The 144,179-nt window shown below is 48.3% G+C and overlaps 1 protein-coding gene across 1 annotated transcript; it reads left to right on the top strand.

Moving 5' to 3' along the window:
• The first annotated feature begins 75,769 nt into the window (after positions 1–75,769).
• psmf1 (proteasome inhibitor subunit 1) lies at positions 75,770–132,400 on the top strand. The gene is made up of 7 exons (XM_078236899.1): positions 75,770–75,987; positions 81,458–81,607; positions 85,185–85,267; positions 97,865–98,068; positions 118,647–118,700; positions 127,902–128,060; positions 131,393–132,400. The coding sequence occupies exons 1-7, from the start codon at positions 75,859–75,861 to the stop codon at positions 131,442–131,444; spliced, it is 831 nt and encodes a 276-aa protein (XP_078093025.1). The 5' UTR covers positions 75,770–75,858; the 3' UTR covers positions 131,445–132,400.
• Positions 132,401–144,179: the final 11,779 nt, after the last annotated feature.

The raw sequence follows: 144,179 nt of genomic DNA, 5'->3' as shown, positions 1-144,179 counted from the left end.
GGCCGCTCCACCATAAAATTCACTCCAAGATCAGGCAGGCAGTATCCCAGAGGGAATCTCTTCCATGCAATTTCATGCTCTCCTCTTGCCTCAGAACCTGCCATGGGGTGGGCTGAGGGGAGGGGGGATGGGGTGGGGGGAGGGGCAAGGGGGTCCAGTGAAAACTTTGATCTGTGTGTCCTCGGGTGCAGATTAGAAAATGTGGCCACACTAATGCATATGCATGTGTTAGTGTGTTTGATGAGGTATGACACGGTAAGTTTATGACAAAGGTTAGAGCTTGTGGAGTCAGGGCACAACAGCTAATTTTTAAAATTTTACATCTCATTTGAACCCTTCTTTTGGGGGTTAAAATTTACCCGAGTTTTTAAGACAACTCTCCTCCTCCGCTCCCACTCTGACCTCTAGGTCTTTGGCCTCCTAGAATCATAGAATCCCTACAGTGCAGGAGGAGGCCATTCGGCCCATCAAGTCTGCACCAACCACAATCCCACCCAGGTCCTATCCCCACACCCCATGCATTTACTCTAGCTAGTCCCCCTGACACAAAGGGGCAATTTAGCATGCCCAATCCACCTAACCCACACATCTTTGGACTGTGGGAGGAAACCGGAGCACCCAGAAGAAACCCACGCAGACATGGGGAGAATGTACAGACTCCACACAGACAGTGACCCAAGCCGGGAATCGAACCCGGGTCCCTGGCGCTGTGAGGCAGCAGTGCTAACCACAGTGGTGCCCCTGTTACAATAAAGCTCAAAGCAAGTTCAAGGAACAGCAGCTCATCTTTCGATTAGACACTTTACAACCTACCCGACTAAACAATTTCACCTGCTTTTGTCTAATTACGGCATTGTCTCTTTTTCTCATTTACTCGGGCCTGCCCTCTGCCTGATTGCAGATCTCCTCCTTTGTTCTTTCCCCTTCCTGCTCTTGTCCTTAGCTCTGAACTTGGTTTTAAACTGTCAAGTTATTCATTTTTCCAGTTCTAATGAAAGTTCATTGATCTGAATTGATCTGAAATGTTAATTCTGTTCCCTTCTCCAGAGATGCTGCCTGACCCGCTGAGGTTTTCCACCCTTCTTTGATTTTAGGACTAACCTTTATTTAGTGGAGTGGATTGTGCCTTGATAACTCTGCCAGAAATTTCTTTGGTATGACTCCCCAGTCCCACAGGATGAGGCAAGAATTCCTTTTAGTTCTTTGCCGAAGAGATCAAAGGGACCAACAAAGCAAGCTGATCATTTTCTTTGGCTTTGTGTGTCGTTTCCATCATTGGCTGCATTCTTCATGAGACACAAATAAAAAAGGAGCCAAGGGGCTGCGTCAGCTCATCTTCAGGAATAAAAGATAGTTCCCTTCAAATGAGGCTGAAAGAATTGAGGCTTCATTAAAGTAAAAGGTCAGGAGGATTTAGCAAACGTAGAAACTAAAAGGACCTGAAGAACATGATTGAACTATTTTGGGTAGGTCTCAACTCCAAACGGGAAGGGGAAAATGTTCAACTCTCTTCAATTGTCAACTCTGATTGGTCTCATTCCTGGAGATGTTTGGAGTCCCGATCAGCCCTCACTTCGGAAAGGCTGGACCTTGGCTGGGCTCCCTATGGTGAACGTGGCACCACCCAGGGAGTCACCATGAGGAAAATTCTATGCTTCGAGAGTCCAAAGATAGCATTTCTGCTATTTCTGAATCATGCAAGGCTCATAATAAATAGGAAGGCGAAAATGTTCAACAACGAGGGCCGCACGGATAGCACAGTGGTTAGCACTGCTGCTTCACAGCTCCAGGGACCTGGGTTCGATTTCTGGCTTGGGTCACTGTCTGTGTGGAGTTTGCACATTCTCCTCGTGTCTGCGTGGGTTTCCTCCGGGTGCTCCGGTTTCCTCACACAGTCCAAAGATATGCGGGTTAGGTTGATTGGCTATGCTAAAAAAATTGCCCCTTAGTGTCCTGGGATGCGTAGGTTAGAGGGATTAGTGTGTAAATATGTAGGGATATGGGGGTAGGGCCTGGGTGGGATTGTGGTCGGTGCAGACTCGATGGGCCGAATGGCCTCTTTCTGTGCTGTAGGGTTTCTAAGATTCTCATCATTTGTCGACTCTGATTGGTCTTCTTCCTGGAGATTTTTGGGGTCCTCATCAGCTCTATGGCTTCCTTATTGTTGCAATTATAGAGCAAACAACTTCAATGTTCCTCATTGTATGGCTGTAATAACTCCACGGAGGCAAAAGTCCCGTCACCAAGTTACTTTATTTACACCATATATCTGTACACAGCCAGCTCTCCAGTTGCTCCCTGCTGAATGCAGGCTGGGAGTCTGACTCACCTACTTTAAATAGGGAGCATGAGGCTCCCTGATTTAACCATCAATTAGGACTCATCAGGTATCTCTTTTAAGGAGGACTCATGAGGTAGTTCATACTCTAGCAAGCCAACCTCATTAGCCTGGCTGAAGTCATCACAATGGCCTATGATGATAGCCATCAAAAGAGACTGGGATAAATTAGAGAACCATGGAATAAAAAGGACACAAGGAGGCCACATGGCCCTTTGTGCCATGCTGTCTCTTTGAAAGAGCTATCCAATTATTCCCAATCCCACTTCCCCTTTTCCTGTAGCTCCGTAAATATTTTGTTTTCATATATTTATACAATTCCCTTTCGGAAGTTACTGTTGAATCATGGAGGGCATGGAGGGTAATTAACTCGAGTTAAAGCTGTAAGCTCACATCGGAAAGGCTGGACATTGGCTGGGCTTCCTATGATGGAAGTGGCGCCACCCAGGGAGTCACCATAAGGAAAATTCTATGCTTCGAGAGTCCAAAGATAACATTTCTGCTATTTCTGAATCATGCAAGGCTCATAATAAAACATGTCCTTGTTCAATTATGTAGTCTATACCTCAAAAACTGGCAAGTGAATCAACAGAGTCACATTGTCTTAATTCCACATTAAAAGTGAACAGAATAGGACACAAGTGTACAATTTACAACAGATGCTTCCCTTTGAAATGAGGATTGCGTCTTTATCCATTAGATAACAGTTCAGGTCCCAGGATTTTATTTCTGAGATAATTGTACATGATCCTAACAGCTGGGATCCACATTCAAGGGTTGAAGCATCTTCTGTACTTAATAACTAACTCTGACTTGAGGACACTGGGCAATCTGCTAACAGTTTAGGCTTCACTCCTTCCTGCTCAAGGTCAAATTATTGGGGAATGAAGGCCAGATGACATGAATCATAAATTGGTGGCTTTTTTGGAAGAAGAATACACAGGAGCTGACTCCTGTAATTTATTTAGTCATGCTAGGTTGATCTGAGTAATCCACAGACCCACATTTATACTTGAAGATCCCACTAATTACTTACATGCAAGGGATTGGTAACTGTTAGAGTGCTGGATGGTAAAGAGGAATCATGTTTAAAATACAACAGGACAAAGCAGATATTAGGATAACACAAGATAGAGTCAGCTAATGAACATGTTAAATTTCAGAAATGCCACAATATCAATGCTTCCATGATCTTTGTAAAAGAGCGTAAGGGTAAGAGAAACAAAAACTCCCATTTTGATAGTGCCTTTCATAATTTCTGGATATCCTGAGAGCCAGAAAGTACTTTTGTTATGTTGTCACTGTTGTGATCAAGAAAACACAACAGTCTTTGATTTGATTTGATTTATTATTGTCACATGTATTAACATACAGTGAAAAGTATTGTTTCTTGCGCGCTATACAGACAAAACGTACCATTCATAGAGAAGGAAACGAGAGTGCAGAATGTAGTGTTACAGTCATAGCTACGGTGTAGAGAAAGATCAACTTAATGCAAGGTAGGTCCATTCAAATGTCTAACTGCAGCAGGGAAGAAGCTGTTCTTGAGTCAGTTGGTACGTGACCTCAAACTTTTGTATCTTTTTCCCGACAGAGGAAGGTAGAAGAGAGAATGTCCGGGGTGTGTGGGGTCCTTAATTATGCTGGCTACTTTTCTGAGGCAGCGGGAAGTGGATGGGAGGCTGGTTTGTGTGATGGATTGGGCTTCGTTCATGACCCTTTGTAGTTCCTTGCGGTCTTGGGCAGAACAGGAGCCATACCAAACTGTGGTACAACCAGAAAGAATGCTTTCTATGGTGCATCTGTAAAAGTTGGTGAGAGTCGTAGTTGACATGCCAAATTTCCTTAGTCTTCTGAGAAAGTAGAGGTGTTGCTGGGCTTTCTTAACTATAGTGTCGGCATGGGGGGAACCAGGACAGGTTGTTGGTGATCTGGACACCTAAAAACTTGAAGCTGTGGACTTTTCTACTTCGTCCACTTTAATGTAGACAGGGGCATGTTCTCCTTTATGCTTCCTGAAGTCGATGACAATCTCCTTTGTTTTGTTGACATTGAGGGAGAGATTATTGTTGCTGCACCAGTTCACCAGATTCTCTATCTCATTCCTGTACATTGTCTCGTCATTGTTGAGATTTACACACAGCAAGCTCGCACAAACAGAATGTGATAATGAGCAGATAATCTGTTTGGGGGATATTGATTGAAGGATAGATATTGGTCAGAACATTGGGGACAACTCCCCTGATCTTAAAAAATAGTGATTTTGGAATTTTGACCATGAGAGGGCCAGCATGGCCTTGGTTTAATATCTCATCCAAGGTCCATTGAATTTATATTTAAATAACAGAAAGTTTAGTTAAAAAAAATTATTAATCAAATGTGAACTCGCTTAATGGCTGATCAATGACTGATTTGGAATTAGTTTGATGGGCCACGAATCAGCCCTGTAGCTAGTTAGACTGGTTTGTGTGTTCTCTGTATACACCTTGCCATAAGCTCAGTTGGCTGGACAGCTGGTCAGTGATGCCAGGTGCAGGTTCAATTCCTTTACCAGCTGAGGTTACTTCTCAACCTTGCTCCTTGCCTGAGGTGTGCTGATCCAGTCACAGCTTATGGTCAGCTTGGACTATGATGACTTCACCTTTTACACAGTAAGGAGTCTAACAACACCAGGTTAAAGTCCAGCAGGTTTATTTGGTAGCAAACGCCACAAACGGCAGCATTTGCTACCAAATAAACCTGTTGGACTTTAACCTGGTGTTGTTAGACTCCTTACTGTGTTTACCCCAGTCAAACGCCGGCATCTCCACATCTTCACCTTTTACCACAGAGATGGTATAGTTAATAGCAGGTTATTTTGTCGTAGAATTTTCGCCCAATTGTATTGTTCTGTCAGTGTGCAATCCACCTGAAATCAGCGTAACCAGCACAAAAGATTTGAAACAAAAACAGAAAATGCTGGAAAATCTCAGCAGGTCTGACAGCATCTGTGGAGAGAGAACAGAGCCAACGTTTTGAGTTAAATTCTGGTCGCCGCACTACCAAAAGGATGTGGAGGCTTTGGAGAGGGTACAGAAAAGATTTACCAGTATGTTGCCTGGTATGGAGGGCATTAGCTCTGAGGAGAGGTTGGAGAAACCTGGTTTGTTCTCACTGGAACGACGGAGGTTGAGGGGAGACCTGATAGAAGTCTACAAGATTATGAGAGGCATGGACGGAGTGGATAGTCAGAAGCTTTTTCCCAGGGTGAAAGAGTCAATTGCTAGGAGGCACAGGTTTAAGGTGCGAGGGGCAAAGTTTAAAGGAGATGTACAAGGCAGATTTTGTACACAGAGAGTAGTGGGTGCCTGGAACTCGTTGCCGGGGAGGTAGAAGCGGATACGGTAGTGACTTTTAAGGGGCGTCTTGACAAATACATGAATAGGACAGGAATAGAGGGATATGGTCCCCGGAAGGGTAGGGGGTTTTAGTTCAGTCGGGTAGCATGGTCGGTGCATGCTTGGAGGGCCGAAGGGCCTGGTCCTGTGCTGTAATTTTCTTTGTTCTTTGTTCTTAAGATGTTGTCTCGAAACATTGACTCTATTCCCTCTCCACAGATGCTGTCAGACCTAGAATCATAGAATCCCTACAGAGCAGAAGAAGGCCATTCAGCCAATTGATCCTGCACTGACAACAATCCCAACCAGACCTTATCCCCATAACTCCACATATTTACCCATTAATCCTCCAGACACTAAGGGGCAATTTAGCATGGCCAATCAACCTAACCCACACATCTTTGGGCTGTGGGAGGAAACCGGAGCACCCGGAGGAAACCCACGCAGACACAGGGAGAACATGCAAACTCCACACAGACAGTCACCTGAGGCTGGAATTGAACTCAGGTCCCTGGCGCTGTGAGGCAGCAGTGCTAACCACTGTGCCACTGTGCCGCCCTGCTGAGAATGTCCCAGCATTTTCTGTTCTTGTTTCAAACTCCAACATCCGCAGTATTTTGCTTTTATATTACACAAGATCAGGTATTGTACACTCAAATTCAGCTTTGCAATAATTGAGTTTCCATGATCATTTGTTTTAGATTTTTAAAAAATTGATCTAGAAACCCGTCTCACCCACAAAAAAGCAACACTTCCAGCACGGTGGCACAATGGTTAGCACTGCTGCCTCACAGTGCCAGGGACCTCGGTTCAATTCCGGCCTCGGGTCACTGTCTGTGTGGGGTTTGTACGTTCTCCCTGTGTCTGTGTTGGTTTCCTCCGGTTTCCTCCCACAGGTTGATTGGCCATGCTCAATTGACCCTAGTGTCAGTGGATTAGCAGGGTAAATGTGTGGGATTATGGGAATAGGGCCTGGGAGGAATTGTGGTCGGTGCAGACTTGATGGGCCGAATGGCCTCCTTCTGCACTGTAGGGATTCTACGATACTTTTGCTTGATTGGAAAACTTAAAGGACCCTTTACAAATTACACCTATTATTTTAGGTGCAAATTCACTAAGAGGAACTTTTTAAAAAACTTTTGAATTTATTTCAAACTGTCTAAGGTGGCACAGTGGTTAGCACTGCTGCCTCACAACACCAGGGACCCGGGTTCAATTCCCGGCTTGGGTCACTGTCTGTGCAGAGTCTGCACATTCTCCGCGTGTCGGTGTGGGTTTCCTTCGGGTGCTCCGGTTTCCTCCCACAATCTGAAAGATGTGCTGGTTAGGTGTATTGGCCATGCTAAATTCTCCCTCAATGTATTCGAACAGGTGCCGAAGTGTGGCGACAGGGGGATTTTCACAGTAACTTATTGCAGTGTTAATGTAAGCCTACTTGTGACACTAATAAATAAACTCTAAAGCTTTAACTGTGGTATTCCACTACAGTATAACTACCTTAAATCAGGTTACGCGTGGATGGGGGACTGTGATTAGAAATGCTAATTTGTGATAAAACCATTTCTAGCTGCATTATTCAAACTCCTTAAGAAAATCAAGGAATAATTTTAAAAGTAAAATTAGCAAATCAAATGAAAATGTTGCCCAATTGCCCTGGTTTATGGTCGATTTTGCATTCGCTTGTGCGCGAATGAACTCGAGAAGAAACACAAGGAAAAAAAGCCAAAAACAGCCACAACTTTGGGTGCAATTCACTGACTGTGTCCAAAATGGAAACTCTGCAGCTTTGTTGTTAGATCAAGACAACTGCAACATTGACCTGAAATCAGGAAAAGAAGGAATAAAATGAAAAACCCAATAATCAATATCTCACCAATACCAGGTGAACAGAAAAGAACACTGACTTCATTATTTTTTCATGGGACGTGAGCACAGCTCGCAAGCTTAGCATTCGTTGCGCGTCCCTAATTGCCCATGATACTCTCTGAATGGAGAGTACCCGGGCTATCCATCATTAAGGTTGAAAGAGGGATGTAATGGCAAGGAGCCACAATGGTATTAATTTAAAAAATGACGGTTCCTTCCATATTTGCTTCTTGCGTGGAAATTCCCAAGTTTGCAGAAACTTTTGAAAAGTTAATTAGCTGCCATTGTGATGAAGGCCTACAGGATAGGTAATCTGAACTTTTTCTATCAGGCATTCTTTACAACCCTCCAGAAACCAAGCTATTTCCAACTTAGGAGCATCAATGTCCTAATTGAAGAGCTCTGAACATCTGCGGTTCTACAAAAATGAAAACATTCTCTTGTGCTTCCACTAAGAACTGCAAACACCAGCTGCCATGCAGATGCTATCAGAGGAATGCAAGTTAGGAGCAATGAACTATTGGAATTGACTGAGATTTCCACCATCCACAAGTTTGTAGTGAAGAATACATTCCAGCAGCTAGTTAATAAACAGAAAAGAAGAACTTGCATTAATGCAGTGTCTTTTAGTACATTTCAATATTCCTGATGGCCATGCTTTCTCATAGTGCTGCCACAACATCTTTAACTTGAGTCGGAAGACATGGCCTCGGTTCCATTCAAAGTATTGCACCTCCAAAGGTGAGTGGCACTCCCTCAGTACTACACCAGGATGGCAGCCTCTATTTTACCTTTCAGGCTCTGGAATGGTGTTTGAACCCCCACCCTTTTGATTTCGAAACAATAGTGCTACTAACTGTGTCTCAGATGACACCAAACACCACCCTGTGGCAATGCCAAGGCTTATTTTGATGTTTTGAACAAATTATGAACATTTTGGTTAAAGCGATAGATTTTAAGGGACTTCTTAAAAAGGACAGAGAGAGAGGCAGAGCAAAGAGGCAAAAGAAGGAATTCTTGAGTTTAAGGGCTATGGGGGTGAAGGACAAAGAAAATTGAGGATAGGAACATAGGACCCCCCCCCAACCCCTTCCACCTCTCCACCTGTTTTCCTCATTCAAAACACCTCATCTGAACGCAAAACATCACCTCTTTTCTCTCCTTACAGATGCTGCCAGACCTGCTGAGATTTTCCAGCATTTTTTCTTTTGACCTCTTAAAACTTACCTCTTTGATCAAGTTTTGGACATTTGACCTAATACCTCCTTTTGTGGCTTGGTGTTGTACTTTGTTTTATAGTGGCTCGATGTTAAGTTATTCTCCTGTTTTATAATGCTCCTGCATTTTATTATGTTAAAAGCGCTATATAAATATAAGTTGTTGTTAATTTTAGACCCAACTCCAACACAGAGTTGAATCCTGTCTCCAGACATTCATTACCACGGGGTAGTATTCTCCAAATGTAAAAGGCTGTCATCCATAATAACCACGATAACCTCCGGCCCCCTGACAGGCTTAGACATATTGCACTGGAATATTTCTGCTGCTGATATCCATTCAAAGTGGATTCAAGAGAACAAAAGAACGCTTTGAGCTTTCGACAGTAGCTAACCAACCATCAAAACCCACAGAAAGCACCCAATGTTGTAAATCCAAACCAAAAGAGAAAACACTGGAGAGTCTCAGCAGGTCTGGCAGCATCTGTAAGGGAGAGAAAAGAGCTGACGTTTCGAATCCAGACAACCCTTTGTCAAAGCTGAAAATCCAAATGCTCCTTCAGGTTTGTGAGCAATATCGTTCAGGATAAAGGAGTTAACCAGCCCTGGTTCCTAGCTTTATTCACTCATTTCAAATTTAAAGGGCTTCTGGATGAGCTTCAACCTCTCACCTCGGTCTTCATCATTATCCTCCCTGTCTTCTTATCCTCATCTCAGTAGGCGATCGTCCTGCTATCTGCCTTGATTTACATTGATGGAATTGTGGGAGAGAAGGAGAAATTAAAAGACAGACTGATGCTTCTACAGCACCTTTCACAACCTCAGCACATCATAAAGTATTTTACAACCAATGAAAGCAGTCACTATTGTAATATATGAGACATGTAATGAGTTTACACACAGTAAGTTCCCACAAACAGCAGTGTGATAATGACCAGATAATCTATTTCACTGATCTTGGTTGGGAATGGATTCTGAGTGGATACCAGGAAGAACATCCCTCATCTTCTTTGAATCATGCAACCTTTCATGTCCACCTGAGAGGAGAGACAGGCACTGCGTTCAATGCCTTATCCAAAAGATGGCATCTGTGACAGCGCAGTACTGCACAGCCCTGCCATCAGTGCTGCACCCACAGCGTTAGCCTAGGTTATATGCTCAAGTTTCTGGAGTGGGCCTTGTACTCACAACTTTCCTGAGTGCAAGGTGAGATTGCTACCACTGAGCCATAGCTGACACCCCTGTTTAAGGGATTAAGGAAACAGAACAGTGTCTGAATGGGGTTTCTGAGGATACAGTAAGAAGTCGAACAACATCAGGTTAAAGTCCAACAGGTTTATTTGGTAGCAAAAGCCACTAGCTTTCGGAACAGGCTGTTCCTTCGTTAGGTGGGTGAGAGTTCTGATCACAAACAGGGCACAAAGACACAAACTCAATTTACATGAATAATGATTGGAATGTGAGTCTTTACAGCTAATCAAATCTTAAAGGTACAGACAATGTGAGTGGAGGGAGCATTAATGCTCCCACCCACCTGATGAAGGAACAGCCTGTTCCAAAAGCTAGTGGCTTTTGCTACCAAATAAACCTGTTGGACTTTAACCTGGTGTTGTTAGACTTCTTACTGTGTTTACCCCAGTCCAACGCCGGCATCTCCACATCATGAGTACCATCATTTCTGAGGATGCCAGGATAACAGTCTAGGCATTGAGTTAATAACTGTCAATTGAAGTTTGCAAAAAATCACAGGCACATTGTCTGTGGTTTCCCAATGCACAAAAATTACTCCTTATAACTAACTTGCTGGAGAAGCATGGAGTGAAAATTGTCAAACTCATCCTTGATAGGTTCTACGTAGGCTGATCTCGGCCAAGGTACCATAGGATGGGTGCAAGAATCAGGTTCGGAATGATATGGGCAGCACAGTGGGTAGCACTGCTGCCTCACAGCGCCAGGGACCCGAATTCGATTCTGGTCTTGGGTGACTGACTATGTGAAGCTTGCACATTCTCCCCAAGCCTGCGTGGGTTTCCTCCAGGTGATCCAATTTCCTCCCACAGTCCAAAGATGTTCACGTTAGGTGGATTGGTCATGCTAAATTGCCCCTTAGTATCCAAAAGTGTGCAGGTTAGGTGGATTAGCCATACTAATGTTCAGGGTTACAGAGACAGGGCCAGGGAGAGGGCCTGGGTAAGATGTACTCATGATGTGGAGATGCCGGCGTTGGACTGGGGTAAACACAGTAAGAAGTTTAACAACACCAGGTTAAAGTCCAACAGGTTTATTTGGTAGCAAAAGCCACACAAGCTTTCGGAGCTCTTAGCCCCTTCTTCAGGTGAGTGGGAATTCTGTTCACAAACAGAGCTTATACTCTGTTTGCTCTGTTTGTGAACAGAATTCCCACTCACCTGAAGAAGGGGCTAAGAGCTCCGAAAGCTTGTGTGGCTTTTGCTACCAAATAAACCTGTTGGACTTTAACCTGGTGTTGTTAAACTTCTTACTAAGATGTACTGTCAGAGAGTCGGGGCAGACACAATGGGCTAAATGGCCTCTTCTGTACTGTAGTGATTCTATGATAAGGTGAGGTAAATCAATTAGACATTATTTTCCTAGTTGCGAGTCCATGTGCCCTGTTTGACAGCATGTGCCTGCAGGCAACTGAACTACCAAACATACTAAACATTGACAGGTCCCAAGGCACGACTTGTTACAAAATCCCAACATAACAAGCAACACAGCTCAAATTGTTCTGGCACACACATGCTGTCTAGCACAGTCATGTGGTTGCATTTCATGTGTCACCAGTGAAAACTGGGGTGAGATGTTAGGCAGTTGGAGTGCTGGGTGTGCTGACACTATACAACTCTCAACAGACCTCCATGTGTTTGGCATTATGTGACAACTGCCAAACTCTTATACACTTACAGCGCTCAACACAACAAGTTAGAGTTACGAGAAACCTAAGGAAACGTACTTCAGTGCCAATACTAAGGGAGTGCAGCACTGAATGAAGTGCCATTTGTCACAAAACACACCAAAACAGAAGTCCCATCTACTCCCTCAGTTGCTGCAAAAGATCCCACGGCACTACTGGAAGAGCAAGTGGATGTTCTAGCAAATGTTAATTCCTCAAACAATGTCACCAAGAACAACTGAATTTAATCATCAGGCTATATTTTACAGTGCCTTGCCGGCAGGTTTAAAAATGAGTGAGGGGGCACTTAAAATCCAATGACTGGTCATCCCATCTACCCACACCCAACCTTTCTGAAATTGTACAGGAGGTGGGTGACCTGCAGCCTCTGAGCCTACTGAGTCCCTGAAGTTACCAATTAATAGCCACATAAAGGCCTCAGTGCACCACTACTGGAATTTTACCCTGGCAAGGGGAGGCCCATGCAATATGGGAAGCCAAACAGCTTTAGCTGTGCATGGTGGGGTGAGGTAGTGCCATCCCTAGGCCTATCAGAGGCACTCCTCCCCTCGAGGTAATTCCCCACTTTGACACACACCCCTGGCCTCTTGAAGCAGGGCCTTCCACATCACCACCCGCCCCCCACTCATCCCACTCCATAAGATTCCCGACATCAGGCTTACCTCTGAGCCTGGGCTCCCATTGGAAATGCTTGTAGTCACAGCAGTGGCCTGAGCTCCTGGTGACACTGCTGGAACAGCAGAGGTGCTGGATAATCCAACTGGTCTGCAGCTCTCCAAAGCAAGACTTCCACCTGAGAGAGGGATGGCCTTAAAACAATTTAATGTTGCATCCAGCAGCCATCCAAATTGTGAGTGGGTTCCCCTCATCCCAACATTTCAGCCTGGGGAGGGGGCGGGAGAGAGGGGGGATTGGCAGTGACCAGGCCTTTGGAAAATTCAGCTCATAATCACAGTTCTAATTGTGAAGGTTTGCTGTGTGCAAATTGGCTTTTCAAAAATTCAGTATAGGATGTGGGCGTCACTGGCTTGGCTGCACTTAAGGCCCATTCTTAGCTGCCCTTCAGAAGATGGGGGTGAGCTGCCTGAGGTGTCGATACATCCACAGTACTGTGAGGGAAAAAGTTCAAGGATTTTGACCCAGCGGCAGTGAATGAACAGCAATATATTCCCAAATCAGGATGGTGAGTGACTTGGAAGCGAACTTCCAGGTGGTGGTGTTCCCAGTGTCTGCTGCTCTTGTCCTTGTAGATGGTATTGGTTGTGGGTTTGGAAGGTGCTGCTTAAGGAACTTTGATGAGTACCTGCAGTGCATTTTGTAGATGGTACACACTGCTGCCACTTGCATTGGTGGTGGAAGGAATGAATGTTTGTGACTGAATCAAGCGGACTTATTTGTTCTGGATGGTGCTGAGTTTCTTGAGTGCTGTTGGAGCTGCACTTCGAGAGAATCTTTAAGTAATTTTAGCTTATAACAACAGTTTTTGAATTCACCTAATTTACCCTCCTGGAGTAAGTACGTATCCTTCATAAGGCCAGCTGTGTGCATTTTCCAGAACAAAACAATCATGTGAATGATGAATTATCCTTTTGCTTATAATGTACCAAAGTTCACTATTCTCTTCAACTGTACTTTCCTTAAATGTGTTTGTGTGTGTAACTGTGTGAGTGAATGCCACAGTGTCAGATTTTGGGTGAGTGCGTAAATAAATAATCCTTCTTCTTTATTTGAATCCACAAATAGCTTGCCGCTGGTTATTCAAATTGTCCACACACTGAAGAGTTAAAAGATGCAGACATTTTCCTCTCAAAAGCTGACAGTTGGGAAGGAAACAGGATTTCAGTACTCCTCTCTTACCCCATCCATAACAAAATCAACAACACATGTACTTTTCAATGGGATTCAATGCCCTGGTACCACACACAGTGCTGTCACATTGCAAATGCCAGGATTTTCACACAGTGCTGATGAAGGTCTGGTGATAGATCACCAAGATATGTGACTTGCGTATTCCAATGAAACTGCTGTCCCTATCCTTCTGGGTGGTACAAAACTGGAAGAGTTGTACAGAATTGGGTTCACTGAATTGCTGAGTCAGTCTTTACACAGTACAAGCTGTAGGATTTGCCTTCAGTAATGGCCACGCTAAGTATTCAATACTTTGCTACTCTCACAGTAATACTGTATAGGATACAACTCTATTAATAGGTATTATGATTCCTTCCAAAATCATTTCTAGAATATGAGGGGACACTTTGTGAATTAGGAGTTGTACACATGCTCTCGAACATGGTCCTCCATTCATTTCAAGCCTTGGCTAATCTGTATTTCTACTCTATATACATGCTCTTGCTCCATGCCTTTACATACCCTTACCCAACAAGACCTGCTAACCTCAGTCTTGCCTAGTCGAAGCAGGTATTTGGTACTGCATTCCAAGTTGTATTTTAGCCATATCTTAGCTGCTTTCCTAAGATCTAGCATCTGTAATGACACTGTGCCTTTAAGAAACATATGTATATCATGATTCTTGTAAGGGGTATGTTTAGAATTCAGGTGTGTTTTGAAGGGTGCCAATTTGTCTAGCAACAGCTTTAAATTGGTAGTTGGGAGTATAGGATAAGTACTCATTTTAGACATGGAGATTTTGTTTCTAGCTAATCTAATGCATTTGTGTTTTCCTGGGTCTCCCCCGGGGTTTCAACATAAAGCTTGATTAGGTTGATTGACAGGAACAAAGTCATGTGCTTAATGAGAGGAGCTAAAAAGCAGAGAAGAAATACTGTTTCAGTTTCATTTTAAAATACAAGCTGTTGCTGTTTGGACTGCCAGAAGAAACACCTCTCTCCAGAGGTGTTCTGAAAGCTCTAGGACTATTAACTTGAGACAAGCAAGTAAGAGGAGGTTTAAGTTTATAAGAGGAATACTGCTTAAATTGGAACTTATAGTGAGAGGTTCGCAGTTATGAATTGTATCTTTCTTGTTTAAATATTGTTCAACTGCTAAAAGTTAAGCTAATTCATTTGTTATAGTTAAACTGTGTTGTTAAATAAAATTTGTTTTGATAAAGGCTTCCTAGTGTGTCAGTAGAAGCAAATTGTTGGGGTCTAGTCTGACTTCACAATATACCTTGGGGTTTCTGGTCCGGTATCTTAATACATTTGCCCAGATCGAAACAGTTTAGGCCATTTCTCTGGGGGTCCCACATATCTTCCACCATGTGATATTGACCCAGATAATCTGTTTTAGTCTTGTTGGTTGAGGGGTAAATATTGGCACAGATCAAGGGGATAACTTGCGCTCTGACAAAGGGTCATCACCCAGATTCGAAACATTGGCTCTATTCGCTCTCTGCAGATGCTGTCAGACCTGCTGGGATTTTCCAGCATTTTCTGTTTTTGTTTCAGATTCCAGCATCCGCAGTAATTTGCCTTTATCTTAGTGGATAACTCCCCTGCTCTTCCTTGAAATGGTGCCATGGAATCTTTTGCACTCACAGTTTAACGTCTCATTTGAAAGTTGACACCTGAGTGAAGTTATCAACTTTGGTAGGAAAAACAGAATAGCAGAGCATTATTTAAATGATGATAGAAATGTTGATGTACAAAGGGACCTGGTGACCTTGTACACTAGTCACTGAAAACAAGCATGCAGGTGCAGCAAACAGTTAGGAGGGTGTATGGTGACCTACATTACAAGAGGAGTTGAGTACAGCAGCAAGGATGTCTTACTACAGCTGTACAGAACCTCGGGACCACACCTAGACTATTACAAAGAACAAAGTCAAAGAAAATTACAGCACAGGAACAGGCCCTTCGGCCCTCCAAGCCTGCACCGACCATGCTGCCCGACTGAACTAAAACCCCCTACCCTTCCGGGGACCATATCCCTCTATTCCCATCCTATTCATGTATTTGTCAAGACGCCCCTTAAAAGTCACTACCGTATCCGCTTCCACTACCTCCCCTGGCAACGAGATCCAGGCACCCACTACCCTCTGTGTAAAAGATCTGCTTCGTACATCTCCTTTAAACCTTGCCCCTCGCACCTTAAACCTGTGCCCCCTAGTAATTGATTCTTCCACCCTGGGAAAAAGCTTCTGACTATCCACTCTGTCCATGCCTCTCATAATCTTGTAGACTTCTATCAGGTCGCTCCTCAACCTCCGTCGTTCCAGTGAGAACAAACCAAGTTTCTCCAACCTTTCCTCATAGCTAATGCCCTCCATACCAGGCAACATCCTGGTAAATCTTTTCTGTACCCTCTCTATTGTGTGAAGTTTTGGTCTCCTTATCTACTAAAGGATATACTTCCTACAGAGAGAGTGCTGCGAAGGTTCACCAGACTGATTCCTTTAATGGCAGGATTATTGTATGAGGAGAGGTTGAGTTGACGAGGCCATATTCACTGGAATTCAGAAGAATGAGAGGGGATCCCATTGAAATGTATAAAATTCTGACAGGGCTGGACAGACTGGGTGCAGGGGTAATGTTCTCTCTGGCTGGAGGGTCTAGAACAAGGAGTCACAGTCTGAGGATATGGGGTAGAACATTAAGTGCTAAGATGAGGAGAAACATCTTCACTCAGAGGCTGGTGAACCTCTGGCATTCTCTATCATTGAATGCTGTGGAGGCCAAGTCACTGCATGTATGTAAGAAGGAAAGAGATAGATTTGTAGACTTTAAAGGTGTCAAGGGGAATGGGGAGAGAGTGGGAGAATGGTGTTGAGATAGAGGATCAGCCATGATTATATTAAATGACAATGTAGGTCTGATGGGCCAAATTACCTACTCCTGTTTTCTATGTTTCTATGATACCTTCAACAGTATAGCACTACCCCAATACTGTGCTGAAATGTTAGCCTATATTTTGTGTTGAAGTCCCTGAATTTAGGCTTGAAACCACAATCTTCTGACTCAGAAGTGCAATACATTTCCAATTTTATAGTTTCCCATCAATTTTGCATCAAAGCATTTTCATCACTCCATTCACCTTAGATCACAGATTACTCATTCCTTGTCCACAGAATATATTGCAACTGGTTCCTTTCTGACCTCATTGGGACTCACTCAAGTCCCTGAGGTCATTTTCTATTCCATCGTTGCATCTCAGTAAGTAGTCCAGCTTTCCACCCTCAGTGTTAGTGTTTTCCCCTCCGAAGTCCGGAACTCATTAAACACAGTTCCCTTTTGTCTTTTCAAGGCCCGAGTACCAGGAAGAATGAACCACAAGCATGTTTTTTCATTGTAATTATTGGAGACATGTGCTGCAGATGCCAAAGCATCCACTTCCCATCTATTAGTATAGGGTGGCTCACCACATCCGACCAGCTGGTTGTGAATGAGGTTCATGGTCAAAGCTGAGTTCCATTTAGCAGCGCACAACACCACTAACTTACATTTAGAAAGTGCCTTTAACATAATGAAACCTCCTAAGGTGCTTCACAGGAATGTCATCAGATAAAATGTTAAATTGAACCACGTAAGATGTTAAGACAGGTAACCAAAAGGAATGTCTTAAAGAAGATAAGAGAGGCAGAGAAGCGGAAAGATTTATGGAGAGAATTCTAGTGCTTAGAACAAAGAACAAAGAAAATTACAGCACAGGAACAGGCCCTTCAGCCCTCCAAGCCTGCACCGACCATGCTCTCCATCTCAGCTAAAATCCCTTACCCTTCCGGGGATCATATCCCTCTATTCTCATCCTATTCATGTATTTGTCAAGATGCCCTTTAAAACTCACTATCGTATCTGCTTCCACTACCTCCCCCGGCAGCGAGTTCCAGGCACCCACCACCACTCTGTGTAAAAAAACTTGTCTCGTACATCTCCTTTAAACCTTGCCCCTCGCACCTTAAACCTATGACCCCTAGAAATTGACTCTTCCACCCTGGGAAAAAGCTTCTGACTATCCGCTCTGTCCATGCTTCTGATAATCTTGTAGACTTCTATCAGGTCGCCCCTCAACCTCTGTCGTTCCAGTGAGGACAAACCAAGTTTCTCCAACCTCTCCTCATAGTTAATGCCTGAGGCAGCTGAAGGCATGGCTGCCAGTGGAGAGGAGCAGGAGATCAGAAATGTAAGGGCAAAGACATCTCAGAAGGTTGTAGAACTGAGGAGATTACAGAGATAAGGAAAGGATGAGGGCATGGAGCAATCTGAACACATGAATGAGAATTTTTAAATGGAAGAGTTGCCGGCAGTGTAGGCCAGTGGGCGCAGGAAACGTCGACCAATGTTTCCAGTGGCAGGAGGTTCGGGTAACTAGAGGACACAGACTTAAGGTGATTGGTAAAAGAGCCAGAGGAAAATGAGATTTGTTTTGCACAGCAAGTTGTTATGATCTGGATGGATGCACTATGCAAAAGTGCAGTGGAAACAAATTCAACAGTAACTTTCAAAAGGGAATTGGATAAATATTTGAAAAGGAGAAATTTGCAGGGCTATGGGGGAAAGAGCAGTGGGTGAGGAGTGAGACTAATTGGGAAGTTCTTCCAAAGAGCTAACAGAGGCCTGATGTGCCGAATGTCCTCCTGCTGTGATATAAAATTCTATGATACCTTTGATGTTAGTTAGACATGGGCAATGCTTAGTCAACCCATTAACCTGAAACCTTACCCACCTTCACCAAGGCATGTTGACTTTCACTTCAAGCTGGAGCTCAAAGTCTGGCCATCTGAATAGAACAAGAAACACAGATAATATAGACACAACCGTGGACCTGCGGGATTGTTCACTGATCAACTGGGATGAGTGAGAGAATTCTGGTCCTGATTGAACAAGGGTGAGAGGTTGGGAGGAGGGGTTTCTCTGGCTATGGTTCTGGGAGGAAAGGCGAATGACTGATTTAATTTGATTTGATTTATTATTGTCAGATGTATTAACATACAATGAAAAGTATTGTTTCTTGCACGCTATACAGACAAAGCATACTGTTCATAGAGAAGGAAATGAGAGAGTGCAGAATGTAGTGTTACAGTCATAGTTAGGTTGTAGAGAAAGATCAACTTAATGTGAGGTAAGTCCATTCAAAATTCTGACAGCAGCAGGGAAGAGGCTGTTCTTGAGTTGGTTGGGACGTGACATCAGACTTTTGTATCTTTTACCCGACGGAAGAAGATGGAAGAGAGTAGGTCTGGGGTGCGTGGGGTCCTTAATTATGCTGGCTGCTTTATTGAGGCAGCGGGAAGTGTAGACAGAGTCAATGGATGGGAGGCTGGTTTGCTAATTTAGGGAGGAGGGGGGGATTAGTGTGATGGGGGAAGAGAGGGAAATCTCTGACCGTGGTTGGTTGGGGTAAGAGGGGAATGGTGATTGGAGGTGGAGAGCTATATGGTTGTGAAAGGGAGTTTTCAGGGGTCCTAAATCTTCCTTGTGAGACTTTAAGAGCGCTGCAAATTTTTTTCCTGCCTTCCTACCTGGGTCTCTTCTGAACCACAATCTACATTGGGGCAGCTCGGGCCAGACAAAGAACAAGTAAGTCCCTGCTCCTCTTTCTCAGGATGTCACTGATGCGTGATTAAAGAAAGACCCTCTGTCGTCTTTTAGCTTTGCTCAACAGTTGATCAGGACACAGTGGGAAGCAGTAGAAGGGGACAGAGGAGGCTAAGCGACTTCCCTCAATCATTTCTTACACTCAAAGCAATGCAAACTTCCAAAGGTTGTGTTTAGCTGAGGTTTCTTTGAAGGGGGGGGGGGGGGGGGGGAGCGGTAGCAAAAAAATTAAAGGTCAACAATGCCACATGCCTTCATCATTTTATGGTAGCAAATGAGAAAAAGATTGGTCAAATGATTGTTGTATTTTCATTATGAATTTCCATGCTGTTTGGATTTAATTCTGTTTCAAAGATAATTGAATTCTTCTGTTGAAAGCACTATGTTCACAAACACAATGTTATTGAGTTGAAGAAAATGCTGTCTAATGTTATAATCCCTTAAACAACAGATGGATAGTACATGCAGGAGAGCTACTTTGGGTGTAACCACTGTTAAGTGTTGCAATACCATGTAACCAATTGGAGTCATGTTGAATTCAATAAATTCTTTGAACAGATTTTGATATAGTTTTGTTTTCAGATATTTAAGAAACAAGAACTAATAGTGATTAGACCACAATGAACAAATGTGCACTAAAAAGTACTCCACTTTCACATTAACCCAACAGTTTAGGGATGGTAAGCGGTAGGGATGGGGTAAGTGTTATAGTTAAGATCACTTACTTCCACTATGATATTTCCTGTCTCCAGCCCAGCCTTCTCAGCTGCTGCTGAAATACTGATCTGTGCCTTTGGTATCCCTGGACAAATCTATACATCTTTCACCCTGTAAACTTGTGTTCATCCAAAACTATGTTGCCTGTGCCCTATATTTGCACCAAGTCGCACTCATCCATCGGCCCTGCACTCAATGACTTATATTGGCTTCTGCTCCAGCAGTGCCGCAATTTTAAAAAATTCTCCTCGCTATTTTCAAATCTCTCTATGACCTTGTCCATCTCTGTAATCTCCTCCCACTCTACAACCCTTGGAGATATCTGTGATCCTCCAATTCTAACCTCTTCAGTATCCCCAGTTTAAATCACTCCACGGTTGGTAGTGTCCATTCAGCTGCTGAAGACGTAAGCTCTGGAATTCCCTCTCTAACCTCTCTCGCCTTCTTTGAGATGCTCCTTAAACATATCTTTTTGATCATACTTTTGTTTATTCTTCCTAATATCCTCTAATGTGGTTTGGGCTGGAATTTTCTCTGATAATTGTGCCTGTGAAGCACTTTAAACACATTAAAGACACTATATAAAGATGCTGCTTTATGTGCGAGTGATACAGGGAACAATTATTCGACATAAGCACATACATGTGCAAGCAGACGCAAAAGCATTGCATGCAGCCACACGCACACACACGCATGCACACACCCAAACACAAAAGTCTTTAAAAGCAGCAGCCAGCTGCATCTTCGCCCACACTCGGGATAATACATCCATTCTTTGTTTGAAAGCAGCACACTGGACTGAGGCCCCAGCCGAACCCACACAGGAAGTGTCTTTCCCAGTAACCAGAGGAGCAGTAAATGCCACAGTTAGGAGCAGTGAATCAGCACTCAGACACCCTGGGTGAAATGAGGCAATTTCAATCGAGTTGTAAAGGGTTGACGCAGGAGGATTGGAAATTCTGCCAGAGTTTCTGTTGTAGTTACAGCCAGGGACCAGGGAGAAGACAGAACGGACATTACTAGCACAAAAGGCTCTGGTCACAATTTTGATTTAAATTATATTTTTATCAAAAGATTTTTCACTTTATACAAAAAAGCAACACATTCTCAACGATTGGTATAGTACAACAGGATCATTTTCAAATAAATACAGGGAAGAAAAAAAAAGTTTGGATTAATCACTATAATGATGTGGAGATGCCGGCATTGGACTGGGCTGGGCACAGTAAGAAGTCTCACAACACCAGGTTTAAGTCCAACAGGTTTGTTTGATAGCAATAGCTTTTGGAGTCTCAAGTTCTGAAAGCTCGTGCTGCCAAATAAACCTGTTGGACTTTAATCTGGTGTTGTGAGACTTCTTACTGTTAATCATTGTATCCAGAGCCTCCCACCATACATTCTAAAAATATATATTTCGAAGGATGGAGGGGATATCAGGATAACAGGACAACAGAATACAGCCACAATTGGCTCAGCGATGCACACAGGATATTAGCACAAGTTAAATGGAAGTTAAGCCACCATGGATTTTTGCAGCACACTTGGGCACTTACCAAAGGAAGCTTTCCCCATTTCCCGCCACTGTGGAGGCGCCGACGATACAATACGACATCTCTTCCCAGGATATATAGTCTGTCTGAACCTTAACAGGAGTTAAGCAAAGATTTTGTAACCCCAAAACAACTGAAATACAAAAAATATGCATGCCCATAAGTCCTAGGGGGTTTCCCTCACCAACTGTGAGGACTCAACAGGACCTACCCACCACCTTCATATTAAACCTCTTGCCAACCTCCCTACATTGGTCCTACACATTTCAGTCACAATTGTAATGAAGGATATCGGGTGAAAAAGTCCAACACTATATATACCAGGATTATAAGATGAGAAAAAGAAAATGGATAAAAATCGCACAGATCTATTAAGGATAAATGAATGCTCCTGGGTACATCAAGATATCAGCTTATCAGGATAACAAGTGAAAATTCGCTACCGTGTGCACTCATAGGATTGGCCCTATCAATGTGATAAATCATGTAACAGGATCAATTAAGAAATGGAATTACAGGGGATCCATTCAATGGTGAACACGGGTTAACAAAGAACTGCAAAATATGATTCTAAGCAGAATGGTTGGTGAAATTTGTTCCATCGCCAGAGCACATCGATGGACAAACACCATCAAAAAGAAAAAAGGTGAACAATTCCGATTTTCATGGCATAACAGTATGACAGGTGACAAATGCCTGTATGCTCATATAGCATTTACTCTTGTCAGGATAAAAGATAATATCATAAAATCAGCATTAAAATCTCAAGGGAACAAAGTATTAATGATGAACTGCAGGATAATATACCATCCAAGAAGCACAAAAAGGTCAAAGATCTGACAGCGAGCAACATCCAGGATCCATCCAGAGTTTCACCGAAGCCTCTACATCTCTGCCATGTCGTCGTCCCGAAGCCCCGGCAAAGAAAAGCCTAGGCCCCGGTGGGTGGTGAGGTTCTGATACTTTTTCCCAGGGTGGAAGAGTCAATTACTAGGGGGCGTAGGTTTAAGGTGCGAGGGGCAAGGTTTAAAGGAGATGTACGGGGCAAGTTTTTTACGCAGAAGGTGGTGGGTGCCTGGAACCCGCTGCTGGGGGAGGTAGTGGAAGCAGATACGATAATGACTTTTAAGGGGCGTCTTGACAAATACATGAATAGGATGGGAATAGAGGGATACAGTTTCTGGAAGGGTAGAGGGTTTTAGTTCAGTTGGGCAGCATGGCTGGTGCAGGCTTGGAGGGCCAAAGGGCCTGTTCCTGTGCTATAATTTTCTTTGTTCTTCGACATATTCAACTGCTTCCTGGACGAACACCAAGGACAGGACAAATTGAGGAGACAATCGGAGCCTCCGACCGACCTCAAGCCTTGAAGAACGGATACAATGTGTTTCACCGAACTCAGCCCTCTATCTGAGATTGTGAAAGCACAGCAGTCAACTCTCAAATTCGGTGGGAATTCATCCTCAGCACATTCATCCCCTTGGGAGACTGGGCACATGAATACTCCTCTTCCAGCCTCACCTCCCTGAGTCAGTCAGAATGTATGACTTTGATTTGATTTATTATTGTCACATGTATTAGCATACAGTGAAAAGTATTGTTTCTTGCACGCTATACAGACAAAGCATACCATTCATAGAGAAGGAAATGACAGAGTGCAGAATATAGTGTTACAGTCATAGCTAGGATGTAGAAAAAGATCAACTTAATGCAAGGTAAGTCCATTCAAAAGTCTGACAGCAGCAGGGAAGAAGCTGTTCTTGAGTCAGTTGGTACATGACCTCAGACTTTTGTATCATTTTCCCGACGGAAGAAGGTGGAAGAGAGAATGTTCGGGGTGCGTGGGGGTCCTTAATTATGCTGGCTGTTTTGCCGAGGCAGCGGGAAGTGTAGACAGAGTCAATGGATGGGAGGCTGGTTTGCGTGATGGATTGGGCTACATTCACGACCTTTTGTAGTTCCTTTCTGACATACCATGCAGCAGGATTTCCAAGAACTGAAGGTTGGGAAAGCTATGGATATGCATTCTGGCCTTTTGGAAGAACAATCCTGAAGAACAATCCTCATTATAAGTCATTAGAACTACAATACTTGATGCTGACAAGCTTGTCCCTGAAGCAGAACAGTTGAAATTTTTGACTTTAAAGAAAAGACTGAATGAAACATCTGCAGAATTTCCTAGGGAGAAAGAAAAGTTGTTTGACAGGTGGTTTTGATCACTGAAGTTAGAATAAACTTTTCAGAATGTGAGAGAGCTAATAATACCATATGAATTTTGAAACAGCACCCCAATAGCTATTAGGTATCTGGAATTCAATGATACTTCTAAGGTAACTGAATCAATGGTTCTGGCAGATGGGCCCAATATATCACATCAGTAGCAACAGATCTCTATTTGTAAACCTGCAGGGAACCTGAAGAAACAAGGGAAGGCAGAGGCTGTTCTAGTCAATAAAAATGATAGTGTAGTGCAGAGGCTAGGAGTGATGTCAAGAAGCCAGTATGCTTTTATTGCCATAAGACAGGGCTATTCAAGGCCAACTGATGGAAGCTGACTGGTAACTTGTGGCAGTAATGGAGTACAATGATTGTAAATGTGAGGTCATCTATTTTGGTAGAAATGACAGCAAAATGGACTCTTAATTAAATGATAAAAAAATTGCAGCATGCTGCTGTGCAGAGGGACCTGGGTGTCCTTATACATGAATCACAAAAAGTTGGTTTGCAGGTGCAGCAGGTAATTAAGAAGGCAAATGGAATTTTGTCCTTCATTGCTAGAGGGATGGAGTTTAAAAACAGCGAGGTTATGGCGAGGTTATGGCGGAGCAGGCTCGAGAGGCCAGATGGCCTACTCCTGCTCCTAGTTCTTAAGTTCTTATGTAATAGGAATGCTTAAGGAGCCTTCAGAAATGGCTGCACCAGAAAAGGAAATGGATGTTAAAATAGCGGCAAAGGTAGAAGTGAAAAATGTTCCCTCAGAACCTACTGGACTGGGGAATGCAGCTTAGGATGGTCAACAGGCCTCTTCATTGAATACTGCTAAAGTGAGTCAGGTTGCTGGAGATTATAGGGTTTGTTTTCTCAAAGGGAGAAATGTTCCCTTCCTCCAACAAAGCAAGGAATTAATATTTTGAGAGACATTGGGGGGAATCAGTCATTGATGGTTCAATTCCCGGTTTGGGTAACTGTCTGTGCGGAGTCTGCACATTCTCCTTGTGACTGCATGGGTTTCCTCCGGGTGCTCCGGTTTCCTCCCACTGTTCAAAAGATGTGCTGGCTAGGTGCATTGGTATGCTAAAATTCTCCCTCCCTCCAAACAGGTGCCGGAATGTGGCGACTAGGGGATTTTCACAGTAACTTAATTGCAGTGTTAAGGTGAGCCTCCTTGTTACACTAACAAATAAACTTTAAACTTTAAAATAATGAAACAACAAAATCTGTTATGAAGAAAGTGAGTGAAAAATATAATTATGAGGCTGGTTATCAATCGGACATATGTGGTTTCCAGAGCAAACATAAAGGACCTACTGAAGGCATGTTTCCATGAACAGAGGAGGACTAAAGAAAACTCAAAGATTAAATAAAAAGCTGATGATGGAGACTATGAGACTGCTGGATTGTTGTTATACCAACCTGGTTCATTAATATTCTTTTAAAAATCTGCTGTTCTTACCCAGTCTGGCCTAAACTAAGCTCATAGCAATGCCTTTGACTTTTAGCTATCCTCTGAAATGATCAGGGCCAGAATTCTCTGATGCCAGATGCCCCACCACTGCTGCCATGAAAACGGAATATTTGACACTCGGCCAAATCTCTATTCACTGCAACAGGACTGGAGAATCTCAGCCACGGGTGAGGTTGGAGAATACCAGCCGATGTAAGCCATTCATGGAATCATAACAATTGTATTCAAGAAGGAAACTCTCCGCCACCTTCTCAAGGGCAATTAGCGATGAATTATATACTGGCCTTACCGGAAACCAATAAATGAATAAATAATCTGTGTGTTTGTGTGTATCTAAGTACATGTGTGAGTCTCCAATTGTGTGCCTAAGTTACTTGGTGAAGGAGCAACGCTCCGAAAGCTCGTGATTCCAAATAAACCTGTTGGACTTTAACCTGGTGTTGTGAGACTTCTTACTGTGCCCACCCCAGTCCAACACCGGCATCTCCACATTATTGTCTAAGTGTGTCTGTATGTTTGAGAAACAGAAATTTGAGAGTTCATTGTTATTCTCCAATGGCGTATACACCACGAAGCTTTCAGTATCATCTGGAACATCACTGAAGATACCTATATTGGGTCTGGATATAGAAAGCAGAGCAACTTTAACCAGGGAAATTAAATATGCAAATATGCAATCTAATATTTTAGCATAGTTCCCAGAGGGCCAAGTTGTGTGTGCGTGGGAGTGTGTATGTAAGTGGATATGCAAGTGTGTGTGCACATGTGTTCTTGTATTTAATTGCTGACATTTAGAGATGAGATTTAATCATCATTACAGGACCAATGATAACATCCTCATTGCCAAATTCCAAGTTGAGGGAGAAATGTAACACTGCTGTTTATCTGGATGTATTCTTCCAATATGAGTTGCTTAAAGGAATGAAATCTACCTTAGACACTGAGCCAGAGGGGTAGATTGTGACCTTATGTGGTAATATAGAAGCGGTGATAACAAATCAGCAGATAGTTTCACACAATATCGGAGAGTGGTACATTATAGAAGGAAACCATTTGGCCCACCAAGTCCAAGACAGCCTTTTGGAAGAGAGAAACATAGAAAATAGAAGCAGAAGTAGGCCATTCGGCCCCTCCGAGCCTGCTCCGCCATTCATTTTGATCATGGTTGATCATCAAATTCAATACCCTGATCCCACCTTCCCTCCATATCCATCGATCCCTTTAGCCCCAAGAGCTATATTCAATTCCTTCCTGAAATCACACAACATTTTGGTCTCAACTACTTTCTGTAGTAGTGAATTCCACAGATTCAACACTCTCTGGATGAAGAAAGTACTCACCTCAGTCATAAAAAGTTTATCCCTTATCCTCAAACTATGACCCCAAGTTCTGGAATCCCCCACCATTTCTATGGCTGGTCCAGTAAAGTTTCTGGTCAATGGTAACTCCCAGGATGTTAATGGCAGGAGATGCAGCAATTTTAATGCTGTTGAACTTCAAGGACAGATGGTTAGGCTCTGTTGTTGGAGAGGATTATTGCCTGGTACATGTGGCAAGAATGATACTTGCCACTTATCAGCCCCAGCTTGAATATTGTCCAGGTTGTGCTACATGCGCTCCTTTCCAATTGTCTGCTTAGTGTGAAGAGCTGTCTATGATTAAGTGCTACAGACCAGCATAGTTAAAGGGCCAGGACTATGTTCTGAGGCATGGTCTGAAGTTGGAAGGAATGGGGGGAGGAATGCAGGAAAGCTTCAGCCAGCTGAAGGCTGCAGTTTAGGACCATAGTAGACTGAAGGGCTGTAATGGAGTAAAACCCTCCACGCGATGTTTGTTTAAATGTAGATGTAATTTGCATTGTAAGTGGAGCAAGTCACCCTAGAGTGCCATTTATTGTAGTAATCTGTATTGATTACTTGGCCACAAGAAGGTAGTCAGACACATTGTGATATTCAATCCTCTTTACTTATAAAAATACAAAATGGACTCAGAACTGGAAGCAGCTAGTTACACAGGTCCCTTGAGGTAAGACAAAACAAGCGAAAGTCTGTGCTACCAATGATGTCATGCGCACATGTGTTTCTTCAGAAGGAACTCTTCAAACGCAGACAATAAAAATACAACAAAACTTACTCCAACTTATAAATCAAAGAAAGAGTTTAATAAAGAGACTTCATTGCTCCAAACTTGGGGCCATGCCCTGGGCCATTCCAAGCTCCCCACAATTCTAAATAGATTCTTATTTATAGTGAGTCAGCTGGTCAGCTGATTACTACTTCACTCTGTAATTGGTTTCATGGCTTACTGGGTCAGCTGACCCTTATAGCTTGTTACCATTGGTCACATTACATCCAATACAAAGTTGTCACCGGTTACATTCTACCAACATGCCCACCCTCACTAAAGGCATCAGTAACACACTCAAATTGTAAGATGCTTCCATCATCGACATGTTATCGACTTCAGGAAGCGTAAAGGAGAACCAACTGACTCAAGAACAGCTTCTTCCCTGCTGCTGTCAAACTTTTGAATGGACTTATCTTGTATTAAGTTGATCTTTCTCTACACCCTAGCTATGACTGTAACACTACATTCTGCACTCTCTCCTTTCCTTCTCGATGAATGATATGTCTGTATAGCGCGCAAGAAACAATACTTTTCACTGTATGTTAATACATGTGACAATAATAAATCAATAACACTTGGTAACATTACCTTCACACATTTTCTGAATAAAGTATATTTTGTGGAAAAGCTGGAAAGAATAAGGAGAAACCTTGGTCCATGTGTTTGGCAGTGGTGGAATATGAGAGTTTTTTTTAAAAATAGATACAGACGGACAATTTCAATGGCAGCAGAACAAGTCGAATTAGGCGGTTAGTCAAGCGCCATTGGGATGAACACACAGAGACGACCGTGCCGATATCCGTGATGTAAACCACAAGCAGAGGAAAGTCTCAATTTACTTCTGCGTCAACGTCAAAGATCAAACTCACGCAATCTTCTGTCTCATCCTCTACCTTTCAATAAAGCCTATGAGTCACTGACACTTTAGGATTTAATTTGTTTTGCTCTCAAACAACATCCCCCAGTTTTCAAAAAGAGAAGGTTTACTGCCAACTGAATTACCATGCAGGCCCAGAGGAGGCCTGTGCTAATGACAGAGTCCTTCCCACCACAAATTTCAAACTTTAATTACAAGGCTCACATGACTTCATTTCTTCAGAATGGTCAAAATGTTATTCAGGTTAAGAAACTAAAATGTTGGGAACAGTAAATGCCTGTTCTGTTTCCTTGGCGCACTTTCCATTCAACCTCCTGCACTAACTGGGGGACATTCTACAAAATGCACAAACTCATGTCAGAAACGCCACAGATGAAGGACCCCTTATGAGCAAACAGACACTGAGCCATGTTCCAATGAAGCACAACATAAAGGCATAGTTGCATAATTAGCAAGTACTGTAATTGGAACCTCTTTGCAGTCAGACCATTAGCCACAGTGTCTCATCAATACTTTCTCTCTCTGGTGTTTTATTTTAGATCACTCAATGATGGGGTTGACCTGACAATCTGCTTCCTAACCGCTATCTCTCCATCTCCACCCACCCCCCCCAACCAGATGTGAAACATAGAACATCTCCTTGTTTTACTCATCTCCAACATCAGATTTTCTCCAATCTGCACCTTTTCCCTAGCCGCTGATGCAGACTGCTTACCAATAAATCCCAGAGTGAACTATCCAATTTGAAGATTTGATGGTCCTAATTAATTAATCTACTCATCAGCCCCTGTAATATCAGATGCTTTTACTACCTCAGTTGCTAAAGATCAGTGATGGGCAAAATATCTGTAGGAGCCAGATCCAGCCTGCCACTCTGACTAGCACAGAGGTTCTAAACTGGGATTCATGCACCCTGGTTGTACAAAGTGTTAAGGCCCAGGTCAGAAACTCCAAAGTATTTTGTGAAGTTAGCCTAGACCCTAAGTTTTACATTGATTTTGGCATTAGGCTGAGCATTAGGTGTTTCACTCCAGGTATGATTCAAGTGACCCACAAAGAAGCTTTTATCAAACAAAGTTTATTTAAGAACACAGTTAACATATAACAAAACAAATTAGCATAGCTTTTACCAATTACAAGGCTTAAACATAATACAATGTGCTCCTAACAGCTAGCTATCTCTGTTGTTCCAAGTTACACAGACACACACCTTTCTTCAGACTTGGCATAGAAGCAAGGAAGCTCGCGATGCTGGTGGATTTGCAGCTTTTTAACACCTGCTGTGAATCGGTCCTTTGAACGTTTGATCAAATCTCTGAGGCTTCCCAGTCCTGGAACTTTCCAAAAACCTCTGGCAAAATCTCTGGAGAGAGAGAGGCAGAGACAGAGGCTTCTTTCACCAGCTTCTAGCTGCGACTGAGAAACAAAACTAAAAACCTCAGAGGGTAAAAGTACTGCTGCTTCTCTCCACTTCAAGCTGTTACTGAAAAGCAAAGCGAAAAACTGGACTTTTCTATGAAGAATGCTGAACATTGTGCAATCATCAGCCAACAGCCCCACTTCTCACCTTATGATGGAAGGAAGACCATTGATTATGCAGCTGAACTTGGTTGGGCCTAGGACACTCCCCTGAGGAACTCCTGCAGTGATGTCCTGGAACTGAGATGGGATGGTTGACCTCCAACCACCACAATGATATTCCTTTGCGCCAGGTATGACTACAATCAGGGAGGACTTTCCCTCTGATTCTCATTGACTCCCGTCTTGCTAGGGATCCTTGATGCCAAATTTGGTCAAATACTGCCTTGGTGTCAAGGGCAGTCACTCTCACCCACCTCTGGCATTCAGCTCATGTCCATTATTGAACCAAGGCTGTAATGAGGTCAAGAGCTTAGACACCCCAATGAAACCCAAACTGAGCATCTGTGAGCAGGTTATTGTTCAGCAAGTGCTGCTTGATAGCGCTGTTGATGACCCCTTCTATCACTTTACTGACGATGAAGAGTGGACTGATGGGGCAGTAACTAGCCAAGTTGGAATTTGTTTCCTGTATACAGGACATATCTGGGCAATTTTACACATCACCAGGTAGATGCCAATGTTTTAGCTGTACTGGAACAACTTGGCTAGGAGCACAGCACAAGTCTTCAGTACTATTGCTGGAATATTGTCAGGGCCCATAATCTTTGCAGTATCAAGTGTTTTCAGACATTTCTTGAAATCACATGGAGTGAATTAAATTGGCTACAGACTGACGTCTGTGATGTTTGGGACGTCCAGAGGAAGCCAAGATGCATCACACACTTGACACTTCTGGCTGAAGATTGTTGCAAATAAAGTTTTTATAAAGTTTATAAAGTTTATTTATTATTGTCACAAATTTATTACATTAACACTGCAATGAAGTTACTGTGAAAATCCCCTAGTCGCCACACTCCGGCACCTGTTCGGGTACACTGAGGGAGAATTTAGCATGGCAAATGCACCTGACCAGCACATCTTTCGGACTGTGGGTGGAAATCGGAGCATCCGGAGGAAACCCAGGCAAACATGGGGAGAACGTGTGGACTCCGCACAAACAGTGAACCAAACCGGGAATGCTTCAACTTTTACTTTATCTTTTACACTGATGTGCTGGGCTCCCCCATCATTGAGGATTGGGATGTTTGTGGAGCCTTTTCCTCCAGTGAGTTGTTTAATTGTCCACCAACATTCACAGCTGGATGTGGCAGGACTGCAGAGCTTAGATCAGATCCATTGATTGTGGAATTGCTTAGCTATTCCTTCCTGCTTATGTTACTTGGCATGCACATAGTCCAGTGTTGTAACTAAATTATCCTCGCATGTGCTGGCCAACAATTGGAGGTCTACAATTAATCTCAATACTTTCGGGTTAAAGAGGAGGAAATCAGTCAAGGATTGCTGACTGCTAACCAGTGAAACCTATTTCAAATAGTGTGTGAAAACTTTAAAAAAGTGAAAACTTTAAAAAAAAAGCAATTGTTAAAAACTAGAACATGGGTTCCCAAACAGAATTCATCATACTGCCCCATGGTTCCGCAGTCAATCCAGCTGATGCAGCCCGAGAACAGATGGCGCCAGCAGGGCCAGAGAAGAGCTGAGGCTGGAGAAGGGCTGGGGTCTGAGAAGAGCTGGTGCCAAGGTTAGGGGGGGGGGGGGGGATGGTGGTTGGAGGAGAATGAGGGTGTGGTGAGATTGGTGAGAGTGTGCGAGGATGGGGTTGAGTGTGTTTGGTTGGGGGATGAGGGTGAGAGTGGGTAAGAGTGTGATGATACTGTGCTATTTTGATATATTTTATGTTTAAAGTGGGGTTGCTTTAAGAGGAAGTGTTTTGTTACAATAGTCAATTTTTCTGGTAAACATGCAGCAGATGCTAAGAATGCAGAATAATAACTGATTTTCGCTAATTTAGTTAAGGAATGTATTACTTTGTAGAGTTAATGTATCTTTTGTTTATTCAGGTTCACCTGGGATTTTAGACGAGGTATGCAGAGTATTGTGATTAATGGGAGGAGATCAGCCTGCAGGAAAGTACAGTTTCATTTTCATTTTAAAAGTACAAGCAGTTGCTGCCTGGGCTGCCAGAAGAAAGCAGTATCTCTGTGCGTGTGTCTCTCTCCAAAGGCTTTCTGAAAGCTCCAAGCCTGGTAACCTAAGTCAAAGCAAGTATGCCTGATATGTTTTGCTAACTAATTTTAAAAAAAGGTTTAAGGCAATAAGAGAAATATTGCTTGATTGGAACTCACAGTGATAGGTTAGCAGTTAAGAATTGTGTCCTGTCATGTTTAAGTGTTGTTTAACTGTTAAAAGTTAAGCTAATTCATTTGTTATAATTAAACTGTGTTATTAAATAAAGTTCATTTTGATAAAAGCTTTCCAGTTTGTCAATAGAATCACACTTGGACTGAAACAACACATCTTTAGTGTTTGTGGGAGCTTACTTGTGTGCAAATTGGCTGCTGCATTTTCTACATTACAACGCCAACTATACCTGGATGTCAAGTGCTTTTGGACATCTGGTTGTGAAAAGCACTTTACAAATGTGGTCTGAAAACAGCGTCCTCTCCCAAGAAAACTTGCCCAGCATCGATTTGTTAATCTGGGAGCTCATTTGTTTGACAACAGACCCCCGAAGTATTTGTTCTATTCTGAACTCCTTCATAGAAAGATACTCCCAGGGGATGATGGAAACGTTTTAGGAATGTCCTCAAAGCATCCCCTTAGAGGCTAAACTTACCTGTCAACACATGGGAAATGTGGCAAGCCAAAAAAAAGGTATCTTTGGGGCGACACTGAACACACGGAAATACTTTGCCGAGAATGTGCAGAGCGAAGTCAAGAGGCTCTATTTTATCATTTTGATTCTAAGTGCTGGGAGTGTTTCAGATCTGACTTTTAGACCCGTTCTGAGGCGCCCCCATTCGCACTCTGCCTGCAAAAATATCAGTGATTCCGAATCTCACTTCAGAAGCCGGTGGGTGGGGCTTATGCGCCCGAAATCCTGCAGCTCCAATGCTGCGCACGCGCAGAAAAGAAAATGGTAGAATGCGGCCCCCCCGCCATATCCCTCCTGGGCCGAATAACGCCTCCTCTTGGCCCCCACCGATGTTGTCCCACCCCCCTCAACATTCCTGATCTCCTTATCCCCCCACCCCTCTCCCATCCAGACCAATCGGCAGGCCCTTCCCCACCTTCCCCCTCACTGATCTCAGGCAGAGTGGCAGTGGACCCCCCGCCCCACCGATCTCAAGCAGAGAGCCGTTGGATGCTTGGCACCTACCTCCTCACTAACTGAATCAGACTTTTGTGGAGCATGTCTGTTTTGCGCCGAATCTGGATAGGCGAACGTGGTGGTAAAGGGGGAGGTGCCGGTAAGGTTAGGCATGCAGCCCATTAAGTCAATTTAAATGCATGCAAATGCATTTAAATGGCCATCGCACCCATTTCAGGCGCAGTCCCAATCGCAGCCATTTTCGGGCCTTGGTAAATGGGGAACCAGTGCGGAGGAGGGCGCAGATCGCGCTAGTCGCCTCACACCCGACCTTCCAAGTTCTCGCACCCGAAAACGGGCGCAACTTGATGGTAAAATCATGCCCAAGGACTCAGAGAGTGCACAAACCTCCAAACAACTCATCTGTGAGAGTACACAACCCTGTCCTACATGTGGCAGAGTCTGCAGATTGTTCACGGAATTTATCAGACATCTTAGAACCCACTGAACCAGAAACAAGTCATCCTCAACCCCAAAGGACTGTGTTTGGTATAAATGCAATTTCCTTTCTGGTCTTTTGAGCATTCCTGATTTTAATCCTTCCACTGCCGTTCTAGCCGTGCCTTCAGCTGTCTGGGCACTAAACACAGGGGTTCCCTCCCTAAAACTCTCTTCCTCTCTCTCTCCTGCTTTGAGATACTTTTAGAAAGGTACCTCTTTGACCGAGCTTCTGACAACCTATCCTAATATCACCTCATGTGGTTCAGTGTCAAATTGTGCCTGTTAATGCTCCTACAAGTGCCTTGGGATGTTTTACTATGTTAAAGGTGCTATATAAATGCAAGTTATAGTTATTGGTTCTGCTCATCAACATGCAATCATCCTGAAGGGATCTGAAGAAATGATGAAACTCTTAAAGAATCTGAAGCTCTTTATTGTTACTTTAATTTTCCGCATTTCCTAGAAAATGTTTAGTACAGACTTCTGTTAGTGATTTGTGTTGGCAAGTTGTTGATTCATTTCATCGTGAAGATTCTTGGATTCTCTTTACCTTTCTCTAAAAATACAAGTGTTCTTTATTTGGAGCCTCAGCGAACCAACAATTATCTGTTAATCCATTGAAAAGCCAACAGCAGCTACACACACACACATTTCCCAGCAGAAGTCATTGGTATGCAATCATTACCTGCTTTAATCCTTTCCAATAATCCCTTTGGTTAATATTTCAAGAATGAACAAACTTGCATTAATATAGCATTTCTCAAAACCTCAGGACATTCCAAAGTGCTTTACAGTGAGTTACTTTTTGAAGTGTAATGCAGGAAATGCAGCAGCCAATTTATGCCCAGCCAGCTCACAAATACAACAATACAATAATAGGCAACTGAGCTTTTTTAAATGATAAAAACAAACTACTGTGGATGCTGGAACCAGTTCTTGAGAAAGGTCATATAAACTCAAAACGTTAATTATTTTTCTCTCCACAGATGCTGTCAGACATGCTGAGTTATCCAGCATTTTCTGGGTTTTTTTAAAGCTATGTTTGTTGAAGGATATATATTGAGCAGGACAATGGGGAGAACTCAATACAAGGGTCATCCAGACTCAAAACGTTGGCTCTATTCTCTCTCCGCAGACCTGCTGAGATTTTCCAGCACTTTCTATTTTTGAACACAATACAAGTTGTGATATTTCTGTAAAATAATTCTCAAAGATTCGGTTACTTATTACCTTAAGTGTATTATTGTCAAGTATTGTTGATTGCATAATGTTACGATCCCAGCTGATGTTACTACTGGACAAGTTAGATCCCAGGGTGAAAGCAGGCTAGATAGATCCTAACTTTGATTTTTTTTGTTTAGATACGAAGGTTGCTACTGAACAGAGTCACAAGAGTTAGCTGCTAAATTTTTAACAAAGGAATAAAATGTTTATTAAACAATAAAAAATGAATTTTAATACACTACTCCTTCACCCCAACTATACTTTTACAGATTTATAAGGATAAGACAAAATCTATCTTATACTCTGATGTTCACCTTAAATACCCAGTCCATGTAAACCAATAGACAAACTGGTCAGACACACCACACTTTGAAGCCCAAAACAACTTCTGTGGATTTCTCATCGATTCCCCTGAGACACTTGTTATACTGTGAGTCAACTGGTCTCGCTGGAACTCTATCTTTCACATGAGGGATTCCAATCTCCACTCCCAAAGAACACGCCTTGCTCATGTATTTTCAGAAGGGAATGATGATGGGAATGGAAAATCTTGTGAGAGGCCTAACCTGCTTTTTAGGCTGGTGGGAAATCTCACCATGATTGTTGTTGAATCAGCAAAGAGCCTTGAGGGAGAACCTACAAAGGGCCTGGAGGTGGGTGGGGGACTCAGGAGAGTCCTGGCAAAGAGCTCAGGGATGGGGTCCCAACAGAGGACTGGGAGGGGGGTAGGGGGGTCCAGGCATAGGACATAGAATGCAGCTAAGATCAGATATCAGATACAACAAGGCTCATGCTGCTACTCGCATTTTGGTGGAGCCAACTATTGGTATGTTGAAAATGAGGTTCCAGTGCCTGGACCCATCTGTTGGAGCTCTGTAGTACAGTCCGCAGAGGGTGTTGCGCATCATGGATATCTGCTACACCCTTCAAAACCTGCCGGTCCAATGTGGGAAAGAATTGCCTGAGGAAGAGATGGAGGAGAAGCATGTTTCCTCAGATGCGGAGGACGAGTAGATGGACAACGAAGAGGAGGTCCTGGAGGGTGAAGAGGCAGTGCAGATGGCCAGACAAGCTCGAACATGCTCATCGCCACCCTATTCATGGATGGTGATGACATGAACAACTCAACATATTCATAATCTTCACGTTCCTTCTGTGAGCATTGCTCTCTCGGCTAACTGATGGCACACTCTGAGGCTTGTGTGATAGAGAGAGTGCGGTTCCCAAAGTCCCCATGTTGTAGGAGGATGATGATGATTTGCAATGGGGACAATGCATCCTTAAAGAGCCACTGTGAATGTCTGACTTCTGTCTGGCTGAAGGCAGCTTGCTTACATCATGGCAATGCTGTGGTGAGATTTTCACCCCTCCTGATTTAAGCTCCTCCTTTATGACCCGTGCCCTTGAGGTTCAGTGTCACCGGAGGCTGAGACTAATGTTTTATGGGATCAAGCACCAGAGCAACATGTGCAAAGAGGACACATTGACAATAACTGGCAGCTTTGACAAAGGGTCATCTGGACTCGAAACATCAGCCCTTTTACCTCCTTACAGATGCTGCCAGACCTGCTGAGATTTTCCAGCATTTTCTCTTTTGGTTGACAATCACTGGGATGAGTGACAGTAGCCATGTACATTGTGGGAGATGTCCTAATTCCCTATAAAGATGTCTGTTGTGTTCAGTCACTGTGAGGGGATGTCACCAATGTGCAGGCTATATTGGAGAAAGCACATAGAGGAGGGTCTGGACTGAGCAGCCAGCCTTTCTGTCCAGTTGTCTGAATGACACTATAGGAAGACATCTTTGGAAGCAACACGCTTCTTCTCCATCTCCTCCTCAGGCAATTCTTTGCCCCATTGAACCAGAACAAGGAGCCCTAGAGAGGGAACAGAGGCAAACACTATCTACATGCCTAACACCCGTGCCCATGCTGTGCAACGAGACCATCTTACCCTGTTTAACCCTGCCATTATGTATCCCCAGGATCCACAGCAGAGGTGGAGGCAGCTTGCTGTCTGTGATGATCTTGGCAGCCGTCCTCTGGTGGGCCGACACCTGGAGGAGCCCAGGCTGCTTCTGGGGTCCTGCTATGGCTCTCCTCGGCCGGTGGAGCAGGAGCTGAAGTGGTCACAGGAAGAGGAGATTCGAATGGGCTGGACACTCCCAGAATCACCTGGGAGGATGCCCCAGGCTGCTCCTCCTCTCTATGGGTGTGTGAGGGCCTCTGGCTTCCTCCTTGGGATAGAGGACAGCTGGAGTGAGCTCAAGAAGCCCTGCCATCCTCTGGATTTGATACTCATGGATGCCCATAAATTCCTGCAGCATGGGAGTGTGCGTCCTGCACCATGGGAGTGTGCGTCCTGCACCATGGGAGTGTGCGTCCTGCACCATGGGAGTGTGCGTCCTGCACCATGGGAGTGTGCGTCCTGCACCATGGGAGTGCTCGTCCTGCAACATGGGAGTGTGCGTCCTGCACCATGGGAGTGCGCGTCCTGCACCATGGGAGTGCACGCCCTGCACCATGGGAGTGTGCGTCCTGCACCATGGGAGTGTGCGTCCTGCACCATGGGAGTGCACGTCCTGCACCATGGGAGTGTGCGTCCTGCACCATGGGAGTGCGCGTCCTGCACCATGGGAGTGCACGCCATGCACCATGGGAGTGTGCGTCCTGCACCATGGGAGTGCACGTCCTGCACCATGGGAGTGTGCGTCCTGCACCATGGGAGTGTGCATCCTGCACCATGGGAGTGTGCATCCTGCACCAGGGAGTGCATGTCCTGCACCATGGGAGTGTGCGTACTGCACCATGGGAGTGCATGTCCTGCACCATGGGAGTGTGCGCCTGCACCATGGGAGTGCATGTCCTGCACCACGGGAGTGTACGTCCTGCACCATGGGAGTGCACGTCCTGCACAATGGGAGTGCATGTCCTGCACCATGGGAGTGCATGTCCTGCACCATGGGAGTGTGCGTCCTGCACCATGGGAGTGTGCGTCCTGCACCATGGGAGTGCACGTCCTGCACCATGGGAGTGCACGCCCTGCACCATGGGAGTGTGCGTCCTGCACCATGGGAGTGCACGTCCTGCACCATGGGAGTGTGCGTCCTGCACCATGGGAGTGTGCATCCTGCACCATGGGAGTGTGCATCCTGCACCAGGGAGTGCATGTCCTGCACCATGGGAGTGTGCGTCCTGCACCATGGGAGTGTGCGTCCTGCACCATGGGAGTGTGCGTCCTGCACCATGGGAGTGCACGTCCTGCACCATGGGAGTGCACGTCCTGCACCATGGGAGTGTGCGTCCTGCACCATGGGAGTGCACGTCCTGCACCATGGGAGTGCACGTCCTGCATCATGGGAGTGTGCATCCTGCACCATGGGAGTGTGCGTCCTGCACCATGGGAGTGCACGTCCTGCACCATGGGAGTGCACGTCCTGCATCATGGGAGTGCACGTCCTGCACCATGGGAGTGTGCGTCCTGCACCATGGGAGTGTGCATCCTGCACCATGGGAGTGTGCGTCCTGCACCATGGGAGTGTGCGTCCTGCACCATGGGAGTGTGCGTCCTGCACCATGGGAGTGTGCGTCCTGCACCATGGGATTGTGCGTCCTGCACCATGGGAGTGTGCGTCCTGCACCATGGGAGTGCACGTCCTGCACCAGGGAGAGCACGTCCTGCACCAGGGAGTGCACGTCCTGCACCATGGGAGTGCACGTCCTGCACCAGGGAGTGCACGTCCTGCACCATGGGAGTGTGCGTCCTGCACCATGGGAGTGTGCGTCCTGCACCATGGGAGTGTGCATCCTGAACAATGGGAGTGCATGTCCTGCACCATGGGAGTGCACGTCCTGCACCATGGGAGTGCACGTCCTGCACCATGGGAGTGCACGTCCTGCACCATGGGAGTGTGCGTCCTGCACCATGGGAGTGTGCGTCCTGCACCATGGGAGTGTGCGTCCTGCACCATGGGAGTGCACGTCCTGCACCATGGGAGTGTGCGTCCTGCACCATGGGAGTGTGCATCCTGAACTATGGGAGTGCATGTCCTGCACCATGGGAGTGTGCGTCCTGCACCATGGGAGTGTGCATCCTGAACCATGGGAGTGCATGTCCTGCACCATGGGAGTGCACGTCCTGCACCATGGGAGTGTGCGTCCTGCACCATGGGACTGCACGTCCTGCACCATGGGAGTGCACGTCCTGCACCATGGGAGTGCACGTCCTGCACCATGGGAGTGTGCGTCCTGCACCATGGGAGTGTGCGTCCTGCACCAGGGAGTGCACGTCCTGCACCATGGGAGTGCGCGTCCTGCACCAGGGAGTGCACGTCCTGCACCAGGGAGTGTGCGTCCTGCACCATGGGAGTGCGCGTCCTGCACCAGGGAGTGCACGTCCTGCACCAGGGAGTGCGCGTCCTGCACCAGGGAGTGTGCGTCCTGCACCAGGAAGTGCACGTCCTGCACCATGGGAGTGCACGTCCTGCACCATGGGAGTGCATGTCCTGCACCATGGGAGTGCACGTCCTGCACCATGGGAGTGCATGTCCTGCACCATGGGAGTGCACGTCCTGCACCATGGGAGTGTGCGTCCTGCACCAGGGAGTGCACGTCCTGCACCATGGGAGTGCACGTCCTGCACCATGGGAGTGCGCGTCCTGCACCAGGGAGTGCGCGTCCTGCACCAGGGAGTGTGCGTCCTGCACCAGGAAGTGCACGTCCTGCACCATGGGAGTGCACGTCCTGCACCATGGGAGTGTGCGTCCTGCAGCATGGGAGTGCATGTCCTGCACCATGGGAGTGCATGTCCTGCACCGTGGGAGTGCACGTCCTGCACCATGGGAGTGCATGTCCTGCACCATGGGAGTGTGCGTCCTGCACCATGGGAGTGGGCGTCCTGCACCATGGGAGTGCACGTCCTGCACCATGGGAGTGTGCGTCCTGCACCATGGGAGTGTGCGTCCTGCACCATGGGAGTGTGCGTCCTGCACCATGGGAGTGCACGTCCTGCACCATGGGAGTGCACGTCCTGCACCATGGGAGTGCATGTCCTGCACCATGGGAGTGCACGTCCTGCACCATGGGAGTGCGCGTCCTGCACCATGGGAGTGTGCGTCCTGCATCATGGGAGTGCACGTCCTGCACCATGGGAGTGCACGTCCTGCACCACGGGAGTGTGCGTCCTGCACCATGGGAGTGCACGTCCTGCACCATGGGAGTGTGCGTCCTGCACCATGGGAGTGTGCGTCCTGCACCATGGGAGTGCACGTCCTGCACCATGGGAGTGTGCATCCTGCACCAGGGAGTGCACGTCCTGCACCATGGGAGTGCACGTCCTGCACCATGGGAGTGCACGCCCTGCACCAGGGAGTGTGCGTCCTGCACCATGGGAGTGCATGTCCTGCACCATGGGAGTGTGCATCCTGCACCATGGGAGTGCACGTCCTGCACCATGGGAGTGTGCGCCCTGCACCATGGGAGTGCACGTCCTGCACCATGGGAGTGCACGTCCTGCACCATGGGAGTGCACGCCCTGCACCATGGGAGTGCACGTCCTGCACCATGGGAGTGCATGTCCTGCACCATGGGAGTGTGCGTCCTGCACCATGGGAGTGCACGTCCTGCACCATGGGAGTGTGCGTCCTGCACCATGGGAGTGCACGTCCTGCACCATGGGAGTGCACGTCCTGCACCATGGGAGTGTGCGTCCTGCACCATGGGAGTGCACGTCCTGCACCATGGGAGTGTGCATCCTGCACCATGGGAGTGTGCATCCTGCACCAGGGAGTGCACGTCCTGCACCAGGGAGTGCATGTCCTGCACCATGGGAGTGTGCGTCCTGCACCATGGGAGTGCACATCCTGCACCATGGGAGTGCACGTCCTGCACCACGGGAGTGTGCGTCCTGCACCATGGGAGTGTGCGTCCTGCACCATGGGAGTGCACGTCCTGCACCATGGGAGTGCACGCCCTGCACCATGGGAGTGTGCGTCCTGCACCATGGGAGTGCACGTCCTGCACCACGGGAGTGTGCGTCCTGCACCATGGGAGTGCACGTCCTGCACCATGGGAGTGTGCGTCCTGCACCACGGGAGTGTGCGCCCTGCACCATAGGAGTGCACGTCCTGCACCAGGGAGTGTGCGTCCTGCACCATGGGAGTGTGCGTCCTGCACCATGGGAGTGCACGTCCTGCACCATGGGAGTGTGCGTCCTGCACCATGGGAGTGTGCGTCCTGCACCATGGGAGTGTGCGCCCTGCACCACGGGAGTGCACGTCCTGCACCAGGGAGTGAGCGTCCTGCACCATGGGAGTGTGCGTCCTGCACCACGGGAGTGCACGTCCTGCACCAGGGAGTGTGCGTCCTGCACCATGGGAGTGTGCGCCCTGCACCATGGGAGTGTGCGCCCTGCACCATGGGAGTGTGCGTCCTGCACCATGGGAGTGTGCGCCCTGCACCATGGGAGTGCGCGTCCTGCACCAGGGAGTGTGCGTCCTGCACCATGGGAGTGTGCGTCCTGCACCACGGGAGTGTGCGCCCTGCACCATGGGAGTGCACGTCCTGCACCAGGGAGTGTGCGTCCTGCACCACGGGAGTGTGCGCCCTGCACCATGGGAGTGCACGTCCTGCACCAGGGAGTGTGCGTCCTGCACCATGGGAGTGTGCGCCCTGCACCATGGGAGTGCACGTCCTGCACCATGGGAGTGTGCATCCTGCACCATGGGAGTGCACATCCTGCACCATGGGAGTGTGCGCCCTGCACCATGGGAGTGCACGTCCTGCACCATGGGAGTGCACGTCCTGCACCATGGGAGTGTGCGTCCTGCACCATGGGAGTGTGCGTCCTGCACCATGGGAGTGCACGTCCTGCACCATGGGAGTGTGCATCCTGAACCATGGGAGTGCATGTCCTGCACCATGGGAGTGCACGTCCTGCACCACGGGAGTGTGCGTCCTGCACCAGGGAGTGCATGTCCTGCACCATGGGAGTGCACGTCCTGCACCATGGGAGTGCGCGTCCTGCACCATGGGAGTGTGCGTCCTGCATCATGGGAGTGCACGTCCTGCACCATGGGAGTGCACGTCCTGCACCATGGGAGTGCATGTCCTGCACCATGGGAGTGTGCGTCCTGCACCATGGGAGTGCACGTCCTGCACCATGGGAGTGTGCGTCCTGCACCATGGGAGTGCACGTCCTGCACCATGGGAGTGCACGTCCTGCACCATGGGAGTGTGCGTCCTGCACCATGGGAGTGCACGTCCTGCACCATGGGAGTGTGCATCCTGCACCATGGGAGTGTGCATCCTGCACCAGGGAGTGCACGTCCTGCACCAGGGAGTGCACGTCCTGCACCATGGGAGTGTGCGTCCTGCACCATGGGAGTGCACATCCTGCACCATGGGAGTGCACGTCCTGCACCACGGGAGTGTGCGTCCTGCACCATGGGAGTGTGCGTCCTGCACCATGGGAGTGCACGTCCTGCACCATGGGAGTGCACGCCCTGCACCATGGGAGTGTGCGTCCTGCACCATGGGAGTGCACGTCCTGCACCATGGGAGTGCACGCCCTGCACCATGGGAGTGTGCGTCCTGCACCATGGGAGTGTGCGTCCTGCACCATGGGAGTGCACGTCCTGCACCATGGGAGTGCACGTCCTGCACCACGGGAGTGTGCGTCCTGCACCATGGGAGTGCACGTCCTGCACCATGGGAGTGTGCGTCCTGCACCACGGGAGTGTGCGCCCTGCACCATAGGAGTGCACGTCCTGCACCAGGGAGTGTGCGTCCTGCACCATGGGAGTGTGCGTCCTGCACCATGGGAGTGCACGTCCTGCACCATGGGAGTGTGCGTCCTGCACCATGGGAGTGTGCGTCCTGCACAATGGGAGTGTGCGCCCTGCACCACGGGAGTGCACGTCCTGCACCAGGGAGTGTGCGTCCTGCACCATGGGAGTGTGCGCCCTGCACCACGGGAGTGCACGTCCTGCACCAGGGAGTGTGCGTCCTGCACCATGGGAGTGCGCGTCCTGCACCAGGGAGTGTGCGTCCTGCACCATGGGAGTGTGCGTCCTGCACCACGGGAGTGTGCGCCCTGCACCATGGGAGTGCACGTCCTGCACCAGGGAGTGTGCGTCCTGCACCACGGGAGTGTGCGCCCTGCACCATGGGAGTGCACGTCCTGCACCAGGGAGTGTGCGTCCTGCACCATGGGAGTGTGCGTCCTGCACCATGGGAGTGTGCGTCCTGCACCATGGGAGTGCACGTCCTGCACCATGGGAGTGTGCATCCTGAACCATGGGAGTGCATGTCCTGCACCATGGGAGTGTGCGTCCTGCACCATGGGAGTGTGCATCCTGAACCATGGGAGTGCATGTCCTGCACCATGGGAGTGCACATCCTGCACCATGGGAGTGTGCATCCTGAACCATGGGAGTGCATGTCCTGCACCATGGGAGTGCACGTCCTGCACCACGGGAGTGTGCGTCCTGCACCAGGGAGTGCATGTCCTGCACCATGGGAGTGCACGTCCTGCACCATGGGAGTGCGCGTCCTGCACCATGGGAGTGTGCGTCCTGCATCATGGGAGTGCACGTCCTGCACCATGGGAGTGCACGTCCTGCACCATGGGAGTGCATGTCCTGCACCATGGGAGTGCACGTCCTGCACCATGGGAGTGCGCGTCCTGCACCATGGGAGTGTGCGTCCTGCATCATGGGAGTGCACGTCCTGCACCATGGGAGTGCACGTCCTGCACCACGGGAGTGTGCGTCCTGCACCATGGGAGTGTGCGTCCTGCACCATGGGAGTGTGCGTCCTGCACCATGGGAGTGTGCGTCCTGCACCATGGGAGTGTGCGTCCTGCACCATGGGAGTGTGCGTCCTGCACCATGGGAGTGCACGTCCTGCACCATGGGAGTGTGCATCCTGCACCAGGGAGTGCACGTCCTGCACCAGGGAGTGCACGTCCTGCACCATGGGAGTGCACGTCCTGCACCATGGGAGTGCACGCCCTGCACCAGGGAGTGTGCGTCCTGCACCATGGGAGTGCATGTCCTGCACCATGGGAGTGTGCATCCTGCACCATGGGAGTGCACGTCCTGCACCATGGGAGTGTGCGCCCTGCACCATGGGAGTGCACGTCCTGCACCATGGGAGTGCACGCCCTGCACCATGGGAGTGCACGTCCTGCACCATGGGAGTGCATGTCCTGCACCATGGGAGTGTGCGTCCTGCACCATGGGAGTGCACGTCCTGCACCATGGGAGTGTGCGTCCTGCACCATGGGAGTGCACGTCCTGCACCATGGGAGTGCACGTCCTGCACCATGGGAGTGTGCGTCCTGCACCATGGGAGTGCACGTCCTGCACCATGGGAGTGTGCATCCTGCACCATGGGAGTGTGCATCCTGCACCAGGGAGTGCACGTCCTGCACCAGGGAGTGCACGTCCTGCACCATGGGAGTGTGCGTCCTGCACCATGGGAGTGCACATCCTGCACCATGGGAGTGCACGTCCTGCACCACGGGAGTGTGCGTCCTGCACCATGGGAGTGTGCGTCCTGCACCATGGGAGTGCACGTCCTGCACCATGGGAGTGCACGCCCTGCACCATGGGAGTGTGCGTCCTGCACCATGGGAGTGCACGTCCTGCACCACGGGAGTGTGCGTCCTGCACCATGGGAGTGCACGTCCTGCACCATGGGAGTGCACGTCCTGCACCATGGGAGTGTGCGTCCTGCACCATGGGAGTGTGCGTCCTGCACCATGGGAGTGCACGTCCTGCACCAGGGAGTGTGCGTCCTGCACCATGGGAGTGTGCGTCCTGCACCATGGGAGTGCACGTCCTGCACCATGGGAGTGTGCGTCCTGCACCATGGGAGTGTGCGTCCTGCACCATGGGAGTGTGCGTCCTGCACCATGGGAGTGTGCGTCCTGCACCATGGGAGTGCACGTCCTGCACCATGGGAGTGTGCGTCCTGCACCATGGGAGTGTGCGTCCTGCACCATGGGAGTGTGCGTCCTGCACCATGGGAGTGCACGTCCTGCACCAGGGAGTGTGCGTCCTGCACCATGGGAGTGTGCGTCCTGCACCATGGGAGTGCACGTCCTGCACCATGGGAGTGTGCGTCCTGCACCAGGGAGTGTGCGTCCTGCACCATGGGAGTGTGCGTCCTGCACCATGGGAGTGCACGTCCTGCACCATGGGAGTGTGCGTCCTGCACCATGGGAGTGCACGTCCTGCACCATGGGAGTGTGCGTCCTGCACCATGGGAGTGTGCGTCCTGCACCATGGGAGTGTGCGCCCTGCACCACGGGAGTGCACGTCCTGCACCAGGGAGTGTGCGTCCTGCACCATGGGAGTGTGCGCCCTGCACCACGGGAGTGCACGTCCTGCACCAGGGAGTGTGCGTCCTGCACCATGGGAGTGCGCGTCCTGCACCAGGGAGTGTGCGTCCTGCACCATGGGAGTGTGCGTCCTGCACCACGGGAGTGTGCGCCCTGCACCATGGGAGTGCACGTCCTGCACCAGGGAGTGTGCGACCTGCACCACGGGAGTGTGCGCCCTGCACCATGGGAGTGCACGTCCTGCACCAGGGAGTGTGCGTCCTGCACCATGGGAGTGTGCATCCTGCACCATGGGAGTGCACATCCTGCACCATGGGAGTGTGCGCCCTGCACCATGGGAGTGCACGTCCTGCACCATGGGAGTGCACGTCCTGCACCATGGGAGTGCATGTCCTGCACCATGGAAGTGTGCGTCCTGCACCATGGGAGTGTGCGTCCTGCACCATGGGAGTGCACGTCCTGCACCATGGGAGTGTGCGTCCTGCACCATGGGAGTGTGCGTCCTGCACCATGGGAGTGCACGTCCTGCACCATGGGAGTGTGCGTCCTGCACCATGGGAGTGTGCGTCCTGCACCATGGGAGTGTGCATCCTGAACCATGGGAGTGCATGTCCTGCACCATGGGAGTGCACATCCTGCACCATGGGAGTGTGCATCCTGAACCATGGGAGTGCATGTCCTGCACCATGGGAGTGCACGTCCTGCACCACGGGAGTGTGCGTCCTGCACCATGGGAGTGTGCGTCCTGCACCATGGGAGTGTGCATCCTGAACCATGGGAGTGCATGTCCTGCACCATGGGAGTGCACGTCCTGCACCACGGGAGTGTGCGTCCTGCACCATGGGAGTGTGCGTCCTGCACCATGGGAGTGCACGTCCTGCACCATGGGAGTGTGCGTCCTGCACCATGGGAGTGTGCGTCCTGCACCATGGGAGTGTGCGCCCTGCACCACGGGAGTGCACGTCCTGCACCAGGGAGTGCACGTCCTGCACCATGGGAGTGTGCGCCCTGCACCACGGGAGTGCACGTCCTGCACCAGGGAGTGTGCGTCCTGCACCATGGGAGTGCACGTCCTGCACCAGGGAGTGTGCGTCCTGCACCATGGGAGTGTGCGCCTGCACCACGGGAGTGTGCGCCGTGCACCATGGGAGTGCACGTCCTGCACCAGGGAGTGTGCGTCCTGCACCACGGGAGTGTGCGCCCTGCACCATGGGAGTGCACGTCCTGCACCAGGGAGTGTGCGTCCTGCACCATGGGAGTGTGCGCCCTGCACCATGGGAGTGCACGTCCTGCACCATGGGAGTGTGCGTCCTGCACCATGGGAGTGCACGTCCTGCACCATGGGAGTGTGCGTCCTGCACCATGGGAGTGTGCGTCCTGCACCATGGGAGTGCATGTCCTGCACCATGGGAGTGCACGTCCTGCACCATGGGAGTGTGCGTCCTGCACCATGGGAGTGTGCGTCCTGCACCATGGGAGTGTGCGTCCTGCACCATGGGAGTGCATGTCCTGCACCATGGGAGTGTGCGTCCTGCACCATGGGAGTGTGCGTCCTGCACCATGGGAGTGTGCGTCCTGCACCATGGGAGTGTGCGTCCTGCACCATGGGAGTGCACGTCCTGCACCATGGGAGTGCGCGTCCTGCACCATGGGAGTGTGCGTCCTGCACCATGGGAGTGCACGTTCTGCACCATGGGAGTGCGCGTCCTGCACCATGGGAGTGTGCGTCCTGCACCATGGGAGTGCACGTCCTGCACCATGGGAGTGTGCGTCCTGCACCATGGGAGTGTGCGTCCTGCACCATGGGAGTGCACGTCCTGCACCATGGGAGTGCACGTCCTGCACCATGGGAGTGTGCGTCCTGCACCATGGGAGTGTGCGTCCTGCACCATGGGAGTGCATGTCCTGCACCATGGGAGTGCATGTCCTGCACCATGGGAGTGCACGTCCTGCACCAGGGAGTGCACGTCCTGCACCATGGGAGTGCATGTCCTGCACCATGGGAGTGCATGTCCTGCACCGGGGAGTGTGCATCCTGCACCATGGGAGTGTGCGTCCTGCACCATGGGAGTGCATGTCCTGCACCATGGGAGTGCATGTCCTGCACCAGGGAGTGCACGTCCTGCACCATGGGAGTGCATGTCCTGCACCATGGGAGTGCATGTCCTGCACCAGGGAGTGTGCGTCCTGCACCATGGGAGTGTGCGTCCTGCACCATGGGAGTGTGCGTCCTGCACCATGGGAGTGCACATCCTGCACCATGGGAGTGTGCATCCTGAACCATGGGAGTGCATGTCCTGCACCATGGGAGTGCACGTCCTGCACCACGGGAGTGTGCGTCCTGCACCAGGGAGTGCACGTCCTGCACCATGGGAGTGCACGTCCTGCACCATGGGAGTGCATGTCCTGCACCATGGGAGTGTGCGTCCTGCACCATGGGAGTGCACGTCCTGCACCATGGGAGTGCACGTCCTGCACCATGGGAGTGTGCGTCCTGCACCATGGGAGTGCACGTCCTGCACCATGGGAGTGTGCATCCTGCACCAGGGAGTGCCCGTCCTGCACCAGGGAGTGCGCGTCCTGCACCATGGGAGTGTGCGTCCTGCACCATGGGAGTGCACATCCTGCACCATGGGAGTGCACGTCCTGCACCACGGGAGTGTGCGTCCTGCACCATGGGAGTGTGCGTCCTGCACCATGGGGGTGCACGTCCTGCACCATGGGAGTGCACGTCCTGCACCATGGGAGTGCACGTCCTGCACCACGGGAGTGCGCGTCCTGCACCATGGGAGTGCACGTCCTGCACCATGGGAGTGCACGTCCTGCACCATGGGAGTGTGCGTCCTGCACCACGGGAGTGTGCGCCCTGCACCATGGGAGTGCACGTCCTGCACCAGGGAGTGTGCGTCCTGCACCATGGGAGTGCACGTCCTGCACCATGGGAGTGTGCGTCCTGCACCATGGGAGTGTGCGTCCTGCACCATGGGAGTGTGCGCCCTGCACCACGGGAGTGCACGTCCTGCACCAGGGAGTGCACGTCCTGCACCATGGGAGTGTGCGCCCTGCACCACGGGAGTGCACGTCCTGCACCAGGGAGTGTGCGTCCTGCACCATGGGAGTGTGCGCCTGCACCACGGGAGTGTGCGCCGTGCACCATGGGAGTGCACGTCCTGCACCAGGGAGTGTGCGTCCTGCACCACGGGAGTGTGCGCCCTGCACCATGGGAGTGCACGTCCTGCACCAGGGAGTGTGCGTCCTGCACCATGGGAGTGTGCGCCCTGCACCATGGGAGTGCGCGTCCTGCACCATGGGAGTGTGCGTCCTGCACCATGGGAGTGCACGTCCTGCACCATGGGAGTGTGCGTCCTGCACCATGGGAGTGTGCGTCCTGCACCATGGGAGTGCATGTCCTGCACCATGGGAGTGCACGTCCTGCACCATGGGAGTGTGCGTCCTGCACCATGGGAGTGTGCGTCCTGCACCATGGGAGTGTGCGTCCTGCACCATGGGAGTGCATGTCCTGCACCATGGGAGTGTGCGTCCTGCACCATGGGAGTGTGCGTCCTGCACCATGGGAGTGTGCGTCCTGCACCATGGGAGTGCACGTCCTGCACCATGGGAGTGCGCGTCCTGCACCATGGGAGTGTGCGTCCTGCACCACGGGAGTGCACGTTCTGCACCATGGGAGTGCGCGTCCTGCACCATGGGAGTGTGCGTCCTGCACCATGGGAGTGCACGTCCTGCACCATGGGAGTGCACGTCCTGCACCATGGGAGTGTGCGTCCTGCACCATGGGAGTGTGCGTCCTGCACCATGGGAGTGCATGTCCTGCACCATGGGAGTGCATGTCCTGCACCATGGGAGTGCATGTCCTGCACCATGGGAGTGCACGTCCTGCACCATGGGAGTGCACGTCCTGCACCATGGGAGTGTGCGTCCTGCACCATGGGAGTGTGCGTCCTGCACCATGGGAGTGTGCGTCCTGCACCATGGGAGTGCACGTCCTGCACCAGGGAGTGTGCGTCCTGCACCATGGGAGTGTGCGTCCTGCACCATGGGAGTGTGCGTCCTGCACCATGGGAGTGTGCGCCCTGCACCACGGGAGTGCACGTCCTGCACCAGGGAGTGTGCGTCCTGCACCATGGGAGTGCGCGTCCTGCACCAGGGAGTGTGCGTCCTGCACCATGGGAGTGTGCGTCCTGCACCACGGGAGTGTGCGCCCTGCACCATGGGAGTGCACGTCCTGCACCAGGGAGTGTGCGTCCTGCACCACGGGAGTGTGCGCCCTGCACCATGGGAGTGCACGTCCTGCACCAGGGAGTGTGCGTCCTGCACCATGGGAGTGTGCATCCTGCACCATGGGAGTGCACATCCTGCACCATGGGAGTGTGCGCCCTGCACCATGGGAGTGTGCGCCCTGCACCATGGGAGTGCATGTCCTGCACCATGGGAGTGCACGTCCTGCACCATGGGAGTGCATGTCCTGCACCATGGAAGTGTGCGTCCTGCACCATGGGAGTGTGCGTCCTGCACCATGGGAGTGCACGTCCTGCACCATGGGAGTGTGCGTCCTGCACCATGGGAGTGTGCGTCCTGCACCATGGGAGTGCACGTCCTGCACCATGGGAGTGTGCATCCTGAACCATGGGAGTGCATGTCCTGCACCATGGGAGTGTGCGTCCTGCACCATGGGAGTGTGCATCCTGAACCATGGGAGTGCATGTCCTGCACCATGGGAGTGCACATCCTGCACCATGGGAGTGTGCATCCTGAACCATGGGAGTGCATGTCCTGCACCATGGGAGTGCACGTCCTGCACCACGGGAGTGTGCGTCCTGCACCAGGGAGTGCACGTCCTGCACCATGGGAGTGCACGTCCTGCACCATGGGAGTGCATGTCCTGCACCATGGGAGTGTGCGTCCTGCACCATGGGAGTGCACGTCCTGCACCATGGGAGTGCACGTCCTGCACCATGGGAGTGTGCGTCCTGCACCATGGGAGTGCACGTCCTGCACCATGGGAGTGTGCATCCTGCACCATGGGAGTGTGCATCCTGCACCAGGGAGTGCATGTCCTGCACCATGGGAGTGTGCGTACTGCACCATGGGAGTGCATGTCCTGCACCATGGGAGTGTGCGCCTGCACCATGGGAGTGCATGTCCTGCACCACGGGAGTGTACGTCCTGCACCATGGGAGTGCACGTCCTGCACAATGGGAGTGCATGTCCTGCACCATGGGAGTGCATGTCCTGCACCATGGGAGTGTGCGTCCTGCACCATGGGAGTGTGCGTCCTGCACCATGGGAGTGCACGTCCTGCACCATGGGAGTGCACGCCCTGCACCATGGGAGTGTGCGTCCTGCACCATGGGAGTGCACGTCCTGCACCATGGGAGTGTGCGTCCTGCACCATGGGAGTGTGCATCCTGCACCATGGGAGTGTGCATCCTGCACCAGGGAGTGCATGTCCTGCACCATGGGAGTGTGCGTCCTGCACCATGGGAGTGTGCGTCCTGCACCATGGGAGTGTGCGTCCTGCACCATGGGAGTGCACGTCCTGCACCATGGGAGTGCACGTCCTGCACCATGGGAGTGTGCGTCCTGCACCATGGGAGTGCACGTCCTGCACCATGGGAGTGCACGTCCTGCATCATGGGAGTGTGCATCCTGCACCATGGGAGTGTGCGTCCTGCACCATGGGAGTGCACGTCCTGCACCATGGGAGTGCACGTCCTGCATCATGGGAGTGCACGTCCTGCACCATGGGAGTGTGCGTCCTGCACCATGGGAGTGTGCATCCTGCACCATGGGAGTGTGCGTCCTGCACCATGGGAGTGTGCGTCCTGCACCATGGGAGTGTGCGTCCTGCACCATGGGAGTGTGCGTCCTGCACCATGGGAGTGTGCGTCCTGCACCATGGGAGTGTGCGTCCTGCACCATGGGAGTGCACGTCCTGCACCAGGGAGAGCACGTCCTGCACCAGGGAGTGCACGTCCTGCACCATGGGAGTGCACGTCCTGCACCAGGGAGTGCACGTCCTGCACCATGGGAGTGTGCGTCCTGCACCATGGGAGTGTGCGTCCTGCACCATGGGAGTGTGCATCCTGAACAATGGGAGTGCATGTCCTGCACCATGGGAGTGCACGTCCTGCACCATGGGAGTGCACGTCCTGCACCATGGGAGTGCACGTCCTGCACCATGGGAGTGTGCGTCCTGCACCATGGGAGTGTGCGTCCTGCACCATGGGAGTGTGCGTCCTGCACCATGGGAGTGCACGTCCTGCACCATGGGAGTGTGCGTCCTGCACCATGGGAGTGTGCATCCTGAACTATGGGAGTGCATGTCCTGCACCATGGGAGTGTGCGTCCTGCACCATGGGAGTGTGCATCCTGAACCATGGGAGTGCATGTCCTGCACCATGGGAGTGCACGTCCTGCACCATGGGAGTGTGCGTCCTGCACCATGGGACTGCACGTCCTGCACCATGGGAGTGCACGTCCTGCACCATGGGAGTGCACGTCCTGCACCATGGGAGTGTGCGTCCTGCACCATGGGAGTGTGCGTCCTGCACCAGGGAGTGCACGTCCTGCACCATGGGAGTGCGCGTCCTGCACCAGGGAGTGCACGTCCTGCACCAGGGAGTGTGCGTCCTGCACCATGGGAGTGCGCGTCCTGCACCAGGGAGTGCACGTCCTGCACCAGGGAGTGCGCGTCCTGCACCAGGGAGTGTGCGTCCTGCACCAGGAAGTGCACGTCCTGCACCATGGGAGTGCACGTCCTGCACCATGGGAGTGCATGTCCTGCACCATGGGAGTGCACGTCCTGCACCATGGGAGTGCATGTCCTGCACCATGGGAGTGCACGTCCTGCACCATGGGAGTGTGCGTCCTGCACCAGGGAGTGCACGTCCTGCACCATGGGAGTGCACGTCCTGCACCATGGGAGTGCGCGTCCTGCACCAGGGAGTGCGCGTCCTGCACCAGGGAGTGTGCGTCCTGCACCAGGAAGTGCACGTCCTGCACCATGGGAGTGCACGTCCTGCACCATGGGAGTGTGCGTCCTGCAGCATGGGAGTGCATGTCCTGCACCATGGGAGTGCATGTCCTGCACCGTGGGAGTGCACGTCCTGCACCATGGGAGTGCATGTCCTGCACCATGGGAGTGTGCGTCCTGCACCATGGGAGTGGGCGTCCTGCACCATGGGAGTGCACGTCCTGCACCATGGGAGTGTGCGTCCTGCACCATGGGAGTGTGCGTCCTGCACCATGGGAGTGTGCGTCCTGCACCATGGGAGTGCACGTCCTGCACCATGGGAGTGCACGTCCTGCACCATGGGAGTGCATGTCCTGCACCATGGGAGTGCACGTCCTGCACCATGGGAGTGCGCGTCCTGCACCATGGGAGTGTGCGTCCTGCATCATGGGAGTGCACGTCCTGCACCATGGGAGTGCACGTCCTGCACCACGGGAGTGTGCGTCCTGCACCATGGGAGTGTGCGTCCTGCACCATGGGAGTGTGCGTCCTGCACCATGGGAGTGTGCGTCCTGCACCATGGGAGTGTGCGTCCTGCACCATGGGAGTGCACGTCCTGCACCATGGGAGTGTGCGTCCTGCACCATGGGAGTGTGCGTCCTGCACCATGGGAGTGCACGTCCTGCACCATGGGAGTGTGCATCCTGCACCAGGGAGTGCACGTCCTGCACCATGGGAGTGCACGTCCTGCACCATGGGAGTGCACGCCCTGCACCAGGGAGTGTGCGTCCTGCACCATGGGAGTGCATGTCCTGCACCATGGGAGTGTGCATCCTGCACCATGGGAGTGCACGTCCTGCACCATGGGAGTGTGCGCCCTGCACCATGGGAGTGCACGTCCTGCACCATGGGAGTGCACGTCCTGCACCATGGGAGTGCACGCCCTGCACCATGGGAGTGCACGTCCTGCACCATGGGAGTGCATGTCCTGCACCATGGGAGTGTGCGTCCTGCACCATGGGAGTGCACGTCCTGCACCATGGGAGTGTGCGTCCTGCACCATGGGAGTGCACGTCCTGCACCATGGGAGTGCACGTCCTGCACCATGGGAGTGTGCGTCCTGCACCATGGGAGTGCACGTCCTGCACCATGGGAGTGTGCATCCTGCACCATGGGAGTGTGCATCCTGCACCAGGGAGTGCACGTCCTGCACCAGGGAGTGCATGTCCTGCACCATGGGAGTGTGCGTCCTGCACCATGGGAGTGCACATCCTGCACCATGGGAGTGCACGTCCTGCACCACGGGAGTGTGCGTCCTGCACCATGGGAGTGTGCGTCCTGCACCATGGGAGTGCACGTCCTGCACCATGGGAGTGCACGCCCTGCACCATGGGAGTGTGCGTCCTGCACCATGGGAGTGCACGTCCTGCACCACGGGAGTGTGCGTCCTGCACCATGGGAGTGCACGTCCTGCACCATGGGAGTGTGCGTCCTGCACCACGGGAGTGTGCGCCCTGCACCATAGGAGTGCACGTCCTGCACCAGGGAGTGTGCGTCCTGCACCATGGGAGTGTGCGTCCTGCACCATGGGAGTGCACGTCCTGCACCATGGGAGTGTGCGTCCTGCACCATGGGAGTGTGCGTCCTGCACCATGGGAGTGTGCGCCCTGCACCACGGGAGTGCACGTCCTGCACCAGGGAGTGTGCGTCCTGCACCATGGGAGTGTGCGCCCTGCACCACGGGAGTGCACGTCCTGCACCAGGGAGTGTGCGTCCTGCACCATGGGAGTGCGCGTCCTGCACCAGGGAGTGTGCGTCCTGCACCATGGGAGTGTGCGTCCTGCACCACGGGAGTGTGCGCCCTGCACCATGGGAGTGCACGTCCTGCACCAGGGAGTGTGCGTCCTGCACCACGGGAGTGTGCGCCCTGCACCATGGGAGTGCACGTCCTGCACCAGGGAGTGTGCGTCCTGCACCATGGGAGTGTGCGCCCTGCACCATGGGAGTGTGCATCCTGCACCATGGGAGTGCACATCCTGCACCATGGGAGTGTGCGCCCTGCACCATGGGAGTGCACGTCCTGCACCATGGGAGTGCACGTCCTGCACCATGGGAGTGTGCGTCCTGCACCATGGGAGTGTGCGTCCTGCACCATGGGAGTGCACGTCCTGCACCATGGGAGTGTGCATCCTGAACCATGGGAGTGCATGTCCTGCACCATGGGAGTGTGCGCCCTGCACCATGGGAGTGCACGTCCTGCACCATGGGAGTGCACGTCCTGCACCATGGGAGTGTGCGTCCTGCACCATGGGAGTGTGCGTCCTGCACCATGGGAGTGCACGTCCTGCACCATGGGAGTGTGCATCCTGAACCATGGGAGTGCATGTCCTGCACCATGGGAGTGTGCGTCCTGCACCATGGGAGTGTGCGTCCTGCACCATGGGAGTGCACGTCCTGCACCATGGGAGTGTGCATCCTGAACCATGGGAGTGCATGTCCTGCACCATGGGAGTGTGCGTCCTGCACCATGGGAGTGCACGTCCTGCACCATGGGAGTGCACGTCCTGCACCACGGGAGTGTGCGTCCTGCACCATGGGAGTGCACGTCCTGCACCATGGGAGTGTGCGTCCTGCACCACGGGAGTGTGCGCCCTGCACCATAGGAGTGCACGTCCTGCACCAGGGAGTGTGCGTCCTGCACCATGGGAGTGTGCGTCCTGCACCATGGGAGTGCACGTCCTGCACCATGGGAGTGTGCGTCCTGCACCATGGGAGTGTGCGTCCTGCACAATGGGAGTGTGCGCCCTGCACCACGGGAGTGCACGTCCTGCACCAGGGAGTGTGCGTCCTGCACCATGGGAGTGTGCGCCCTGCACCACGGGAGTGCACGTCCTGCACCAGGGAGTGTGCGTCCTGCACCATGGGAGTGCGCGTCCTGCACCAGGGAGTGTGCGTCCTGCACCATGGGAGTGTGCGTCCTGCACCACGGGAGTGTGCGCCCTGCACCATGGGAGTGCACGTCCTGCACCATGGGAGTGTGCGTCCTGCACCACGGGAGTGTGCGCCCTGCACCATGGGAGTGCACGTCCTGCACCAGGGAGTGTGCGTCCTGCACCATGGGAGTGTGCATCCTGCACCATGGGAGTGCACATCCTGCACCATGGGAGTGTGCGCCCTGCACCATGGGAGTGCACGTCCTGCACCATGGGAGTGCACGTCCTGCACCATGGGAGTGTGCGTCCTGCACCATGGGAGTGTGCGTCCTGCACCATGGCAGTGCACGTCCTGCACCATGGGAGTGTGCATCCTGAACCATGGGAGTGCATGTCCTGCACCATGGGAGTGTGCGTCCTGCACCATGGGAGTGTGCATCCTGAACCATGGGAGTGCATGTCCTGCACCATGGGAGTGCACATCCTGCACCATGGGAGTGTGCATCCTGAACCATGGGAGTGCATGTCCTGCACCATGGGAGTGCACGTCCTGCACCACGGGAGTGTGCGTCCTGCACCAGGGAGTGCATGTCCTGCACCATGGGAGTGCACGTCCTGCACCATGGGAGTGCGCGTCCTGCACCATGGGAGTGTGCGTCCTGCATCATGGGAGTGCACGTCCTGCACCATGGGAGTGCACGTCCTGCACCATGGGAGTGCATGTCCTGCACCATGGGAGTGCACGTCCTGCACCATGGGAGTGCGCGTCCTGCACCATGGGAGTGTGCGTCCTGCATCATGGGAGTGCACGTCCTGCACCATGGGAGTGCACGTCCTGCACCACGGGAGTGTGCGTCCTGCACCATGGGAGTGTGCGTCCTGCACCATGGGAGTGTGCGTCCTGCACCATGGGAGTGTGCGTCCTGCACCATGGGAGTGTGCGTCCTGCACCATGGGAGTGTGCGTCCTGCACCATGGGAGTGCACGTCCTGCACCATGGGAGTGTGCATCCTGCACCAGGGAGTGCACGTCCTGCACCAGGGAGTGCACGTCCTGCACCATGGGAGTGCACGTCCTGCACCATGGGAGTGCACGCCCTGCACCAGGGAGTGTGCGTCCTGCACCATGGGAGTGCATGTCCTGCACCATGGGAGTGTGCATCCTGCACCATGGGAGTGCACGTCCTGCACCATGGGAGTGTGCGCCCTGCACCATGGGAGTGCACGTCCTGCACCATGGGAGTGCACGCCCTGCACCATGGGAGTGCACGTCCTGCACCATGGGAGTGCATGTCCTGCACCATGGGAGTGTGCGTCCTGCACCATGGGAGTGCACGTCCTGCACCATGGGAGTGTGCGTCCTGCACCATGGGAGTGCACGTCCTGCACCATGGGAGTGCACGTCCTGCACCATGGGAGTGTGCGTCCTGCACCATGGGAGTGCACGTCCTGCACCATGGGAGTGTGCATCCTGCACCATGGGAGTGTGCATCCTGCACCAGGGAGTGCACGTCCTGCACCAGGGAGTGCACGTCCTGCACCATGGGAGTGTGCGTCCTGCACCATGGGAGTGCACATCCTGCACCATGGGAGTGCACGTCCTGCACCACGGGAGTGTGCGTCCTGCACCATGGGAGTGTGCGTCCTGCACCATGGGAGTGCACGTCCTGCACCATGGGAGTGCACGCCCTGCACCATGGGAGTGTGCGTCCTGCACCATGGGAGTGCACGTCCTGCACCACGGGAGTGTGCGTCCTGCACCATGGGAGTGCACGTCCTGCACCATGGGAGTGCGCGTCCTGCACCACGGGAGTGTGCGCCCTGCACCATAGGAGTGCACGTCCTGCACCAGGGAGTGTGCGTCCTGCACCATGGGAGTGTGCGTCCTGCACCATGGGAGTGCACGTCCTGCACCATGGGAGTGTGCGTCCTGCACCATGGGAGTGTGCGTCCTGCACCATGGGAGTGTGCGCCCTGCACCACGGGAGTGCACGTCCTGCACCAGGGAGTGTGCGTCCTGCACCATGGGAGTGTGCGCCCTGCACCACGGGAGTGCACGTCCTGCACCAGGGAGTGTGCGTCCTGCACCATGGGAGTGCGCGTCCTGCACCAGGGAGTGTGCGTCCTGCACCATGGGAGTGTGCGTCCTGCACCACGGGAGTGTGCGACCTGCACCACGGGAGTGTGCGCCCTGCACCATGGGAGTGCACGTCCTGCACCAGGGAGTGTGCGTCCTGCACCATGGGAGTGTGCATCCTGCACCATGGGAGTGCACATCCTGCACCATGGGAGTGTGCGCCCTGCACCATGGGAGTGCACGTCCTGCACCATGGGAGTGCACGTCCTGCACCATGGGAGTGCATGTCCTGCACCATGGAAGTGTGCGTCCTGCACCATGGGAGTGTGCGTCCTGCACCATGGGAGTGCACGTCCTGCACCATGGGAGTGTGCGTCCTGCACCATGGGAGTGTGCGTCCTGCACCATGGGAGTGCACGTCCTGCACCATGGGAGTGTGCATCCTGAACCATGGGAGTGCATGTCCTGCACCATGGGAGTGTGCGTCCTGCACCATGGGAGTGTGCATCCTGAACCATGGGAGTGCATGTCCTGCACCATGGGAGTGTGCATCCTGAACCATGGGAGTGCATGTCCTGCACCATGGGAGTGCACATCCTGCACCATGGGAGTGTGCATCCTGAACCATGGGAGTGCATGTCCTGCACCATGGGAGTGCACGTCCTGCACCACGGGAGTGTGCGTCCTGCACCAGGGAGTGCACGTCCTGCACCATGGGAGTGCACGTCCTGCACCATGGGAGTGCATGTCCTGCACCATGGGAGTGTGCGTCCTGCACCATGGGAGTGCACGTCCTGCACCATGGGAGTGCACGTCCTGCACCATGGGAGTGTGCGTCCTGCACCATGGGAGTGCACGTCTTGCACCATGGGAGTGTGCATCCTGCACCAGGGAGTGCCCGTCCTGCACCAGGGAGTGCGCGTCCTGCACCATGGGAGTGTGCGTCCTGCACCATGGGAGTGCACATCCTGCACCATGGGAGTGCACGTCCTGCACCACGGGAGTGTGCGTCCTGCACCATGGGAGTGTGCGTCCTGCACCATGGGGGTGCACGTCCTGCACCATGGGAGTGCACGTCCTGCACCATGGGAGTGCACGTCCTGCACCACGGGAGTGCGCGTCCTGCACCATGGGAGTGCACGTCCTGCACCATGGGAGTGCACGTCCTGCACCATGGGAGTGTGCGTCCTGCACCACGGGAGTGTGCGCCCTGCACCATGGGAGTGCACGTCCTGCACCAGGGAGTGTGCGTCCTGCACCATGGGAGTGCACGTCCTGCACCATGGGAGTGTGCGTCCTGCACCATGGGAGTGTGCGTCCTGCACCATGGGAGTGTGCGCCCTGCACCACGGGAGTGCACGTCCTGCACCAGGGAGTGCACGTCCTGCACCATGGGAGTGTGCGCCCTGCACCACGGGAGTGCACGTCCTGCACCAGGGAGTGTGCGTCCTGCACCATGGGAGTGCACGTCCTGCACCAGGGAGTGTGCGTCCTGCACCATGGGAGTGTGCGCCTGCACCACGGGAGTGTGCGCCGTGCACCATGGGAGTGCACGTCCTGCACCAGGGAGTGTGCGTCCTGCACCACGGGAGTGTGCGCCCTGCACCATGGGAGTGCACGTCCTGCACCAGGGAGTGTGCGTCCTGCACCATGGGAGTGTGCGCCCTGCACCATGGGAGTGCACGTCCTGCACCATGGGAGTGTGCGTCCTGCACCATGGGAGTGCACGTCCTGCACCATGGGAGTGTGCGTCCTGCACCATGGGAGTGTGCGTCCTGCACCATGGGAGTGCATGTCCTGCACCATGGGAGTGCACGTCCTGCACCATGGGAGTGTGCGTCCTGCACCATGGGAGTGTGCGTCCTGCACCATGGGAGTGTGCGTCCTGCACCATGGGAGTGCATGTCCTGCACCATGGGAGTGTGCGTCCTGCACCATGGGAGTGTGCGTCCTGCACCATGGGAGTGTGCGTCCTGCACCATGGGAGTGTGCGTCCTGCACCATGGGAGTGCACGTCCTGCACCATGGGAGTGCGCGTCCTGCACCATGGGAGTGTGCGTCCTGCACCATGGGAGTGCACGTTCTGCACCATGGGAGTGCGCGTCCTGCACCATGGGAGTGTGCGTCCTGCACCATGGGAGTGCACGTCCTGCACCATGGGAGTGTGCGTCCTGCACCATGGGAGTGTGCGTCCTGCACCATGGGAGTGCACGTCCTGCACCATGGGAGTGCACGTCCTGCACCATGGGAGTGTGCGTCCTGCACCATGGGAGTGTGCGTCCTGCACCATGGGAGTGTGCGTCCTGCACCATGGGAGTGCATGTCCTGCACCATGGGAGTGCATGTCCTGCACCATGGGAGTGCACGTCCTGCACCAGGGAGTGCACGTCCTGCACCATGGGAGTGCATGTCCTGCACCATGGGAGTGCATGTCCTGCACCGGGGAGTGTGCATCCTGCACCATGGGAGTGTGCGTCCTGCACCATGGGAGTGCATGTCCTGCACCATGGGAGTGCATGTCCTGCACCAGGGAGTGCACGTCCTGCACCATGGGAGTGCATGTCCTGCACCATGGGAGTGCATGTCCTGCACCAGGGAGTGTGCGTCCTGCACCATGGGAGTGTGCGTCCTGCACCATGGGAGTGTGCGTCCTGCACCATGGGAGTGCACATCCTGCACCATGGGAGTGTGCATCCTGAACCATGGGAGTGCATGTCCTGCACCATGGGAGTGCACGTCCTGCACCACGGGAGTGTGCGTCCTGCACCAGGGAGTGCACGTCCTGCACCATGGGAGTGCACGTCCTGCACCATGGGAGTGCATGTCCTGCACCATGGGAGTGTGCGTCCTGCACCATGGGAGTGCACGTCCTGCACCATGGGAGTGCACGTCCTGCACCATGGGAGTGTGCGTCCTGCACCATGGGAGTGCACGTCCTGCACCATGGGAGTGTGCATCCTGCACCAGGGAGTGCCCGTCCTGCACCAGGGAGTGCGCGTCCTGCACCATGGGAGTGTGCGTCCTGCACCATGGGAGTGCACATCCTGCACCATGGGAGTGCACGTCCTGCACCACGGGAGTGTGCGTCCTGCACCATGGGAGTGTGCGTCCTGCACCATGGGGGTGCACGTCCTGCACCATGGGAGTGCACGTCCTGCACCATGGGAGTGCACGTCCTGCACCACGGGAGTGCGCGTCCTGCACCATGGGAGTGCACGTCCTGCACCATGGGAGTGCACGTCCTGCACCATGGGAGTGTGCGTCCTGCACCACGGGAGTGTGCGCCCTGCACCATGGGAGTGCACGTCCTGCACCAGGGAGTGTGCGTCCTGCACCATGGGAGTGCACGTCCTGCACCATGGGAGTGTGCGTCCTGCACCATGGGAGTGTGCGTCCTGCACCATGGGAGTGTGCGCCCTGCACCACGGGAGTGCACGTCCTGCACCAGGGAGTGTGCGTCCTGCACCATGGGAGTGCACGTCCTGCACCAGGGAGTGTGCGTCCTGCACCATGGGAGTGTGCGTCCTGCACCATGGGAGTGTGCGCCTGCACCACGGGAGTGTGCGCCGTGCACCATGGGAGTGCGCGTCCTGCACCAGGGAGTGTGCGTCCTGCACCACGGGAGTGTGCGCCCTGCACCATGGGAGTGCACGTCCTGCACCAGGGAGTGTGCGTCCTGCACCATGGGAGTGTGCGCCCTGCACCATGGGAGTGCACGTCCTGCACCATGGGAGTGTGCGTCCTGCACCATGGGAGTGTGCGTCCTGCACCATGGGAGTGTGCGTCCTGCACCATGGGAGTGTGCGTCCTGCACCATGGGAGTGCATGTCCTGCACCATGGGAGTGTGCGTCCTGCACCATGGGAGTGTGCGTCCTGCACCATGGGAGTGTGCATCCTGCACCATGGGAGTGTGCGTCCTGCACCATGGGAGTGTGCGTCCTGCACCATGGGAGTGTGCGTCCTGCACCATGGGAGTGTGCGTCCTGCACCATGGGAGTGTGCGTCCTGCACCATGGGAGTGTGCGTCCTGCACCATGGGAGTGCACGTCCTGCACCATGGGAGTGCGCGTCCTGCACCATGGGAGTGTGCGTCCTGCACCACGGGAGTGCACGTTCTGCACCATGGGAGTGCGCGTCCTGCACCATGGGAGTGTGCGTCCTGCACCATGGGAGTGCACGTCCTGCACCATGGGAGTGTGCGTCCTGCACCATGGGAGTGTGCGTCCTGCACCATGGGAGTGCACGTCCTGCACCATGGGAGTGCACGTCCTGCACCATGGGAGTGTGCGTCCTGCACCATGGGAGTGTGCGTCCTGCACCATGGGAGTGCATGTCCTGCACCATGGGAGTGCATGTCCTGCACCATGGGAGTGCATGTCCTGCACCATGGGAGTGCACGTCCTGCACCATGGGAGTGCACGTCCTGCACCATGGGAGTGTGCGTCCTGCACCATGGGAGTGTGCGTCCTGCACCATGGGAGTGTGCGCCCTGCACCACGGGAGTGCACGTCCTGCACCAGGGAGTGCGCGTCCTGCACCAGGGAGTGTGCGTCCTGCACCATGGGAGTGTGCGTCCTGCACCACGGGAGTGTGCGCCCTGCACCATGGGAGTGCACGTCCTGCACCAGGGAGTGTGCGTCCTGCACCACGGGAGTGTGCGCCCTGCACCATGGGAGTGCACGTCCTGCACCAGGGAGTGTGCGTCCTGCACCATGGGAGTGTGCATCCTGCACCATGGGAGTGCACATCCTGCACCATGGGAGTGTGCGCCCTGCACCATGGGAGTGTGCGCCCTGCACCATGGGAGTGCATGTCCTGCACCATGGGAGTGCACGTCCTGCACCATGGGAGTGCATGTCCTGCACCATGGAAGTGTGCGTCCTGCACCATGGGAGTGTGCGTCCTGCACCATGGGAGTGCACGTCCTGCACCATGGGAGTGTGCGTCCTGCACCATGGGAGTGTGCGTCCTGCACCATGGGAGTGCACGTCCTGCACCATGGGAGTGTGCATCCTGAACCATGGGAGTGCATGTCCTGCACCATGGGAGTGTGCGTCCTGCACCATGGGAGTGTGCATCCTGAACCATGGGAGTGCATGTCCTGCACCATGGGAGTGCACATCCTGCACCATGGGAGTGTGCATCCTGAACCATGGGAGTGCATGTCCTGCACCATGGGAGTGCACGTCCTGCACCACGGGAGTGTGCGTCCTGCACCAGGGAGTGCACGTCCTGCACCATGGGAGTGCACGTCCTGCACCATGGGAGTGCATGTCCTGCACCATGGGAGTGTGCGTCCTGCACCATGGGAGTGTGCGTCCTGCACCATGGGAGTGCACGTCCTGCACCATGGGAGTGTGCGTCCTGCACCATGGGAGTGCACGTCCTGCACCATGGGAGTGTGCATCCTGCACCAGGGAGTGCCCGTCCTGCACCAGGGAGTGCGCGTCCTGCACCATGGGAGTGTGCGTCCTGCACCATGGGAGTGCACATCCTGCACCATGGGAGTGCACGTCCTGCACCACGGGAGTGTGCGTCCTGCACCATGGGAGTGTGCGTCCTGCACCATGGGGGTGCACGTCCTGCACCATGGGAGTGCACGTCCTGCACCATGGGAGTGCACGTCCTGCACCACGGGAGTGCGCGTCCTGCACCATGGGAGTGCACGTCCTGCACCATGGGAGTGCACGTCCTGCACCATGGGAGTGTGCGTCCTGCACCACGGGAGTGTGCGCCCTGCACCATGGGAGTGCACGTCCTGCACCAGGGAGTGTGCGTCCTGCACCATGGGAGTGCACGTCCTGCACCATGGGAGTGTGCGTCCTGCACCATGGGAGTGTGCGCCCTGCACCACGGGAGTGCACGTCCTGCACCAGGGAGTGCACGTCCTGCACCATGGGAGTGTGCGCCCTGCACCACGGGAGTGCACGTCCTGCACCAGGGAGTGTGCGTCCTGCACCATGGGAGTGCACGTCCTGCACCAGGGAGTGTGCGTCCTGCACCATGGGAGTGTGCGCCTGCACCACGGGAGTGTGCGCCGTGCACCATGGGAGTGCACGTCCTGCACCAGGGAGTGTGCGTCCTGCACCACGGGAGTGTGCGCCCTGCACCATGGGAGTGCACGTCCTGCACCAGGGAGTGTGCGTCCTGCACCATGGGAGTGTGCGCCCTGCACCATGGGAGTGCACGTCCTGCACCATGGGAGTGTGCGTCCTGCACCATGGGAGTGCACGTCCTGCACCATGGGAGTGTGCGTCCTGCACCATGGGAGTGTGCGTCCTGCACCATGGGAGTGCATGTCCTGCACCATGGGAGTGCACGTCCTGCACCATGGGAGTGTGCGTCCTGCACCATGGGAGTGTGCGTCCTGCACCATGGGAGTGTGCGTCCTGCACCATGGGAGTGCATGTCCTGCACCATGGGAGTGTGCGTCCTGCACCATGGGAGTGTGCGTCCTGCACCATGGGAGTGTGCGTCCTGCACCATGGGAGTGTGCGTCCTGCACCATGGGAGTGCACGTCCTGCACCATGGGAGTGCGCGTCCTGCACCATGGGAGTGTGCGTCCTGCACCATGGGAGTGCACGTTCTGCACCATGGGAGTGCGCGTCCTGCACCATGGGAGTGTGCGTCCTGCACCATGGGAGTGCACGTCCTGCACCATGGGAGTGTGCGTCCTGCACCATGGGAGTGTGCGTCCTGCACCATGGGAGTGCACGTCCTGCACCATGGGAGTGCACGTCCTGCACCATGGGAGTGTGCGTCCTGCACCATGGGAGTGTGCGTCCTGCACCATGGGAGTGCATGTCCTGCACCATGGGAGTGCATGTCCTGCACCATGGGAGTGCACGTCCTGCACCAGGGAGTGCACGTCCTGCACCATGGGAGTGCATGTCCTGCACCATGGGAGTGCATGTCCTGCACCGGGGAGTGTGCATCCTGCACCATGGGAGTGTGCGTCCTGCACCATGGGAGTGCATGTCCTGCACCATGGGAGTGCATGTCCTGCACCAGGGAGTGCACGTCCTGCACCATGGGAGTGCATGTCCTGCACCATGGGAGTGCATGTCCTGCACCAGGGAGTGTGCGTCCTGCACCATGGGAGTGTGCGTCCTGCACCATGGGAGTGTGCGTCCTGCACCATGGGAGTGCACATCCTGCACCATGGGAGTGTGCATCCTGAACCATGGGAGTGCATGTCCTGCACCATGGGAGTGCACGTCCTGCACCACGGGAGTGTGCGTCCTGCACCAGGGAGTGCACGTCCTGCACCATGGGAGTGCACGTCCTGCACCATGGGAGTGCACGTCCTGCACCATGGGAGTGTGCGTCCTGCACCATGGGAGTGCACGTCCTGCACCATGGGAGTGTGCATCCTGCACCAGGGAGTGCCCGTCCTGCACCAGGGAGTGCGCGTCCTGCACCATGGGAGTGTGCGTCCTGCACCATGGGAGTGCACATCCTGCACCATGGGAGTGCACGTCCTGCACCACGGGAGTGTGCGTCCTGCACCATGGGAGTGTGCGTCCTGCACCATGGGGGTGCACGTCCTGCACCATGGGAGTGCACGTCCTGCACCATGGGAGTGCACGTCCTGCACCACGGGAGTGCGCGTCCTGCACCATGGGAGTGCACGTCCTGCACCATGGGAGTGCACGTCCTGCACCATGGGAGTGTGCGTCCTGCACCACGGGGGTGTGCGCCCTGCACCATGGGAGTGCACGTCCTGCACCAGGGAGTGTGCGTCCTGCACCATGGGAGTGCACGTCCTGCACCATGGGAGTGTGCGTCCTGCACCATGGGAGTGTGCGTCCTGCACCATGGGAGTGTGCGCCCTGCACCACGGGAGTGCACGTCCTGCACCAGGGAGTGCACGTCCTGCACCATGGGAGTGTGCGCCCTGCACCACGGGAGTGCACGTCCTGCACCAGGGAGTGTGCGTCCTGCACCATGGGAGTGCACGTCCTGCACCAGGGAGTGTGCGTCCTGCACCATGGGAGTGTGCGCCTGCACCAGGGAGTGTGCGCCGTGCACCATGGGAGTGCACGTCCTGCACCAGGGAGTGTGCGTCCTGCACCACGGGAGTGTGCGCCCTGCACCATGGGAGTGCACGTCCTGCACCAGGGAGTGTGCGTCCTGCACCATGGGAGTGTGCGCCCTGCACCATGGGAGTGCACGTCCTGCACCATGGGAGTGTGCGTCCTGCACCATGGGAGTGCACGTCCTGCACCATGGGAGTGTGCGTCCTGCACCATGGGAGTGTGCGTCCTGCACCATGGGAGTGCACGTCCTGCACCATGGGAGTGCACGTCCTGCACCATGGGAGTGTGCGTCCTGCACCATGGGAGTGTGCGTCCTGCACCATGGGAGTGTGCGTCCTGCACCATGGGAGTGTGCGTCCTGCACCATGGGAGTGCATGTCCTGCACCATGGGAGTGTGCGTCCTGCACCATGGGAGTGTGCGTCCTGCACCATGGGAGTGTGCGTCCTGCACCATGGGAGTGCATGTCCTGCACCATGGGAGTGCATGTCCTGCACCATGGGAGTGCACGTCCTGCACCAGGGAGTGCACGTCCTGCACCATGGGAGTGCATGTCCTGCACCATGGGAGTGCATGTCCTGCACCGGGGAGTGTGCATCCTGCACCATGGGAGTGTGCGTCCTGCACCATGGGAGTGCATGTCCTGCACCATGGGAGTGCATGTCCTGCACCAGGGAGTGCACGTCCTGCACCATGGGAGTGCATGTCCTGCACCATGGGAGTGCATGTCCTGCACCAGGGAGTGTGCGTCCTGCACCATGGGAGTGTGCGTCCTGCACCATGGGAGTGTGCGTCCTGCACCATGGGAGTGCATGTCCTGCACCATGGGAGTGCATGTCCTGCACCAGGGAGTGCACGTCCTGCACCATGGGAGTGCACGTCCTGCACCATGGGAGTGCGCGTCCTGCACCATGGGAGTGCGCGTCCTGCACCATGGGAGTGCACGTCCTGCACCAGGGAGTGTGCGTCCTGCACCATGGGAGTGTGCGTCCTGCACCATGGGAGTGTGCGTCCTGCACCATGGGAGTGTGCGTCCTGCACCATGGGAGTGTGCGCCCTGCAGCAGTGCAGGACAGACATCTTGCACCAAATGTCCACTGCGGCCAACATGCTCAGTGTGTTGACTTGGTTGTTTCGGAGTGTCGGCACTATCTCCTTGGACAGAAAGCAGTAAGATTCCTCCATTTTGCCTATCGTTCTGAGACATCCCTTCGTGCTGCTCCCGACTTGGCCTTTGGATCCAGCAACTGAGGCAAGACCGAGTCCAGAGGTATGTCATCTGACTGGGACTCAACAAATTCCTGGCCTTCAGCAACCCTCCAAATGCCAGAGCCCTTGCATGTTCCTGTCTCTGTCTGCTGTGGATCAGAGAGAGTGAGGTTCTCAGTAGATTGTGACCCCAAGGCCTCTCTAATATTAAGTCCCACCGAAGTGTGTGTCTCAAGTGAGGGTGTGAGTGAAATCTGTGACAGCTCTTAGATCTGCACTTCTGAAAAATCCTCTTTGCTGGTCTCTGAGGTGGAGTCTTGTGCCTGTCTGATAAAAGCTCTGGGCTGCTCCCCTGATGTGCCTGAAAGAGAAAGGAGATTTCAATTGTGCATGGCAGGGAGCTTCAGACAGATACAGGAGACATGACCCATGTCAGTTTGGTATGCTGGATGATGTTGTACTGGATTCTCATTTAGCTTGTCGCCGCCCACCTCACCCTCGACGCAGTAGCGGTCAAGTTCCTCCCCGGCCAGCTGGAAGGCTCTCTCCTCGGTCTCAGTGAGCTCTTTTAACTCAATCATTCCTCAACTATCTGGGATCTCTCCTTTTCATTATGTGCCAGCTTGGAGACAGATGGAGAGAGTGTAAGCAGGATGCGTGCTAGGCCAGGTGGTCAGGATACCTGGCATGTGAGGATGGTGAGTTGGAGCAACGAGATGATGAGGAGATGACCTGCAGTTGATGTGTGTGGGAGAGACAGTGGTTTCCATTAAGCTGTCAGTGAATGAGCTCTCTGCGGGTGTCTAATGGATGCGAGAGTGTGTGAGTTGAGAGTGATGAGACGAGTGATTACCCTGGTAGAGTGAAGGAGATTATTCATCCTTTCTGGCACTGGATACCCATCCTCCTTTCAGGGAGTTGATGCTGTCCGGTGCTGCCAATGTCTCCCATACTGGGTTGGTGTCCCTGCTGGCTGATCTCCTCCCTATGCATGGGTGCAGGATATCAAAATGCACCATCATGGCATCGAACATTCCGGTGAGGCTGGCCTCTGAGAATCTGGGTGCTGACGTCCTTGCTGCCACCCTCTGCCTTAGACCTAGAAGAAATGGCTGGGGACTGTTGGGTGGCCTTTAAATTGAGCTCCCCGCTGATTAAAGTGCTCAGCTGAAGACAGGGTGGGTGAATCAGAACACATGCTGAATTTTCTTTTCCTTTAAGTCCCTAAACATACGTTGTAAAAACTTGCGATCACCACCAGCAGGCTAAACGCTGTTTTTCCCAGCAGCTAAACGCCACTTTTCCCAGCAGGCTAAATGCCGCTTTTCCCAAGAGGCTAAACGCCACTTTTCCCAGCAGGCTAAACACCACTTTTCCCAGCAGGCTAAACGCCACTTTTCCCAGCAGGCTAAAGGCCGCTTTTCCCAGGAGGCTAAACATGCTTTTCCCAGCAGGTTAAACGCCATTTTTCCCAACAGGTTAAACGCCATTTTTCCCAGCAGGCTAAACGCCACTTTTTCCAGCTGCCAACACACTTTGTCAAATGTTGAAAAGATTCCACCCTTGGAATCTTCTCCCAAATGATGCACTCTCTCAGATGTCTTCACTAAGGATTTACCTCCAGGTTTCAGCTCTCCTTCCAATGATCCTGTTGCCTGGATTCCTCCATGCATTCGAGCTTCGGCTTTCCACACAATCTCTCAGAATACCCAGCCGTGCCAACAGAACACCACTGCTTCACAGACCCATCGTCAGTGGTCACTTTGGATCTCTAGCTTCTCACAAGCCCACTTCATTTTCCGTCTGCTTTCTGCAACATTGTCTTTGTAACTTGGAGCCTCTCCTTAACTTCACTCAACAGGACCTGTTTTCGACCCTGACCTTGCTCCTTGACTTCACAGTCTTCCTGGAACTTACATCTGTCCTATTCCCTGGTTCTGGAGCCTTTTGTTCTTCATTTCGGGACTTGCTTTGTGTCCCTGTTCCAGCAGATTCCGTGAAAAGCTCTGTGCCTCTAGATTACCTTGTTCGAACTGAAATCAAACTGCTGTTGCTATCCTAATGAGCTCCTGGTTACTAGGTAACAGCTTAGTTTGTTTTATACCTTGCATTTGCTTTAAAGTTGTAACACCCTCATTAAAAGGCAGCATCAAACACACCTACAAACTTACAGGCCCCTTTTAAATATGAAACTAAAACTTAAAGCTATGCCAAATACACATAAATACAAATATATCTTACTTAAAACTATCTCTATTTCCTAAAGGATACTGCATGTTACCCAGCATTGTAATATTTGTCCCTTCCGCAGTGAGACTGCTGACATATTGCAAAATTGGGAGTTGCTTTATGTTGAGGACTCAGTCACGTAGAGTAGTACGGATCGCACATTTAAATAAGCTGTTAAACCAATTTCTTTCTCAGGTAAAAGAGCCTGTGGCACTAGTTAAATGATGAACAGGGCAATTATCCTTGGGATTCTGGCCGGGAAAGAAACTAATTATCTAGTCATTATCATTTTGTTGTACACGGGAGCTTACTAGAAATACTCAGCACATCTGACAGTGTCTGTGAAGAGAGGACAGTTAATGGGTTTTATTTTATGGAGGTAGCAGAAGACCTATTGCCGATGCTGAAGGCAGGGAGGGGGGAGGCAGGGAAAGCCTGTTTCGGTGGACAGCAGGACAGGGCAGTTCAGCAGCACCAACACTGGCTGTGTCTCTGGCTGGGGCTGTAACTGCAGGATGAGGATACATCCTTGCAGAGTGGTCTGGGGGCAGGCAGAACCTGGCGGGCAGGCCTTTGGGCAATTGGGGAGGTGGGGTCGGAGGTGTTTTCAGGAGGTCTCGGTGGACAATCAGTGCCTTTGCTGCAGGAGCAACCACTACTACCTCTTCCATGGGCCATGATATATGCCCCCCCCCCAACATTTCCAGTACCCTGTGGGAGGCAGCTAGGTTTCACCTGAGGTATCCGCATGTACAGGCTGGCAGATTTCCAGCATCTGTGATATTTTGCCTCTACTTTCTAATTGATTGGAGGAACATGCTCAAGGAGCTGACTGACCTTATCTTCATGCAACCCGGTATTAGATTTTCGTCTTTACCTCTTGGGTACTAATTTTCGCCTATTTTGAATGGCTAACGTTGCCAGGCTTCTAGATTACGCGAAAGACTTGTGCTTATATAGCACCTTTCACAACCTCAGGACATTCCAAACACGTTAAGCCATAAAGTACTTTTGAAGTATAGTCAGTGCTATAATGTAGGAAACACAACAACCAATTTGTGCACAGCAAGCTCCCACATACAGCAAACTGATGATGACCAGATACTTCAGTACTCTGGTTAAGGAATAACTATCAGCCAGAATCCCAGAGATAAACTGCCCTGCTCCTTATTTAAATAATCCCACAGGATCGCTGACATCCACTTGAGAGAGAATTTGGGATCTTGGTTCAACATCTGCTGTTGGCAAATTCCTGCAAAGATGGGGAGTGGCCCTTAATTGACCAAGAGGGGTTTAATTGGGCTCTGGGCAAGCTATCTCCAAAGCTAGTCCAAAGATGTACGGGTTAGGGGGATTGGCCATGCTAAATTGCCCTTTAGTGTCAGGGGGACTAGCTAGGGTAAATGCATGGGGTTATGGGGATAGGGCCTGGGTGGGATTGTGGTCAGTGCAGACTCAATGGGCCAAATGGCCTCCTTCTGCACTGTAAGATTCTATGATTCGATGATCTGCCATCTTTCCCGCCACTGGTAAATGGCATGGTGGAGTAAAGATGTTAGGCCTGCCACCAAGTGCTAATTTGCCAGCTTTCCCGCCTCCTAGTCCGTCTCCAATGTAAAATTCAGTCCATCATCTCAGGTTTGGGGGTTTTATCACAACTGGCAAAAATTACAGATATAATCAATTTGAATTCAGTCTTGAAAGTTACAATTGACTACATCATCCACAGCCTTCTGAGAGAGAATTTCAGATTTCCACAACCCTTTGTGCAAAAAACCAGTTCCTGTTTTCAATTTTAAATGGCCTAGTGCCTGAGATTAGAGTCATAGAGGTTTACAGCATGGAAACAGGCCCTTCAGCCCAACTTGTCCATGCCGCCCTTTTTTTTTAAACCCTGAAGCTAATCCCAATTGCCCGCATTTGGCCCATATCCCTCTATACCCATCTTACCCATGTAACTGTCTAAATTCTTTTTAAAAGACAAAATTGTACCTGCCTCTACTACTACCTCTGGCAGCTCATTCCAGACACTCATCCCCTCTGTGTGAAAATATTGCCCCTCTGAACCCTTTTGTATCTCTCCCCTCTCACTTTAAACCTATGCCCTCTGGTTTTAGACTCCCCTACCTTTGGGAAAAGATATTGACTATCTAGCTGATCTGTGACCCTCATTATTTTATAGACCTCGATAAGATCACCCCTCAGATTGTGTCACTTCTAGATTTCCCCACCCATCTCCAAAGACCCTTCCAAATTTTCTTTATTCTGCACAGCCTATTCAGTGCTTGATACCTTTTAAGAGTTTCTGTGCAGCCGTGGAGGATATATGGAAGAGAATAGCTTCTGGGCAGGTTGCATCACATTGTCTACCTCTACCCTATTGAATCCTTTATTCATTTTAAACACCTCTATTGGGCCAGGAAGACCTTAACTAGAGTGTGCAGTTAACAATTAAATCTGTGAAAACTCTTGAAACTGTTTCTTTTTATTTATGAACTTGACAAGACTTAGTCACCTCCAGAAATCACTGTGGCCAGTTAAGAAGTGGGTTAATTTCATGCATGAAGACTGCCCCCTGTTGGATGTGTTTCATGCCACAGTGATGGATATTACACCCACTGCGTTCCAATCATTTTCAAATTTGTGCAAAATGGGACCACTCCAGAAGAAACACAGTCCATGCTCATACTCAAAATCAAATCATTACTTGTGATAGAAATGAACTCTTTGCTGTATTATAATTTTGCCTTATTTCTTTCCTACACAGTGCATGTGGGGTTCACAAACCAGTAAAGGATGTCATACTTTTTACTGTGAGTCAGTAATATAATAAACAATGCAGTAATGGTTATGTTACTGGACCAATAATGAGAGTGTAAGTTCCGGCATGGGAGTTTGAGAATTTGAATATAGTTTTAAAGAGATCTGAAAATAAAATGTCGGTAAAAGTAACTATGAAGCTATCGGATTGTCTGATAAAAACAACCAGTTCACTAATGTCCATTAGAGGAGGAAACCTGTTGTTCTTACAAGTCTGGTCTATGTGTAACTCCAGACCCATACCAACACGGTTCATTCCTACCTCTTCTCTGAAGTAGCAAGTCAGTTAGTTATACCACAGGGTTAATAGTGATGGATAATAAGTGTCAGTGATGTCAATAACTTTCCTGCCCTATGGAAATGGAATTCTAGGTCTCTGTATATAATAACTCCAGGAGTTGGCTGTGAAGGAACCGTGCTTTTATTGCACAAAATGAAAATACACAATAACCATAGGCCTATGGTGAACACAACCGGTTGCAACTGGGACTAAAAGGTTAATGGACCCTCGCAGGGTCTTGCTTTATACAGGGCTCGGTATACGAGCTCCACCTGGCTGGCTAGTTACCAATCCCCAGGGAGCTCATATTCAACGAGCCTAACTGGGAGGTCATTTAGTGATTTCCCCCCGTACAGATCATGGGGGTTATCACACCCTACAATGCAGAATCATTTGGCTGGAATTTTCATTGGGCATCGAAGGTCTGATGCTAAAACCATCTGGGGGTTCTGAATCCGCACATCTCGCTGACCCAACTTTGATGAGGCAACCTTCTAATTGGCCACCTCCTTATTCGTTGGACCATTAAGAAGACCTTCAGGACCAGTCGGCTAGCAGCCCCACCACCATGCCTCAAAGTCTTATGCAGCATGGATGGAGGCCTTCGGGCCTGTGCTGTTTCTTTGAAAGAACCATTTATTTAGAGCCACTGGCCAGCTTTCTCTTCACAACTCTGCAAATTAATCACTTTCAAGTGCATGCCTAATTGCACTTTGAAAGTTATTACAGAATCTCAGTGGCACATTTATCTACTTTTTGTCAATCTCTTACTTGTGAAATAAATTTCATTTTAAACTAAACTGGGAGAAAACATTGTTGCATGTTCTCATTGCAAGAGTCGTCTGTCCTCTATAGGAATTGATTAAAGTCTCAAACATGGTCGCCTCATGCATGAGCGCTCTCCATTTAGGAATAGTGGCTATCATCAGAGAGCCGCTACTCAGGAATCCGCACCTCCATCAATACTGACTCAAATGGCTGGTGGAATAGAGGGCTCAGGTTCACTGGGGTAATCAGAGTCAGGGCGTACTGGACCTCAGAGCAGCGGGCTAGATGATGCCACAAGAACTAGCTAGGCTTGCGTCAGTTAATGTCCAGCTCACAGCTAAAGCCATCCACAGCCTGAAAACCATGGTGCTTGCCCCTGACAGCACGTGTGGTGTTGGAAGGGGCAAAAGTTTGCAGTGAATTCCCGTCCAAACTGATCCCCTTTGAGATGGAATTCCACGTTGGTCCTGCACCCCCACACCTCCCTCGGGAGCTGCAGCCCCACAATTTGCACCGACTCGCAGAAATTCCCTCCGTGCCTTTCCATTCGGTGCGGAGAGATTTCCTGCTGCTGCCTTCCTCCATCATCAGGATACACCTTGGCAGTCCTGGAGGTCTGCAGTGGAGGGCCCTCTACATGAGTGTCCCCCTTTTTCCATCGGGGGGCCTGACATAGAGCATGTTGCATACAGCAGTGCCATGCAGCCATAGGTTATGGTGCTTCACAGACTCACAGGCTGCATGTCTGTTCTGTGGTCAGGGGTATCTGTGTTCCATGTTCATATAAATTTATATAGATTGCCTAAGGTTTAAGCCCTTTTTTGAAGAGACTATTCCTCAACTTTGGACTGCACTTCAGCTCCATTCTCCTAATCTTTGGTCATCCAGTGCAGGAGTGGGGTGGGGGTGGTGGCGGTGGGGAAGAGGAGGATCTCCTCATCGGTCTGTTTCTAGGCCTGGTCAAGCAGGTCCAGACAGCGGGTGCTCAGGGGGGTGGGGCGAGGGGGTGTGTGTCTGACCCCACTACCATGACGACATTCATGGCTGGGTGGCTTTGAAGAGAAGCATGCAGTGTCCATTGGCACACTTCAGGCCTTTCACAGCCAGTGGGCACTGCAGGGGCCGGCTTGATTCATCAACCCCCGGGAATTGTATTTTGATTTAATTAGTTATAAATTTCTTTTTGATGTTGTATTTTAGTTAAAATAATAATAACCAGGAGTTATCATCCCTGTCATTGTTATTTTGTTTAATTTATTGAGTACTGTTTTATTAAAGGAAGATTCAAATTAGTTAACCTCTGAGTCTTCCTTTATTGGTGTAAACGTAATATCTTCAATCTTTGGTGATAACAATCATCCCTCAGTTCTGATACCATCCCTGTAAACTTTCACCAACACTTCTATGATTTTTGGTTACCATGATTGAATCACCAGCTGAAGCCACTTAAACATAGAAACATAGAAGATAGGAGCAGGAGGAGGCCATTCGGCCCTTCACGCCTGCCCCACCATTCATCACAATCACGGCTGATCGTCTAACTCAATAGCCTAATCCTGCTTTCTCCCCATAACCTTTGGTCCCATTCACCCCAAGCGCTATCTCTAGCCGTCTCTCGACTACATTCAATGTTTTGGCATCGACTACTTCCTGTGGTAATGAATTCCACAGGCTCACCACTCTTTGGGTGAAGAAATGTCTCCTCACCTCCATCTTAAATGGTCTACCCCGAATCCTCAGACTGTGACCCCTGAATCTGGACTCCCTCACCATCAGGAATATCTTCCCTGCATCTACCCTGTCTCGTCCTGTTAGAATTTTATAAGTCTCTATGAGATCCCCCTTCATTCGTCTGAACTCCAGCGAAAGCAATCCTAACCCAGTCAATCTCTCTTCATACATCAGTCACAGAATCATAGAATCCCTACAGTGCAGAAGGAAGCCATTCGGCCCATCGAGTCTGCACCAATCACAATCTCACCCAAGCCTTGTTCCCGTAACCCCTCATATTGACCCTGCTAATTCTCCTGACACTAAGGGTCAATTTAGCATGGCTAATCAACCTAACCTGCACATCTTTGGACTGTGGGAGGAAACTGGAGCACCCGGAGGAAACCCACGCAGACATGGGGAGAACGTACAAACTCCACACTGACAGTGACCCAAGCCGGGAATTGAACCCAGGTCCCTGGCGCTGTGAGGCAGCAGTGCCAACCACTGCACACTGTGTTAGAATTTTATAAGTGTCTATGAGATTTTTGATTTGATTTATTATTGTCACATGTATTAACATACAGTGAAAAGTATTGTTTCTTGTGCGCTATACAGACAAAGCATACCATTCATAGAGAAGGAAACAACAGTGTGCAGAATGTAGTGTTACAGTCATAGCTAGGGTGTAGAGAAAGATCAACTTAATGCAAGGTAAGTCCATTCAAAAGTCTGATGGCAGCAAGGAAGAAGCTGTTCTTGAGTCGGTTGTTACGTGACCTCAGACTTTTGTATCTTTTACCTGACAGAAGAAGGTGGAAGACAGAATGTCCAGGGTGCGTGGGGTCACTGCTTTGCCGAGGCAACGGGAAGTGTAGACAGAGTCAATAGATGACATTGCCCCCTCATTCATCTGAACTCCAGCGAAAACAATCCTAACCAAGTCAATCTCTCCTCATACATTTTGTCTGTATAGCGTGTAAGAAACAATTCTTTTCACTGTATGTTAATACATGTGACAATATAAATCAAATCAAATTAAAACATCAGTGCTGCCAACTGGCCTAGTGCCACATCAACAACAAATAAGTGATAATGAACCACAGTAGAGTCATAGAATCAAAGAGGTTTACAGCATGGAAACAGGCCCTTCGGCCCAACTTGTCCATGCCGCCCTTTTTTTTAAACCTCGAAGGTGGTCCCAATTGCCCGCATTTGGCCCATATCCCTCTATACCCATCTTACCCGTGTAACTGCCTAAACGCTTTTTAAAAGACAAAATTGTACCCGCCTCAACTGCTAGCTCTGGCAGCTCGTTCCAGACACTCACCACCCTGTGTGTGAAAAAATTGCCCCTCTGGACACTTTTGTATCTCTTCCCTCTCACCTTAAACCTATGCCCCCTAGTTTTAGACTCCCCTACCTTTGGGAAAAGATATTGACTATCTAGCTGATCTGTGCCCCTCATTATTTTATAGACTCTATAAGATCACCCCCCAGCCTTCTACGCTCCAGAGAAAACAGTCCCAGTCTATCCAGCCTCTCCTTATAACTCAATCCATCAAGTCCTGGTAGCATCCTATTTTATTTTACTAATAAATAGCACTAATTTACTAATGATTTTTCCAGGGGTAATGTTGTTTTCACGGTGTTTCTCAGGGTGTTATATTCGGGGATTTCTTTACCAAAGGGTTATTTGTTGGTTCTTTACCTGTATTTTGGACATTCCCAGTTTCCTGAGGCCACTGGTTGCTGTGGTGACGCTGGGCGCGCTCCCGGCTGACCGCGCGCCCCCCTGCTCCGCGCTCGCTCGCTCCCGTACCGCGCGCGCTCCCGCAGCATGGCGGGCCTGCAGCTGCTCTATCACTCGGTGGCCCGGGATGTGCGCTCTCCCCAGGACGCTCTGATCTGCTTCATCCACTGGGAGCTGGTCAGGGCCGGATTCCAGTGCCTGGGGAGCGGGGACCAGGTGAGCGAGAGGCTCGGAGAAGGAGGAGGCCCCGGGACCAGGCCCCCGGCCCCGGCAGCCGCGCTCTCCTCAGGAAGAGAAAGCGAAAGTGAGGGAGCAGAGAGCGCTGAGGCCCGCTGCTGGGGTGAAGGAGCCAGGCCCCAGGAACTTTAACCCCGTCCCTCACCTGCCCCCGGGCTCCCTCCCAGTGACCTTTGCCCCCCCCCCCCCCCCCCCAAAGTATGGAGGTCCCACCTGAGGCAGGCAGGTGAGGCGACCCCAGCCCCCGGAGAGGCGACCCTGGGGCGACCCCAGCCCCCGGAGGGGCGACCCTGGGGTGACTCCAGCCCCCGGAGAGGCGACCCTGGGGCAACCCCAGCCCCCGGAGAGGCGACCCTGGGGCGACCCCAGCCCCCGCAGGGGCGACCCTGGGGCGACTCCAGCCCCCGCAGAGGCGACCCTGGGGCGACCCCAGCCCCCGCAGGGGTGACCCTGGGGCGACTCCAGCCCCCGCACAGGTGACCCTGGGGCGACCCCAGCCCCCGCAGGGGCGACCCCAGCCCCCGCAGGGGTGACCCTGGGGCGACTCCAGCCCCCGGAGAGGCGACCCTGGGGCGACCCCAGCCCCCGCAGGGGTGACCCTGGGGCGACTCCAGCCTCCGCAGAGGTGACCCTGGGGCGACCCCAGCCCCCGCAGGGGCGACCCTGGGGCGACCCCAGCCCCCGCAGAGGTGACCTTGGGGCGACCCCAGCCCCCGCAGAGGCAATCCTGGGGCGACCTCAGCCCCCGCAGAGGCAATCCTGGGGCAACCCCAGCCCCACTGAGTGCATCAACATAATAAATCTGTTGTTGGGGATGTGGGATTCTGCCCCCACTTCAGTGCAACTCACCTCAAACCCACAAGAGACAAAGGTGATGATCTGCTTTGGCAGCTACCTGGCTACCCCCTCCCCTCCTCACTGAGGAGTCTTCAAGCAGAGTCATCCAGTTTCTGTTATAGAGCACCTTTAACATGGGGGGAAAAAGTCCCCAACAATGCCAAAATAACAGATATTTCATCGCTGTTTGTGAGAGATAGAATCATAGAGGTTCACAACATGGAAACAGGCCCTTCAACCCAACTTGTTCATGCTGCCCCTTTTTTTAAACCACTAAGCTAGTCCCAAATTGCTTGTGTTTGGCCCATATCCCTCTATATCCATCTTACGTATGTAATTGTCTAAACACTTTTTAAAAGACAAAATTGTACCCGCCCCTACTATTACCTCTGGCAACTTTTTCCAGACACTCACCATCCTCTGAAAAAATTGTCCCTCTGGATCTTTTTGTATCTCTCCCCTCTCACCTTAAATCTATGCGCTCTAGTTTTAGACTCCCCTACCTTTGGCAAAAGATATTGACCAGTTGATCTGTGCCCCTCATTATTTTATGGACCTCTATAAGATCACCCCAAAGCCTCCTACGCTCCAGAGAAAAAAGTCCCAGTCTATCCAGCCCTACCTTATAACTCAAACCATTAACTCCCGGTAGCATCCTAGTAAATCGTTTCTGCACTCTTTCTAGTTTAATAATATCCTTTCTATAATAGGGTGACCAGAACTGCACACAGTATTCCAAGTATGGTCTTACCAATGTCTTGTACAACTTCAACAAGACATCCCAAATCCTGTATTCAAGGTTCTGACCAATGAAACCAAGCATGCCAAAAGCGTTCTTCACTCTGTTCACCTATGACTCCACTTTCAAGGAGCTATGAACCTGTACCCCTAGATCTCTTTGTTCTATAACTCTCCCCAACACCCTACCATTAACTGAGTAAGTCCTGCCCTGGTTCAATCTCCCAAAGTGCTTTATAAGACCATAAGACATAGGAGCAGAATTAGGCCACTCGGCCATCGAATCTGCTCCACCATTCAATCATGGCTGATATTTTTCTCATCCCCATTCTCCTTTTCCCCATAACCCCTGATCCCCTCACCTTGCATTTATCTAAATGAACTCCATCTGCCATTTGTCAGCCCAGTGGCCTAATTGATCAAGATCCCATTGCAATCCTAGATAACCTTCACTGTCCACTATGCCACCAATCTTGTGTCATCTGCAAACTTACTAACCATGCCTCATAATATAAATGACAAATAACTGTGGACCCAGCACCAATCCCTGAGGCACACCGCTGATTACAGGCTTCCAGTTTGAAAAACAACCCTCTGCAACCACCCTCTGTCTTCTGTCATCAAGCCAATTTTGTATCCATTTGGTTAGCTCACCTTGGGTCCCATGAGATTTAACCTTATGCAACAACCTACTCTGCGGTACCTTGTCAAAGGCCTCATTAAAGTCCATGTAGACAACACCAACTTCACTGCCCTCATCTACCTTCTTGGTTACCCCTTCAAAAAACTCAATCAAATTTGTGAGACATGATTTTCCACTCACAAAGCCATGCTGACTGTCCCGAATCAGTCCTTGCCTCTCTAAATGCCTGTAGATCCTGTCTCTTAGAATACCTTCTAACAGTTTACCCACCACAGATGTGAGGCTCACCAGCCTGTAGTTCCCAGGCTTTTCCCTGCAGCCCTTTTTAAACAAAGGCGCAACATTTGCCACCCTCCAATCTTCAGCCACCTCACCTGTGACTATCGATGATTCAAATATCTCGGCTAGGGGACCCGCAACTTCCTCCCTAGCCTCCCACAACGTCCTTGGATACACTTCATCAGGTCCTGGGGATTTATCTACCTTGATGCGCTTTAAGACTTCCAGCACCTCCTTCCTTGTAATATGTACACTCCTCAAGATATCACTATTTATTTCCCCAAATTCCCTAACATCCATGCCTTCCTCAACAGTAAATACTGATGAGAAATATTCATTTAGGAGCTCACCCATCTCTTGTGGATCCGCACATAGATGACCTTGTTGATCCTTAAGAGGCCCTACTCTCCGAAGTTAGTCTTTTGCCCTTTATGTATTTGTAGAAGCTCTTTGGATTCTCCTTTGCCTTATCTGCCAAAGCACATTGCTGTGTGCAGACTGGCAGTTACATTTCCTAAATTGTAAAAGTACTTCGTTAAACAAAATGCTTGGAGATGTTGTGCAAGGTGCTGTTTAAACGTCTGTCTTTCCAATGAATTGTCCTGGAGTCTCAGGAATTAAAGATGGATCTCCCGGACAATGCTGCCAGTGACACCTGAAATCATAGGGGCACTTCGAGTCATAGAGGTTTACAGCATGGAAACAGGTCCTTCGGCCCAACTTATCCATGCCGCCCTTTTTTTAAAGCCTTAAGCTAGTCCCAATTGCCTGCATTTGGCCCTTATCCCTCTATACCCATCGTACCCATGTAACTGTCTAAATGCTTTTTAAAAGACAAAATTGTACCCACCTCTACTACTACCTCTGGCAGCTTGTTCCAGACACTCACCACCCTCTGTGTGAAAAAATTGCCCCTCTGGACCCTTTTGTATCTCTCCCCTCTCACCTTCAACCTATGCCCTCTAGTTTTAGACTCCCCCACCTTTGGGAAAATATATTGACCAGCTGATCTATGCCCCTCATTTTATAGACCTCTATAAGATCACCCCTCAGTCTTCTACACTCCAGAGAAAAAAATCTCAGTGTATCCAGCCTTTCCTTATAACTCAATCCATCAAGACCCGGTAGCATCCTAGTAAATCTCTTCTGCACTCTTTCTAGTTTAATAATATTCTTTCTATAATAGGGTGACCAGAACTGTACGCAGTATTCCAAGTCTGGCCTTACCAATGTCTTGTACAACTTCAACAAGACGTCCCAACTCCTGTATTCAATGTTCTGACCAATGAAACCATGCATGCCAAATGCCTTCTTCACCACTTTGTCCACCTGTGACTTCACTTTCAAGAGGCTTTGAACCTGTACCCCTAGATCTCTTTGTTCTGTAACTCTCCCCATAGCCCTATATTAACTGAGTAAGTCCTGTCCTGGCTCAGTCTACCAAAATGCATCACCTCGCATTTATCTAAAAAAGTCAAAAACAGAATGTTCAGCTGAAAATGCACATTCAGCTAATAGTCGTAAAAAATATTCTAAAAAACAGCCAATAAACTACTTCTAAAATGTAGTGGCTGTTATAATTTGTGAACAGCAAGGTCCCACAAACAGCAATAAGACAAGTGGCCAAAAATCTGTTTTAGTGAAGTTGGTTGAAGGATAAGTATTGGTCAGGACATTGGGAAGAATGATCCTGCTCTTTGAAGTAATACCATTGGTCATTTTATCTCTGCCGGAGAGGGTAGGCGGAACTTCGGTTTAACATGCAGGACTTCCTCAGGGAGTGTGGAGCTGGATTCTGTATCCTGTTCTCAGGTTTGGGGCTTGTAATTGCAGCTCAGATGAGAGTGCTACCAACTGATTGGAGCTGACAAATAGGCAGATCCAGCTTTCCTTAGTGGAGAAAGTTCAGCAACAGCCAAGGCAGTGGATCACTGAAGTGTGGGCAGCGAATGTAATTAGTTATGACCATCCAGCCTAATGGCACATATCGCTGGTAATCAATCTTTCCAAAGAGGTCTTAAATGTACGATAGTCACCAACAGATGAAGTAAATAAGAAAGGAGGAATTTCTTCATATAGAATAGTGGCGGCACAGTGGTTGGTACAGCTGCCTCGCAGCACCAGGGACCCGGGTTCGATTCCCGGCTTGGGTGTCTATTTGGAGTCTGCACGTTCTCCCCGTGTCCACATGGGTTTCCTCCGGGTGCTTCAGTTTCCTCCCACAGTCTGAAAAGCGTGTTGGCTAGATGCATTGGCCATGATAAATTCTCCCTCAGTGTACCCAAACAGGCGCCACAGTGTGGCGACTAGGGGATTTTCACAGTAACTTCACTGCAGCGGTAATGAAAGCCTACTTGTGATTAATAAATAAACTTTAAACTTTGAGAATGTGTAACTCTCCCAGGTGGAATGGTTGGAGCAGAGAATAGTGATATATTTAGGGGGTCCATGAGGGTGAAGGGATTAGATGAATAGCAGGGCTGGGTGGGAAGAGGCTCATGTAGAGGATCAACACTGGCATGGATCTGGTTCTGTGCTATTGGGATTTCGTAATTTTCTAAGAAACTGCTTCACGCCAACTCCAGGTTTAGAATATTACAGCCCAATTGGTCAATACTGGTGTTTATTCCCCAGTAAGAAGTTTAACAACACCAGGTCAAAGTCCTGGTGTTAAACTTCTTACTGTGTTCACCCCAGTCCAACGCCGGCATCTCCACATCATGTTTATTCCCCACACAATCCTCCCTCCACCCTACTTCATCCCAGCCTAATGATTCTATTCCTATCTCCCTCATGTACTTATCCAGCTTCCCTTTCCAGTACACCAGTGTAAATGCGGCATCAAAGGCAATATTTAAAATAATTCAGGAGAAGTTATATTTTTGTCCTTAATGGATATTTTACATTGAGATCTTGTCACTCTGACAGATTTTATGTATCTCTAATTTGCAGGCCTCGTCTGATGAGAAGAAGAAAGAGCTCTTACCCACGGGTTGGAATGTCAATCAAGAGCTGTACACACTGCGTTACAGCTCAGACAATGATCAGAAAGTACTGTTAAAGGCAATCACTGTTGATTCCAGTCTGATAGTTAATGTTATGGTAAGTGTATAATTAATCCAGCATTTCAGTGAAATTTTATTGTCTTCCACAACATGTAGAGGCAGATTTGAAGTCCATTAGGCTCCGCTGGCATGGAGCCTCATAGACGTTTACAGCACTGAAGGAGGCCATTCAGCCCATCATGCCCTCGCTGCTCAAAAAAAATCTGACTACACTAATCCCACTTTCCAGCACTAAGCCCATAGCCCAGGAGGTTATGGCAGTGCAAATTAATATCTAAATGTTCTTAAATGTTACGAGAGTTTCTGACTCAACCACCAGGTTCCTTCTCAACCTTTACATTGGGGTGGCACAGTGGTTAGCACTGCTGCCTCACAGCGCCAGGGACGCAGGTTTCAATTCCGGCCTCAGGTCACTGTTTGTGTGGAGTTTGCATGTTCTCCCCATGTCTGCATGGGTTTCCTCAGGGTGTTCCCGTTTCCTCCCACAGTCCAAAGGTGTGCGGGTTATGTTGATTGGCCATGCTAAATTGACCCTAGTGTCAGGGGATTAGCACGGTAAATATGTGAGGTTACGGGAATAGGGCCGGGTGGGATTGTGGTCGGTACAGACTCGATGGGATGAATGGCCTCCTTCTGCGCTGTAGGGATTCTATGAAAACAGCCCAGCCCATCCAAACTTTCCTCATAGTTCAGATCCTTCAGCCCAGGCAGCATCCTGGTAAATCAATGTACCATCTTCCGTTCTCCAGTATAATCATATCTTTCCTATAATGTGATGACCAGAACTGCACGCAGTACTCCAGTTATGGCCTAACCAGTGTTTTATTCAGTTCCAGCATGATCTTCCTGCTCTTATATTCTATGCCACGGCCAATAAAGGCAGGTATCTCTCATAAGCTTTCTTAACCACCTTATCCATCTGTCCTGCCACCTTCAGAGATCTCTATATGCTCTCCAAGATCCCTCTGATCTTTGGCACTATTGGGAGCCCAGCCTATTGGGAGTTCTGTTTTGATGACCCATGGAATGGCCTTTGGGGACTCCAATGATAGCAGTGTGGTGACAAGAAGAGAAATGATTGCAATCATACTGACCTGAAGCAGTAGAGGAAGTGGCTGTGGAGGAGGCTGTTGTGATTGACCTTGTCAAAGACCACAGAGAAGTCAAGGCACTCAAGGAGGAATAATGTGCCACAGTCATGGAGAGGCAGTGTTTTTCTACATTAATGGTGCTTTAAAATCATAGAAGAGTCATAGAAACCCTACAGTGCAGCAAGAGGCCATTTGGCCCATCGAGTCTGCACCGACCACAATCCCACCCAGGCCCTACCCCCATATCCCCACATATTTACCCGCTAATCCCTCTAACCTACGCATCACAGGACTCTAAGGGACAATTTTTAGCATAGCCAATCAACCTAACCCGCACATCTTTGGACTGTGGAAGGAAACCGGAGCACCCGGAGGAAACCCACGCAGACACGGGGCGAATGTGCAATCTCCACACAGACAGTAACCCGAGCCGGGAATCGAATCCAGGTCCCTGGAGCTGTGAAGCAGCAGTGCTAACCACTGTGCTAACCACAAAATGCAGATTGTTTTTGGTGCTGGCACCTCAAATGTTCCTATAGATTACCATCTTGGGTTGAGAGTCACACTGCCAATTAGATCAGTGGTTTACAAAGTGAGGGCCGTGGGATGTTACTAAATGGGTCGCCAAAATTGATTTTGCAAGGATTCCCTGACCTGTTTTCTCTGGATAAATACATATTCTCTCTGCAGTACACACAATTATCAAATGAGGCAAGAAACAGGTCAGCATGTCCTGTATGTGCAATTGGTGCCGACTTTCTTTCCCTTTCTAGTAAGTTGATTCACACTCTTTCCGTGTTATACATTAATGACAAGTTGCATGTAACCCATGGATCATTTTGTTATCCAAGAGAGAGGGTCAGAGACACAAATAGCCGCTAAATCTACTGGCCAGCATCTCTCATTTAAATCTGTCAGAGAGACTGTTAGCAGGAGAGACTGAGTCAGGGGGCACAGTTTAAGGTGCGAGGGGCAAGGTTTAAAGGAGATGTACGAGGCAGATTTTTTTACACAGAGGGTGGTGGGTGCTTGGAACTCGTTGCCGGGGGAAGTAGTGGAACCCGATACGGTAGTGACTTTTAAGGGGCGTCTTGACAAATACATGAATGAGATGGGAATAGAGGGATGTGGTCCCCGGAAGGGTAGGGGGTTTTAGTTCAGTCGGGCAGCATGGTCGGTGCAGGCTTGGAGGGCGGAAGGGCCTGTTCCTGTGCTTTTCTTTGTTCTTTGAGTCCACGACAAGACAGAGCAGCATCAATGTTAGCTCTGAATGGAGCGTCAGGAACTCCAGTGAACAGTTTGAAGATTACTGGGGCTAATGGGTGAACCATTTGGTGAAAGTGGGTTGCCTGAAAAACAAAGTTTGAAAACCACTGAAGTAGACGATACCAAATTTGCGGTTAAGAACAAGTGAACTAACCAGTGGCCAATGAAATTCAGTAAAGATATGGGACAAAGAAAGTGTCAGAAGAAAATGTTCTTGTGAGTGGACCACAGTGAAGCTGAACGTGATTTATTATTTAAAAAAACAGCAGCTTGCATTTACATGCCATCATTCATATCCTAAAGCACTTTCCAGTCAGTGAAGTACTTTTGAAAAAGACTCTCTTATGGGAAATATAATGGTAGATTTGCCACGTGATGGTTCAGGCATCCCAGAGCAGCAATCAACAAAACAAACAGAATTTTGTGATACATAGACAAAGCAATAGAATGCAAGTTGGAGGAATTCGTTCCAGAACTGTATAATTGGACCACACCTTGTGTACAGAGTTCGGTTCTGGACATGGAGACATTTAAGTCCTGTAAATTGTGTGTTGAACAGCCTGAGAATGAATGTTCATTTAAATTCTTTTCAGAATGCTCATCCCTGTTTTCGAATCCCTCCATGGTTGCCTCCCCTCCCTATCTTTGAAATCTCTTCCAGCTCTAAAACCCTTGAGGTCCCCCTGTGCACTCCCAATTCTGCGCACTCCTGATTTTAATCATTCCACATCAGCAGCCAAACCGTCAGCGGACTAGGACCTAAGCTCTGAAATTCCCTTCACAAGCTTCTTCACTTCACTTTTCGTTCAAGACACTTCTTAAAACCCACCTCTTGAAGCAGGTTTTTGGTCGCTTGCTCTAACATCTGATTTCCTGGTCCAGTGTCAATCCAGGGATTTACAATGAAGCAGGCGCAATATAAATGCAAGTTTTGGTTGTGTAGTCTCAAGGGAAGAATAACTGCAGTGACTTTGGTTTTTGGACCCATGAGGAAAGGGGATGAGGTGGAACCAAGCAGAGGCCATTAAGATTGTACAGGTATCGATGGGGATAAATCCAAACATCATAAATGGGGTAGTAACTCAGGTGACCCCAGCGCAACAGCAAAATAGAGCTGCGGGGCTGATATCATGAATATTTGACAGGAAGATCAGCTAGAGGAAGAAAGGCAGTTTGTGTGGGAGACTGAATGGCCTTTCTTATCCTTGTCTATTTTATCATGTATCTATTCATTCTGTTGCTTTTGTTTCTTTTCAGAATTGCCAGTCTGAACAGGTTGTAGATTTGACAGTGAATTTAAATGACTATATCAGCTCAGATCACCTGCACGAGTATGACAGGTAAATATACCAGAAGGGTTGGTTTCTGACAGAACTACACATTGCATTCAGCTTGACAATTAGGAAAATGGCAGAATGTGATACTGGCGAGAATTGGAGTCTTTATTTAACCTATGGTGGTCAGTGTTCCTCTTAACGTTGACTCTTTGCTCTCCTAAGTGCCAAATATCACCCTAGACTTTCTGCACAAAGCACTGTTCTGATAAAAGCAAATTACTGCGGATGCTGGAACCTGAAACCAAAAGAGAAAATGCTGGAAAATCTCAGCGGGTCTGGCAGGATCTGTAAGGAGAGAAAAGAGCTGACATTTCGAGTCCAGACGACCCTTTGTCAAAGCTGTTCTGATTCCTAGGTCTTTGGTATGTTGAAATTAAAACTCATTGCTCTGTTTCTAATTCATTCCTTTTTAGGACCTCAAATGAGTTCCTTCAGTATTCTCCTCCTCCTCCAGTTTATAGGCTTTTAAAATCCAAACTGGTTCATCAAGCCTGTCCCAACCTTTTTTTATTCACAGGATGTGGGACATTGCTGGCTAGGCTGACATTTATAGTCTGTCGTTATTTGCCCTTGAGATGGTTTTGATGAACTGCCTTCTTGAATACAGTTGAGTGGCTCGGACCTTTTAGAGGGCAGTCATGTGTCAGCCACATTACTGTTGGTCTGGATTTGTCAAATGGGGTAAGGATGGCAGATTTCCTTCCCTGAAAGACATTAGTGAACCTGTAGGTTTTTATGACACTCTGGTAGCTCCACTGTCATTATTACTAAGACTATCTTTTCAATCCAGATTCATTGAACTGATTGAATTTAAATCTCTAGCTGCTATAATGGGACATTGTGAACATATGAATTCGGAGACTCAGCCCTTTGAGCCGACACCACTATTCAGTAAGATCATGGCTGATCTGATTGTAACCTTAACTCCTGCCTGTCCCCAGTAACCTTTCACCCCCTTGCTTATCAAGAATAACTTGATATTAAAAGACTCTATTTCTACCACCTTTTGAGGAAGAGAGTCCCAAAGGCTCACAACTGTCTGAGAGAAAATATTTCTCCTCATCTCTGTCCTAAATGGGTGACCCCTTAATTTTAAACAGTGACACCTCGTTCTAGATTCTCCCATAAGAGGAAACATCCTCTTCACATCTACCCTGGTAATACCTCTCAAGATCCTAAAAGTTTCAGTCAAGTTGAGTCTTACTCTTCTAATCTCCAGCATATACAATCATAGAATCCCGACAGTGCAGAAGGAGGTCATTTGGTCCATCGAGTCTGCATCAACAACAATCCCACCCAGGCCCTATCCCCATAACCCCACGTATTTACCCTGCTAATCCCCCTGACACTAAGGGTCAATTTAGCATGGCCAATCAACCTAACCCGCACTAGTCAATGCTTTCTCAGCTCTCTGTGACTTCAATGAACAGAAACCTGTTCTAGTTCCAGTTTCCTCTGTTCATTTAACTTCAGACTTTTTGGAAGCTTTTTTTTCTTCATTTCTCTAGTTTCCTTAACTAGCTGTTCTTTAGGTTTTTGTCCCTTATGCCATTGTATGGCTTTTCTTCTGGCAAAGCTGTGAAAGATGTTCCCTCTCTCCCTGCAAAGTTCCTTCTACTCTGGCTTCCAGTTAAAAAGGAAGTGGAGGGATGGGTTGGTAAGTTTGCTGCTGACACAAGAATTGGAGGTGTTGTGGATAGTGTGGAGGGATGTCAGAAGTTGCAACGAGACATTGATAGGATGCAAGACTGGGCGGAGAAGTGGCAGATGGAGTTCAACCCAGATAAGTGTGAGGTGGTTCATTTTGGCAAGTCAAATAGGATGGCGGAATATAATATTAATGGTAGGACTCTTGGCAGTGTGGAAGATCAGAAGGATCTTGGGGTCCGAGTTCATAGGACGCTCAAAGCAGCTGTGCAGGTTGAGGCTGTGGTTAAGAAGGTGTATGGTGTACTGGCCTTCATCAATCGAGGAATTGAGTTCAGGAGTCGTGAGATAATGTTGCAGCTATATAGGACCCTGGTCAGACCCCACTTGGAGTACTGTGCTCAGTTCTGGTCGTCTCATTACAGGAAGGATGTGGAAGCCATAGAAAGGGTGCAGAGGAGATTTACAAGGATGTTGCCTGGGTTGAGGAGCATGCCTTATGAGGATAGGTTGAGTGAGCTCGGCCTTTTCTCCTTGGAGAGACGAAGGATGAGGGGTGACCTGATAGAGGTGTATAAGAGGTATTGATCGAGTGGACAGTCAGAGGCTTTTTCCCAGGGCTGAAATGGTTGCCACAAGAGGACACAGGTTTAAGGTGCTGGGGAGTAGGTACAGAGGAGATGTCAGGGGTAAGTTTTTCACTCAGAGGGTGGTGGGTGCGTGGAATGGGCTGCCAGCAATGGTGGTGGAGGCGGATTTGATAGGATCTTTTAAGAGACTTCTGGATAAGTACATGGAACTTAGTAAGATAGAGGGTTATAGGTAAGCCTAGTAATTGCTAAGGTAGGGACATGTTCGGTACAACTTTGTGGGCTGAAGGGCCTGTATTGTGCTGTAGTTTTTCTATGTTTCTAAAACTAAACAACAAGGCCTCCTAAAAGTGCCCCTGGTTGCTAAGCAACATCTCAACTCTCCTCCCAACTTGTATTTACTTTTCCCATCATAAACTCTCTCAGCACAATAAAAACATAGGGCAGAATTTTACAGCCTCACTCGTCCTGAAACTGTAAAATCCCACCCGAGGTCAACGGACCTTCCCATGGTCTGCCTCTCGCCTGCTCCGATTCCCGTGGCAGGAGGGATGGTAAAATTCCAGCCACAGTTTGAACTGAAACCCCAAATGGCACAAGGGACCAAAACCTAAAGAACAGCGAGTTAAGGAAACTAGAGAAATGCCCAAACTGCAAGCACCTTTGTTTAACTTGAATCTGACTAGTGTTTTACCCTTTCCTTTCCTACGCAAAACCACTACATTTTAAACCCACTTAAATCTATACTGTTTTTCTAATATTTAATAGTACAAATATAGATCACTTAAACTGCCTCTGTTTTCCTGACAATAATATCCTTTCTGAGGTATGAGGACTAAAACTGCACACAGTACTCCACGTGTGGTCTAACCAAGTTTCTATACAATTAAAGCAAGACTCCACTACTCCTGTACTGAAATCCTCTTGCGATAAAGGCTAACATTCCAATAGCCTTCCTCATAGCTTTCTGCACCTGTGTGTCTGGTTTCAGTGACTTATGGACAAGGACACGCAGGTCTCTTTGTGTACGTACACATTCTAGTTTCTTACCATTTAGGAATAATCTGCACATCTGTTCCTCCTACCTCACATTTTTCCACATTAGATTCCACCTACTTTTTTCTTGCCCGCTCACTAAGTCTGTCCAAATCCTCCTGCAGCTGCTTTACAAGTTCCTCTAAACACACATTCCCATCTAGCTTTGTATCATCCGTGAATTTGGAAATATTACATTTGGTCCCCACATCCAAATCATTGATCTATGTTATGAACAGCTGGAACCCAAGAACTGATCTTTGCGGTACCCCACTACCACAGCCTGCCAGCATTTATTCCTACTCTCTGTTTCATGCCTGTTGGCCAATCCTTAGTCCATGGCAGTATATTGCCTCCTGCCCCATGTCCTTTTATTTTGCTAATCAACCTCTGGTGGGGGACTTTATCAAAAGCCTTCTTAAAATCCAAATCTACATCCATTGACTCTCCTTTATCAGTTTTCTTAGTAACTTCCTTAAAACTCCAATAAGTTTGTCAAACATGATTTCCCACTCGAAAGTCCATGCTGACGACGCCTAATCAAATCATGATTACCTAAATGTCATTTATCACATCCTTTACCATTCCACATTCCAGCAATTTTCCCACCACTGCTGTAAGGCTAACAGGTCCGTACTTCCCTGTTTTCTCCCTCCCTCCTTTCTTAAAAGTGGGGTGACATTTACTACCTTCCAACCTTCAGGAACCATTCCCAAATCCATAGAATTCTGGAAGATGTCACCAATGCATTCACTAACTCTATAGCAACCTCTTTCAACGCTCTGGGATGCATAATATCAGGTCCAAGGGATTTCTTTCTCCCTCATCCCTTGGATCTCTACATCTGGGAGTTTTCCTGTATCTTTCTTAGTGAAAACTGACACTAAGTAATCAGTTAGTTTTTCTGCCATTTCTCACTTTCCCATTATGAATTCTCCTGACTGCCTGTATCGGATCCACATTTGTCTTAGCCTAATGCTATAGAAGCTTCTTGTCTGTTTTTATGTTTTTTTGCTAGATTGTATTAATATCCTATTCTCCCTTTATCAGTTTCTTGGCCTTCCTTTGCTATATTCTAAAAACTCCCAATCCTTAAGTTTATTCCTATTTTTAAAAATTTATAAACCTTTTCTTTTAATTTTCACAATCCTCAGCCACGGTTGACTGGCTTTTTTAGGGTTTTTACACCTTGAAGAAGCGTATCGGTGCTGTAAGCTATGTAATAGTTTTCTGAAGACTATCCGTTGCCGATGCGCGGTCATACCCTTCAATGTATTTTCTCAATTCACCTCAGCCAATTTGTCCCTCATGCCTTCATAATTTCCTTTATTCAACTTTAACACCCTGGCTTCAGATTGAACCTCCTCACTTTCAAACGCAATGTAAAATTCTATCTTAATATGGTCACTCTCTGGTTGTTTTACAATAACATTATTAATTAGCTCTTTATCATTGCATAATACTAGTCCCAGAATAGCTTGTCCTCTAGTTGGCTCCTTTAGAAATCCATCCCTAACACACTTCAGAAACTCATCTTCCTCAGCATTAGCACTCACTTGGTTGAACCAGTCTATATGCAGATTGAAGTCACCCATGATTACTGTATTGTCCATGCTACATGCTCCTCTCACCTCCTGGTTAATACCATGCCACACTTTATCATTACTATTCGGTGGCCTATAAACAACTCTATCACCTGCTGCTGCCCTTTGCTGTTTCTTAGCTCCATCCAAACAAATTCCACGTATTGTTCTGATGATTGAGACCCACCCTTACTACTGCACTGATCCCATTCCCTAGTATCAGCGCAACTCCATCTCCTTTTCCCTCTTGTTTGTCCTTTCTAAACGTTAAATCCTTGAATATTCGGTTCTCGGTATTTGTCACCTGACAGCCATGTTTCTGTAATGGCAATTATATCAAACCCATTTACCTCTATCTGTGCCCTTAGATCATCTACCTCGTTACGAATGCTGCACACATTTAGGTAGAGTGCCCTTAACATTGTCTTTTTGACATAATTCTGCATTTGAAACATATTCAATGCTTTGCATTTTTTCTTCTGCCTTCTAGTCCTATTACTACTACTTGTTACCAATTGCTGGAGTTGCGAATAATTAAGAAGATTGTTAGAGAATGCAGCAGGATATAGATAGGCTGGAAAATTGGGCGGAGAAATGGCAGATGGAATTTAATCCGGACAAATTTGAGGTGATGCATTTTGGTAGATCCAATTCAGGTGGGAGCTATAAAATAAATGGCAGAACATCAGGAGCAGAGACACACAGAGAGATCTGCGTGTGCAGGTCCACAGATCCTTAAAAGTGGCAGCACAGGTGGAAAGCATACGGCATGCTTGCCTTCATCAGTCGGGGCATCGAGTATAAAAGGTGGCAAATTATGTTACAGTTATATAAAACGTTGGTTAGGCCACATTGGGAATTTTGCGTCCAATTCTGGTCCCCACACTACCAGAAGGACGCGGAGGCTTTGGAGGGAGTACAGAAAAGGTTTACCAGGATGTTGCCTGGTATGGAGGGTATTAGCTATGAGGAGAGATTAAGTAAACTGGGATTATTCTCCCCGAGGGGTGACCTGATAGAAGTTTATAAAATTATGAGGGGTATGGATAGGGTGAACAGTTGGAAGCTTTTTCCCAGAGCAGAAATGACAATTACAAGGGGGCACAAGTTCAAAGTAAGGGAGGGAAGGGTTCAGTAGAGACTTGCGGGGGAAGTTTTTTACAGAGAGGGTGGTGGGAGCCTGGAATGCACTGTCAAGTGAGGTGGTTGAGGCAGATACGTTAGCGACATTTAAGACCTATCTGGATAGACACATGAACAAGTGGGGAATAGAAGGATACAGGCGGTTGGTCTAGATAGGACAATGTGATTGGCGCAGACTTAAGGGCTGAAGGGCCTGTTCCTGTGCTGTACTGTTCTTTGTTCTTTTACTTCCTTCCAATTTGGACTACCACTCAGGTTCTGAGGGCACATGGACCATGAGATAGTGGGATCTGGTGTTCAGGTTTGCTTCCTTTTCTTTCCTTCATTGCTGCCACTCTGTCTCATCATTCAGGCCTTTGGACCCAATGCATGAATGCATCTTGATTGACAGGTTGACACCATTTTGACCGATCAGCATGCTCCTCGCAATCATTAATGTCAATCCTACCACACTTCAAGGAGACCTTCAGAGTTTCTTTGAAGCATTTTCTTTGTCCTCCTCTGAAACATTGGAGATAATTTTATGCCTCCCACACCTCTTCCTCCAGCCTCCATTACGTTCTGGGCAAAACGTATTCCAGACTCCCACACCCTTTAGTGTGGGGGAAAAAAAGCTTCCTGGACTCCCTCCAAATGGCCTGGCTCTAATCTTAAAATCATTTTACTCTGGACACAGGAGTAGCTGTAAACCAGGTCCTACTCTGTCCAAAAGATGCCCAGCTCCTAATTCGCAGCAATTCCATGTTCTCTCAGGTTGCCTAGACTAAAAGCTGGTTAGGGTGCATCGGCCGTGCTAAATTCCCCTCAGTGTACCCGAACAGGCGCCGGAGTGTGGCGACTAGGGGATTTTCACAGTAACTTCACTGCAGCGTTAATGTAAGCCTACTTGTGACACTAAGAAAAAAAATAAAGTTTAAATGGCAAGCCTTTTGACCTTTGATGCATTTTAACCTGAAGTCCAAAGGATATAAAGCTTTTAGTGTGTTCCCTGTGGGTCATGAGGAGTATAACTGAAACCCAGGAAGAAGGAAGTGTTTTATTGCCTGAACTGGCAGGCTGGGATCCCATCATTAGTGAGGAAGATGGATTGGAAGTAAAATCGGTGCTCACAGTCACCCAGCAGCACCGACTGTGTGTAACAGTAATTTGCTGTGCTTGTCAGTTAGGAACTGCGTGTCAGAATAATTCCACTCCCAGCCCAGCCTGCTGATTTCTCTGCGGCAGTACTGCCTTTAACATTTTGACAGGCCGAAAATGCTGCATTCTGCAGGACTGCTCGATATTCGGCAGGCTCTGGCAGCAGTCCAGCAATTGGACAGCAGGGTTTGACTTTCACTGGATCAAGACCCGAGATCAAGAGCGCACATGCCATAAAGAGAATGAGACAATTGTAAAAAGATTACAGAAAGGATTAGCAATTTCTACAGCGCCTCTCATGACCCAAGACTGTCCCCTATCACTTCATAGCTGATCGGATACTATTGAGTGGAGCCCGTGCTATAATGTGGGGGAAATCAGCACCAATTTTTTAATAGCAGGATCCCAGCAAGAAGAGTAACAACCTGATCAGCTGCTTCAGTGATGTTGGTCAAGGGATAAATATAGTTCATAATGGCCTGAATATGAAAACAACTCCCCTCCTCCAGATAGTGTGCTGGGATAGTTTATGTCCACCGAAGCGGGCAGATGGCGTCTTGGTTTGATGTCTCATTTGAAAGATGGCACCTCTGACAATGCAGCACTGCCTCAGTACTGTGTACTGGAATGGCAGCCAAGATTTTGCATTCAATTCACTGGAATAGCGCTTGAACTTGTAACCGTCTAGAATCAAATCACGACAGTGCAGAAGGAGGCTTACCCGTCTGTCCCCCCTCCGTCCGTCCCCCCCCCCCCCACCCGTCCGTTCCCCCCCCCCTCCGTCCGTCCCCCCTCCGTCCGTCCCCCCTCCGTCCGTCCCCCCTCCATCCGTCCCTCCCCCCTTCGTCCCCCCCCTCCGTCCGTTCCCCCCCCGTCCGTCCGTCCCCCCTCCGTCCGTCCCCCCTCCATCCGACCCTCCGTCGTCCGTCCGTCCATCCCTCCCCCCTCCCTCCGTCCTCCCTCCGTCCCTCGTCCCTCCGTCCCTCCCCGTGTCCCGTCATGTCCCGTCCCGTCCACCCCCCCCCCGTCTCGTCCTCGTGCCCCGTCCCTCCCCCTTCGTCCCTCGTCCCTCCGTCCCTCGTCCCTCCGTCCATCCCCGCGTCCGTGTCCCGTCCCGTTCCCCCACCCATCGTCCCGTCCACCCGTCCCCCCCTCCCCGTCCCATCCGCCCCCCCGTCCCATCTCCCCCCCCCCCACCCGTCTGTCCGACCCCCCGTCTGTCCGACCCCCCCGTCTGTCCGACCCCCCCGTCTGTCCGACCCCCCCGTCTGTCTGACCCCCCCGTCTGTCCGACCCCCCCGTCTGTCCGACCCCCCCGTCTGTCCGACCCCCCCGTCTGTCCGACCCCCCCGTCTGTCCGACCCCCCCGTCTGTCCGACCCCCCCGTCTGTCCGACCCCCCCGTCTGTCCGACCCCCCCGTCTGTCCGACCCCCCCGTCTGTCCGACCCCCCCGTCTGTCCGACCCCCCCGTCTGTCCGACCCCCCCGTCTGTCCGACCCCCCCGTCTGTCCGACCCCCCCGTCTGTCCGACCCCCCCGTCTGTCCGACCCCCCCGTCTGTCCGACCCCCCCGTCTGTCCGACCCCCCCCCGTCTGTCCGACCCGCCCCCCGTCTGTCCGACCCCCCCCGTCTGTCCGACCCCCCCCCCCGTCTGTCCGAACCCCCCCCCCGTCTGTCCGAACCCCCCCCCGTCTGTCCGACCCCCTGTCTGTCCGACTCCCCCCCGTCTGTCTGACCCCCCCGGTCTGTCACCCCACCCACCCCCCCGCCCCACCCCCCGTCTGTCTCTCCACATCGGTCTGTTCCACCCCCTCCGTCCATCATCCCACACCTTCTCTCTTCCCCATTCCTTTCCCTCCATCCTGTGAAGTGTCTTTGCATCCTTAACTGTATTGAAGGTGCTTTTGTTCTTTGTTCTTGTTCTTTGTGCTATATAAATGCAAGTTGTCATTGTTGTCTAGTTGTGCATGCGCAGCAGCAGGAAGAAGTGTTCCACTGGTCAAAGGAACTCAATAAATAACATGGGGAATAAACAGCTGGAGGGGGAGGGAAGCGGGGGGAAAGGAAAACACAAACATTAAAAGAAAGAAGCTTCTATTTTTTCATCACAGACAAAAAATCGATCCTGTCTCGAGGAGCTCGGAAAGAATCCTCCAATCTGAGGAAATAAGTAATTTGAGTATTCCCCCGAGTTCTTCAGATGTATCAGAGACCTTGAGCTCAGCAGATAGTTTTGCACCTTTTACTGGTTCTCTGTCAGTTTTGGAGAACTTGCATTTCATCTTCCGAGATAATGGGCCTGTGGCTGTGGAGAATTTAGGCTTAAGTTGGTAGCAGAGGGTCACGGTTGATGTGTATTTTTGTGATTGGAGTTCCACAGGGCCCAGTATTAGTTCTCTGCTTTTTAAATAATTGATTTAGATTTAGATGTAAGAGACATGGTTAAGATGTTTGCAGATTATGCAAAAATTAATCTTATTGTTGGAAGATATGAGACTTTCATAGTTGTAGCAAGGATTGCAAACCAAAATCTCTGCAATTGTGCTTTTCTTTGAAAGTGGCAGAACAAGTTGAGGAACCTGTTTAATAAGACTAATCGGATCCTTGGCTTTATTAATGGAGTGGTAGAGTTCAAAAGCAAGGAAGTTATACTTAACCTTTATAAAATGCTAGTTAAAAGTAAAAGTTTATTTATTAGTCACAAGTAAGGCTTACATTAACACTACAATGAAGTTACTGTAAAATTCCCCTAGTCGCCACAGTCCGGCGTCTGTTCAGGTACACTGAGGGAGAATTTAGCACGGCCAATCCACCTAACCAGCACGTCTTCCAGACTGCGGGAGGAAACCGGAGCACCCGGAGGAAACCCACGCAGACACGGGGAGAATGTGCAAACTCCACACAGACAGTGACCCAAGCTGGGAATCGAACCCGGGTCCCTGGCGCTGTGAGGCAGCAGTGCTAACCACTGTGCCGTCCCCATTAGAGATCAATTCAATTGTGATTGATTCTGGGAAGCTTTGGAGAGGGTGGTGAGGAGATTTATTAGAAAGGTACATGGGACAAGGCACTTCAGCTGTGTGGAGAGACTAGCGAAGCTGTTGTTCTCCTTAGAGCCTCGAAGGGAAATTTGATCGGGCTGTTCACAATCATGGATGGTTTCAATAGGAAAAATAAGGCCAGACTCTTTTCAGCGGAGAGAGGATTGGTAATCAGTTGATGCAGGTTTTAGATAATTGGAAAAAGAATGGAAGAGGAGATGAAGAACAAGTCTTTTTTAAACAGCAAGTTGTTGTGATCTGGAATGCAGGTTCATTGATAGCATTCAAAGAACAATACAGCACAGGAACAGGCCCTTCGGCCCTCCAAGCCCGCGCCGCTCCCCGGTCCAGGATTGAATCCTGAATCCAGGATCCCCGCCCAATTTTCCAGCCTATCTACATACCAATATCCTATCCACCGAGCTGTCCCTCACAGCTACGATGCTTTGTTCATTACAACCTATTAACTCACCCCCACCCCCCCCATTCCAGACCATGTGATCTCCAGGGAGAAGCGAAAACCCAGAGTGAAAAACCCCAGGGCCAATATGGGGGAAAAAAAAAATCTGGGAAATTCCTCTCCGACCCCCTGAGGCGATCGAAACGAGTCCAGGAGATCACAATGGCCCTGATCGGAAAATGCTTTCCAACCCTAGTCATTTCCACTTCCATGAACACCATATGAATTCCCTGCCCCCGAGACAGGTTCCCAACTATCCGCAGTCTCGCTCTGTACTGGCACCAGCAAGATGATCATAGAATGAAGCCTTGAAACGAGAAACAAGGAACAATTAGCCCGCGCCGCTCCCTGGTCCAAACTAGACCACTCTTTTGTATCCCTCCATTCCCACTCCGTTCATATAGCTGTCTAGATAAGTCTTAAACGTTCCCAGTGTGTCCGCCTCCACCACCTTGCCCGGCAACACATTCCAGGCCCCCACGACCCTCTGTGTGAAATATGTCCTTCTGATATCTGTGTTAAACCTCCCCCCCTTCACCTTGAACCTATGACCCCTCGTGACGTCACCACCGACCCGGGGAAAAGCTTCCCACCGTTCACCCTATCCATGCCTTTCATAATTTTATACACCTCTATTAAGTCTCCCCTCATCCTCCGTCTTTCCAAGGAGAACAACCCCAGTTTCCCCAATCTCTCCTGATAACCAAGCCCCTCCATACCAGGCAACATCCTGGTAAACCTCCTCTGTACTCTCTCCAAAGCCTCCACGTCCTTCTGGTAGTGTGGCGACCAGAACTGGACGCAGTATTCCAAATGCGGCCGAACCAACGTTCTATACATCTGCAACATCAGACCCCAACTTTTATACTCTATGCCCCGTCCTATAAAGGCAAGCATGCCATATGCCTTCTTCACCGCCTTCTCCACCTGTGACGTCACCTTCAAAGATCTGTGGACTTGCACACCCAGGTCCCTCTGCGTCTCTACACCCTTTATGGTTCTTCCATTTATCATGTAGCTCCTCCCTACATTATTCCCACCAAAATGCATCACTTCGCATTTATCAGGATTGAACTCCATCTGCCATTTCCTTGCCCAAATTTCCAGCCTATCTATATCCTTCTGTAGCCTCTGACTGTGTTCCTCACTGTCTGCAAGTCCTGCCAGTTTTGTGTCGTCTGCAAACTTACTGATCACCCCAGTTACTCCTTCTTCCAGATCATTTATTCATAGAAACTGGAAGCAGGCGGAGGCCATTTGGCCCTTCAAGCCTGCTGCACCATTCATTATGATCATGGCTGATCATCAAATTCAATATCCTGATTCCCCCTTCCTCCCATATCCCTTGATCCCTTTAGCCCCAAGAGCTATATCTAATTTCTTCTTGAAATCACACAATGTTTTGGCCTCAACTACATTCTGTGGTAGTGAATTCCACACATTCACCACCCTCTGGGTGAAGAAATTTCTCCTCACCTCAGTTCTAAAAGATTTACCCCTTATCCTCAAACTATGACCCCTAGTTCTCGACTCCCCCACCATCGGGAACATTCTTTCTGGATCCATCCTGTCCAATTATGTTAGAATTTTATAAGTTTCTATGAGATCCCCTCTTCTAAACTCCAGTGAATATAATCCTAGCCGACTTAGTCTCTCCTCATATGACAGACCTGTCATCCCAGGAGTTAGACTGGTAAACCTTCGCTGTACTCCCTCATTCAAAGAGGAATTAGTAGGGCTATGGGGAAAGAATAGGGGGAGTGGGACTAATCAGATTGCAAATCCAAAGAGCTGGCACAGGCCCAATGGGTCAGAGGGCCTCTTTATGTGCCGTATCATTCTAAGAAGATATTCAAGAAATTCTCCTCCGTGTTATAAATACACCCACGGTTGTCATTTTCCTCATTTATCAAGTATTTGTTGCTGCTCAAATGAAAATGTTTCGTTCTATTCTCCCAAACAGAGTCTTCAAGAAGAAAGAGGAGTTGCGGAATCAGATTGAATCGACAATAGTTTCTCCTTTAATTGGCACAAAACAGAGGGCTGGAGGAGGGCCACAGAAAGGAAAGAAATCAGTTCATCCTGTTCCAGGTGCTCAACCACACCCGGGCACCAACCCACTCTTCGTTCCATCCAATGCACCGCAGAGGCAGAGGCAACCTCCCTGGTGAGTAGGGAATCTCATTACTGTTCAAAAAGGTGGGTGCACTGGATCAACTTTATTTTAACCTTGGAGCACAAAATAAGATTGGCCAGGAGGTGAGGATCCAATAACTTGCAAACACTTTTTAAAAGGATTCATGCAGCACCCGCCATGAAATCAGGATCTCAAAGCATATTAGATCAAATTAAGTACTAATGAGGTGTAGCCACTGTAAAACTGCAGGAAAATGTGGTCACCGGGTTAGCGCACAGCAAGCTCCCACAACGGGAGAACCTCCCCTGCTCTTTGAAATGTTATCTGAGAACATTTTAGTCCAGCTGAGAATGCAGATTGGACATTGATTTCCCGTCTCCTCTGAAAGGAGACATCTTCAGCCGTGCTGCACTCCCCCAACATTGTGCTATAGTGTTATCCTGTATCATATGCTCATGTTTCTGAAGTGTGGCTCAAACCCACGACCTTCTAACTCATAGCCAAAAGTTCCAGCATTGCAAATAGCGTTAGACAAGGAAGAAATGCCCTTTTGTCTCATTACATTTTCACTAAGACCGTGCAGCTCTCTCTGGGACGCCTATCCCATAGGATGTCGAATGAAAATAAGACATTTAGCCCCACAGAAGGAGACTGTTCACCCTATCTTGCCTGTTCTAGCTCTTTTGAAAGAGATAAATCATTCTTGTTTTTCATATGAGGACAGAATGTGCTCTTGATTTGAATTCCCCGAAGCTGGTGTTTATTCCCATGCTGCAGAGGTTCGCTCCTGTCAGCAAGAATCTCATTATATCTTGTCGGGTTCATCACCAATCAACAGAAGTGGGAACTTTGGTCAATAATTTGTGTGTAGTGACAGTAATGAGACAATCCTGTGACAGAGGGACCTCAGTGGCCACCTCTGTAGGGGTAGAAAGCTTGAACTGCAAGAGCAGGAAAGACTGGCAGGAGATGTGATACTGTTCCCCAGAACAATGAAAGGTAAAGATAAGCAAGTTAGTTAACATAAAAACCAAGGACGTAAATGACAAAACGGGCAAAGCCTCGAGCGCAATTCAAAATGAGAAGTGATCAGGTAAGAAGGTAGAACAAATAGATTGCGGCAACTGGGTGACGTTGATGCCTTGAGAAGGGTACTGATGCAAAACCGGTTGGAGAAATGGGCTGCGGCTTGTAGAGATGTTAACAGCTGTTTGATTCACGCAGGAGTTAAGGAAATGAGTGTGTTAGGTTGCGGGGGAGTCTGTTTTGACATAGTCATAGATACTGTTGGAAGGTGTGTTTTGATTGGCAAGTAGCCTTTTCTGTTACCATACACACTGGAATGTTGACGGGGTACAGTAGCACACTGAGCCTTCCTTGGCATAGCTCCTGAATATATTACACTGCAGTTATGATTTAATAACTTACTGTTACAGAAAGAAAGACTAGCATTTACATAACATTTCACAGTCTCATGATACCCTGAAGCACATTCCAGTCCATAAAATACTTCTGAAATACCGTCAGTGTTAAACAGAAAAAACAGCTGCTAGTTTGTGCACAGCAAGCTCCCACAAACAGCAGTGTGGTAATAATCAGCTGATCTGTTTCAGTGATGCTAGGTGAGGGGTAAATATTGGGCAGGAACCAGGAGAACTCCTGGACTCTTCTTTAAAATGGTACCACCAGATCTTTTGTATCAACCTGAGGGGGCAGGCGAGGCCTCACTTTAATGTCAACTCAGATATTGCAGCATTCCCTTGACCGGACTGTAAGTTTCAACATAGATTTTGTGCTCAAGTGTCTGGAATGAGCTTTGAATCCAAAAGCATCTGACTCAAAGTCAACCCACTGAGCCATGGTTTTACATCTTAAGATAAATGGAATGGAACATGACTTCAAAGCATCAATGTTAGTCGAGGTATCAGGAGTCATCAGTTGAAATGCGTGAAAGGCAGATTTGTAACTGATATAAAGGAGGGGAGGCAGTTCCTCAATGCTATTGTCACTGGACTAGTAACCCAGGTTAATGCTCTGGGGCTGGGTCCAGATCCCACCGTGGCAGGTGGTAGAATTTGTATTTGATAGAAATCTAGAATTAAAAGTCTAATGATGACCATCAAACCATTGCCAATTGTTTAAAACAGAACATCTGTTTGACTAATGCCTTTTAGGGGATGAAATCTATCGATACTTACCTGGTCTGGCCTATATGTGACTCCAGACCCACAGCAATGTGGTTGACTCTAAAATGCCCTCCAGCAATGCCTAGAAAGTCACTTAGTGATATCAAACTGCAATAAAGTCTCAAAGGATTGAAACCAGATGGACTACCTGGTATCAAACGAGGCACAGGAAATGGCAACTGTAAACTCAGCCTGTTGACCCAGCAAAGTCCTCCTCTGGGTGAATTCAGTCCATCACCCAAACCAGCCTCCCATCCATTGACTCTGTCTACACTTCCCACTGCCTCGGAAAAGCAACCAGCATAATCAAGGACCCCACGCACCCCGGACATTCTCTCTTTCGCCTTCTTCCATCGGGGAAAAAAATCTGAGGTCATGTACCAACCGAGCTTCTTCCCTGCTGCTGTCAGACTTTTGATTGGACCTACCTCGCATTAAGTTGGTCTTTTTCTACACCCTCGCTATGACTGTAACACCTACATTCTGCATCCTAGAAAACAGCCCCCGGAGGGTCATAAATTCAATACAGGCAAGAAAAACCTCCCTTTGTGCCAAAATTTCCATCGTTGAAGTTACATTTCTTCTCCCCTTTAAAGGGATTAACTGGCCCTTAAATGGCAGGTATCCTGAATAGAAATAACTTTTCCACCCCTGACCAGGTGAGAGTTGTATCAGTGCAGTAAATTGCAGGCTTTCTCCAGCTCTCTTAATCTAATGCCAACTAAGCTTGCAATACTTTCGAGGCTGTCCACTAGCATATCATCATTCATTTATCCATCTCTTTCTGCATTCTGTCCTTACCCCACTTCTCTGGAGACAGACCCGGTGCCACCTCCAGGCTAGTGCAATTTATTATGATCGGCCTATTGCACGTGAAGTAAAGTAAAGTTTATTTATTAGTCACAAGTAAGGCTTACATTAACACTGCAATGAAGTTACTGTGAAATTCCCCTAGTTGCCACAGTCCGGCACCTGTTCGGGTCAATGTACCCTAACCAGCACGTCTTTCAGATTGTGGGAGGAAACCAGAGCACCGGAGGAAACCCACGCAGACAAGGGAAGAATGTGCAAACTCCACACAGACAGTGACCCAAGCCGAGAATCGAACCCGGGTCCCTGGTGCTGTGAGGCAGCAGTGCTAACCACTGTGCTACCGTGCCACCCCCTCACATGGTGAGGTTCCTCATGATGGCTCTTAAAACCAGGTGACTGGCATTCAGGAGTATTCAGATTTAAACTACTTGTTAAGAATTTCTAACAATAAACACAGGCTGAAACAAAATACTCCCATATTTGCAGATGGCACAGGAAAGAAAGATTTATATTTTGTGATATTGGAAACAGAACGCCCAAGTTGTGCACAGCAAGATCCCACATACAACAATCAAATTAATGACCAGAGTACCTGTTTTGGTGAACTGAATAGAAACAGTGCAATGGGATCTCTTGTGTCCACATGAAGGGGCAGATAAAGCCTTCAGATAATGTCTAATAAGTAAAACGGCACCTCCAAAGGTATAGCACTCTCTGTGCAATGGAGTGGCAGCCTAGATTTTATGCTCTTAAACTCACAACTGTCTGACCTATAGTCAAGAATGGTACCCACAGAGCCAGAGCTGATGCCTAAATACAACAGGCCAGTTGTTGCTTGTTATTATGCCATTAATGGACAGTTTTTGCAAACTGTGCACAAGTGTGAAAGTTTGAATGCTGCGCTACTTCTCTCCCCTCGTACGTGTTTCGTTCACCAAGGAAATCCTTTGTGATGAACATTGTGGAATACGAGGTGTGATTGAAAGTGTCCTTAACAGGCGGCACGAGAGTGAGAAACTCACCACCGTCCGTCCACACACTTTTTGAGAACAGTTTCTTTATTTTAAGGTTTCCATATGTTTCTTGTTCCAGAAGTCAAGCATTTTTAGAATTTGTTCACAAAATTGTTTTGAGTGGAGCCGAGGAGAATTATTTTTCCGCTGTGAGGAATTGTGATCTCGAATGCATTGCTTCAGAGGATGGTGGAAGCAGATTCTGAAGTTAAATTCTAAAAGTGAATCAGTTCTGGGAAAAAGAGTAAGGAAGTGGAACTAAGTAGATTGCTGTTTCAGAGAGATAAGATGAATTGAATGGTTGTCTTTTGTGTTGGAAAGTGCTGGTTTAGATTAACACTGTGTGTTCTTCATGAGGGAACATGGGTAACTTAAATGACTTATTAATGCAATAAAACTGTTAGCTAAAGTGGAAGCCTGTGTAATTGAAGGCAAATTGTTAACCTTGTTAGGAAATTGACTGAGTGGGAAGAGACAGATTGCAATTAGTGGTGTTGCACAAGGATGTATGTTGAGGCCTCAAATAATCACCATGTGTATTAACAACTTAGATGATGAATGAGAAAGGCACATATCCAAGTTACCAAGAACACAAAGATAGGCAGCATTGTAAATAGTGTAAATGGAAGCAAATGGATTTCAATGTAGGTACATGTGGGATCATCCACTTTGAAACTAAAAAGATTGAACAGAGGCTTTATAAATGGTGAAAAGCTAGTAACAGTGGAAATCGCAGGTGACTTGTGGTTCCATGTACATCAATCATCAAAATGCCATGACTAGGTATAGAAAATAATCAGAAGGCGAATGAAGAGTTGGTGCAGAATTGATGGGTCGAATGGCCTCCTTCCGTGTTGTAGGGATTCTATGGAATGCTGGCCTTTATATCCAGAGAACTAAAATAGTCTGATATGCCACAAATCATACAAAGCCCTAGTTAGACCAGATTTGGTGTAAAATGAGCAGTTCTGGCTACCACATCTTAGGAAGGATATATTGGTCTTAGAGGGAGTGCAGGGTACTTTTAACAGAATGATATCTGGGTTCCAAGGGTTAAGCTACAAAATTAAGTTTTACAAGCTAGAGTTGTATCTCTGATGTCATGAAATTGTTGATCTTTATGTCCTTGGGTGCTAAATTAGTCTGTGGAGATTGTAACACTTAGTCCACAGAATGCCTGTCACTCGGTTCCTGCCTAGTAAGAAGGGTGGGAGTCTCTGGGAGTGTTCTAATGGGTCACCAGATCAGTTCAAGGATCAATGAGCAACTCTTGTTAAGGCAGTCAATTTGAGGCAGTGTGCCAGCCTACATGTATCACAAAGACAAAGGGGACAGAAACAGGCCCCAGTTAAGTTAGAGCAAGAGTTGCAGGGAGCAGACTTTAGGGCCATTGGGGCAAACGTACCCCTATGTAGCAGTGGTGTTATGCTTGGCACCGCCATAGATCTGCAAGCATACTTGTAAGCCAGAGTTGAGTGCATTCCTGTAAGAAGGAATCTTGGAAGGGGAGATTGAAACCCTGTGAGGTGAGCCTTTATAAAAGCCGCCCAATGTGGAGCGACTTTTGGAGAGAATTCCAAGAAGAAATCTTTGAAGGTGAAGCTGGAAATCCTTCATGGGAGCGAGTCTCAACAAGATAGTTCAACATGGTGTCTACTGATGTGTGGGCTGGTTCTTAAGAAATCTACGGACTCTGTCTTGATTGCAGTTTTAACAGATTTGGTCCCCTTAATCTAAAGAAAAATATCCTGGCATTGGAGGCAGTCCAGAGAAAGTTCAGTAGTTGATCCCGGGTATGGAGGGATTTTCTTATGAGAAGAGGTTGAGTAGGTTGGGACTGTACTCATTGGAGTTTAGAAGAATGAGAGGTGGCCTTATTGAGACATATAGGATTCTCAGGAGGCTTGACAGGTTGTTTCCCCTTGTGGGAGACTCTAGGACCAGAGTGCACAATCTCAGAGTAAGGGCTCGCCCATTTAAGACCGAAATGAGGAGGAATTTCTTGTCTCAGAGGGTAGAGAATCTGTGGATTTTTACTACAGAGGGTTGTAAAGGTTTGGTCGTTAAGGATGTTCAAAGCTGAGATAGACAGATTTTTTAATTGATAAGTGAATCCAGGATTATGGGGATGAGGTGGGAAAGTGGAGTTGAAGATCATCATATCACTCATGACCTTATTGAATGGCAGAGCAGACTCAATGGGCCAAATGTCCGACTTCTGCTCCTATGTCTTATGCATCTCTTGCTCACTCTGTAGTGTGGTGTGCTCGACCAGGGTTCGTCTGTTAATTGACAGGTACTCACTTTGAATGCTGGAGTATAAGATTCATATTGTAAATGGTTTCATCTTTCTCAACTTTTATAGTGAAGATTGGTTTTGTTGGTTCAAAATCCATGAAATCTTGCGGCTTTATTCCAAAAATAGGTGCCTGGAATCTCAACCTTTACTTAAAACAAAACGTTATTGGCCTCTAATCGATCTCACCCCACATCCCAGGGACTGACCTGAAACAGCAGTAAATTAGAAAAATGTAATATTAAGGGATCAACGGAGAAACACCCGGGCTAAGTAAAAGTTAGAGCCAGCGTAATAATGTGATCAGTAATGAAAACAATTACGAGTAATACAAGAATAAGTGAGGTGAAGTAGAATTAGACAAGGCAACTGAGTTAAGGTAAGAGGAGTATCTTTTAGACTAAATAATTTGAAAAGTTCGCAAGTAAGATGAAGTATCTTTTAAGTTCAAGACATGGCAGGTGAGGTCAGCCGAGTGGAATGTATGGCCTGTCGTGTGTGGGAAGTCATGGACCATACTGGCATCCTAGATGGCCACGTGTGCAGGAAGTGCTCCGAACTGCAGAAACTTGAGCTCTGGGTTTCGGAGCTCGAGCGGCAGCCGGAGACACTGTGACACATCTGTGAAGCTGAGAGTTACGTGGGTAGTTTGTTTAAAGAGGTGGTCCCATCGCAGCTCAATGAACTGGTGGAAAGAAGGGCCACCACCAGGCAGTCCAAGAAAGGTAGATAGTGCAGGGTATGCAAAATCATGAGGGACCCGGACAGAGTTGATCGGGAGAACCTGTTCCCAATCATGAAAGGATCAAGAATGCAAGGTCATTGATTCAAGATTTAGGATAATTTGCAAATGAAGCAATAGTGATAGGAGAAAAAAAACTTTTTCACGCAGGGTCTGGAATTTGCTGCCTGAGAGTGGGATGCAGGTTTAATCAAGGCATTCAAAAGGGAGTTAGATTGTTACCTGAAAAGGAAGAAAGTGCAGGGTTACAGGGAGAAAGCAGGAAAATGGCACTAAGTGAATTGTTCATTCAGGGAGCTGGTGCAGGCACAATGGGCCAAATGGCCTCCTATGCTGTAATTATTTTATCACTCTGTGACTGCCACATTTCCTATCTTATATTTAGTGTACTTCAAAAATAAACCTTTGTTTTCAAATGACATCAATCTTCCCATGGCCAAATTTCATAACACATTTCACCATGTTAAAATACCTCTGCAATTTCTCCACCCAATATGTCAATATTTGCAAAAGGTACAAAATTGGGAATGTTTGCGAGTGGTGGATAACAGTTGGCTCAAATTCTAAAGAATCTTGATAAAGCTCAACTGAGGGCAGAGAAATGGTAGATGCAGTTTGACACTGAAATGTGCAGTTACGAGATTTGGTCGATGCAAAGTAGATGTGTTTTAGGTGACAAATAACAGTGTATTTGATGTGTAGGAGCAGGAATCGGTTCATGGGGACATGGACATGTCACTGAAACTTGTTTTACAAAACATTAAAAAGGAATTGCCGAGGTGCGTAGCACGAGGAATGGCATTTACATTGGGAGAGGCCAATTTAAAACTATATATGGTCCTGGTTTGATCACATCTGGAGTACTGCCTGCAGTTTTAGTCAGTTTAAAAAAGGGTACTCAGTTATTGGCGGGTGAACAGAGCTGATCCTGCGACTTGAGGGAATAACTTAAGAGAAAAGATTGATGGCCTATCAAGGGAATACAATAGAAGTGAGTAAAATAATGATAAATTGGATCTATGTAAGTTTTTGGACTGTGTACAGAACGTAAGCACAATGGAATATATTTGCAAATTAAGTGCAATGAAAATACTGGAGGAGCTTTTTTTCAGCTGCAAGGTGTGGAAAGTTTGTGTAACAGTTTACCGGCACAGGCAAGAAACCTCAATAAGTTTCAGTAGTGATCTAGACCAGTTCTAGTCAACAAATAAGATTCAAGATTATTAGAAATGTACCAAGGGAACACTGAGCTAGATGGACTCAAATTCTTCTGCTCAAATCTGTTGCCATCTAGTCAAGCTTTACATACACAAGCACAGAAGGTAAATTATGACCAGCAAACTCCCACAGAACTCAACACCTACTCATCTGTTTTAATGGCACTGGGTTGAGCGACAGACATTGTCCAGGATGCTAGGAGGACTCCTTTTTCTTTGAATAGTGCCATCATCTGTCTTCTGGCCTTGGTCTTATCTGAAAGATGGCATCCTCAACAGTGCAGCATTCCCTCAGATTTTACATTGAAGTGTCACCTTGAATTAAGATCTCAAATCCTGCAAGGAGGGGGGGGCAGATTGAAGCCACCAACCTTCTAGCTCTGAGGTGCAAAGTGCCATCCACTTCATCAAAGATCCTTAGATAGCACCTTCCAAACCCACGACCACTTCCATCTAGAAGGTCAAGGGCAGCAGATCACCATCACCTGCAAGTTCTCCTCCAAGCCACTCACCATCCTGACTTGGAAATATATTGCCGTTCCTTCGCAGTCGCTGGGTCAAAATCCTGGAGTTCCCTCCCTGACGGCATTGTGTGTCAACCTACAGAACATGGTCTGCAGCGATTCAAGAAGGCAGCTCACCACCACCTTCTCAAGGGCAACTAGGGATGGGCTATAAATGCTGGCCAGCCAGCGACACCCATGTCCCAAGAATGGCTAAAAGTAAAACAAAACTTAATCTAGGCTATTACTCAAGTAGGTCGGATACTGGGGTTATGTGTCAGAGAGCTGCTCAATGAAATAAACCCAGCAAAAGCCAAGAGGTTTAGAAGGAAAAAGAGTTTAAAATTGATAAATAATCTATCTGTGTGACCTGCAACCCTCAACACCTGCCCTCACTCAACTTTATGGCTGTTTAGCAGCAGCCAAGCATCTGATCTTTAGTTTTAGGTTTGAGTTAACTTGCTGCATGTAGCTTTGTGGCAGTGTATAATTTTTGTGTTTACACGGTATTGTATTGCAGTTTGCTCACTGTTTAAATCATTTCTACTGAGATTAAATAAACCAATTTTCAGTTTTATCGGGATTGATGTGATTTAAATTCCATGGACAGCGCTTCAATGAATTGATTTCTTTTTAATGGGCTTCTGTAACATTGCTATGGCAATACAGCCTCTGTTGTTTAATAAAGGTGAATTTATGCACTGTTCTAATTAATTAGATTCATTGAGTAAGCCCAGATGTGTTTAGTGCATGGCCTTTGCTTTGATGGATTGTACACACTGTTGCCCTTGGGCTGTGACTTGAAAATTATCATCAGCATCCTTATTTAAATCTGTTTTTCTGTATGGCGTTTAAGAAACACATTTTTGAAATACTTGCATTCTGCATTTTCAGTTTGATATTATGATTTATAAACAAAAGCTCCTTCATTGCAAGCTCCAAATCAGATGGAAGTTGAAAGGCAAATAAATAACTGATGAGGTGTCAGCTTGGGCTCGGTGGGTAACACATTGAGATCAGGAGTTTGGATCCCTCTCCAGGAACTCGGGCCCGAAATCCAGGCTAATATTTCCAATGCAGCCCCGAGAAAGCGTTGAACCGTCAGAAGTCCTGGTGAAACATTAAATCAAGGTTGTTTCTGTGCACTTGTGGGGACATAAAACATTCCATTACAGTAGCACATACTTACCCCTTGACCAGCATCAGTAATAGGGATGTCCTGGTCAATATCTCATTGTTATTGGCTGGAGCTCACTGTGCAAAGTGGCTGCCGCAACTCCTGCACCACAACAGCGAATGCATTTCAGAACTATTCCTTTGGCTTTAACCTCACTAGGTTTGTGACCTATGATGTGGAGATGCTGGCGTTGGACTGGGGTAGGCACAGTAAGAAGTCTAACAATACCAGGTTAAAGTCCAACATGTTTATTTGGTAGCACGAGCTTTTGGAGCGTTGCTCCTTCATCAGGTGAGTGCAGGATTTGGTTCACACACAGGGCATATATAGGCACAAACTCAATTACAAGATAATGGATGGAATGCGAATCTTAACAGGTAATCAAGTCTTTACAGGTACAGACAATGCGAGTGGAGAGAGGTTTAATAATTTAATTCATGACCTAGTACAGTCATGGAAGATCTATCGAAATATATGATTACTATTTCTTTCTTAAAGTGACTCATGCATTTGAGGACATTGCAGGAAGTAAAGGTGGACATTGTGGAGGCACTGGCGATAATCTTCCAGTCCTCCTTGGGTACAAGGGTGAGGCCAGAGGACTGAGAATTGCAAATGTTACACCGTTGTTCAGAAAGGGTATAAGGATAAGCGCAGAAACCACAGGCTAGTCTGTTTAACCTTGGTGGTGGAATAGCTTTTAGAAACAAGAATCTGGGACAAAATTTAACAGTCACTTGAATAAATGTGGACCTATTAAGGAAAGCCAGCACAGAGTTGTTAAGGGCATTTCGGATTTAATTAACTTGATGAGATCAAATAGGGTTGGTGAGGGTAATGCACATGAACTTTTAAGAGGAATTTATTGAGGTTCCATCTAACAAGCTTTTCAGCGAAGTTAAAACTTAAGTCCAAGGATGTGCAGGTTAGGTGGATTGGCCATGGTAAAAAAATTGCCCTTTAGTGTCCCAAGATGTGTAGGTTAGATGGATTAGCCATGGTAAATGTGTGGGGTTACGGAGATAGAGGAGAGGACCTTGGTGAGACTCTCTGTCAGAGAGTCGGTGCAGATTCGATGGGCCGGATGGCCTCCTGCACTGTAGAGATTCTACTATTCTATGAATAAAAGGGACAGTGGCAGCATATATACAAAGTTGGCTTAGTGACGGGAAACAGAGAATACTTGTGAATTATTGTTTATCAGACTGGAAAAATGTACTGTGGGATTCCCCAGGGGTTGTTTTTAGGACCATTGTTTTGCTTGACCTATATTAATAACCTTGACTTGCATGTGAATGACACAAACTTGGAAATATTGTGAACTGTGAGGAGGATAGTGATAGGTTTCAGAAGACAAAGACAGGTTAAATGGATGGGCAAGAGAATTTCAACGCAGGGAAGTAATGCATTTGGTAGAGAAAAGGAGGAGATGCAATATAAAATACAGGGTGCAATTCTAAAGAGGTTGCAGAAGGAGAGAGACCTGGGAGTATATTGTTGAAGGTGGCAGGCCAGGCTGAGAAAACAGTGAATAAGACTTATGGTTATCCTGAGCTTTATAGATAGCAACATAGTAAAGTTTATTTATTAGTCACAAGTAGGCTTACATTCACACTGCAATGAAGTTACTGTGAAAATCCCCTAGTCGCCACACTCCAGTGCCTGTTGGAGTACACTGAAGGTCAATTTAGCATGGCCAATGCACCTATCCTGTACACCTTTGGACTGTCGAGGAAACCAGAGCACCCGGAGGAAACCCACGCAGACATGGGGAGATCGTGCAAACTCCACACAGACAGTGATCTATGACGGGAATCGAACCCGGATCCCTGGCGCTGTGAGGCAGCAGTGCTAAACCACCGTGCTGCCCCATAGAATACTAATGCAAGGAATTTATGATGAACCTTTGTAAAGCATTAGTTGGGCATCAACTGGATTATCATGTCCAACTCTGGCATCAAACTTCAGAAAGGCTGTGAAGGTATTGGAGAGGGTACAGAGAGACTCAGGAGAATAGATCCAGAGATGAGGGAGTTTTGTTATGTAGATAAATTGGCAAACATGGAGCTGTTCTTCTTGTAGAAAAGATTGAGAGAAGGTTTTATAGAACTGTTCAAAATCATGAGGGGTATGGACAAAGTAGTCAGAGGGTATGGATAGGTAGAAACTGCTACCACTAGTGGAAGGGAAGGGTCACGAACCAGAGAACATCAATTTAAGATGAATAACAAAAGTACCAAAGGCGTCACAAGAATGAACCTTTTTATGAAGAGAGTGGCTAGGATCTGGAATACACTGCTTGAGAATGTGGTGCAGGCACATTCAATTGTGTCTTTCAAAAAGGCATTAATTAGATAATTATCTGAAGAGGAAAGATTTGCCACAGAGAAAAGACAAGGCAGCGGGATTTGCTCTTGCAGACAGCTGACATGGACACAGTGGACTGAATGGCCTCTTTCTGTGCCCTACCAGCTTTAGGATATCCTAGATACCATTTTGAAACAGGCCTTTGAACCCTATGCAGTAAATCATTCTGACTGTAGATATGGGCACTCCAATTACTGAGCTCTGGAGCTGACAAGTTAGTTCTATCGCCTGTTGTTATCGCTAATTTATCACTTCTCAAGCTCGCTCAGTGACAGAATCCATTTTGTACATACCAAGGCCCCACAAACAAAGATGAGATAAATAACCAAACAATTTGTTTTGGTTTGAGCATGAGTGCTGGTCAGGAGACTGGGAGTGGCTGAGAAATGACCAGTTGTTTGAGTAGTGGCCTGAAATATCTTCTATTCTCATCAGCATTAATGACACCTCTGACAGTGTGTCACTCCCTCAAAGTTGTGCACTCCCTAACAAGTTCACAGTGCTGGCTCATCACTAAATGCAGGAACAGTAATTGGGTGTGTTACATTGCTTTAGTTGCAGGAATGTTGCTTTGCTGTGTCCCTGCCCCCAGCATTATGTCTGAGCGCTTGTGTTGCCAAGAACCATTTATTTCCTTGTATGAATTCCTGTACTATGGAAACTGGATTCAGTAACTTGTATAATTGGTTTGAGGTGTCACAGATAACAGTTAGACTGTTTATCATTTTAATGGTTTGTGTTCTGGAGGTTTCAGCTGTTGTGTTTAACGACTATGCTATGAGATATAATTGTATATCTGTGTGTATGTGTGCGGATACTCAATTCAGTCCAGTGCTGAGGGAATGCTGTGTACTATCGGAGTTGACCTCCATCGGATATGATATTAAACAAGGCCTTCTCAGTTAGACATAGAAGATAATATGACACTACTGCAAAAAATACTGGAGCAGGTAAGTTCCTGCCATGTCCTGGACAATGTTTATTCTGAACTCGGTGATCTTGGCTACATCATGTTGCTGTTTGTGAATCCTTGCTGCACACATATTGGTTGCTTTGCTCTGTTTCCTACATTGCGACACCAGCTATACTTCAAAAATGATTTCATTGACAGTATAGTGCTTTGGGATATGCTGAGCTAATGAAAGACACTATCTTATTACAAGTTCTTGCGCTTTTATTTTTATTTTCTTAAAAGAAAAATCAGAAAGGTTTTCAGGACAGAGTGTGCCCAGGCCACGAGCTCCAACTGTGAGCGTCCTGCTTGAAAATAATGATGAGCAGGATCAAATACAGTAGTTTAAAGTTAGTATTACCAAAATACTTTGCACTTGGTCAGTGAGAATAGGGATTTCCGCAGACTGTGGGCAGCTACACGGAGTTTGTTGAAGTGAGGCAATGGTGGGTGAGTGGTCAGGCATCTGAATTGATTGCAGCCTGATTTTCCCGTCGCATTCTAGCATGATTCTTTGTGGAAACGTTTGCAAAGCTTTGGGGAAAGAACAGTGGGAATGGAATTCCTAATTGAATTGTGCTTTCACATAGCTGTCACAGACACAGTGGGCTGAACAGCCTCTCACTGCTGTATCATTCATTGATTTTGCGACCCTCCGTCAGTCATGGGGATTTACCCCACAGTGACCAAGAATTGAAAAAGGAAATGCAAGAAAACAAACTTGCATTTACCCAGACCTCAGGACATCCCAAAGCATTTTACAGACAATGGGGTGCTTTTAAAACATAGTCACTGTTGGATTATCGGAAACAAGGCACCCAATTTGCATACAGTCTTTGACAAAGCTGTGACAAAGGGTCATCTGGACTCGAAACGTCAGCTCTTTTCTCTCCTTACAGATGCTGCCAGACCTGCTGAGATTTTCCAGCGTTTTCTCTTTTGGTTGCATACAGTCTGATTCCTCAAACTGTAATCTGCTTTAGTGATGATAGTTAGAAGGATAAATATTGTTCAGGAAACCAGGAAGAACTTTCCTGCTCTTATTCAGAATAGTGCCATGGAATTATTTACACCCACTCAAGAGGACAGGCGGAGCTCTGCAATGATATCTCAGTCAGATGCTCCCTCTGACAGTGCAGCACTCAGTAATGTATTGGGGTGTCAGCCTTGATTAGATGCAGAGGACAGTCCTCCAGCCCATGTCAACAGCTGTTTCTCCTCAGAGGGTGATATGTGCTTAGGTGTGCAGGGAATACTTGGTGAGTTCTTTGGATCGGTGTTTACTAAGAAAGAGGAATCTGACAAAAATGCGTAGAAGCAGAGATTGTGTGAAAATTGAAAGGGCAAAGGTACTAGAAAGGCTGACAATTCTTAGGGTAGAAAAATCACCTGGTCTGGATGGCTACATCCCAAGTTCACAGAATGACTGAATTGTTACAGTGCATAAGGAGGCCATTCAGCCCATCATGTCCGTACCAGCTGTCCGAATTAATATTATGACTTAGTGCCATTACCCTGTGCATTGTTTCTGTTCAAATAATCATCTAATGCCCTTTTGAATGCCTCGATTGAACCTGCTTCCACCATCCTTCCAGGTAGTCCAGACCCCAACCACACATTTACTTCTTTTGAAAATCATTTAAAATCTGTGCCTCGTTATTCTTGATCCTTTTACAAGTGGGAGCAGTTTCTCCCTATCTACTCCGTCCAATTACAGGAAGTGATGGTGGAGACAGCAGAAGGGCTTGTCGTAATTTTTCTCTCATCCTTGGATATGGGAGACGTCCCAGAGGATTGGAGAGCGGTAAATGTGACATCCTTCTTGGAGAAAAGATGCAAGAGCAGTCATCACAACTACAGGCCAATTAGTTTATCAGCAGTGGTGGTGAAGGGTCTGGAATCCATAATCAGAGGGGGAAAAAATCAATAGGCATGTGGAGAGATTTGAGTTGATGAACGAGAGCAAGCACAGATCGTGTTTGACTAATCTGAATTATTTATTTGATGAAGAAACTTAGAAGCTTGCTGATGGGAATATGGTGGTTATTGACTATAGGGGTTTTTAAAAAGTGTTTGCCTAGGTACCGCATAAAAGGCTGGTTAACAAAATTGATGCTTATGCATTAGAAGTGTCATTGTCCAATTGGATAAAAGATTGGTTTAAGGACAGGAGGCAGTGAGTCATGGTAGATGGCTGTTTTTCGGACTGGAGGGTGGTAGAAGTTGATGTTCCCCAAGGGTCAGTGCTAAAACTGCTGCTTTTTTGATGTACCTAAAATACTTAGATCTTAGAGAAAAGCTTTCAAAATTTGCTAGTGACTTGGAGGAGTGGTAAACTGTCAGGATGATGCAAATGGGCAGACAAGTGGCAGATGGAATTTAATACAGAGAAGTATGAGGTGATGCATTTTGGCAGAAGGGATAAGGAGAGGTCATCTAGACTTAATGGCACAGTTCTAAAGAGTGTGCAGGAACAGAGGGACCTGGGGGTCCATGTGCATTGATGTTTATAGGTGGCAAAACCCACAAGTGGCTAGCAAAGCATATGGGATCTCAGTCTTCGTAAATAGAAGCATTGAGTACAAAATCAGGGAAGTTATGCTGAACCTTTATAAAGCTCTGGTTAGACCTCAGCCGTTAGATCTCAACCATTAGATCCCCAAGTATTGCATCTAGTGTTGGTAATGACACTTTAGGAAAGATGTGAAGGTCCTTGAGAGAGTGCAAAGGGAGATTTACCAGAATGATTCCAGGGATGGAGGATTTTAACTACAAGAATAGATTGGAGAATCAGGGGTTATTCTCCTTGGAGGAAAGGGGATTGAGGGGAGATTTGATAAAGGTGAACAAGATACAGGCTTAGATAAGTTAGACAAAGAAAAAGTTTCCATCAGCTGATGGTACAAGATTAGGGGACACGTAGTTAATATTTTGGGCTAGAGATGCAGAGGGAATGTGAGGAAGAATGTTTTAACTGGAGTGATAGTGACCTGGAACACCCTGCCAATGAGGATGCAGAAAAATATCAATAATTTCAAAAGGAAATTGGGTCCCTGAAGGAAATAAACCTGTTGGGTGACGGAGATTGGGCAAGGGAGGTGGGACTTTTTGGATTACTCCAGGAGAGCCAGTATGGACTGGATGACTGTGTGGCCTCCTGCTGTGCTGTAAATTACTCTTGGTGATCAGTTATGTCTGACCAGCTATGAAAAGTTGAAATGCTGTGGAGATCATTTGTGTTGTGTATTGCACTATAATTAGCACACACTGAACTGCAAGCAGCCATTAGTAAACTAACACTATTTACACCTCCTCAACAGTAGGGGCAGTATAATAAAATGCTCAGCTATGAATTACAATTTGCTTGAGGAATTTTAGTTGGAACAACTGAATTTGATGAAATCTCAGTGGCCTGGATACATACGTGATCTGAAATTATTTAAAATTTTTAATCATTTGTCAGAGGAGGAAACCATCCAGCCCATCATGCCAGTGCTACCTCTGTCAAAGAGCTGCTCATTTTGTCCCACTCCCCAGCTGTTTCCCAGCAGCCCTGTATCTCCAGACATCTGCCCTTTTTTATAAGTAAAAACAGAAAATGCTTGAAATTCTCAGCAGCTTAACCAGCATCTGTGTGGAGAGAGAGTTAACTTTACAGGGTTCTGATAAAAGGGCACTGACTCGGAACATTAACTCTGTGGGGACAATCTTACTAGAAAAAATTCTAAGTGGTGAACTAGCATGAATATGGGAGAGAATCACGCTGATTTTTAGGGCGAGTTAAAAATCCAATCTTGTCACACTTTGAGGAAAAAATGAAGCAAGATCTGTTTCCCATCAGCAGGTGGAGGAAGCGGGGCCTAAGCCCACCCGAAAGCCGGTAGTTTACAGCAGAGGGCACCATTGTGCATGCGCAGATCTCTTTGTTCTGTGCAACAGCCCACCCGCACACCTCCCTTTAGGTCTCGCCCCCTCCCTGTAGGCCCCGTCCCCTTGGCAATGCCCAGTGCCTGATTATTCAGCTCTCTCGCGATCTTAGCAGCCCACTCCGCCCAACGACCAGCGGGGCGAGAAGGTAAGATTGCCCCAGTGTGTCTCCGCAGATGCTGCCAGATCTGCTGCGCTCTTCCAGCATTTTCTGTGTTTACTTCAGATTTCCAGCATCCGCTGCATTTTGCTTTTGTTCTCTTTTTTTAATCTAGCGCCTGCTGCCTTATAAGCAGTGCGTTCCAGATCACAGCAACTCATAAAACACCTCGTTCATCTTGTTCCTTATCAAATTACCTTAAATTGTGATGCCTTTGGTACTATCCCACTTTGGAAACTGATTCTCCTTATTTATCCCATGAAAACCCTTCATAATATTTCAAATTTATAGAACATTTTTTCTGAAGCTTTCTTTAAAATCTTGACGCGTTAATTGGGGGTTTTGGAGAGATTCTAACACTTTAGCATATATTGCGATTGCCAGAGCAGATGAGAAATATTTTATTTGTTTTTAAACACAGCGAGTTATGATCCGGAAAGCTGTGCCATGAAAGGGTGGGGTAAAATCAGATTTGATTGTCATTTTCAGAAATGGAATTGGATAAATACTTGAAGGGGAATCATTTTTAGGACAATGGAAAGGAACAGCGGTAAGTGAGACTAATTGGATGGGTCTGTCAGAGAGCTGGTAAAGCCACGATAGGACAAATGGCCTCCCTGAAGATTGTACCTCATGACTAAAATGCATGATATCAGCCAATCTCATCAGTGGAGCTTCTAAACTGATGGTTAATTAGTTTCTTTTTTTACTATTTTGCTTTGAAGCTGCAAAATGTTGTTTGCCTTTGAGACTACAGAAATGTCAGATGTATTTCAGATGAATAACATCTCCCTGTAGATTCCCATCATTCTGCCACCAATAATGAAACAGGCAGTTATTATCCTGTATTTGCTGGGGCCATGGTTGAGTGCTGTGGAGGATCGTCTTGAAACGTGCACTGCCTGCTCGTCAGTCTTTCATTCTGTCCAACGCTCCTCACTTTGAGTGCAACCTCTAGAAATGTTGTTGACATCTCTGCACCTGATTTTATCAAAAGAAAAATCTATTGTCAGAGATTGTTTCTACATGATCTTACACTGCCTGGGCCAAAGAAAAATCTTTTATAGCTGTAATCATAGGGTGAAGCAGCATAGAAGGAGGGAGGCCATTTTGACCCATTGTGGCAATGCCAGCTCTCGGACAGACCCATCCAATTAGTCTCACTCACCCCTGCTCTTTCTCATTATCCTGAAAATGATTCCCCTTCAAATATTTATCCAATTCCCCTTTTGAAAATGACAACTGGATCAGATTTCACCACCCTTGCATTCCAGATCGTAACTCAGTGTTTATAAAAAAAATTTATTTTGCCAGTAGCCTTAAATCTGATTAATCACAGCTCTGCCATTGGAAACAATGTCTCCTTATTTACAACATTCAAAACCATTCATGTCTATGAACACCTCTATTTAATCTCTCTCTCACCACCTCTGCGTGAAAGAGAATGATCCCAATTTCTCTGGAGATGGAGTGTTTAATTCTCCTGCTCCCTTGTCTCTGGTGCCCAAATTGCTGTTTAATCTACTTGTAAACTATTCGTTCCCCTCGTTAAGCATCAGTTTGCTGGAATGTTCTGAGGATGTGGAAGGGCAAAGGGGCCACTAAATCTGATGCCAATTTGAGACACTTTGGAGAGCGCTGATACCCTGGAGTTCAAGGATTAGAATGTTAATGGTCAGTCCCGCCAAGAATCTTCACGAAACAATCAATATTAGAGGTATACAAAGTTATGTAAGGACAGGTGACCAGAAGTTTGGTCAAAGAGGGGGATCAAAGTTAAATTTTATTTATTAGTCACAAGTAAGGCTTACATTAACACTGCAATGAAGTTACTGTGAAAATCCCCATGTCGCCACATTCCGGCACCTGTTCGGGTCAATGCACCCTAACCAGCACATCTTTCAGGATGTGGGAGGAAACCGGAGCACCCGGAGGAAACCCACGTAGACACGGGGAGAACGTGCAAACTCCACACAGACAGTGACCCAAGCCGCGAATCGAACCCTGGTCCCTGGCGCTGTGGGGCAGCAGCGCTAACCACTGTGCCACCGTGCCGCCCCTGAATCTGATTAAGGGTATATTAAAAGAGTGGTAGAATAAATTTAGGCGGGGCCAAGGATGAAGACCAGAAGTTGCGACCCAGGCATTTGAAGGTACCGTCATCACTGTTGCAGTGATAATAATCGGATATACTCAAGAGACCAGAATGGAAGGAGTGCAAATTTCCCAGAGTATGACTGGCAGGTTACAACTCCTGTCTGATACTAAAAGTCTGGAGAGAAGCCAAGCTTCCATTATTTACTTTGGCAGGTGATTGTAGACTCTACATTCTGTGAGCAGCGCAAGATCATTTGAGTAACTACCTTCAACATTTGATCAGTTACATTTTATAGAATGCTGCAGGAAGTCTGTACTTGTTTAATTTTTATATAATTTTGTTTCATTCGTGGGGTGTGAGCAACGTTGGCAGGGCGAGCAGCTATTGTCCTTGAGAAGGTGGTGGTGAGCTGCTGCAGTCAGTGCGGTGAAGATGTTCTCATAGTGCTGTTGGGGGGGTGGGAAGCTCCAAGATTTTGACCCAGTGACTGTGAAGAAATGGCAATAGATTTCCAAGTCAGGATGGTGTATGACTTGGAGGGAAACTCGCACATTGAAGTAATTTCCATACATCTGCTGCCCTTGTCCATCAAGATGGTGGAGATCAGCGGTTTAGCAGATGCTGCCAGTGGAACATTGGCAAGATGCTGCAGTGCATTTTGCAAATGGTACACACTGCTGCCACTGTGTACCAGCAGGGGAGGGAGTGAATGTTTAAGGTGGTGAATGGGGTGCCAGTTAAATGGTCTGTTTTGTCTTGGATGATGTTAAGACTCTCATGGAGTCATATGTCAGATTTTGCCCAGCCAAGTGAAGAGAATTCCATCATTAGTTCCTTGTGGATGATGAAAATGCTTTGGGGAATCAGGAAGTGGGTTGCTCAATTCCCAGCCTCTGACCTGCTCTTGTTGCCACGGTATTTATATAGCTGGTCCAATTAATTTTCTGGTAAATTATGACAGTTAGGATGTCAATATTGGGGATTTAATAATGGGAATAATGTTGAATATTAAGGTGATTTTATAGCAGCTCAATTACTTCAAGAAATTTACAACTAACATGACATTTCTTGGGATGTTTGAAGTCTTTTAATGTATTATAATTTATATTCTGCTCAACTAATAAATGCACTTTGTTCCCCCATGTCTCCCACTCCAGGTCTGACCCTATGGCACCGTTTGTATCAGGAGGAGATGATCTCGATCCATTTGGGTACGAAAACATTTATTTGATAAATACCTTTATGACTTAGTGTTGTCTCTCTCAATCTTATTCAAACATCATGATATTAATTCCAGGAGTCTTTAGAAGATGTTTTCAATGGTGAAGACCACATATTGCAAGCCAGGGTCACTTAACACAAACGCACAAGATGAAAACTAAAGTTAATCTTTGTTGAAGCAAGAATACGGACTTCAGTTTTGGACTTGTGTTTGTGTTTATTTCAGGTTGATCACTCCGTACCACTGAGCCAAGTAATTTGGGTGCTTGCTGTAACGGATAGTTATACAGACATATTAAATTTTCAAAACTATCCATGCTTCGCCCCACTTCCATTAGGAATACAACCCTCTATGAATTATGAACTCCTCCAATTCTGGCTTCTTGTACATCTGCAAATTTAATCATTGATATTCCTGCCTTGAGCTGCCAAAGATTGAACCTCTGTACCTTTTTTTCTCCTCCTTTAAGATATTCTTTAAAATCTACCACTTTCGGGCACCATTTCTGATGTTCTCGTTATGTGACTCAGTATCAGCTTTTGTCCAAGGACATTCTTGTGAAGCACCTTAGAACATTTTACTGCATTTAGGGTGCTATTGGAATGCAAGTTGTTGTTATTAGGAGTGCTCACTGTAAGACTGTGGCCCCACAATACCCACAAGAATAGCGTATGTTTGATATAGCACCACTTACTTGTTCCTTTGCCTTTCTGTGCAAGATAGTTGCCCCACAGATCCCATGTGCACTGCCTTCTACCCCACCATCCTTGTGTGGCTTCTGCCTGCACTTGTTGAAATTGAATTGTTAGGTTGAACAGTCCCAGTTTTTGGAGGTGAATTGATGAAAACCGTTAAAGGGCATTTCATTTATTTTTCTGTGATCCTGGGTTTGAGTATAGTCTCTTTCTCTAAACCCCAAGTACTAGAGTAAATGTACCCTCTTGTCCCTCTGCATCACCATCACTACACAGAAAAACAGTGCATTTAGCACTTATCAGATAAAGTATTTGAAAGTCTGTGCGAGCAAATCCAAAGCTTCCATTGCCTTTTATAATTTGGTATTATCTGTGCAAGGGTTTGAGTCAGCAAGGTCTTGTTTTGATCTCTGAAATGCTTTTGCGTCCAATTTAGTTTAAATATATTCCGAGTTTCATGGAGGTTAATCTCTGGAGCACTTTCCTTCCCATCCCCATTTGAAATTGAAACAGCAAAGACAAGGGCAATAATTAACTACACAAACCATTTGCTTCTGGGATCAATTTGTGCTGTGAATCCTGTCTGAATGAATGAATGGTATTGTACAGAATTATTTTTCTCCTTTCGCATTCAAAGGGTACTTTTCCATCGCAACAACATTTCTAACATTAATTGTCTCTCGTGATGAATATTTATTTCAACCCTTATTTCTATATTTCCCTCATGGCATGTGGGTGTCACTGGCAAGGCCAGTATTTATTGCCCATCCCTAATTACCCTTGGACTAAGTGGCATGCTAGGCATTTCGGTGGGTATTTAAGAATCAACTGTGGATCTGGAGTCATGTGTAGATTTCCTTCTCTAAAAGATGTTCGTGAATCTGATGAGTTTTAATGACAATTATTGATAGTTTCATGGTCACCATTACTTAGACTAGCTTTCAATTCCATAGTGGGATTTGAACCCATGTCCACAGAGCATTGTAAGAAGTCTCACAACACCAGGTTAAAGTCCAACAGGTTTATTTGGCAGCACAAGCTTTCAGAGTTGCAGGCTCGTTCTTCAGGTGAGTGAGGATTTGTGTTCACAAACAGGGCATATACAGACACAAACTCAATTTACAAGATAATGGTTGGAATGCCAGTCTTTACAGGTAATCAAATCTTAAAGGTACAGACAATGTGAGTGGAGAGAGGGTTAAGCACAGGTTAAAGAGGTGTGTATTGTCTCCAGCCAGGACAGTTAGTGAGATTTTGCAAGCCCAGGCAAGTTGTGGGGGTTACAGGTAGTGTGACATGAACCCAAGATCCCAGTTGAGGCCGTCCTCATGTGTGCGGAACTTGGCTATCAGTTTCTGCTCAGCGATTCTGCATTGTCGTGTGTCGTGAAGGCTGCTTTGGAGAACGCCTACCCGAAGATCAGAGGCTGAATGCCCGTGACTGCTGAAGTGTTCCCCGACTGGAAGGGAACACTCCTGTCTGGTGATTGTCGAGCGGTATTCATTCATCCGTTGTCGTAGGGTCTGCATGGTCCCCTCCAATGTACCATGCCTCGGGACATCCTTTCCTGCAGCTTATCAGGTAGACAACGTTGGCCGAGTTGCAAGAGTATGTACCGTGTACCTGGTGGATGGTGTTCTCACGTGAGATGATGGCATTCGTGTCGATGATCCGGCACATCTTGCAGAGGTTACTGTGGCAGGGTTGTGTGGTGTCGTGGTCACTGTTCTCCTGAAGGCTGGGTAGTTTGCTGCGGACAATGGTCTGTTTGAGGTTCCGTGGTTGTTTGAAGGCAAGAAGTGGGGGTGTGAGGATGGCCTTGGCGAGATGTTCGTCTTCATCAATGACATGTTGAAGGCTCCGGAGAAGATGTCGTAGCTTCTCCGCTCTGGGGAAGTACTGGACGACGAAGGGTACTCTGCCTGCCGTGTCCCGTGTTTGTCTTCTGAGGAGGTCGGTGCGGTTTTTCGCTGTGGCGCGTCGGAACTGTCGATCGATGAGTCGAGCGCCATATCCTGTTCTTATGACGGCGTCTTTCAGCGTCTGGAGGTGTCTGTTGCGATCGTCCTCATCTGAGCAGATCCTGTGTATACGGATTCCTCAGAGCATTAGCCTGGGCCTCTCTTGTCCAGTGACATTACCACTTCGCCGCCATCTCTCCTTAAAAGAGACAACTGGGTCGACATTTTTCTCCTTTTAAAATCTCCAGCTTATAAAATCTGTAACTGCTTTTGATTGTGTGTTAGGGATTTACACCTAAATGGGTTCACAGGCTTGTTTAGTAAAGGTAAACAGTAAAGGTCACAGAGCAGCTTGCTTAAACGATCAGCATTACCCAGTGTTGATAAAAACGTGACACAACCTTCCCTTCCAACTGTGTCTCATTAACTTGACAGAATTTAAAATCACTGCTCACAGCCTGTCCTCTATCCTTGGCATTTCTCCATCTTGTGTCAAATTTTAAATATGTTCTACCGTGTTTTACAATGTTCATTTCTGAATGCAAATGTTCCCTGATTAAACTGCAATTAAATATCAGTGTCCAGCTTGTGGTTGAACAACGGCTTCTAATTGAGTTTGTGCTGTATGATGGAAGATCTCCATCTGATTGCCCTTTATCAGTCAGTTTGCATTGTATTACACCGCGTCCAAGTGTATTCCCGAGTCCCCATTATTACTCTGTAATTTATGAAGGTCAAGGGCATTAAATCACTTCCCTTTTTAATCAAACCAGCCGCGTTTGGATTCTTCAAGTGTGATCTGCAGAGCATTTTTTTCTCAATTTGGATAAGTAGGTGATTATGTTTCAGTAGACATGGTAATGCATTTGTAGTCCTTTATTAACTATATGCAGTTTTTTTGTCAGAGTGTATTACAATTTGACCTGCCCTCCCTGTTTGAAATCTCAATTTGTGCATTTTATTGCAATTCAATGCAGTTGATTATTTCTGCTTCCTGCAGTTTCTCTATCTCAAGGTTATACCATGTGAGCATTTGCTAGGAAGAAATACTTGCATTTATATGGTGCCTTTCACACCCAAACATCTCAAAGTACTTTACATGCAAGGATTGCTGATCTGAAGCACAGTGAGGCTAAATAATTCACCGTGAACTAGTCGCAGAAAGTGGGTCAGAATCGTTCCGTGTTGTATATCGCTATGACTCTATAACCCAGATTGTCATCTAACAACAACTTTTAGTTAAATGCTTCTGGTTTTCAATATTTTGCTCACTTAAACAGAAGGTGACTGCAGAACGAGCCTCTCCCCACCCAAAATAGTTTGGGGAGAAGAAGAATAAATCTGTCCAATGAGTGAGAATGTGGAGGCAGAGATTGGAGACAGATGTGTCTATCCAACTAGTGACAGCGTGGAGGTGGAAAGAAAAGTGTCTGCCTAATTGGTGACAGCATTGTTTTGTTCCAATCCAGAAATAACCAAGCCCATGTTTTACAGGGTAGGGATAAGATCTCTAGTCAACCATTTTACTGCCTTTTGGTTATTTGATCCCCATTGGGCAGTCGCGTTCATTAAGAACAAAGAAAATTACAGCGCAGGAACAGGCCCTTCGGCCCTCCAAGCCTGCACCGACCATGCTGCCCGACTGAACTAAAACCCCCTACCCTTCTGGGGACTAAATCCCTCTATTCCCATCCTATAATGTATTTGTTCAAACGTCCCTTAAAAGTCACTATCGTATCTACTTCCATTACCTCCCCCGGCAGCGAGTTCCAGGCACCCACCACCCTCTGTGTAAAACATCTGCCTTGTACATCTCCTTTAAACCTTGCCCCTCGCACCTTAAACCTGCGCCCCCTAGTAATTGACTCTTCCACCCTGGGGAAAAAACGTCTGACTATCCAATCTATCTATTACTGCATTCAGGTGTTATTACGAAATCACCAAAGGCCGCGCCCATACACTATTAGTTGTGGCATTTGCTACTGAACCTGCTCTTTTCCCCATGGACCATTACCTAGGCTCCTGCTCTAACTTTATTCCTCTCCCTGGTGTACTGGTCAATATTTGTTCCTCAAATAATATCACGAAAAACAAATTATCTTGTTATCTCATTGCTGTTTGTGTGACCTTTTTGGGTGCACCCGTGATTGTGCTGCTCCCTCTCATTGCTTTACTGAAGGGTGAGTCTAGATGATGTGCTCTATACAATGGTGAGAATGCTACCAATGAGACACTGCTGACACTGTCATGTTAATGGTCAGTATTTTCTCCGATCTGTCTTTGTCGATATGGTTGCAAATCCCCGGATTGACTGATTTTTGAGCTTTACTCTCCGCTGGGGAGCTCCATGAGATGGACACTAACTGGCACAACCAGTGATCGTATTAGCAGGATGCTGTAGCGGTTTGACATCACTGCCCCAAACCGCATCATTATGTCCATTGGCAAAAAGGCAGCTGATTGGGATTGTTGAGTGGAAACTAAAATGGATTGAGGGAAATGATAGACTGAAACAATTTCAAGTTAAGAACATAAGAACTAGGAGCAGGAGTAGGCTACCTGCCCCTTCGAGCCTGCTCCGCCATTCAATAAGATCATGGCTGATCTTTTCAGCTCCACTTACCCGCCCGCTCACCATAACCCTTAATTCCTTTACTGTTCAAAAATCTATCTATCCTTGCCTTAAAAACATTCAATGAGGTAGCCTCAACTGCTTCACTGGGCAGGGAATTCCACAGATTCACAACCCTTTATGTGAAGACGTTCCTCCTCAACTCAGTCCTAAATCTGCTTCCCCTTATTTTGAGATCATGCCCCCTAGTTCTAGTTTCACCTACCAGTGGAAACAACTTCCCTGCTTCTATCTTCTCTATTTCCTTCATAATCTTATATGTTTCTGTAAGATCTCCCCTCATTCTTCTGAATTCCAATAGTATAGCTCCAGTCTACTCAGTCTCTCCTCATAAGCTAACCCTCTCAACTCCGGAATCAACCTCGTGAATCTCTTCTGCATCCCATCCAGTGCCAGTATATCCTTTCTGAAGTAAGGAGACCAAAACTGTAAACACAGTACTCCAGGTGTGGCCTCACCAGCACCTTATCCAGCTGCAACATAACCTCACTGTTTTTAAACTCCATCCCTCCAGCAATGAAGGACAAAATTCCATTTGCCTTCTTAATTACCTGCTGCACCTGTGCACACTTTGCTCTGCACTCATCTTAGTGTCATCTGCAAATTTTGACACACTACACTTGGTCCCCAACTCCAAATCATCTATGTAAATCGTGAACAATTGCGGTTCCAACACTGATCCCTGAGGCACACCACCAGTCACTGATTGCCAACCAAAAAAACACCCATTTACCCCCCACTCTTTGCTTTCTGTTAGTTAACCAATCCTCTATCCATGCTAATGCATTACCCGTAACACCGTGCACCTTTATCTTATGTAGCAGTCTTGGTGCAGCAGCTTTTCAAATGCCTTCTGGAAATCCAGATACACCACATCCACAGGTTCCCCATTGTCCACTGTGCATGTAATGTTCTCAAAGAATTCCACCAAATTATTCAAACATGACCTGCCCTACATGAACCCATGCTGCGTCTTTCCAATGGGACAATTTATATCCAGATGTCTCGCTATTTCTTCCTTGATGATAGATTCAAGCATCTGTGTGCACGTTGAGTAGAGAATCCTGTAACCTGTTCCACTTGTGTGAATAGGCAATGATGTGGAGATGCCAGCGTTGGGCTGGGGTGGGCACAGTAAGAAGTCTCACAACACCAGGTTAAAGTCCAACAGATGTGCGGGTTAGGTTGATTGGCCAGGTTAAAAATTGCCCCTTAGAGTCCTGGGATGTGTAGGTTAGAGGGATTAGCGGGTAAAATATTTGGGGGTAGGGCCTGGGTGGGATTGTGGTCGGTGCAGACTCGATGGGCCAAATGGCCTCCTTCTGCACTGTAGGGATTCTATGATTCTATGTTTATTTGGTAGCACAAGCTTTCGGAGCACTGCCCCTTCATCAGCATCACATGATGAAGGGGCAGTGCTCCGAAAGCTTGTGCTACTCAATAAACCTGTTGGACTTTAACCTGGTGTTGTGAGACTTCTTACTGTGAATAGGCAATCACAGGAAGATCTGCATAGTGCTGCTCTGTTGAGATAAGAGCAGGAATAACCTCTCTGGCTGCTCAGGTCTGCTCTGTCATTCGGTTGAAGTGTGGCTGATGATTGACCTCAGCTCAATTTTCCTTCCCTATCCTCCTATCCCTCACTTTTTTTGGTGTCCAAAAATCTCTCAATCTCAGCCTTGGATATATTCAGTGAGTGAGGATCCACAGTCCTCCGGGGTAGATAATTTTTCCCTCTGTTTTTTGCCTGGGTTTCAGTTCCTGAACAATACTTGATGTACAGTCATCCTCACTTTTACAGTTATAGCACCAATTGATTGGTTAATAAGCAGATGAATTAATAGCTGCCTGAGGAAGCTTTAATCTGTTTTGTAATTAAAGCAGCTTGATTGAGTCTGTCCGTGTTGTTAAAATTCCCAATTATAAGACCCCTCCAGCTCTGTTTCAGACGGTTCTCTGCACTTAATTGAAGTTACATTTACAGAATCATAGAAACCCTACAGTGCAGAAAGAGGCCATTCGGCCCATCGAGTCTGCACCGACAACAATCCCACCTAGGCCCCATTCCCGTAACCTCACGTATTTACCCCACTAACCCTTCTAAGCTATGCATCCTGGGACACTAAGGGGCAATTTAGCATGGCCAATGCACCTAACCTGCACATCTTTGGACTGTGGGAGGAAACTGAAGCACCCGGAGGAAACCCATGCAGACACGGGGAGAATGTGCAAACTCCACACAGACAGTAACCCGAGCCGGAATCGAACCCAGGTCCCTGGAGCTGTGAAGCAGCAGTGCTAACCACTGTGCCAAACAGTGCTAAGTTAAATGTTTGGTTTCTTTCAACTGCTGATGACATCCAGTAGATTTTGAGTCTTGGGTTCAATATCTCTCGTTTCTGCCAGTCCCTGTCCCAGCCTGCCACTCTGACAAACCTGGAAATTCATGGGTTTTCTGTCATGTGCCCCTGCTGTATTAAGACGGATGATAGTCCAGAAATCATCCATTTTCTGGATAGACCAGTTCCCAGCCTTCCTGCAGCAAGAGCAGCTAAACCACCATAGCCTGTACCAAAGAAAACAAAGTCATGCATTTTTTGTAGAATCATAAAAAGGAGCAGGAGTAGACCATTATCGTAGAATCATAGAACCCCTGCAGTGCAGAAAGAGGCCATTTAGCCCATCGAGTCTGTACCGACCACAATCCCACGCAGGCCCTATTCCCATAACCCCACACATTTACCCTGCTAATCTCCCTAGAACCAGGGTCAATTTAGCACGGCCAATCCACCTAACCCGCACATCTTTGGACTATGGGAGGAAACCGGAGCACCCGGAGGAAACCCACGCACACACAGAGAGAATGTGCAAACCCCATACAGCGAGTGACCCAACCTGGGTCCCTGGCGCTGTGAGGCAGCCGTGCTAACCACTGTGCCACCATTTGGCCCATCAAGCTGGCTGTGCCATTCAGTATTTGGACTTTAACCTGGTGTTGTGAGACTTCTTACTGTGTTCACCCCAGTCCAACGCCGGCATCTCCACATCATTCAGTATGATCATGGATATCTGATTGTGGCCTTAACCCAAATTTCCTGCCCTCCCCCATAACCCTTGACTCTCTTTTCGATCAAAATCTGTCAAAATCAGTCTTTCGCAATCCCCGGATGTCGCAAAGCACGTTACATCTACTGAGGTACTTTTTGAAATGTAGTCACTGTCACAATGTTGAAAAGCAGATGCTATTTTACGTGCAGCAAGCTGCCACCAATGACAGGGAGATAAATGATCAATTATCTGGTTTTAGGTGTTCATTGCAAAATAATCTTTGGCAAGAATACCCCAACTCCGCTCTCTTCTAAAAAAAAATAGCACCTGGGGATCTGTTACGTCCACCTTAAGAATTCTCACAACAACAGGTCAAAGTCCAACAGGTTTATTTGATAGCACGAGCTTTCGTGCTCATGATACCAAATAAACCTGTTGAACTTTAACCTGGTGTTGTGAGACTTCTTACTGTGCCCACCCCAGTCCAATGCCGGCATCTCCACATCACATCCACCTTAGGGGGTAAACGGCAATTTGGTTTAACATTTCACCCAAAAAGCGGACCTCTGACAGGGAGCACACTCTCAGTGGTGCACTGGGATTGTCAAGTCTTAATATTGTGTGTGTTCACATTCATTCTGAGAGGTACAATTGAAGGGGCTGGACTGAAAAACTGTGAATGTTTCTCTGAGATTAGAGTTGAAATCTAGCCATTCAGTGAATGGATCAGCCGCCACCCCCGGACTGGGAGACCCGGGACCTTGCTTGTTATGCTGATTTCCTGGTGGAGTCAGGTTTGAGTTCTTGGTTTTGATGCAGTGAATTCAAAGTGTTTTGTTTTTGGATTTTACCAGTGATCGAAGAGGTGGAATGATTGTAGATCCTTTAAGGTCAGGAGTGCCGCATCCTGACTTTGACCCTTCGGCAGGAATCCCAGGGCAGCTTCCCCCAGGGTCAGTCCCACCTGGAGCCAGGTTTGACCCATTCGGACCAATTGGACGAGGTCGTTCTGGGTATGTGTGAACCCTTTTCTTGTTGATACAAATTTACGGGAAGCTTTACAAACGCAAAGTAGTTGATTGAATCTGTGCCATACACTGTAGCTACAATCATTGAATCTGTGCCATACACTGTAGCTACAATCATTGAATCTGTGCCATACACTGTAGCTACAATCATTGAATCTGTGCCATACACTGTAGCTACAATCATTGAATCTGTGCCATACACTGTAGCTACAATCATTGAATCTGTGCCATACACTGTAGCTACAATCATTGAATCTGTGCCATACACTGTAGCTACAATCATTGAATCTGTGCCATACACTGTAGCTACAATCATTGAATCTGTGCCATACACTGTAGCTACAATCATTGAATCTGTGCCATACACTGTAGCTACAATCATTGAATCTGTGCCATACACTGCAGCTACAATCATTGAATCTGTGCCATACACTGTAGCTACAATCACTGAATCTGTGCCATACACTGTAGCTACAATCATTTCTAAACCAACATACTTCACTCCGGAATAAAATTCTTGATGTGTGACACCAGATTGATCCCAGTAGTTTTACCATGTATGCCTTTTTCCCAGATTCCACCTGACTGGAAGATTACAGTCTATAATTACACTGTCGAGTGTTTCTGTTGTCCAGGAATACATTCACGTGTGAAGTGGAAGAGAGATAGATAGAGGAATGGAGGAGAGAGAGAGAGAAATGTGGGGGAGAGAGAGAGCGAAATGGAGGAGAGAGAGAGAGAAATGGGGGAGAGAGAGAGAGAAATGGAGGAGAGAGAGAAATGGGGGAGAGAGCGAGAAATGGGGGAGAGAGAGAGAGAGAAATGGGGGAGAGAGAGAGAGAGAAATGGGGGAGAGAGAGAGAGAGAAATGGGGGAGAGAGAGAGAGATGGGGGGGAGAGAGAGAGAGAGAAATGGGGGAGAGAGAGAGAAATGGGGGGAGAGAGAGAGAAATGGGGGAGAGAGAGAGAGAGAAATGGGGGAGAGAGAGAGAGAGAAATGGAGAGAGAGAGAGAAATGGGGGAGAGAGAGAGAAATGGGGGGAGAGAGAGAGAAATGGGGGAGAGAGAGAGAGAGAGAAATGGGGGAGAGAGAGAGAGAGAGAAATGGGGGAGAGAGAGAGAGAAATGGGGGAGAGAGAGAGAGAAATGGGGGAGAGAGAGAGAGAAATGGAGGAGAGATACAGCAAGTGGAGGAAAGAGAGCAAAATGGAGGAGAAAGAGCGAAATGGAGGTGTGAGAGAGAGGGAGAAGCAGGCGAGGTGATGGAAGCAAGAGAGAGGTGGGGTGAGAGACCGAGGGAGAAAGGGGAAATGAAGGAGGGGCACAAGTGAAGGAGAGAGGGAAATGGTGGAGAGAAAGGGGGAATAGAAGATAAAATAGAGGAAACATAAAAAGAGAGACAGAATATGAAGTGGAGGAGATTCAAGAACAAGAGAACAGAAAGGGCGGCAAAAACTGAAGGAGTGCAGATAGTCTAAAGTAAAGGGAGAGTGTGACAGTCGGCAATGAAAAACTAAGAGTAGAGAATAGCATAATAAAGCCAGAAGAATAAGCCAAAATGGGGATCTAGCACAAAAGTGAAGGTGGTTGAAATTATGTGGGTTCCAGGGGTTGCAAGAAACGCAAAATAGATTTGGTTTGGGACTTAGCATATCATAGAATCATTTAATGATTACAGCACAGAAAAGGCCATTCATCTTTTCATGTCTCTGCTAGCTGTAGCCTTGTCTTTTTCTTTCACTCCAGATAATTATCCAATTCCCTTATAAAAGCCAGAATTGAAGCCACAGGTGGCACGGTAGCACAGTGGTTAGCACTGCTGCCTCACAGCTCCAAGGACCCGGGTTCGATTCCCGGCTTGGGTCACTGTCTGTGTGGAGTTTGCACATTCTCCCCGTGTCTGCGTGGGATTCCTCCGGGTGCTCCGGTTTCCTCCCACAGTCCAAAGATGTGCGGGTTGGGTTGATTGGCTTACATTTACATTGTAGTGAAGTTATTGTGAAAACCCCCAAGTCACCACACTCTGGCGCCTGTTCAGGTACAGTGAGGGGTAATTTAGCACATGTGCCAATGCATCTAACTAGCACGTCTTTCGGACTGTGGGAGGAAACCAGAGCACCCGGAGGAAACCCTGTAACAAAGACTTTCCTCATGTTGCCTTTGGCTCTTTTGCCAGTCACCTTAAATCCGTGTCCTTCTGCCATTGGGAACTGTTTCTCTCTGTCGTGTTGTCCACTCCAATGTGGGTGTCAGTTACTGCATTAAAAATGAAAGCTTTGCCCTTTTAGCTGCTGTGGTGTTTGTCCTGGAGCAACCTATCGGTTTCTGTTCAGCTTCACTTGGATTAGTTTTCCTTCTGGAAATAAACTTCCCAAGTTGCATTACTATATTATCAATCTAATGGGTCAGTATTCCTGATGGATTCATCACATGTCCAATTGCTTTCTCAATTCAAATTGCTTTTTCCTCCCATCCAATACTTTAATAAATGAAAGCCTTCGTCAGAAATGAAAGCCCATTAATATCCTTTCCAGGTACTGTTCTCAGCAGTGCCCGGATTAATCTTGAAGATTGCAGGACAATCCTGGAGGGATAGCAACTTTAAACGATAATTGTGTGATTTGAACAAAGAACAAAGAAAATTACAGCACAGGAACAGGCCTCTTGGCCCTCCAAGCCTGCACTGACCATGCTGCCCGACTGAACTAAAACCCCCCTTACCCTTCCGGGGACCGTATCCCTCTATTCCCATCCTATTCATGTATTTGTCAGGACGCCCCTTATAAGTCACTATCGTATCCGCTTCCACTACCTCACTCAGCAGCGAGTTCCAGGCACCCACCCTCTGTGTAAAAAAACTTGCCTCGTACATCTCCTTTAAACCTTGCCCCTTGCACCTTAAACCTGTGCCCCTGAGTAATTGACCCTTCCTGGGAAAAAGCTTCAGACTATCCACTCTGTCCATGCCCTCATAATCTTGAAGACTTCTATCAGGTCGCCCCTCAACTTCCGTCGTTCCAGTGAGAACAAACCAAGTTTCTCCAACCTCTCCTCATAGCTAATGCCCTCCATACCAGGCAACATCCTGGTAAATCTATTCTGTACCCTCTCCAAAGCCTCCACATTCTTCTGATAGTGTGGCGACCAGAATTGAACACTATATTCCAAGTGCAGCCTAACTAAGGTTCGATAAAACTGCAACATGACTTGCCAATTTTTAAATTCAATACCCCGGCCGGTGGTGGTGGGTGGGCTGGGTGTCTGTGCGTAATGTTTGGATTTCTGAATGGTTACAAAGTGTTTCTCTTATTTTTCAGTCCTGATCCAGACCATCTCCCTCCTCCTGGGTATGACGACTTGTTCATGTGATTTCTTTTTCTTCCCTTCGCCTCCCTCTTGTTTTCAAACGGGGTTTGGTTATTTAAAAAACAAACTCGGATGTAGATCACAACTTGAGGAACCTTGTGGCCTTCGCTTCTTTTGGTGAAATGAATATTTTATGAACTGTGTAAATTAGCCGCTTGCTGTAAAGGGTTCCAATTTGAAGATCCGTTTCTGCTGAAATGGCCTGCCTTTAGCAGTGGGGCGTAGTTGATGAACTGAACAAGTGAAAGTCTTAAGAGCAGCCAAGTGCTTTATTGTCATGTATCTGACACATGCTTCCAGTGAGGATGTATGACCATGCTGCACATTGTCACGGAGTTGTCACCATGTGATGTGATTGAGATAGGCAGATGAAGTTAAATGCATGAGAGGGTTTGAGTTAAGTGATCCTGTTAATAAACTGATGTGTAAATGAAAGAAATAGTTTGATTGCATTCTGTCATCGTACACCAGTTTCCTTGCACCGTTCAAGGGTTCTGTAGGGAATTGCTGGTGAATTTATCCAATCTTCGGAACAGAAAGAAGCTATCTGGCCCACTGTATCTGAGTCAGCTCTTTGAGAAAGTTATTTAGTCTCACTCCTGCTATTTCCATGTAACCCTGCCAATCCTCACCCTTCAGGTATTGCCCTGGGAGAAAAATAGCAAATATTTATTTTCTTAAAACTAATGTATGTACGCTTCACCATACTGAGCCTGACTCTCTATTGTTGACAACTAACAGGCCTTTTTATTTTAACTGGCCTGACTGTTGTTTATCCTGATGTATTGTAAGAATCATTGAGCTCAGTCTGATTTCCTTTTCCCCACTATCACAGCTCTTTCTCTGTACTTGGATTCCTATCCATTCAACTAACAAGCTTGGCTCCAGAGGCAGAACGCCGAATATTGATCTCACTTTTAACTCCAACAATTATTTTCAATTAAAAATTAGATAAAATATTTAACCGCATTGTGTTTGTGACTTGATTTACAAGTGCCCCAAACTTTTTTTTTGTTGAGGGAGAAACACATTTTGGGGACGAGGAATAAAATGATTGATGTCAAGAATGGCACTGTGTATACGTCAGGGTGCTTGTAAGTGTTGTCTGCCCTGATCTTTTTGCCTTTGGTGCCATCTCTACCTTTTCCCTATGTGTACCCCATATTTAACAATTAGCTGGTCCAAATATCTGCTCAGACAATGCAAACATGTGGAAAGACTCACAAGCTGGAGTTGTTCACCTAAGTACTTGGAGAAGATTGATAGACCATGGGCGGCACGGTAGCACAGTGGTTAGCACTGCTGCTTCACAGCTCCAGGGACCTGGGTTCGATTCCCGGCTTGGGTCACTGTCTGTGTGGAGTTTGCACATTCTCCTCGTGTCTGCGTGGGTTTCCTCCGGGTGCTCCGGTTTCCTCCCACAGTCCAAAGATGTGCAGGTTAGGTTGATTGGCCATGCTAAAAATTGCCCTTAGTGTCCTGAGATGTGTAGGTTAGAGGGATTAGTGGGTAAATATGTAGGGATATGGGGATAGGTGGGATTGTGGTCGGTGCAGACTCGATGGGCCGAATGGCCTCTTTCTGTACTGTAAGGTTTCTATGTTTCTTCTATGACTTGTTTAAAATTGTGTTGTTTCGATGGAGAAATAAGGTTTCTACTTGCAAGAAGGGCTATAATCAGAAGACCAGAAGTTTAAAATAATTTACAAAAGAGATGCAGGGAATGGGAGAGTGGATGGTCGGAGTTGAGGTTTTTTTTTAATGCATCAAGTTGTGATCTGGAATTCGCAGTCTGAAAAGTTAGTAGAAGGAGATTCAGGAGGAATTTAACCGAATTGGATAAATGCTTCAAACTTGCAGGTTTATGAAAAAGAGAATTGAGTGTAAGATTCATTGGTGGTTCTTTCATACAGGCAGCTCGGGTATAATGGGCTGAATGGCCTCCTTCAAAGCCATATCATGCTGTATGAGAATTTTAACCTGATATTCCATAACAATATTTCAGTACCAATTTATTGCTTGTGGGGTTTTTAGTCAATATTTTAAGGCATCAAGTGAAAGCAGACTGATACCCGCGATATCCCAGGGTTGCTTTGGCACGGGCATCTTCCTGGCTGACATTAAATCCTGGATTCTTTCATTGATGTATGTGCACATTATCAGCCAATCCATGCCAACACTCCCACAACTTTGCAAAAATGTATGTGAATGAATGCAGCAGGAAACTGCTGTTGTAAGAATGAATCGTCTTCTTAGAATATTTATTTTGATGTTTTCGAGAAAGGTCGCTGAGAAATATAAAAGCAACTGAAAGGCTGATGGAAACAAACTTAATATTAATTTTCAAAACGGAATTGGATACACACTTCAAAAGAAAAAACTGTGCAAGGCTATTGGAAAAGAGTGAGAGAATGAGTAGCTCTTTCGGAAAAATACACAGGCACATTAGGATGGACTAAATGGCCTCCTGCGCTGTATCATTCTATATGTACACAGCACCTCAGCTGCAAATAAGGAGTTCAAACTTGTTCTCCAGGTGTTGTTGGTGAACAAAGCTCCTTTCAGGTACCCAGTGTCAGTTCCTGATTCCTGAGACTCCATTGTTTAGATCAGCCAAAAAGCGTTAATCGTTTTCCATTACAATCTATTGGAAAGTTGCCTCTCACAGCAAGTTAAACGCTGCATGGGTTCAGCAACAGGTATTTAGTCAATAGTTGACTGCTTCAATAAATAAGCCACTTAAATAAACACTCCAAATCGATGATGTGTTGACTTATGATGAATAATATTCTTTGATGAGTTTATCCAGTTATTGTTTTCAGGCTGTTCAGCCACTGTCCTCTTCGATCTCCCTGAATTCCCATCAGCTGATTCATTCTTCTTTCACCCTCCCACAACAGCCGTGGCTTCCTTCCCTCTGAGGATGCAGCACATCTCAATTTAGCTCACTCCCCATGCTGATTTTTCCTCCATGCTCGCAAGTGGCCTCTTTATATGCTGTAAATCTTTGTGCTTCTATGTTAAGATGTGACCTGGATAACAAGAACACTTATGCCAGACTCCTTTTTATTGATTACACCTCAACCTTAAACACCGTTATTCCAACAAAACTCACCTCCAAACTCCATGGCCTGGGGCTCTGCTCCTCTCTGTGTGACTGGATCCTGAACTTTCTAACCCACAGACCACAATCAGTAAGGATAGGCAGCAACACCTCCTCCACAATTATCCTCAACACCGGTGCCCTGCAAGGCTGTGTCCTCAGCCCCCTACTATACTCCTTATACACCTATGACTGTGTGGCTAATTTCCACTCCAATTCAAACAAGTTTGCTAATGACACCACTGTAATGGGTCAGACCTCAAACAACTATATATCAGAGTACAGGAAAATATTGAGAATCTGGTGAACAGGTGCGATGACAATAATCTCACCCTCAATGTCAGTAAAACAAAAGAGCTAGTCAGCGACTTCAGGAAGCGTAGTGGAGGACATGCCCCAGTCTACATCAACAGTGATGAAGTGGAGATGGTTGAGAGCTTCATAAGTGTTCAGATCAACAACAATCTATCCTAGACTCTCCATGCTGACGCTATAGTTAAGAAAGCCCACCAATGTCTCTGTTTTCTCAGAAGGCCAAGGAAATTCGGCACGTCCACTATGACTCTTACCAATTTTTACAGATGCACCATAGAAGGCATCCTATCCAGGTGTATCAGAGCTTAGTATGGCTCCTCGTCACCCTACCTGAAATAGCAATACTATATTCTGCACCCTCTCCTTTCCTTCTCCTCTATGAACGGTATGCTTTGGCTGTATAGCGCACAAGAAACAATACTTTTCACTGTATCCCAGTACGTGACAATAAATCAAATCAAATCAAGTGTCGTTACTCCGCTCAACAATGCAGCAGCTGGAATCTCATTTGGCAAACGTCTCAAGACCATGGCTGAACCTGAACAATGATCTTGCTGTATGGCCTCGAATGAAACACTGGTTGATTTCCACACTCAAGCACAAAAGCCAGGATGGCGCTACCTGGGCTGTCAGAGGTACATTGTTTCAGATGAACACCCTTAGGTGGGCAGCATTTTGCATGGGAGGCTCGAACTAGGAGCCAGAAAGATAGTCACTGATCAATGGGGAATGTGAAAGAAACTAATTTACCCAGAAAGTGATTAGAATGTGGATTTCGTTACCACAAGGATAATTGAAGTAACCAGCATTGTTTCGTTTAAGGAACAGCTTAATAAACACACGAGGGAGAGAGGTATAGGGAAATACATTGATGGGGTGAGAAGCTAGGGGAGTAGGCTTGTGTGGAGCATAAACAATGTCATTGACCTGTTGGTTGATTGGCCCATGCTAAATTGACCCTAGTGTCAGGGGATTAGCAGGGTAAATATGTGGCGTTATAGACATAGGGCCTGGGTGGGATTGTGGTCGGTGCAGGCTCGATGGGCTGAATGGTCTCCTTCTGCACTGCTGTAAATATGATGACAGACAGTACTTCAAAGACAAACGAGTATTCTCCCTTGGATACAAATCAATAGCTATCCTCAACACCACTAAAACTGATTGAGGTTTTTTTAAATTATTCATTCACAGGATGTGGGCATCGCTGGCGAGACCTAGCATGTTTTGGCCATCCCTAATTGCCCCTGAGAACGTGGTAGTTAGTCGCTTTCTTGAACCATGTGATGTCGGTGCACCCACAGCACTGTTAGGGGGAGAGTTCCAGGATTTTGACCCAATGACAGTGAAAGAACGGTGATATAGGGGACGATTCTCCCAAAAAAGTTCTAAGTGCTGAATTCGTGAGAAAACTGGTGTAAATCACGATTGTTTTTTCAGTGGGAGTTCAGACTCAAATCTCCCACACTTTGTGCACTGCAGAGATCACAATCGTGAATGTCATAAAAAACCCGGGGGGGACGGGGCCTGTTCGCGCTGGAGTCTGACAGTTCCGGAACTCTGCACATGCGCGGTGGTCCTGATCTGTCAGTCTCCCCATTTGCCAGCTCAATCGCTGGCCAGTCCAGGACGCCCACAGTGCTGCCCTTCCTGACAATCCCACAGCCTGATCGCGGCCCCCATGACTATTCCTGGGCCAACCCCGGCCCCCCTCCCATCCCGGAATGCCCCCATTTCCAGCCACCCCCTCCCACCAGTGACGATCCCCCCTCCCCCCTCAGGAGGCAGACCACCACTCTCCCAGCCCGCCCCGATCGCTGGCCTCCCTCCAGTCCCACTCGATACCTATGCAGAGTGGCAGTGGGAACCCCCACAATTGCCCCTAAGCCCTGCCCCACCAGGCTCTGCCCCATGCCCAATGTGAAGTGCTAAGGTGCCCCCTGGACATGAGCACTTTGCCCTTTGGGTAGAACCGGGGAACAAGCTGGCACTGCCAGGGTGCCCATGCCCAAGGGGAACCACTCCCTGACACCTAACCCCCTGGGGACCCCAGTTGCCCCTCTTCACTCCAGTGGGGTCTCCTGCTAGTTCTCTGAAAGTGGGAACCTAGTGTAAACCCCACCAGAGTGAAATTGCACTGATGGGGTGGGAGACTTCAGTCCCAGGCCCGCTAATGACATTAAAATAAGATTTAAAATAGATTAAAATCACTTACCTGCTGTTCCTGCCGATTTCCAGCGTGATCCTGACTGTGCCGGATATCCGGCGCTCGGGAATGCGCACACATCGGGAACGCATGCGCGAATCCCATGAATTGGCCCAAACGCGATTCTCCCAGTCCACCGTGCTAAACAATTGGCGTGTCGGGAAGGGAGAATCTCCTCCATCGTTCCAAGTCATAAAATCATTGAATCCTACAGTCCAGAAGGAGGCAATTCGGCCCCTTGAGTCTGCACCGAGCACAATCTCACCCAGGCCCTATCCCCATAACCCCATACATTTACCCTAGTTAACCTCCCTGACATTAAGGGGCAATTTAGCATAGCCTATCCACCTAACCCGCACATCTTTGGACTGTGGGAGGAAACTGGAGTACCCGGAGGAAACCCACACAGACACGGGGAGAACATACAAACTCCACAGAGACAGACATCCAAGTCAGGAATTGAACCCGGGTCCCTGGCGCTGTGAGGCAGCAGTGCTAACCATTGTGCCGCCCAGTCAGGATGGTGTATGACTTGTTGGGGAACTTGCAGATGGTGGTATTCCCATGCACTTGATCCTTGTCCTTCTCAGTAAATAGAGGTTACAGGTTTTGAAGGTATGGTTGAAGGAGCTTTGATTAGTTGTTGCAGTGCATCTGGTTGATGATAGACACTGCAGCCACTGAGCACCGGTTATGGGTAAAGTGAATGTTTAAGGTGCCAACCAAGCGATGCTCTTTGCCCTGGATGATGTTAGGCTTCTTTAGTGTTGTTGAAACTCATTCAGGTAAGTGGACTGTATTCCATCACAATCCTGATTGAAGCCATATATATGATGGACAGACAGTGTGGAGTAGAGCAAGTTACCTGCAGAATACCCAACCTCTGAGCTGTTCTCACAGCCACAGTATTTGAGCGACTGAGCCAATTAAGTTTCCAGTCAGTGGTGACCTCTACCCGTCTGCAAAAGATGTTGATGAGACATTTGACATTGATAATGGAATTGAATGTCAATGCGTGATGGTTAGATCCTTTCTTGTTGACGATGGTCATTACCTGTCACTTGGGTGGTGTGAATGTTACTTGCCACTTTCAGCCCAAGTCTGGATATTGTCCACACCTTGCTCTGGAAGCACAGACTTCAGTATCTGAGGAGTTGCTAATGGAACTGGGATCTTTGCAATATCAGTAAACATCGCTGTGTGATGATCGAAGGGAAGCAGCTGGAAATGGTTGGACCTCGGTCGCTGCCCTGAGGACACAGTGAAGTCCATTTCCAAATTTCTACTTGTGGCAAGTTGGTGTGCACTGATTGGCTGCTGTGTTTTCTACATTACAGTAATATTTACACTTCAAAAGTAATTTATTGGTTGTAAAACACCAAGATTGTGAAAGGTGCTTTGCTCAAGGTATTGCCATGTGATTTTACCTGTGAGGGCAAATGAGGATTTAGCATCACATCAGGAGGACAGCATCTCTGTCAGTGCAGCATCACCTCAAATGCCTGAATTATGCATTCAGGTCACTGGTGTTAACCCACTATCTTATAACTCGGAGAGGAGAGGGTTACCTACTGAACTAAAGCTGACACCAGGCACTTTCTATTTTAACATTAATCTGCTCTTATTGCGTATCTCCACCTCTTACACAATACCTTTGTAAATTTCCCTCTTTTTAAAACAAAAGCCCTACCTAAAGGAAGAAAAACAGGTCAGTGTGGCTTTTGAAAGAGTTTGCCCTGTTCTTTTAGGCTTTATCACTTATTAAATACCACGGATGTTGGAATCTGATACAAAAACAGAAAATGCTGCAGAAACATCCCAGGTCTGATGGCGTCTGTGGAGAGAGAAAAGCCAATGCTGATGAAGGGTTATCCTGACTCAAAATGTTGCCTTTATTCTCTATCCACAGACGCTGGCAGATCTGCAGAGTTCCTCCAGCATTTTCTGTTTGTGGATTTAGTTCTATTGGGTTTGTATCCATGGTGATTAAAACCTGGTTATTCATACGGGTAGCAAAGTGGTTAGCCGGGTTCGATTCCAGCCTTGGGTGACTGACTGTGTGGAGTTTCCGCCTCCAATTTCCTCGCACAGTTCAAAGATGAGCAGGTTAGGTGGATTGATCATGGTAAATTGCTCCTTAATGTCCCAAGATGTGTAGGTTAGGGAGATTAACAGGGTAAATACGTGGGATTATGGCAATAGAATGGTGGTGGGCCTGGTAAAATACTCTGTCAGAGAGTCGGTGCAGACTCAGTTGGCTGAATGGCCTCCTTCTGCACTGTAGAGATTTTATGACCCCACAGGTGCTGAATTATTAGCTTGCTGATTTAACCAGCAGCCATTAACCAACCAGTCTATGAGAATGAAAGACTTTGAATATTGTACATTGCTGCATCACGATCGATGATTCTGTAATTAGAATTTCAGACTTGACTTATTACCGGGGAGGTACCTGCAATACATGTAATTCTTCAACTGAGTGCATTTTAATTCCAAGTACAATTTAAGAGCATTGCTTTTGTCTCTTCCTCCACCCCCATCTTCGATTACTCTTTGCACCAATATAAAGACTCAGTATTTTTTAATTAATGCCATGCTTTTAAAATCTGTATTTCTTCATTCATATTCAGTTCACTAAATGGACAACGAGCATAATTGCCATTAGAGATTATTTTATGAATTCCATGCACACTTAGGCAACAGATTAATGACCCTCAGCTGGTTTTGTTAATTTATGAAGCATCCACTACTCATTTATTGAACATTGCCATACAGACAATATAATTTTATTTATTGTTAAGTCTCATCAGTGACATCTTTCTGCAGTACCAGTAGCAATAGGAATAATTCTGTGCTGAAAAAAATACCTGTTTGGTTAGGTTAGGACTTAAGTGCTAACGTGGCTGACTGGTCACACTCTTCACCTCTGTGTCAGAAGATCATTGGTTTAAGCTCCAATCCAGAGTCTTGAGCACGGTACAGAGAAAGCGTTGTACTATCAGAGGTGCCATTTGGAAAAGACACTAAACTGAGGTTCCAGTCTGACTATTCAGATGGATTTAAGAACAACGACATCCTCCTGTTCTGGGCAACATTTGTCCCTCAGGCAACATGACCATTAGCTGGTTATCTATCTCATCGTTGTTTGTAAGGCCTTACTGATTTGATTTTGATTTGATTTGATTTATTATTGTCACATGTATTAGTATACAGCGAAAAGTATTGTTTCTTGCGCGCTATACACACAAAACATACTGTTCATAGAGAAGGGCGGCACGGTAGCACAGTGGTTAGCACTGCTGCTTCACAGCTCCAGGGACCTGGGTTCAATTCCCGGCTTGGATCACTGTCTGTGTGGAGTTTGCACATTCTCCTCGTGTCTGCGTGGGTTTCCTCCGGGTGCTCCGGTTTCCTCCCACAGTCCAAAGATGTGCGGGTTAGGTTGATTGGCCATGCTAAAATTGCCCCTTAGTGTCCTGAGATGCGTAGGTTAGAGGGATTAGTGGGTAAAATATGTAGGGATATGGGGGTAGGGCGTGGGTGGGATTGTGGTCGGTGCAGACTCGATGGGCCGAATGGCCTCTTTCTGTACTGTAGGGTTTCTTTCTTTCTTTCTTTCTAAGGAAAGGAGAGAGTGCAGAATGTAGTGTTACAGTCATAGCTAGGGTGTAGAGAAAGATCATGCAAGGTAGGTCCATTCAAAAGTCTGATGGCAGCAGGGAAGAAGCTGTTCTTGAGTCGGTTGGTACGTGACCTCAGACTTTTGTATCTTTTTCCCAACGGAAGAAGGATGACCGGGGTGTGTGGGGTCCTTAATTATGCTGGCTGGCAGCGGGAAGTGTAGACAGAGTCAATGGATGGGAGGCTGGTTTGCGTGATGGATTGGGCTACATTCACGACCTTTTGTAGTTTCTTCGGTCTTGGGCAGAGCAGGAGCCATACCAAGCTGTGGTACGACCAGAAAGAATGCTTTCTGTGGTGCATCTGTAAAGGTTGATGAGAGTCGTAGCTGACATGCCAAATTTCCTTAGTCTTCTGAGAAAGTAGAGGTGTTGGTGGGCTTTCTTAACTAAAGTGTCACCATGGGGGGACCAGGACAGGTTGTTGGTGATCTGAACATTTAAAATCTTGAAGTTTTCGACCATTTCTACTTCGTCCCCATTGATGTGGACAGGGGCATTTTCTCCACTATGCTTCCTAAAGTCGATGACAATCTCCTTCATTTTGTTGACATTGAGGAAGAGATTATTGTCGTTGCAGCATTTCACCAGATTCTCTATCTCTTTCCTGTACTCTGTCTCACCATTGTTTGAGATCCAAACCCTACAGTGATATTGTCAGCAAACTTGAAAATCAAGTTGGAGGGGAATTTGGCCACACAGTCGTATAAGGCGTATAGTAGGGGGCCGTGTGTGAATTGGTTGATGGGTTTGCCTACATAATAATGGCTGTAAAGCACTTTGGGAACTCTTAGGAACAGGAAGGAACTGATAGATATGCAAGTCCTTTGATTAAAGGTTTAAAAAAATCTGTTCAGTGCAGTAACAACTATTTTCTACCTTTATTGCAGTCACTGCCACTTATTTTTAAATAGAATAATAAATATTAGGGAGTGATTACTGGGAGTTTAATTCAGTTCTTCAGATGATAGTTTTGAATAAGCAAGGCAGCTTATACTTATCTGAACCCATGATTTGATAGCATTCTTGGAATCTGCCTCTATTGAGTGAAAATGTATTCTGTTTCTGTCAACCTCAATGCTGGCACTTATTGTTGATGAGCTTTTGAGTTCACATCTTCATGTACAAGGGCTGAAGCTTATCATGTTTCTGAAGGTTCATCCAGAAATGACCTTTTCCAGCAGTGATCAATCATTGATCCGGGTGCTCCGGTTTCCTCCCACAATCCAAAGATGTGCGGGTTAGGTTGATTGGCTATGCTAAAAATTGCCCTTAGTGTCCTGAGATGCGTAGGTTAGAGGGATTAGTGGGTAAAATATGTAGGGATATGGGGGTAGGGCCTGGGTGGGATTGTGGTCGGTGCCGACTCGATGGGCCGAATGGCCTCTTTCTGTACTGTAGTGATTCTATGATTCTATGATTGAGGTCAAGAGACATTAAAACCTAAAGCTTAGTTGTCTCTTATACCAAGTCTTTCCATTCTTCTAAACCTTCTAGAATACAGAAGGAGGAAATAACTTGCAATTATATCATGACTTTCACTGTCTCAGGGTGTCGCAAAGTGTTTTCCAGACAATGAAGCACTGTTGAAGTGTAGTTGCTGTTGTAACAGCAGGAAATGTGACTGCCACTGTGTGCACAGCAAGATCCCACAAACAGAAATTAAGTAAGGACCAAATAACTTGCTTTTAATGATGTTGGGGGTAAATGCAATGGCCAAAGACTTAACAACTGCTGCCATATCTGCAGCACCTTCTCTCATAACTTACAGTCCTGGACAGAACACAGTTGTCTGATAAGCAAAACGTTTTTCGCCTCCAAGTTCCAACCTCATTCACTATTTAGCTTATCTCTGTGATTGCATTCAGATATTCTTTCCCATGTCGTTCCTCAAATGCACGGTGATTATTTTCCAAGATAGGATGGTGTGTGACTTGGAAGAGCACTTGCAGCTGCTGATGTTCCCGTGTACCATTACCTTTCTAGGTGGTAGATGTTGTGAGTTTGGAAAGTATTGTTGAGGGAGCCTTGGTGAGTTGCTGCAGTGCAGAGAACTAGCACCGAAACCTCTTCTGGATGAACAAATTGGTCCGCAGAAGATTACAGCGAGAAGGAGGCCATTCGATTCATTCTGTTTGTGTCAGCTCTTTATTGGAGCAATCCAAAACTATTCCCACTTTCCCATCCTTCAGATCTTCCTTAAAATTTCCCATTAAACGAAGCAGCACTACCTCAACAGCATTCCAAGCTCTTGTGCTCCAAATTCAATATCTTTCCCTTGTTTCTCACTTCACTATTGACAATTTTAAATGAACATGATCTCATCAGTAACTCCCAAAGCAGCGAAAAGCAGCTCCCCGTGTTTACCCATTGATTTAAGGGCCTGTTGGCAGAGGTGGGCTGTGGACTATTATTTTAACTATTACCTTCAAATTTACTGCTTCAATCTTGTTAAATATTCATAATTTTAATGAGAGTTTGGAGCGTTGCCTGACATTTCATTATGTGAAGGAACCTGTAGTGCAGTCCTTCCTGATTTACTGCTGCTCTGACTGTCTGTTTTATCGCAAGACACTCTTGTTAGTAATTTATGAGGTGCCAGTGCTAAACCAGGTTGTCTCAACCAGCTGTGTATCATCGGGTTTCGGAGAGGTGAGAAACTGCATCACACCTTTTAATCCTTAGCTTCTGGGCTGTGTTATTGTGAAATGTTTTAAAGAGAAGGGCTGTCCATTGACCAAGGATGACCATAGTGGTTGTTAATTAGACTCCAGCCTAGCAAAAGAACTGGATTCCAGCTGGATTACAGGTCAGTCAAAACTGGCAGAATCCTTTTACAGACGATGCTGTATTTATGCACCATTCATATTAATATAAAATGCATTCTACCATTTGATCAGTCAGACATTGGCAGGGTCAAACACGTTATACTGTACAAAAATCAGTGCCTCAAGCTCCAAGCCTTTTGGCGCACTTATGATGAAGTGATAGTTCACGATTCTGGTATCATTTCTGAAGTGGAGATGCCGGCGTTGGACTGGGGTAAGCACAGTAAGAAGTCTCACAACACCAGGTTAAAGTCCAACAGGTTTATTTGGTAGCAAATACCATAAGCTTTCGGAGCAATGCTCCTTCGTCAGATGGAGTGGTCTCTGTTCTCAAACAGGGCACAGACACAGAAATCAAATTACAGAATACTGATTAGAATGCAAATCTCTACAGCCAGCCAGGTCTTAAATGCACAGACAATGTGGGTGGAGGGAGCATTCAACACAGGTTAAAGAGATGTGTATTGTCTCCAGACAGTACAGCTTGTGAAATTGTGCAAGTCCAGGAGTCAAGCTGTGGGGGTTACTGATAATGTGACATAAATCCAACATCCCGGTTTAGACCGTCCTCATGTGTGCGAAACTTGGCTATCAGTTTCTGCTCAGTGA

Source organism: Mustelus asterias, chromosome 20 (genome assembly GCF_964213995.1).
Source record: "Mustelus asterias chromosome 20, sMusAst1.hap1.1, whole genome shotgun sequence".
Classification (NCBI taxonomy): Eukaryota; Metazoa; Chordata; class Chondrichthyes; order Carcharhiniformes; family Triakidae; genus Mustelus; species Mustelus asterias.
The sequence above is the reverse complement of the archived record's forward strand: the minus strand, read 5'-3'. Positions and strand labels throughout refer to the sequence as shown.

Excerpts from the sequence above, each read along its gene's own strand:
- psmf1 (XM_078236899.1), top strand. The coding sequence starts at position 75,859 with ATGGCGGGCCTGCAGCTGCTCTATCACTCGGTGGCCCGGGATGTGCGC. Across the intron at positions 75,988-81,457 it reads GCCTGGGGAGCGGGGACCAG|GCCTCGTCTGATGAGAAGAA; the intron begins GTGAGCGAGAGG and ends TCTAATTTGCAG. Across the intron at positions 81,608-85,184 it reads GTCTGATAGTTAATGTTATG|AATTGCCAGTCTGAACAGGT; the intron begins GTAAGTGTATAA and ends GTTTCTTTTCAG.